The sequence below is a fragment of the Loxodonta africana genome, chromosome 5 (assembly GCF_030014295.1).
Source record: "Loxodonta africana isolate mLoxAfr1 chromosome 5, mLoxAfr1.hap2, whole genome shotgun sequence".
Classification (NCBI taxonomy): Eukaryota; Metazoa; Chordata; class Mammalia; order Proboscidea; family Elephantidae; genus Loxodonta; species Loxodonta africana.
In genome coordinates, this window is record NC_087346.1 from 47,197,148 (window position 1) to 47,341,326 (window position 144,179).

At 38.2% G+C, this 144,179-nt stretch overlaps 2 protein-coding genes across 3 annotated transcripts; one reads left to right on the forward strand and one right to left on the reverse strand.

Annotated features, from left to right (window-relative positions):
- Nucleotides 1-10,186: 10,186 nt before the first annotated feature.
- SLC9B1 (solute carrier family 9 member B1) lies at nucleotides 10,187-90,306 on the forward strand. Its single transcript, XM_064286301.1, has 12 exons — nucleotides 10,187-10,276; nucleotides 16,865-16,944; nucleotides 21,112-21,155; nucleotides 23,158-23,328; nucleotides 24,606-24,748; nucleotides 25,862-25,989; nucleotides 59,118-59,293; nucleotides 66,330-66,436; nucleotides 68,777-68,926; nucleotides 72,078-72,186; nucleotides 72,713-72,849; nucleotides 90,077-90,306. Exons 1-12 carry the CDS (start codon nucleotides 10,187-10,189, stop codon nucleotides 90,290-90,292), a joined length of 1,551 nt encoding a protein of 516 aa, XP_064142371.1. The 3' UTR covers nucleotides 90,293-90,306.
- A 9,915-nt stretch (nucleotides 90,307-100,221) lies between these two features.
- On the reverse strand, nucleotides 100,222-110,510 carry CISD2 (CDGSH iron sulfur domain 2). Of its 2 annotated transcripts, XR_002785836.2 has the most exons (4): nucleotides 110,311-110,510; nucleotides 102,573-102,787; nucleotides 101,132-101,232; nucleotides 100,222-100,597 (listed from the first exon to the last, which is right to left on the reverse strand). XR_002785836.2 is itself a non-coding variant. In XM_003410499.4 (3 exons), exons 1-3 carry the CDS (start codon nucleotides 110,411-110,413, stop codon nucleotides 100,508-100,510), a joined length of 408 nt encoding a protein of 135 aa, XP_003410547.1. In that variant the 5' UTR covers nucleotides 110,414-110,505; the 3' UTR covers nucleotides 100,222-100,507. The 2 variants fall into 2 exon arrangements, 1 of the variants encoding a protein (XP_003410547.1); XM_003410499.4 differs by lacking the exon at nucleotides 101,132-101,232 and having other exon boundaries at nucleotides 110,311-110,505.
- Nucleotides 110,511-144,179: the final 33,669 nt, after the last annotated feature.

Here is a 144,179-nt window from a genome sequence, read left to right on the forward strand (position 1 = left end):
GGAAGTTCACTACACTCCTAAAGAACTGCTTGATTTTTCTAACATGTACAAACAGAAATCTGGGGAATAAGTGTGGGAATGGCTATTAAGAGGGCATGATAATGGGTGCAAGGAATATAAAGATGGATCAGTCTGAGTTTATTGATATGGGCCCACTAAGCACAGAGTCCTCATTCAATGTTTCAATTCAAGAAGTTAGGAAAGGATCTAATAGTTTATTTGGTTGGGTCACTGAAGCATGGATTCCACAGTGACCTACACTAAGTCAAGTTGAAGTACCAGACCCGCCTGGGTATACTGTAGAAGAATGTATCCAAAGGCTTAGGGAAATTGGCACACTAGAATGGATTTATTGGGTTAAATGCACAGACCCACACATGGAGTACCCAGAGGACACACTTTTTACCACAACTCTGAGGAACAAATTTGTGAGGGGAGCCCCAGCATCCTCGAAGACTGCCGTGATTGCTATTTTACGTTAGTTGGAATTTGACAGTGGGAGCTGCCCTAACTGAATTAAGGCACCTAATTACACTGATTGGACCCTGTGGTAGTAGTAGCCAAGTGACAGCACTTAATCGGCAGAGACAAAGTGGGTATAGTTACCATAATGGACAGTAGTGTCAAAGCAGTAATCAGAATATTCTGATTTTTTTTTTATGGTGTTGGCTAATTAGTCATGGTGTCCCTAGGAGTGAAACAGATAGGAAATCTACTAAATATTTACTTAATCTGTACAAGCAAATAAATTCTAGGTCAAGTGACCAGCAGTCTAACACAAATCACCAGAATAGAGAGTCACGGCCCCTCAGTCAATTCCCAGACTTGAACAAGTTTAAAGACCCACAAACCCTTGAATGAAGGGAAGGCCGGGTCGCCTTGAGGAAGGACTCCAATACATACCAAAAACTTATACTGTTAGTCTTTCACCTGGCCTTCTCCAAAGGAATATATGGCCTTTTACAGGAGTGACTGTTGATTGGGGAAAAGGAAATAATCAGACTTTTCAGTGATTGCTGGATACAGGCTCTGAATGACATTAATTCTAGGAGGCCCAAAACATTACTGTGGCCCACTAGTCAGAGTAGGGGCATATAGAGGTCAGGTTATTAATGGAGTCTTAGCTCATGTCCATCTCACAGTAGGTCCAATGAGTCCTGAACCCATCCTATAGTGATTTCTCCAGTTCAGGAATGCATAATTGGAATAGATATATTCAGCAACTGGCAGAACCCACACATTGGATCCCTGACAAATGGAGTAAGGGCTATTAGGGTAGGAAAAGCCAAGTGGAAGCCATTAGAACTTCCCCTACCTAGGAAAATAGTAAACCAAAAGCAATACCACATAACCTGGAGGGATCGCAGAGATTACTGCCACCATCAAAGACTTGAAGGATCCAAGAGTGGTAATTCCCACCACATCCCCGTTCAACTCACCTATTTGGCCTATAAAAGAAACAGATGAATCTTGGAGAATGACTGGATTATCTAAAACTTAACCAGGTGGTGGCTCCAGTTGCAGCTGCTGTTCCAGGTGTAGTGTCATTGCTTGAGCAAATTAATAATTAATACATCTCCTGGTACCTGGTATGCAGCTATTGATTTGTCTAATGCCTCATTCTCCATACCTGTTTTGAAGGACCATCAGAAGCAGTTTGCCTTCAGCTGGCAAGGCCAGCAATACACCTTCAGTTGCCTTCCTCAGAGCTACATCAACTTTCCAGTCCTATGTTATAAGAAAAAAAAAAAAAAACTTGATTGTCTTTCCCTTCCACAAGACGTCACACTGGTCCATTACATTGATGATATTATGCTGATTGGACCTAGTAAGGAAGAAGTGCCAATGACTCTGGGCTTACTGTTAAAACATTTGTGTGCTAGAGGGTGGGAAATTAATCCCACAAAAATTCAGGCACTTTCCACCTCAGTGAAATTTCTAGGGGTCCAGTGGTGTGGGGCATGTCAAGATATTCCTTCTAAAGTGGGGTAGGTTATTGCATCTGGCTGTTCCCACAACTAAAAAGGAGGCACAATGCATAGTGGGCGTCTTTGGATTTTGGAGGCAACATATTCCTCAACTGGGTGTGCTACTCTGGACTATTAAATGACTTGAAAAGCTACTAGTTTTGAGTGGGGCTTAGAACAACAGAAGGCTCTGCAACATGTTCAGGCTGCTATGCAAGCCACTCTGCTGCATGGGCCATTTGATCTGGCTGATCCAGTGGTGCTTGAAGTGGCAGTGGCAGATTGAGATGCTGTTTGGAGTCTTTGGAAAGCCCCTATTCATGATCATAGCACAGATCCTTGTCTGCCGTCCTGTGCAGATAACTACTCTCCTTTTGATAAACAGCTTTTGGCTTGTTACTGGATCTTAGTAGAGACTGAATGCTTAACCGTGGGATACCATGTCAGCATGTAGCCTAAGCTTCCTATCATGTAACGGGTGCTGTCTGACCCACGGAGTCATACAGTTGGACGTGCACAGCAGCACTCCATCATTAAATGGAAGTGGTATATATGAGATTAGGCCTGAGCAGGACCTGAAGGTACAAGTAAGATGCATGGGGAAGTGGCCCAAATTCCCATGGTCTCCACTCTTGTCACAATACCTTCTATCTCCCAGTCTGCACCTATGGCCTCATGGGGAGTTCCTTAGGATCAGATGACTGAGGAAGAGAAAACTCATGCCTGGTTTACAGATGGTCCTGCGCGATATGCAGGCACCGCTCAAAAGTGGACAGCGACAGCACTACAACTCCTTTCTGTGACTTCATGCCACCAAGAAAGCAGTGCTGGGAGCAAAGCACATCCTTTGGACCCAGGATTTCTGCTCCAAGAAGCACCATAACCAGGGGAAGATTGATGACAAGGACTTTCCCCCAGAACTGACAGAGAGAGGAAGCCTTCCCCTGGAGCTGGCATCCTGAATTCAGACTTCTAGCCTACTAGACTGTGAGAGAACAAATCTCTGTTAAAGCCATCCACTTGTATTTCTGTTATAGCAGCACTAAATGACTAAGACAATGAGCATAAGTATTTAATTTTTAGGAGGTCACAGTTATCTACTTTTGTTCATGCATTTTTAGTTTTGTTTGATAGGCTATCTATGTCAAAGATTAGGTCCCCTAATTTTTGCCCTATATTATCTTCTACCATCTTTATAATTTTAGCTTTAACATTTAGGTCTTTGGGTCATTTCAAGTTAGTTTTTGTGTGTGGTGTGAAGTATGGATTCTGGTTAATTTTTCTACATTTGGATATCCAGTTTTGCCAGCACCATTTATTAAATGGACTGTTTCTTCCCCCACTGAATGGACTTTGAGCCTTTATTGAAGATCATTTGCCCATAGGTGGATAGGTTTATTTCTGGGTTCTCAATTCTATTCCATTGGTCTATGTGTCTGTCATTGTACCAGTACCAGGCTATTTTGATTACTGTGGCTATATAGTAAGTTTTGAGATTGAGAAGTATGAGTCCTCCTACTTACTTCTTTAATATTGCTTTAGGTATTTGGGGCCCCCTTCCTTTCCATACGAAGTTGGAGATTAGTTTTTCCATTTCATTAAAAAATGCTGTCGGGTTTTGGATCAGGATTGCATTATATCTCTAGATTGCTTTTGGTAGTGTTGACATTTTCACAATGTTATGTCTTTCGATTCATGACCATGGAATGTTTTTCCATTTGTGTAGATCTCTTTTAGTTTCTTGCAGTAGCATTTTATAGTTTTCCTTGTATAAGTCTTTTAAGTCCCTGGTTAGGTTGATTCCTAAGTATTATCCTTTTGGGGATTATTGTAAATGGTATTGTTTTCTTGATTTTCTTTTCACAGTCCTCCTTGTTAGTGTAGGGTAACCCAGCTGATTTTTGTGTGTTGATCTTGTACCCTGCCACTTTGCCAAATCCTTCTATTAGTCCCAGTAACTTTTTGGGGGAGTCTTTGATATTTTCTGTGTATAGGATCATGTCATCTGCAAATAAGGATAGTTTTACTTCTTGCTGACCAATTTGAATATGCTTTATTTCCTTTTTTGCCTTATTGCCTTAGCTAAGACTTCCAGTAAAATACTGAAGAAGAGTGGTGATAAAGGGCATCCTTGTCTCATTCCCATTCTCAGGGAGAATACTCTCAAGCTTTCTCCTTTGAGAGTAATGTTGGCTGTTGTTTTTGTATGTATGCCCTTAACTGTGTTCAGGAATTTCCCTTCTATTCCTGTTTTGATGAGTTTTTAATCAAGAAAGGGTGTTGTTGAATTTTATCAAATGCTTTTTATGCATTGATTGAGATTGTTTTATTTCTGCAGCGAATTATGTTGATTGATTTTCTAATGTTGAATCATCCTTGTATCCCACTTGATCTTTTTTTTTGGCTATACTGTTAAATTCTGTTGGCTAGAATTGTGTTGAGAATTTTTGCATCTGTATTCATGAAGGATACTAGTCTGTAATTTTCTTTTTTAGTGGTGTCTTTTTTTTTTTTTTGAGTGGCTTTGGTATCAGGATTATGCCAACTTCTTAGAATGAACCAGGGAGTATTCCTTTCTTTTCTCTGTTTTGGAATAGTTTGAGTAGAATTGGTGTCAACTCTTCTCTGAATGTTTGGCAGAATTCTCCAGTGAAGCCATCTGGCCTGGGCTTTTTTGTTGTTGGGAGTTTCTTTCTAATGACCTCTTCAATTTCTTCTTTTGTTATGAGTCTTTTCAAATTTTCTACATCTATGTGTCCATTTCTTCTAGGTTTTCAAATTTGTTGGAGTACAATTTTTCATAATTTTTTTTTTTATCCTTTTTATCTCAGTTGGTTCTGTTGTAATCCCCCATCTCATTTTTTATTTTTGGTTACTTTTATCTCCTCCCTGTTTTCCTTTGTCCATTTGGCCAGTGTTTTGTCAATTTTATTGATAATCTCAAAGAACCAGCTTCTAGCCTTATTGATCCTTTCTGTTGTTTTTCTGTTTTCTAATTCATTAATTTCTGGTCTGATCTTTATTATTCCCTTTCTTCTGGTGACTATGGACTTCTTTTGCTGCTCCCTTTCTATTTGTTCTAGTTACAGGCTTATGCTATTGATTTTGGCCCTTTCTTCTTTTTTCATGTGTGCATTTTTCTCCTCTGAGCACTGCTTTCGCTGTGTCCCAAAGGTTTCCATATGGTGTGTTTTAATTCTCATTTGATTCTAGGAATTTTTAAATTTTACTTTTAATTTCTTCTATTATCCAGTTGTTTTTAAGTAAGGTATTACTCACTTTCCATGTAAATATTTTCCCCTTGTTCTTTCTGTTACTGATTTCTAGTTTTAAAGTGTTATGATCAGAGAAGATGCTTTGTATTATTTCAGTTTTTTTTTTTAATTTATTGAGGTTTGCTTTGTGGCCTAAAATATGGTCTATTCTGGAGAATGATCTATATGCACTGGAGAAGAATGTGTACCATGTGCTGTTGGGTGGAGTGCTCTGTATATGTCTATGAGGTCAAGTTGGTTGATTGTGTTATTTAGATTTTCTATACCCCTGTTGAGTTTCTTTCTAGTTCTGTCAGTCATTAAAAGTAGTATATTAAAGTCTCCTACTATGGTAGGACTGTCTATTTCTCTTTTGAATTCTGTTATTAGAGATTGTTTTATGTATTTTGGAGTTCTGTTGATGGGTGCATAAATATTTATTATGGTTATGTCCTCTTGGTAGATTGACCCAGTAATCATTATATAATGCCATTCCTTATCTCTTATAATGGATTCTGACTTAAAGCCTATTTTATCAGAGGTTATTGCCACTCCAGCTCTCTTTTGGTTACTGTTTGCTTAATATATTTTTTCCATCCTTTGATTTTAAGCCTATTTATGTCTTTGTTTCTGTGGCATGTCATTTGTAGGCAACATATATTGTTGGGTCATGTTTTTTTATTCATCCTGCCACTCTCTGTCTCTTGACTGGTACATTTAAACTATTTATACTCAGTGTGATTTTCGATAGGTATGAATTTACTGCTGCCATTTTGTTATGCTTTTTTTTTTTTTTTTTTTGGTGGTGCTAATGGTTTATTTGTTCTGTTTAATTTTCTGTGCTGAGTTCTTTTTGTTTATAGATTTGCTTTTCATTTCCTTCGTTGTTGATTTTGTGTTTGCTGAGACTTTTTGATTTTCTTCTTCCTTACTTTGGTGCATAGATTTATTATTTTCTTTGTGGTTACTCTGAAATTTACCTTTATGTTCCTCACCTTATAACAGTCTGTTGTATCTTGATATGACCTTGACTTCTTCTCCACATGGAAGTTCTGTAACTGCACCATTTATTCTCTCTTTTTGTTTTGAAGTTGTCATTTACGGATTGACATCTCTGTTTCCCTGTTTTCTGTTTTGCAGCTTTATTTTGCTTTTGAGAATTCTTTATCTGGTTTGCTATCTGGGTGATGCTTTTGTATGTCTTCATCTCAGGTTATTGCCTGACGTTGTTGGTTCTCTGTGTGAAGGACTTGCTTTAATGTTTCTTGCAAGGTTGGTCTGGTTTTTACAAATTTCTTTAATTTCTGTTTGTCTAGGAATGTCCTGGTTTCACCATCATATATGAAAGACAGTTTTGCTGGATGTACGATTCTTGGTTGGCAATTCTTTTTCTTCAGGGCTTTATATATGTCATTCCATTTCCTCCTCATCTGCATTGCTTTTGCCAATAAATTAGAACTTAAAGTCTTATTGGTGCTCCTTTGTAGGAGATATCTCATTTTTCTCAAGCTGCTCTCAGAATACTTTCTTTGTCTTTGGTTTTGGAAAGTTTAATTATGATATGGCTTGATGAGTTTCTTTTGTGGTCTATACTGTATGGGGTTCACTGAACTTTTGGGATAGAAACTTCTCTTCTTTCATGATACTAGTGAAGTTTTCTGCCGGTAAATCTTCCACAATTCTCTGTGCATTTTTTTTTTTTTTTATCTTCCTGTTCTGAAATTCCAATCACATGTAAAAAGATCCCTCTTGATAGTGTTCCACATAGCTCTTAGGCTTTCTTCATTTTTCTTCATTCTTTTTTTCTGAGTGTTCCTCAAATTAGTATTAAGGGATTTGTCCTCTGTTTTGCTGATTCTTTCTTCCATTGATTCAATTCTCCTTCTGTGCCCTTCCATTGAATTATCTATTTCTGATGTTTTATTGTTAATCTTCTGGATTTCTAGTTGTTAATTTTGTATCGTTTCTAATTGTCTTTTTATTTGTCATTTTGTTCTTGTATTGTTTTCCTAAATTCTTCTAGGGTTTTGTCTGTGTTTTCCTTGATCTTTTCAAGGATCATATAAAAAAAAAAAAATCCGTTGCCTTTGAGTCTATTCTGACTCATAGCGACCGTACATATATATAACTCTGTTGAGTTCCTTATCAGGTAGTTCCATTTCTATTTCTTTCTCAGGCATGTTTTCTGCACCTTTATTTTGCTCACTTACTTGCGCTATCTTATCCTGTCTCTTCATATGATTTGCTGTCTCTGAGCCATTAAGTTTGGTGCTAACAATTAGTGTGTTCTCTAGAGATCAGGGCAGGATTTTGCCATATGCGTTGTGAGGGAGTGATACACAATTGAACGGGGTAGGCCCACTGTGTGTAGATGAATTGGCATTCCAGTAGGTGGTAAGGTATCAAAGAGTTTCAGTGCAAGTACACACAAACTGCAGGAACTGTTTGGATGTGAAATGTATGCTGTTGCAACTGATGGGCATCAGCTAAGGACACTAGTATCTGCTCTTCATTTGGCAGTGGTGTAACTGGAGCCTGTCAGAGTGTGATTGTTGTTGCCGGTGAAGTAGTTCGTCTGTCCAGCAGCCAGCCACCTGGGCGTGTGTGCAGGGAGCATTCTCACTCGTTGCTGGGTTGGGTGCTGTGTGTGCACATAGCTGGTTTGCGGGTGGTCAGGACAAGGGTATACGGGTCACTGGTCACCAGGTGGGTGGCACAGGAACTCGCTCCACCAGTTGTCAGGTGGGAAGGGTAGTATAGGTGTGGTCAGAGAGAGCAAGCACGAGCCTACAGTTGCAGGCCTGACAGTGCATAAGCACACACCATGAGCCCCGAATCCCCAGCAGGCATGACTGTGCAGGAAAGAGCTGAGGCAAGCGCAAGTTTCCAGTAGCAGTTCTGTTGGCATGGGAGTGTGCACACCCTAGATCAGTGGGTGGCTGGGGGGATCCCACCGCTGGTCACTGGGAGGGTGAGTAAGGAGGAGGGATGAAATGTGTTCCTCCGGTCTCTGGTGTGGGCACCGGGGCACTCCCCACAGAGTGCAGCCAGTGATCAGCACCTGGGACCAATCAAATGTGGGGGTGGGAGAGTGCTGTTCAGAGCCCGACAAGGTGGGGGATCTGTATCTGTCACTCCAAGAATCCTCCACTTTGCCAGTGCCACCCGTCCAAATCATCAGGTACTTCCACTGGTGAGTAGTTCTGTCCCTATCTTCTGGTTCTGTCCTTGCTCTATGGTTGTCTGAATCCCTAGGGCTCTTGCCTGCCTTCCTGTACTTTCCCTCCTTAGATCCAGTTTATTTTCTGCTCACCTTGCTTCCCTCTAGGTTTGTTTACACAGTATCTCTGTCTCCTATTGGGGACTCTATGAGTTGCCTTCATGTACTTCTCACCTGATAGTAATGCTGCTCACTTTGTCTCAAAATAGGCATGCTGGGCTAGGCCAGCTGGTAGGATGCCTTGAGTCTGTAAGCCTCCACATTCTCTGTTTTCATTCAGTTTTTCCTTCCCTTCGGTGTTTGATCTAATATTCTTCATCCTTTCTGTTCCAGGTGCCCAGTTTGTTATCTATATCTGTTTCACTTAATTTCTCATTTCTTTGCTGCAGGGGGATGGCAAGGTGTGTGTGACTAAGCTACCATCTTGGGCCGTCTCCCCAGTGTCATCACTTTTAATTGCAATCATGTTGGATGGTGCCTTGCCTAGTCCCAAAGAAATGGATATTCTAGGCCAGTAGGTTTAGGTTTTAGGCTATTATTCTTTTTTCTTTGCTTGTTTTTAGCTTACTTAAATAAAATTGACATTTTCATCAAGTTGTTTTCCTTTAAATAAATGAAGGAAAAGTTTTGTTGTACATCCAATTATGATTTCCAAATAATCTTGGGGACAGAATTTTTCCATTAAAATTATATCTTCAGTTTTATGACATAAATAGTCTTGAAAGTTTAGAGATCAAAAATAATATCCCCATTCCTCTGGATTGTGATCAGCAGAGAACAGATAAAAAACAAACCAGCTGCCGTTGAGCCGATTCCAACTCATGGTGATCCCATGTGCATCGGAGTAGAGCTGTGTTCTGTAGGATTTTCAATGACTGCTTTTTGGAAGTAGATCATGAGGCCTTTCTTCCAAGGCACCTCTGGGTGGACTCGAACCTCCAGCCTTTCGGTTAGTAGCCAAGCACATTTGCACTACCTAGGGATTCCATGGGGAGGAAAAGATCGGCTTCATTAATGGAGATCCAATACTTACCCCCAAGTAGAGGTCTCCTTGGCAAGCTGAAATGAAGACCATGGTTCTCCATAGGCCATGTCCCCTGATTGTATGGAGAGTTGATTTTTCAGAGAAAACTTTGTGTAGTCAACTAACTAAAAGAAGGACTTGCCTCACAAACACAACCGTTGGCAGTCTGTTGTTTACCAAACAGCAGAGAAAAGAAGTAGGTTGCCAGGCTTACCTTTTAGAGAGGTCCTGATGAACGTGTTTACCACTAGGAATAAGAAATGAAGATTGAACAGTTTGCGAACCCAGGCCACGCAAAATAGAGAGAGAAGTAGGTTTCTCACTTTTTAGGCAAAAAAAAAAAAAAAATCCTGCTCACCAGTTCATGGGATATGGCTCAAAGTATATGAGATTCTCACCGATCAGATTAAAACCAGTTGCTGAAGGCTGCTGAAGGCAGCCGCATGTGTGACAGAGTAGAGCTGTGTTCCATAGGGTTTTCAGTGGCTAGTTTTTCAGAAGTAGATTGCCAGACCTTTCTACTAAGGTGCCTCTGGGTGGACTGAAGCAGCCAAATTTCAGTTAGCAGACAAGCATGTTAACTGTTTGCACCCCTAAGAGAAGAGAAAGTTGTGAGCGGCCATCTAAGATACTTCACTAGATCCACCCCATCTGGAGCAAGGGAGAATGAAGAAAACCAAAGACACAAGCAAAGATTAGTCCAAAGGAATAGTGGCCCGCAATGGCCACAGCCTCCACCAGACTGAGTCCAGCACAACTAGATGGTGCCTGGCTACCACCACTAACTGCTCTGACAGGGATCGAAGAGAAGGTACCGTACAGAGCTGGAGATAAATGTAGAACAAAATTCTAACTCACAAAAAAAAAAAAAAAAGACCAGACTTACTGGTCTGATTGAAACTGGAGAAACCCCAAGAGTATGGCCCCAAACACCCTTTTAACTCAGTAATGGAGTCACTTCTGAGGTTCACCCTTCAACCAAAGATTAGACAGGCCCATAAAACAAAATGAGACTAAATGGGCACACCAACCCAGGGACAAGGATGAAAAGTCAGGAAGGGACAAGAAAGCTGATAATGCCCTGTCCTGCACCATCCTCATGATCGTTGCTCTGCTTGAGCCCATCGTTGATGCCACTATGTCATTCCATATCATTGAGAGTCTTCCTCTTTTTTGCTGACCCTCTGCTTTACTAAGCATGATGTCCTTCTCCAGGGACTGATCCCTCCCGATAACATGTCCAAAGTATGTGAGGCTAAGTTTTGCTATCCCCGCTTCTAAGGAGCATTCTGACTGTACTTCTTACAAGACAGATTTGTTCGTTCTTTTGGCTGTCCAATATTCAATATTCTTTGCCAATACCATAATTCAAAGATGTGAATTGTTCTTTGGTCTTCCTTATTCATTGCCCAGCTTTCCCATGTATATGAGGCGATTGAAAATACCATGGCTTGGGTCAGGCACACCTTAGTCTTTAAAGTGACATCTTTGCTGGTTAACACTTTAAAGAGGTCTTTTGCAGCTGATTTGCCAGTGCAACGCATTGTTTGATTTCTTGACTGTCGCTTCCATGGCCATTGATTGTGGATCCAAGTAAAATGAAATTCTTAGCAACTTCAATATTTTCTCCATTGTATCATGATGTTGATTATCAGTCCAGTTGTGAAGATTTTTGCTTTCTTTATGTTGAGATGTAATCCATACTGAAGGCTGAAATCTTGTCTATTGTTCCTTTTCCTATTTCATTAATGTCTGTTTCTACTTTTAACTCTATTTCTTCACATCTAGTTTATTTAGGGTACTCTATTGTTCTCTTTCTAAACTTCCTAACCTGAAGACTTACTGTATTAATTTTCAGTCTTATTTTCCAGTATAAATATTTAAAGCTATAAATTTTCCTTTCAGTACTAACTTAGCTGTATCCCATAAGTTTTGTTATATACTATTTTTGTTTCCAAATATTTTGTAATTTGTGTTTTGATTTATTATTTGACCCCAAATATATTCAAGTTCAGGTTGAAGAAAATCAAGGCAGGGCCATGAGAGCCAAAGTACAACCTGGAATACATCCTGCCTGAATTTGGAGGCCATCTAAAGAATTTGACACACTGAACACTAATGACCAAAGACCAGAAGAGTTGTGGGATGATATCAAGGACAGCATACTTGAAAAAAGTAAATAAAGGTCAATAAAAAGACCGGAAAGTAGGAAAAGACCAAAATGGATATCAGAAGAGACTCCAAAACTTGCTCTTAAGAGCAGAGTAGTTAAAGTGAACAGAAGAAATTATGAAGTAAAAGAGCTGAACAGAAAATTTCAAAGGGTAGCTAGAGAAGACAAGGTTATTATGATGAAATATTCAAAGACCTGGAGTTAGAAAATGAATAGGGAAATCATTAACTTTATATGGAAAGGAAAGAGGCCTCAGATAAGGAAGGCACTATTGAAGAAGAAGAATAAAGTAGGAGGATTCACACTACCTGACCTCATAATCTACTATACAGCCACAGTAGTCAAAACAACCTTGTACTAGTACGACAGGCACACTGACCAGTGGAACAGATTTGAGAACGCAGATGTAAATCTTTGTCACTGATTTTTGACAAAGGCCCAAAGTCCATTAGATGGAGAAAAGTCTTTTTAACAAATGATGCTGGCAAAACATAATGTCCATCTGCCAAAAAAAGAAACAGGACCCATACCTCACACCGTACACAAAAATTAACTCAACATGGATCAGAGACCTAAATATAAAACCAAAAACTATACAGATCATAGAAGAAAAAACAGGGTCAACACTAGAGGCCCTAATACACAGCATAAACAGGATAGAAACCAAAACTAACAATATACAAACTCCAGAAGATAAGCTAGATAACTGGGATCTTCTAAAAATTAAACATTTATGCTCATCAAAGATTTCACCAAAAGAGTGAAAAGACAACCTACAAACTGAGAAAAAATTTTGGCTATGACAAATCCGACAAAGGTCTAATCTCTAAAATCTACAAGAAAATTCAACATGCCTACAACAAAAAGACAAATAATCCAATTAAAAAATGGGCAAAACATATGAACAGACATTTCACCAAAGAAGACATTCAGGGAGCTAACAGACACATGAGGAAATGCTCGAGATCACTAGGCATTAGAGAAATGCAAATCAAAACTACAGTGAGATACCATCTCACCCCAAAATTAGTGGCACAAATAAAAAAAACAGAAAATAACAAATGTCGGAGAGGCTGCAAGGATCTTATGCACTGCTGTGGAAATGTAAAATGGTACAACCGTTTTGGAAAACGATATGGTGCATCCTTAAAAAGCTAGAAATAGAAATGCCGTATGATCCAGCAATTCTGCTCCTAGGGATATATCCTAGAGAAATAAGAGCCATCACACAAATAGACATATGAACCCCATGTTCATTGCAGCATTAGTCACAGTAACAAAAAGATGGAAACAACCTAGATGCCCATCAACAGATGAATGGATAAACAAACTGTGGTATATACACAATGGAATACTATGTAACAATAAAGAACAATGATGAATTTGCAAAACATCTCACAACATGGATGAATCTGGAGGGCATTATGCTGAGTGAAATAAGTCAATCACCAAAGGACAAATACTGTTTGAGACCACTATTATAAAAACTCATGAAAATGTTTACACACAAGCAATATTTGATGGTTATGATGGAGGGCAGGGGTTGCGGGGGAGGACACTAACTACACAACAGATAAGTGGTAACTTTGGTGAAGAGGGAGACAGTACACAATACTGGAGAAGCCAGTACATCTTGACCAAGGCAAGGTCATGGAAGCTTCATAGATACATCCAAACTCCCTGAGGGATCGAATTACTGGGTTGAGGGATGGGGACCATGGTCTCAGGGGAGATCTAGCTCAATTGGCATGACATAGTTTATAAATAAAATGTTCTACATCCTACTTTGGTGAGTAGCATCTGGGGTCTTAAAAGCTTGTGAGCGGGCATCTAAGATACTGCACTGGTCCCACCTTGTCTGGAGCAATGGAGAATAAAGAAAACCAGAGACACAAGGGAAATTTAGTCCAGAGGACTAATGGATCACAACTACCATGGTCTCCACCAGACTGAGTCCAGCACAACTAGTTGGTGTCTAGCCACCACCACCAACTGCTTTGACACGGATCACAATAGAAGGTTTCAGACAAAGCTGGAGATAAATGTAGAACAAAATTCTAATTCACAAAAAAAGACCAGACTTACTGGTCTGATAGAGACTGGAGAAAACCTGAGAATATGGCCCCTAAACACCCTTTTAACTCAGTACTGAAGTCACCCCTGAGGTCCTTCAGCCGAAAATTAGGCAGGCCCATAAAACAAAACGAGACTAAACGGACACACCAGGTGAAGTGCAAGGACAAGAAAGCTGGAGGGTGCAGGAAAGCTGGTAGTGGGAAACCCAAGGGGTAAGTATTGACATGTCATGGGGTTAGCAACCAGTGTCACAAAACAATATGTGTATTGGTTAATGAGAAACTAATTTGCTCTGTAAACTTTCATCTAAAGTACAATAAAATAAAATGAATAGGGAATTGCATGATCAGCATTTCTTAAACTGAAAGAACTGAAGAGAAAATTCTAGCCTTGAGTTGCATTAGTGAATGATTGTATGGGCAAAAAACTTGAAGTACACAGAATGTATCAAAACAAGGTGGAAGAAATACAGAGGGTCACTGTGCCAAAAAGAATTGGTTGGTGCTCAGCCATTTCAGGAAGTAGCATATGATCATGAATTTCTAATACTGAAGGATGTTCCAGCTGCACTGAAGGCATTGGCTAAAAATAAGGCTGCAGGAATTGATGGAATACCAATTGAGATGCTTCACCAAAGGAATGTAACATTGGAAGTGCTTACTCATCTGTTAAGAAATTTGGAAGAAAACTACCTGGCCAACCACCTAGAAGAAATCTGTATTTGTGCCCATTCCAAAGAAAGGTGATCAAACGGAGTGCAGAAATCATCCAACAATATCACTTATGTCACACACTAGCAAAATTTTGTGGAAGATAATTCAAAAATGACTGCAGCGATACATCAATGGGAAACTGCCAGACATTCAAGCTAGATTCAGAAGAGGATGTGGAACAAGGTGTATCATTGCTGATGTCAGATGGATCTTGGCCAAAAGCAGAGAATGCCAGAAAGTTGTTTACCTGTGACTTATTGACTACATGAAGGCATTTGACTTTGTGGATTATTAGAAATTGTGGATAACATTATGAAGCATAGGAATTCCAGAATACTTATTTGTGTTCATGTGGAACATGTACATACATCAAGAGGCAGTTGTTCAAACAGGACAAGGAGATGCTGCAAGGTTTAAAATTGAAAAAGGTGTGCGATAGGGTTGTATCCTTTCATCTTCAGTCATCCACCTGTATGATGAACAAATAATCCATGATGGTGGACTTAATGAAGAAGAATCCAGCATCAGGATAAGAGAACTCAGTAACAACCTGCTATATGCAGATGACACAACTTTGCTTGCCAAAAATGAAGATGGCTTGAAGTGCTTAATGATTAAGGCCAAAGACTACTGCCTTCAGTATGGATTATGCCTGAATATAAAGAAAACAAAAATCCTCATAATTGGGACAATAAGCAACATTATGACAAATGGAGAAAAAAAGTGAAGTTGTCAACAATTTCATTCTATTTGGATCAACAATCAACATTCATGGAAGTAGCTATCAAGAAATCAAAAGACCTCTTCAAAGTTTTAGAAAGCAGAGATGTTCTTTGATGACTAATTACACCTAACCCAAGCCATGTCTTTTCAGTTTCCTCATATGCATGTGAAAGCTGGACAATGACAAAGGAAGACAGGAAAGAATTGATGCAATCAAATTGTGGTGTTGACAGTGAAGAGTATTGAATATATCATGGACTGCCAAGAGAATGAATTTTAAAAGAAATACATCCAGAATGTTCCTTGGAAGTGAAGGAAGTGAGACTTCGGCTTGCTTACTACAGACACATCACCAGGAAACACCAGTTGCTAGAAAGAACATCATGGGTGGTAAATTAGAGAGTCAGCAAAAATGAGGGAAACCCTCAATGAGATAAAGTTGACACAAAACTCAAAGCAATGTACTCAGCATACCAAGGATCATGAGATGGCACAGGATTGAGCAACATTTTGTTCTGATATAAAATTGCTGAGTCAGAACTGACTCAACTCAGCACCTAACAACATGTCTGTCATTTTTCTGTATTTTTCATGACTGTTTCTCTGTTTTTGTTTTACTGCTTCTTTTTGTTAACCAAATACTTTTAGTGTACTATTTCAATTACACATGATTTTTAGCTAAATTTCTGAGGTTTTTTGTTTGTTTTTTATTGTGGTTTTTCTGAGATTACAATAATCGTTTTCAACTTTTCACAATCTACTTCAGTTTAAGACTGACTTCGTATTTTTTTTTTTTTTTAGTATTATATAGCAACTTTGAGTCAATTTACCTCTGTGTTGTAAACTCAAAAATATGTTATCAAGCTATAACAATCTTAGGCTTTTTGAAGCAATTAAGAGAAGAAATGAGAAAATATATATATATATATATAGTCTTTTATCTTTGGTTTTAGCAAGTTTGATTATAACATGTCTTGGTGACTTTCTTTTGGTATCTACCTTGTGTGAGGTTCAATGAGTTTCTTGAATAGATATCTTCACATCTTTCATGATATCAGGGAAGTTTTCTGCCGACAAATCTTCAATAGTTAGCTCCGTATTTTCTGTTCTCCCTCCCTGTTCTGTACTCCAATCAGTCGTAGGTTATTCCTCTTGATAGAGTCATACATAATTCTTAAGATTTCTTCATTTTTTTTTAATTCTTTTACCTGATTTTTCCTCAAATAAGTTGGTGTCAAGTGCTTTACCTTCAGTCTCACTAATTCTGACTTCTATTGCCTCAATTCTGCTCCTATGACTTTCTATTGAGTTGTCTAATTCTGAAATTCTATGGTTAATCTTCTGGATTTCTGTTTTCTGTCTCTGTATGGATTCTTGCAGCCTGCTAAATTTGTCATTATGCTCTTCTATAATCTTCTTAAATTCTTCTGTTGCTTTGTCTGTGTGTTTCTTGGCTCGTTCTGGGTTTTGCCTGATCTCTTCAAGAGTTCTGTATGTTAATCTTGTGTATTCTACCTCTGGTAATTCCAGGAAACTTTATTCCCCTGGAAGATTTCTTGATTCTTTGTTTTGAGAGCTTGCTGAAGCCATCATGATCTACCTCTTTATGTGATTTGATATTGGCTGTCATCTCCGAGCCATCAATAAGTTATTTATTTATGTTTGCTTACTATATCCTAGCTTCTTATTTTGTTTTGTTTTGATTGCCCAATAGGGTGCTCGTGTGAGCTCGTTTGTTACTGGTGCCTTTAAAGCTCTAACGTCCTGTCGCCAGGTAGTTAGATCTGTTACTAGGTATGTGAGCCCAGGAGTCCATTTACTTTTCTTGTATGGAATCAGCTCAGGTGTCCAGGTAGTCAGTCATCAAGTGTATGGTACAGGCTCTCACCTACAATCCTAAATGGGCAGGGGTGATTGGTGTAGGCACAGGTATCTGGCTGCAGTAGAGGGTCACATGCTGAGCAAGGCAGGGGGCTGACAGCTGCTCTGAGTGTCTGGGAGGAAAGTGTGTCCCTGTTCCCTAGAGCATGTAGGTGGGTGGGTTTTGCAGCTGGACTATGGGTTCCCAGTACTGTTGTCTGTAAGGACTGGGAGGCACTACTTATTCTTGGACCCCTGTAGCAGGTGGATAGGTGGTGTGGGTGGAGCCACCAGTCCTCAGGTCCCTGATATGGGGAGGTGAGGACCCTGCCTAATAGGCAGAGCAATGTCAAATGTCACAAATCTGCCACTCCACCATATAGCTGATACAGTTGAAGTTAGGCTTCAGGTGTATACCTTGTTGTACTGTGCTAATGAGGGCCTATGTGGTTGAAATGGGCCCACACAGATCTATGCAGGGGTGAAAGGCATTCCACAGTCCATGGACCCCTTATGCTTGTGCCTAGGCAAAGGAGCTGTGCCTGCCCTGAGTTCCCAGTTTAGGGAAGCTGGCAGATTATTTTTTCCTGTTTGTTAATTTGTTCTCCAAGGCCAGGAATATGGCTCAGGGCATGTGATGGGTCCTACTTCCAGCCCAGGGGACATGGAAGTCGCCAGAACTGGCCTGGGACCTGGTGCAGAGTGGGGAGGGGGCAGGTAAATGGGAGAGAGTTTTTTCCCAAAGGGGTGTTTTTTTATTAGCGCGGTAGGTTAGATGCAGGTACTCATCTTTTGCCGATTGAGCACTGCTTTTCACTGGTTCTGAGGCTTGAGTAGACTCTGCACTGCTCGGTTTCTCCCAATGTGGAAAATGCATCCCAAGTGCCACTGCTTGCCAATCCAGCCTGCAGTGTGCTGGTTCCCGCCAGGTCAGGTCTGGCAATTCTTGCTGCTTCTGAAACATCTCTCTCCCCGTGCCGCTCGGTGCAAGTCCTCAACTTTGCCTTTGATATTCAGGGTTCCTACATTGTTATATATAATCGATTCACTTGTTTTTTCAGGTCTTTGTTGTAAAAGGGACCACAGGAAGTGTCTGACTACTCTGCCATCTTGGCCTCACCTCCCACAATCTTTTATATTTACCTATATGTTTACCATTTCTGGTGCCTTTATTCCTTCCTATGAATCCAGGTTACCATCTGCTATCATTTCCGTTCAACTTAAAGCAATTTTCTTTACAATTTCTTTAGGGAGGAAGAATTATCTCCATTCGTGTTGATCTGGAAATGTCTTTATTTTAGCTTCTTTTTTTTAAGGTTAGTTTTACTGGATATAGAATTCTTGATTGACAGTTATGTTTTCTGCGTTTTCAATATGTCACTCCACTCCCTTCTGGCCTACATTGTTTCCAAAAAGAATGCAGCTGTTAATCGTATTATTGTTTGCCTGTATGTGACAAGGCATTTATATTGCTCCCAAGATTTTCTCTTTGTCTTTGCTTTTCAGCAGTTTGACAATAATGTCTGTAGGTGTGGATCTCTGTGTGTTTATTCCACTTGGGGTTTGTTGAGTTTCTTGTATCTGTAGGTTAATGTTTTTCATTAAATTTGGGAGTTTTCTGCCATTATATTTTCAGGTATTTTTCTGCCCCTTTCTCTCTCTCCTGTCCTCCTGGGGCTCACAGTATGCATATGTTGGTACTCTTGGTGGTGTCCCAAAGGTTTCTGAGGCTCTGTTCATTTTTATTCCTTCTTTTTTTTCTTTTTTTGTTCTTCAGATTGATTCATCTGTTTTAATCTAAATTCAAGTCTGCTGATTCTTATGTGTTATATTTGCAAGCTCAAATATATTATTGAGCTTCTTTTGTGAATTTTTATTTTAATTATTATACTTTTCAATTCCAGAATTTCCTTTTAAAAATAAATTCCATCTCTTTCTTAAAATTTTCTATCAGGTGGCATATTATTGTCATACTTTTCTTTAATTCTTTAAACATATTTATAATAGCTGCTTTGAAAACTTTGTAAATCCAACATCTGGAACCAATCAGTTCAAATGACTGCTTGTTTTCCTGAGCATGGGTCTTGTTTTCTTGCGTCTTTGCACGTCTGGTAATTTTTTGTTTGAAAACTAGATATTTAAATTGCACATTATAACAACTCTGGATTCAGTTTTTTTGTTGTTATTTGAGGGGTTTTTTTTTGTTTTGTTTTGAGTTTTTTTTTTTTTCAATTTTAATATAATTTGCCTGTACTTAAACTACAGAATCTGTCTGCCCCATAGTTTGCAACAGCTGATGTTTCTTTGCAGTTTTTTATTTTATTTTTTAAAGCCTGTCTTCCTAGTGTTCTCTGTGCATCTCCACCCTTTGCCATGTGATCTGGGGTAGAGGGGGAAGAGAGTCTTTCAGTCTCTCTTCATTTTTATTTTTTTTTTGCCATACTCTCTTGAGTCTTCTTGCATGTGCATGCTTTCCAATTAGCCATGAATGTGTAGAGAACTTGTTTCAATCCTTCTATGGCTCTTTCATTTCTGGAATCTTCCACTTAAGTTTTTGGCTGATCTACCACTTCCATAACCAGGACTGCAACCTCGGACTAGCAAAGCTGCAATTTTTCTGTGTTCATTCCCAAACCAGTCTGCCACTTTTAGCCAGCAAAGAAGGTTTTCTCCCTTTATCCCAAATCAAATCCACCCCCTCTGGCAGCAAAGCTCATATCTATCTGCGTGCTGATGAAATGACAGTTTTTCCAAACTGAGCTGAGCATGGGAATGGGAGCAACCCTATGTGGGAAAGTCTCAGACTCTTAGTGTTCCTACCCAAAACTCTAGCACTTTTCTCAGGAATAAAATCTTCTCAATTCGATGTCTACCTTTGGCTGATTTTCAAGGTCCTGAAATGGTTGTTTTTCATTATTTTATCCAGTTATATATATATATTTTTTTTTTTAATTTCAGAAAGAAATTGCCAACCTCTTCATGTTGGCATTATTGGAAGTCTCCTCCCTACCTTATTTTTATATCGCCTGATTAGCAATTGCCATACTTGTTTAGATTTACCTGTATGTTTACAAATTTTTTGTACATTATTCCTTCCTTTTGGGTTTTATGCCCTTATTCCTAAAGTATATCCTTCAGTAGTTTTTTCCCCCCAGCAAAATTAGCACATGTTCTTAGTTGTTGTTTGACAATGTCTTTAATTCGTCCTTTGGATAATAGTTTAACTGGCTGAAGAATTAAACATTAAATATTTATTTCATCTCTGTACTTCAAGCATTTTATTTCATCATCTTTCAACTTATATTGTTGTTGACAATTAAGAATCTGGTCTAATGTTTATTTCTTTCTGGCTGTTCTGCCTATTTCTCTCTGGATTCATTAAGATATTATTCTGTCTTTCATTGTCTGTAGTTTCTCAGCAGTGTGTTTAAATGTCTATTTTTATTTAATCCTGATGAGAACTCATTTTGCTTCCTGGGTCCAAACATTTATAGTTTTTACCAATTCCGAAAATTTCTAAACCAATTCTCTCTCACGTATTTTCTCTGTTCACTCTATCGGTTCTCTCTTTTTGGAACTACTATTAGATCTATCTTACACTTGATCATTCTATTTTCCATATTCTAAATCTCTCATATTTTTCATCTCGTTTTTCTCTTTATATTATGCTGTAAGTAATCTACCAGTTTGCTACGTCCCCCGCTTGAGGTATGTCAGCCTGCTATTTAAGGTATTCCTGGTGGCATAGTGGTTAAGTGCTACAGCTGCTAACCAAGAGGTTGGCAGTTCAAATCCGCCAGGCACTCCTTGGAAACTCTATGGGGCAGTTCTACTCTGTCCTACAGGGTCGCTATGAGTTGGAATCGACTCAACGGCAGTAGGTAGGTAGTACCGAATTTTTGGAGCCCTGGTGGCTTAATGGTTAATAGCTTGGCTGCTAACCAAAAAGTCAGCAGTTCAAATCCACCAGCCATTCTTTGGAAGCCCTGTGGGGCAGTTCTACTCTGTCCTCTAGAATCCTTAAGAGTCAGAACCAACTCGAAGGCACCTAACAGCAAGAACTGAATTTCAATTTCGGTAATTTTTTTTTTTTTTTTTTAGTTTCTTTCCAGATGTTCTATTTGATTCTTATATAACCCTTGCAGGTAATTTTTCCTCTGAAGTCCCTTTGACTATACCTATTTTACAATGTCCATCTGGTGGTTCTGTTAGCTGAGGTTTTGGGATATCTAACTCATTGTATCTATTAATTTTGCTCATGGGGGATTACTTCCTATTTTGTAAGATTTTATTTTAAGTTCAGATTTAGCGAGGCTTTATGTAGTCTGGAATTAGGAGTGTCGAGGTGTTTTGAATTAGTATCTAAGTGGCCTTGGGGAGCCCTGGTGTGGTAGTGGTTAAGCGCTTGGCTGCTAACCTAAAGGTCAGAAGTTCGAATCCACCAGCCGCCCCTTGGAACCTCAATGGGGCGGTTCTGTTCTGTCCTATGGGGTTGCTATGAGTTGGAATTGACTCAATGGCAATGGTAATGGGTTTAAGTGCCCTTGGAGCCCTGGTGGCATAGTGGTTAAGAGGTTGGCTGCTAACAAAAGGGCAAGCGGTCCAAATCTACCAGCCGCTCCTTGGAAACCCTACTCAGCAGTTCTACTCTGTCCTATAAGGTCACTGTGAGACAAAATCAACACAACAAGTTTAGTTTTTTTGGTTTAAGAGCCCTAGGGAAAAAAGGCCTGGCAATCTGCTTTCATTAAGATTACAGCCCAGGAAACCCTATGGGGCAGTTCTGCTCTGTCATATAGGGTCCCTGTGAGTCAGAATCAACTCAAAGGCACTCAACAATAACAAGTGCTCTAGGAATAGTTCTGTGGTGGTCATTTTTATGCTAAGTTCAAGACTTTGAGGTTCCAAACCATGGAAGTTATGTAAATTTTGGCACTAAACATAAGTTAAATGAGGTTGATTTTATACATGAACTCTCAAGTTGATTTTGCCACCCAGAGACCAGCTAAGACAGACAAACTGCCTTGTCTTCTTCCTGTGTCAGTAGAATGATATTTTCTGGTCCATTGTTTTTTCAGGAGTTCAGCTCTTCAAATGTTTCAGTTTTACAGGGTGGCAGAGATGGTGGGGGGTGGGGGCTGGCAGGGAGCAAGAATAGTTCTATCGCCCTGCCTAGAGTGAGTCGAAGTCCTCCTCTTTTGCACTGGCAGTTCTATACGCCAAAAAGGAGTCATGGCTTAAAAAAAAAAGGAAAAGTCCTTAAGCTATTTAAGGATTTGAAATGCGTTAGAAATTTTGATTCATAGTAAATGAAGGCAGCCATTTAATTTGTGGGTAGCAATTTACAGTGTAATCGTCTTTACAGTAATCTATGAATTTCCCTCTAAGTAGGGCTTTTATTTAGTATGCAGCTGTCAGAAACAAGATGTCTACTATCTTTTTCTTACTGACCCTTTCTACTTCTCCTTTGTATTCATAATTTAAGATACTGTACATTTATTTCCCCAAAGGCCATGTTCACTTTTTTTAGCCCCTCTAATGGGTTTAATACTTTGATACCAAATATCACCTGAGTTAACCTTTTAATACAAAGATATACTCACCCTGCCACTGTGATCGTCAGGGGATTTGAGAGTTCTTACCACAGCCAATCATTCTTTTGTTCCTGATGGAAAAGCTATTTTAAAGTGTAAAATGAAATAAATTCCATCATATTACCATATTACCACAACATTTTTAAATGTCATATATTATGAGGAATGTTTAGCACTTTAAAGAGTTCACATATAGTTTAAAATTATTTTTTAAAAGAAAAATACTTCAAAACTTGTCCCATAAACTGACAGGTACTTTAACATATTTAATATATGTTAAATAGATATCTCTGCAACCATACTAGCAAATTATACACTGTGTATCATATATAGGGCTATTAATATGACATGTGATAAATAGAATTCTTCCTTTGTATGTGTATATCTGTGTAGATATATGGAGCCCTGGTGGCATAGTAGTTAAGAGCTCGGCCGCTAACCAAAAGCTCGATAGTTCAAATCCACCAGCTGCTCCTTGGAAACCCTATGGAGTAGTTCTACTCTGTCCTATAGGGTCACTATGTTTAGACATATGGGTTTTTTTATATTTCAGGAACTATCCTTGTTATGATTTGGTGTGTAATGTGGTCATTCTCAGGCTCTGAAGTCCTTCCTGGTGGAAGTTTATTTGGACTTTTAGCTATTTTTTATTGTGCTGTTCTTGGGGGGAAACTTTTGGAAGTCATTAAAATACCTTCAGTGCCTCAACTTCCACCGCTTCTTGGTAAGTGTACAATTACCTGTCGCCTATTTGTTATTGACTATGTGTAAATTGGAAACCCTGGTGGTGTAGTGGTTAAGTGCTACAGCTGCTAACCAAAGGGTTAGCAGTTCAAATCTGCCAGGCACTCCTTGGAAACTCTATGGGGCAGTGCTACTCTGTCCTATAGGGTCACTAAGAGTCGGAATCGACTCGACAGCACTGGGTTTGTTTTTTTTTTTTAAAATGTGTAAATTTTGATCATTTTCTAGTTGGACTATATATAATTTAGAAATATTTCAAGGTAATGTGATCTATAGAGCTCCTTTATATATGTATTGACTACTACATATGTGTAGATATAGTGCCTTTATATCTTCCATACACACACGCACCTGCATGCACACACACACAGAACTTTTTCCAAAATATGCGTTTTAAATAATTTTAATATCCTCATAATATGATTATTGTTTTTTGTTTAATAGAGCACTTTAAGCTTAATTTTAAATGTGTTATAGAAAAGTAAAAATTTGGACAGTACTGAATTTTTCTGTAGAGAACCTAACTCATAGAATTACAAGATTCAAATGTTATAATGCCTAGGACACCAAAAGTTTCTATGGTTTTTGAGTAAGTTTTTTGGCCACCTCCACTATATATTTTCATGTATTATTATCTACCTAGCAGTATTATACCCTATTTCTCCATTTACCATTTATCTATAACTATCTAGCTGGAGAGGTAAATTAGTGGAAGAATTTATATCACAGGTGTCCTATATCTTCTAAGTAGTCAATACATCCAAGTATTCAGCACACTGTCGGTAAAGATACCCAGACAATCCCTCCATCTTTTCTCTAACACGCTTTCTATGTCCATTACACTCTTGTGGCACTTCCTAAATTGCATTGATTCTTTTTCTTCCTCTCCAAAACTTCTACCTTTCCCCTAGCTTTGGCTGTTTCCAACTTGTGCATGTACTATGGCAGAGCCTTCCAACTCTGTTCAGTGTTTTCCCCACCTAACTCACCAATGCCATCACATTTAAAATGCAAAACTCTCTAAATCGCTTCCTTCCTAAAATCTTGCCATGGTACCTTATTGTGCCAAAGGAGAAAAAAAAAACAAAAAAGCTTTCCATGATCTGGCCTCTCATTCTCTCCACTCCCATCTATGTAGCCTGCCCTTCACCAGGTAATGAGAGACACAGCGAGTTTGAAGAGGGACATCAAACATTTCTGTTTTCTTTCTTGGAAAAATGAGCTGAATCAAATATGCCTTTTTTTCTTTGTTTTAAGGGATGTTACTGGCTGGTTTTACACTCAGGAATATTCCATTCTTGAGTCAGTACATCTACATTAGTAGCACGTGGTCTTCAAGTTTAAGAAACACTGCCCTTACCATTATCCTAGTACGAGCTGGGCTTGGACTTGATCCAGAGGTAGATTTTCAATTTTAACTTGAGTAAAGTTATTTTATATCCATTGAGTCTGATGGAAAAGAAAAAGCGAATGTTCATTATATTTGTTCCAAGTGAAGTCTGTAAGCAAAGCTAAGATATAAAAGAAAAATTTTGCGGAAACATTGGCATCTTAATTTCTACTTCTGGTTGCCGATATTGCTTATATGAACAAATCACTGTGATATGTCTTTATTAGAGATAGTCTTTAATTTTTTGCTTAGAGATAAGTATTACTTATGTAACCCCTGTATTATTTAGGAGTTTTGTGGCTCTTCTATGGAAAACTGTTTGCCTTTCAGTTAGCAAAGGATAAGTTCACTCCATAAAAGATTTTTGCTTTTTTTTTTTTTAAGAATTTCAAAAATAGTTTTGCTCATGAATCTTTATCCACAGAGTTATATTCCTGATTACGTCTGCATTGTTATAAAAGCTAATCTTTTAAAATATTCCTTTTTAAAAATATTTCTATCCTAGGAACTCTAAGTCAGTTAGGTATTTAAAAAGATGACTATTTATGAACGTAAGAGCTACCAAATAAATATGATAAATGTAGAGGTTTAATGAAAATATCTTAAGAGCATAAATAGTTATGGCCAATGATAATTTATTATGTTCTCCAGTAGAAATTTTTTACCAATGAGAAATTTTCAAGTTTTCTGTTTTCATTTATAGTTTTAAAAGTTATTTTCTTTTTTGACATTTTGATATTTTCCATTTTTGATTATTAAATTAATCAAACAGTTCATATCTAAAAGTTATTGTTAACTGATGGAAATAAACCTATAGGATACTATCACTATCCCATTTACTAGGAAAATTAAAGGTAGAAATAATTACTTACAGATATGTAGATCTTTTTTTAATAATTAATATACAACAATGTTTTATACCTGTGAATTCTTTGTAATCCAATCTATGATGACATGTAAAATGGGCTATGCTAGAGTTTTAAGTCCAATAGGACAATCTGGCTAATGAGATATTGTTTAGTAAAAGATTGTTATTCAAAAAAGACTATATATTTTAATATTTGTATTATTTTCTTGTGGGTCATTGTAAGTTTATCTGAATGTGACTATTTTTACATTTCAGGCTTTGAAGCATCTGAAAACAGTTTGTCTAAGATTGTCTATGGGTCCATGCCTTATAGAGGCATGTTCAGCTGCTGTTTTTTCCCACTTCATTATGAAATTTCCCTGGAAATGGGCATTTCTATTAGGGTAATGTTTTTCTCATTTTCTCCTATGAAAACATTCAGTTAAGGATTCTTGGTTTAAAATTATTGAAATATGTAGAATATTGTATAGACAAGCTGCTCATTAAAATCCTTTTCACAGTGGTGGTAAACCTTAGAAATGAGTAGATCTAAAACAGAGCATGTCTCCAATCTACCATATCTTGGCAAACATGTATAGTCCCTAAATGTACAAAAAAAAAAAAAAAAAAAAATTTTTTTTTGGTATAGTGCCAAGATAATGTGCTTAATCAATGTATTCCTTCTTTCCCATATTGTTATCAATCCTTATTTATTTTTTAAACAATCTAATGGCCTTTTACTCATACACTTCATGTTTGTACATATGTATGTATGTGTGTATGTGTGTGTATATAAGTGAGAGTTTTACTTAAATATAGATATACAAATTAAAACTTCCCTATTTTTTTAAAACAAATAAAAGCTTTTCCCCTATATCCAATGTTCCATCTTTATTTGCCACCCCTTTCCCATCATGACTAAATTACTCAGTAGTCTAAATCACTGTCTCTAGGTATTGAATTCCTTTCCATTTTTCAGTCCATTAAACTTTGGTATCCACTTACCCGTTCTAGTGAAATTTATAGCAGACATCACCCATGACATACTTACTGCCAAATCCAGTACATTTTTAAACTAATTTTTATTATAAAAGTGTTACCCAACTATATTTTCCTTTTGAAGTGCTCTTAGACCATGCCTGCAAATCCTGTGTTCATACCCTTACCCAAAATGACAACTCTTACCATTTTGTTATCTAGACTGTTAAACATAACAATCCAGACTTCTAAAATACATACATACATATACATACGTATAAAAAAAAATACCAAAAAAAAAAACCAAACCCAGTGCCGGCAAGTCAATTCTGACTTATAGTGACCCTACAGGACAGAGTAGAACTGCCCCATAGAGTTTCCAAGGAGTGCCTGGTGGATTCGAACTGGCAACCCTTTGGTTAGCAACCATAGCACTTAACCACTATGCCACCAGGGTTTCCAAAAAAGAGTATCATTAAAAAAAGAAAAAAAAAAATTATATAAATCATATCAAATAATGTTTCACATGCAATTTGCTCTTTTCACTCAATAGTATGTTAGAGATCTACCGATCTTAAAACATGTAGTTTGTTTCTTTTAACTGTTGTGTAAAACCAAAAATCAAACCCGTTGCTATCTAACAGTTTATAAAGAAAATATTCTACATTCTACTTTGGTGAGTAGCATCTGGGCTCTTAAAAGCTTGTGAGCAGCCATCTAAGATACTCCACTGGTTTTACCCTGTCTGGAGCAAGGGAAAAAAGAAGAAAACCAAAGACATAAGGGAAAGATTGGTCCAAAGGACTAACGGACCACGACTGCCACAGCTTCCACCAGGCTGAATCCAGCACAACTAGATGGTGCCTGGGTACCACCACCAACTGCCCGACAGGGATCGCAGTACAGGGTCCCAGACAGAGCTGGAGAAAAACGTAGAACAAAATTTTAACTTCCCCCCACCCCCCCAAAAAAGACCAGACTTACTGGTCTGACAGAGACTGGAGAAACCTCAAGAGTATGGCCCCTGGATACCCTTATAACTCATTAATGAACTCACTTCTGAGGTTCACCCTTCAACCAAAGATTAAAAAATATATATATATATATAGACAGGCCCATAAAACAAAATGAGACTAAATGGGCACACCCACAAGCGGCAAGGACAAAAATGCAGGAGGAGACAGGAAAGCTGGTAATGGGGAACCCAAGGTCAAGAAGGGGAGAGTGTCAACAATGTCACAAACCAATATGTATATGAATTGCTTGGTGAGAAACTTGTTTGCTCTGTAAACCTTCATCTAAAAAAAAAAAAAAGAAGTACAATAAAAATAAAAAATTCATTGCTATCAAGCTGATTCCAACTCATGGCAACCCATATGTTACAGAGTAGAACTACTCCAGAATTTCCTTGGCTATAATCTCAGCAGAAGCAGATGGCCAGCCCTTTCTTCTGCAGTACCACTGGGTGGAGTCTAACTGCCAACCTTTAGGCTAGTAGTGAAAGCAAACCAAAACCCTATGGAGCAGTTCTACACTGTAACATAAGGGATCATTTAGTTATGTTGAATATAGAATTCTAGAGTGATGAGATTTTTTTCTTTTATTACTTTAATAATATTTTTCACTGTCTTCTGGTTTGCACATTTTCTGTCAAGAAGGCATTGTGGTTATCTTTATTCCTCTGTACACAGTATGTTTTTATTTTCTTTTGACCTTTAAGATTATGTCTTTTTTTTTTCTTATATATATATATCTTTTTACTGTGCTTTTTTTTTTTTTTTAATGTGAAGGTTTACAGAGCAAATTAGTTCCTCTTTAAATAGTTAATATACATACTGTTTTGTGACACTGATTGCCAACCCCGCAATGTGTCAACACTCTCCCCTTCTCAACCTCAGTTTCCCCATTTCCATTCTTCCAGCTTTCCTGTTCCCTCCTTTCTTCTCATCCTTATCGCTGGGCAATTTGCCCATTTAGTCTCAGATATGTCGTCGAATTACGTGTGTTATTGTTTGTTTTATATGCCTGTTTAATCTGTGGCTGAAGGGTAAAGCTCAGGAGTGACTTCAGTACAGAGTTACAAGGGTGTCTGGGGACCATACTTTCAGGGTTTCTCTAGTCTCTATCAGACCAGTAAGTCTGATTTTTTTTTTTTAGTTTGAATTTTGTTCTACATTTTTCTCCTGCTCTGTCCAGGACCCTCTTGTGATCCTTGTCAGAGCAGTTGGTGGTGGTTGCCGAGCACCACCTAGTTGCGCTGGACTCACCTAGTCTGGTGGAGGCTGTGGTAGTGTGGTCCATTAGTCTTTTGGACCAATGTTTCCCTTGTGTCTTTAGTTTTCTTCATTTTCCCCTGCTCCGGACAGGGTGGGACCAGTAGACATATCTTAGACAGCAAATGCTACTCACCAAATAGGATGTAAAACATTTTCTTTATAAACTATATTATGCCAATTGAGCTGTGGTCCCCAGCCCTCAGCCCAGTGACTCCGTCCCTCAGGGAGTTTTGATGGGTCTAGGAAGCTTCTGTGACTTTGCCTTGGTCAAGGTGTGCTGACTTCCCCAGTATTGTGTCTGTTTTACCCTTCACCAAAGTTACTACTTATTTTCTATTTAGTGTTTTTCCCTGCCACACCTCCCCTCCCTCATAACCATGAAAGATTGTTTCTTTCTGTGTGTAAACCTTTCATAAGTTTTTATAATAGTAGTCTCATACAGTTTTTGCCCTTTTGCGATTGACTTATTTCACTCAGCATAATCCCCGCTAGATTCATCCATGTAAGATGTTTCACAGATTCATCATTCTTCTTTATTATTGCATAGTATTCCATTGTGTGTATGTACCATAGTTTGTTTATCCATTCATCTGTTGATGGACACTTAGGTTGTTTCCATCTTTTCGTTATTGTGAATAATGCTGCAATGAACGTGGGTGTGCATATGTCTTTTCATGTGACGGCACTTATTTGTCTAGGAAGTATTCCTAGGAGTGGGATTGCTGGGTCATATGGTATTATTAGTTTTTTAAGGAAGTGCCATATTGTTTTCCAAAATGGTTGTACCATTGTATTCCCGCCAGCAGTGCATAAGAGTTCCCACTCCCCACAACCCCTCCGACATTTGTTCTTTTTCTTTTTTTTTTTTTATTTGTGCCTGGTGGGGTAGTGGTTAAGTGCTAGGGCTGCTAACCAAAGGGTCCGCAGTTCAAATCTGCCAGGCGCTCCTTGGAAACTCTATGGGGCAGTTCTACTCTGTCCTATAGGGTCGTTATAGGGTCACTATGAGTCGGAATCAACTCGAGGCACTGGGTTTGGGTTTTTTGGTTTTTATAATGTTGGGGTGAGATGGTATCTCATTGTAGTTTTGATTTGCATTTCTCTAATGACAAGTGATTGCGAGCATTCTGTCATGTGTCTATTAGCCACCTGAATGTCTTCTTTGGTGAAATGTGTGTTCATATCCTTTCCCTATTTTTTAATTGTATTATTTGTCTTTTTGTTGTAGAGGTGTTGGATTTTCCTATAGATTTTAGAGATTAGACCTTTGTTGAATATGTCATAGCCAAAAATTTTTTCCCAGTCTGTAGTTTAATTTTTAGAGGATTCCAGTTTACGGTGTTTGTGTATTGTTAGCTTATCTTCTGGTGTTTGCGTATAGTTATTTATGGTTTGTGTCCTATTTATGCCATATATTGAGGCCTCTAGTGATGACCCTATTTTTTCTTCCATGATCTTTATAGTTTTTGGTTTCACATTTAGGTCTTTGATCCATTTTGAATTAGTGTTTGTGTATGGTGTGAAGTATGGGTTCTGTTTCATTTTTTCACAGATGGACATCCAGTTTTGCCAGCATCATTTGTTAAAAAGAGTGTCTTTTCCCCATTTAATGGATTTTGGGCCTTTGCCAAAGATCAGATGACCATAGGTGGATAGATTTACATCTGGGTTCTCAACTCTGTGCCTTCGGTCAATGTGTCTGTCATTGTACCAGTACCAGGCTTTATCGACTACCTAAGCTGTATAGTAGTTTCTGAGGTCAGGTAATGCGCGGCCTCCTACTTTGTTCTACTTGTTCAATAATGCTTTACTTATCTAGGGCCTCTTTCCTTTCCATGTAAAGTTGATGATTTGTTTTTCCGTCTCGTGAAGGAATGCTGCTAGTATTTGGATGAGGATTGCATTGTGTTTGTAGATTGCTTTGAGTAGAATTGACATTTTCACAATGCCGAGTGTATCTATCCATGAATATGGTATGTTTCTCCATTTATGTAAGTCTCTTTGGGTTTCTTGCAGCAGTGTTTTGTAGCTTTCTTTGTAGAGTTTAGGTCCCTGGTTAGATTTATTCCTAAAGGTTTTTTTTTTTTTTTGGCGTTGGGGGACTGTTATAAATGGTATTGCTTTCCTGATTTCCTTTCTGTAGTTCTCTGTTGGCATATAGGAATCCAACTGATTTTTTTTATGTGATCTTGTATCCTGCTACTCTGCTGAATCTTTCTATTAATTCTAGTAGTTTTCTTGTGGAATCTTTCACATTCTCTATTTATAGTATCATATCATCCATGAAAGGGATAGTTTTACTTCTTCCCTGACAATTTAGATGCCCTTTACTTCTTTTTCTTGCCTTAATGCTGTATCTAGAACTTCCAGCAAAATGTTAAATAGGAGTAGTGATAAAGGGCATCTTTGTCTTGTTCCCATTCTCAGGGAGAATGTTTTTAGCCTCTCTCCATTGAGAATGATGTTGGCTGTTGGATTTGTATAAAACAAACAAACAAAAAACCTGTTGCTGCCAAGTTGATTCTGACTCATAGTGACCCTATAGGACAGAGTAGAACTGCCCCATACAGTTTCCAAGGAGCAGCTGGTGGATTCAAACTGCTACTCTTTTGGTTAGCAGCCAAATCCCTAACCACTGTGCCACCATGGCCCCTGATTTTGTATGTAAAAAAAAAAAAAAATAGATGCCCTTTATTATGTTGAGGAATTTCCCTTCTATTCCTGTTTTATTGAGAATTTTTAACAGGAATGGGTGTTGGACAATATCGAATGCCTTTTCTGCTTTGATTGAGATGATCATGTGATTCTTTTCTTTTGTTTTATTTATGTGGTGGATTATGTTTACAATTTTCTAATGCTGAACCATCCTTGCGTACTTGGTATGAATCCTACTTGGTTGTGGTATATTATTTTTTTAATATGATGCCGAATTCTATTGACTGAAATTTTGTTGAAAATGTTTACATCTATATTCATGAGAGATATTGGTCTGTAATTTTCTTTTTTTTGTGGTGTCTTTGCCTGATTTTGGTATCAGGGTTATGCCGGTTTCATACAGTGAATTTGGAAGTATGCCTTCCTTTTCCATGTTCTGAAATAGTTTGAGTAGTGCTGGTATAACCACTTCTCTGAATGTTTGGTAGAATTCTGCAGTGAAGCCATCTGGGCCAAGGCTTTTTGTTGTTGTTGGGAGTTTTTTTAATTACCTTTTCAATCTCTTCTTGTTATGGGCCTGTTTAGATTTTCTTCCTCATTTTGTGTTAGTTTAGGTAGGTAGTGCTTTTCTAGAAATTTGTCCATTTTCTCTAGCTTTTCAAATTTTGGGGGTTACAGTTTTTCATAGCACTCTGTTATGATCCTTTTTATTTCAGTTTGTTCTATTGTAATGTCCCCCATTTTGTTTCTTATTTTTATTATTTGCTTCCTCTCCTGTTTTTCTTTTGTCAGTTTGGCCAGTAGTTTGTCAATTTTGTCGATCCTTTCAAAGAACAAAATTTTGGCTTTTTTTATTCTTTCTATATTGTTTTTCTTTTCTCTGTTTCATTTATTTCTGCTCTGATCTTTTTTATTTCCTTTCTTCTGGTGGCTATGGTCTTCTTTTGCTGTTCTCTTTCTATTTGTTTGAATTGTAAAGCTAACGTTTTGATTTTATTCCTTTCTTTTTTCATGTGCGCATCTATTGTTATAAATTGACCGCTGGTCACTACCTTTGGTGTGTCCCAAAGGTTTTGGTGTGTTGTGTTGTCATTCTCATTTGATTCTAGGAATTTTTTTATTCTGTCTTTGATTTCTTCTATTACTCAGTGGTGTTTAAGCAAGGTATTGTTCAGTTTCCATGTATTTGATTTTTTTCTTCACTCTTTGTGTTATTAATGTCTACTTTTATGGCATTGTGATCAGAAAAGATGTTTTGTATTATCTCAGTGTTTTGGATTTGGTTGCTTTCTGGCCTAAGATGTGGTCTATTCTGGAGAACATTCCATGTGCATTAGCAAAGAATGTATAATTTGCTGCTTTTGGGTGGAGTATTCTATATATATCTATGAAGTCAAGTTGGTTGATTGTGGCCTTTAGATCAACTGAGTCTTTGTTGAGTTTCTTTCTAGATATTCTTTCCTTTACCAAGAGTAGGGTGTCGATGTCTCCTGCTGTTATTGCGGAACCATCAGTTTCTCTTTTCAGTGCTGTTAGAGTTTGCTTCACGTATCTTGGAGCCCTGTCGTTGGGTGCATAGATATATATTATGGTTATGTCGTCATGGTGGACTGTTCCTTTTATCATTACATAATGCCCTTCTTTGTCTTTTTTATGATTGATTTTGTTTTAATGTCCATTTTATCTGAAATTAGAATTGCTACCCCTGCTCATTTTTGGTTGCTTTTTGCTTGATGTATTTTTTTCCATCCTTTGATTTTTGATATATTTATATCTTTGTTTTTAACATGTATCTACCATTTATCTGTTGTAGACAGCATATTGATGGGTCCTTTTTTTTTTTTCAATCCATTCTGTCACTCTGTCTCTTTACAAGTGCATTTAAGCCGTTTATGTTCAGTGAGTAAATTGATGTGAGTTTATTGCTGTCATTTTATATGTTTTTTGTGTGTGTGTGTGTGTGTGGCATTGACATTTTCTTTGTTCCTCTTACTCTCCTCTGCTGAGTTCCTTTTTGTTTGTGAATTTTCTTTTCATTTCTTTCATTTTTGTAGATTTTGTGTTTAGTGAGACTTTATGTTTTTCATCTTTATTTTGATGAGTAGATCTGTGAACTTTCTTTGTGGTTACCTTGAAATTTACCTCTATCTTCTTAAGTTTGAACCAGTCTTTTTGTTACTTGGTATCATCTTGACTTCCTCTCCATTTAAAAGTTCTACACCTACAGGGTTTATTCCCTCTTTTATTATTCTGATGTTGTTACCATTCATATATTGACCTCTCTGGTTCCCAGTTGTAAATCTTTTAGTTTTGTTTTATCCTTGAGAGTTCATTACTTAGGTTGGTACCTGGCTGATGCTGTCCTGGGTCCTAGGTTCAGGTTGTTGTCTGATGTTGTTGGTTCTCTACCGAAGGACTCCCTTTAATAATTCTTGTAAGTTTGGTTTGTTTTTTACGTATTCCCTTATTTTCTGTTTACTGGAAATGTCCTAATTTCACCATATTTGAGAGAGAGTTTTGCAGGGTATATTATTCTTGATTGGCAGTTTTTTTTCTTTCAAGGTTTTATATATATCATCCCATTGCCTTCTGGCCTGCATGATTTCTGTCAAGTAATCAGAGCTTAATCTTATTGTTTCCCTTCTGTATGTGACTTTTTGTTTTTCTCGAGTTGTTCTCAGGATTCTTTCTTTGTCTTTGGTCTTGGAGAGTATGATTATGATTGGCTTGGTGAGTTTCTTTTGGGATCTATCCTATATGGGTTTGTCGAACTTCTTGGATGGTCAGCTTTTCATCTTTCATGACACTAGGAAAGTTTTCTGTCAGCAATTCTTCAATGATCCTCTCTGTTTTCTGTTTTCTCCCTCTGTTCTGGAACTCCAATAGCTTGCAAAATTTTGCTTTTGATTGTATCCCACATAGTTCTTAGGTTTTCTTTGTTCTTTTCTCTGATTTTTCCTCAAAGTGGTATCCAAGAATTTGTCTTCAATTTTGCTGATCCTGTCTTCTGTTGTTTCAAATTTGCCCCTAAAACCTTCTATTGCATTGTCCATTTCTGAAATCTTGATGTTTATCCTTTGGATTTCTAATTACTGGTTTTTTTGTTTTGTGGGGTTTTTTTTGTGTGTGTGATTTCCCGTTATTTATTTTGACACTTTGTTCTTGTATTATTTTCTTGAATTCTTCCATTGCTTTGTCTATGTTTCCCTTGATTTTGTCTATTTTTCCTTAATCTCTTTCCTAATTTCTTGGAGTGCCCTGAATATTAGACTTTCAAATTCCCTATCAGGTAGTTCCAGTGCCATTTCTTTTACCAGAGGGTCATCTGGTGATTTTGGTCCCCTTATTTTGGCTGCTTACTGGAGCCATCCTGTTCTGTTTTTTTATGTTTTGATATTGTCTGGTATCCCTGAGACATTCAGGAATTATTTTCTTCATTTCTTGATTGTAGGTTTGTTTGTTTCATCCTACTTTTTTGTCTCATTTGGTTACATCTGGGTGGGTAGCCTGGGTGAATTTTTTTGCTTACTTGCCTGTGGGAACGATACTTCTCGCAACCTTGTGGCGGTGGGCAGGGCTAGTCTTTCAGCTATGGTGCAGCAGGGCAGATCCAGCAGGGGGTAGGGGTGGAGATGAGTCATTTATCTGATGCACAAACTGGGGCCAGCAGGGCAGGTCTGGGGGCAGCGTGGCACAGTGAGGTCAGGAGGTCCAGAGGTCTGTGGCACATGGCAGGAGCTGACAGGTGGAGGCAGGGCAGACCCAGAGAGGGCATGTGCCTGCGGTACTCTAGCTGAGCGGTGTAGCATGGCCTGTTGAGAAGTGGTGGGGGCGGCACATGGACCTAGGTGGGCAGGAGAAAGGAAAGGAAGGAATGGAAAGGGAGAGAAGAAACAAACAAAAAATATGGTGCTGAGGAAACCAGCTATTGGGGGCAGGGCAGACCTGGGGTGGCAGCAAGCTAGTGTCTCTCTCACTGGGTGGCACAGCACAGCCTGACAAGAAGGGAAGGAGGCAGCTCAGGGCCTAGATGGGAGGGAGAAGGAAAAGGGTGAAAGGGAAAGATAAACAGAAATTAAAAATATTATCCCCTCATTTGATGCTTAGGGTTCCAGAACTGATGTTTATATGTGTTTTAGTTAGTTTTTCAGGTCTTTGCTGCAGAGGGACAGCATGGTGCTTCTGTCTATAGTGCCATGTAGGCTCTGCTTCTCTAAGATTATCTCTTTATCAATGCTTTTCAACAGTTTGATTGTATGTACCATATTCTGGTTTTCTTTGTATTTATCCTGATTGGGCTTTGTTGAGCTTCTCGCATCTGTGGTTTTATAATTTTTCGGCTGTTATTTCTTAAATATTTTTCACTCCTTCTATTTTCTCTTCTTCTGGAACTACAATTACCCATGTGTTAGGGTGCTTGATATTATTCCACAGGTCCCTTATATGTTATTATTATTAATCAAGTTACTCTCTGTGCTTCATTTTGGGTATCTTCTATTGCTATGTCTTCAAGGTCACTGGTTTTTTATTCCACTGTTTAACCTTCTATTAATCGTATCCAGTGAAGTTTTCTATTCAGATACTGCTTTTTTTTTTTTTAGTTTCTATAAGTTCCATTTGGTTCTTTATCACATTTTCCACCTATCTCCTCATTGTGTTCATGTTTTCCTTTAAATACTTGTGTATATGGAATGTATTTATAACAATTGTTCTAACATATTCATTTGCCAGTTCCACCATCTCTGTCATTTCTGGGTCTGTTTGTACTGACTGATTTTTTTCTCTTGATTATCAGTTACATTATCCTATCTCTTCTTGTGTCTAGCGATCATTGATTAGATGCTGGACGTTTCAGATTTTACATTGTTAAATTCTGAATTCTGTTGTCTTCCTTTAAAGAGTATTAGTCTTTGTCCCATAAAGAATTTTTTAAGTTATTTATGAATTCGAAACACTGGTGGCTTAATGGTTATTTGTGAATTGGTAACACTGGTGACGTAGTGCCAAAGGGTCAGCAGTTCGAATCCTTCAGGCTCTTCTTGGAAGCTCTGTAGGGCAGTTCTACTCTGTCCTGTAGGGCCGCTGTGAGTTGGAATCGACTCAACTGCACTGGGTTTGGTTTTGGTTTTTTATTTGTGAATTATTTGATCCTTTCAAGACTTGTTTTAAATATCTTTTAGGGAAGATCTAGAGAATCCTTTACTGTAGGGCTAATTTAGCCCCCATCTAAATTGTGGCCCTTCTGAATCTCCGTTAAATCCCATGTGTTTGATGAGATCTCTCCATTCCATTTGGTGGAAACTTGAAGATTTCCAAAACTTCTGTGAACTGTAGAAATTTTTCATTTTACTGCTCCCCAGTAATTCTTTCTTCAGAAGTTATACTTGTCTAGCCTTGTGGGGTTATATTCTGTGCCTTCACACATTGGTATTCAGCAATACAAACAAGGGGCCCCTATGCAAATTTCAGGAAATCTCTCTTTTTTGTAATTCCTTCTCTCAGCTAGGCTACACTGAAAAATTCTAGCTGCACTGGATTCTCCAAACTCTGTTCACTGTCATCTCAAATCAGCAAGGTAACTGTACACTGGTTTTTCGTCATCTCTGCACCACAGTGTGTAAATTGCCTCCAAGCAGAAAGCCTGGGCGATAGTAGAGCTTACTTCATTGGTTTCCCTAACACTCCTATGTTGTCTGTTACCCAGCATCTGAAAATAGTTGTTTCCCTTTTTTGTCTGGTTTCCTCCACACTTTAAGCATGAGAGTAATTTCACAATGGATTATTCCATCATTGTAGTAAGCAGATGTACTACCTCTGATTTTTTAAAATTGATCTTGTATATGACTACTTTGCTCATATTAGTGCTCATATTAGCTGTCATATGAACATTCCTGTCTGCAAATAATTACAATTCCATCCCTTTCTTTTCCATTATTTGTCTTGCTATCTCTATTATCTTATGTATTGGCTAGGGTTTCCAAGTCAATGTTCAATATTAGTGGTGGGGAAAAAAAAACTTTTTAATAATTTTAATGAGAATGCTTCTAATATTTTAACATTAATATGATGTTTACTGTAGGATGGTGGTAGATGTGCTTTATTAGCTTAAGGAATATTTCCTGTATTTCTTGTTCACCAAGAGGTTCTTTTTAACAACAAAAAAAATTGTGGGTATCATATTTTTTCCTTTGAATATCAGAATGTAATGAATTATATTGGCAGAGTTTCCCAATGTAGAACCATCTATGTATTCACCTACTTGTTCTGTTTTTTCGTTCTTTTATAAGCTGATGGATTCAGTTTTCTCATACTTATTTAGGAATTTACTCTGAGATCATAAATGAGATTTAACTGGGGTTTCTTTCCTTTCCGTCTTTGGCACGTAATTTTTTTTTTATCACTGCCTCAAACACCTTCATGTTGATATCATCTAGCACTTTAATGCTGATTTAATAATAAATATCAATTTTCTTTTCTTTGCTCTTAGCTTTCTCTCCCTCTTCTTCTTTAAAGAAAGATAAATGTAAACATTACAAAAGTATTTGAATACCCTTAATTTGTATATCTCTTGTAGCAACTCTCAAATTTATTTTTCCTCTTATTTGAGTACTTTCTCCAAAATCATTGTCAATGTGGGTCTTCATGTGACAAATCTTCTGAAGCCTTCTCTACCTTAGAATATTTTAGTTAAGCCCTCAGAGTTGAATGACAGTTTGGCTGATTTTAAAATTTTATGTTCAAAGTTATTTTCCTTTAACATTTTAAAACTATTACTCTGCTTTTTTCCTTGTATCCAGCCTTGCTAATGTCAATCTCATTCTTATTCTTTTGTATATAATCTTTCTTTCTGGAAGTTTTTAGAATTTTCCCTACTTTTGATATTCTTAAATATTACTGTAAATTATTTAGCTATGAGTTATTTTTTATATCTCCTATTTGACCCTTTCAATCTAAGGTCATTTGTCTTTAATTAAGGTAAATTTACCTCCATTATTTCTTCAAGTATACCATCTTCTCCAGTTTCATTTGTTTACCCTTCTAGAGTTTTTATAATCCACACAGTAGTACATCTCCTGCTATCCTCATATCTCTTACCTTTACTTTTTTTTTTTTTTTTTTACCCTTTCCTGCTTTCTTCTGGAAGAGTTCTTCAGTTCGACTTCAACTTGCCATTTCATCCCTCAACAGTATTTACTCTTTATTTACTCGAATTATTATGTTCTTTATTTCATCTGTATTTCTATAGCAAACATTTAAATTGTTAGTTACTTTTTATGTTTTCTTGTTCTTTTTTGTTTTGCTGATACTTTTACTTATTTAGTTAGTACGTGTATTATGCTTATTTTAAACTATTGATCCATCTCTTTTAATACCTTGACATTTAATGAAATTTATCCATTTAGCTATATATGTTTCACAGCTAAGTTATCGGGTCACAAAAGTCCATGATTGCTATATCTTCCCAGTGAATTTTTTATCAATATTAAATACCGTTTCTCATTTTATTGTTTATCTATCTCGAATTCTACTTTGTCAAATATTAACATTTCTCTCCCTGTTTTTGGAATGAATTTCTCCATCCTTGAAGTATTTCACTTTTTCATTGAAGTAAAATTCACATACAGAAAAGTACAAAGTAAATAAATGTACATCTCATTTACCAGACTTACTGGTCTGACTGAGAGTGGAAAGACCCTGGTGGTCATGGCCCGCAGACCTTCTGTTGGCCAGGACAGGAACTATTCCCAAAGCCAACTCTTCAGACATGGATTGGACTAGACAGTAGGTTGGAGAGGGAAGCTGGTGAGGAGTGAGCTTCTTGGATCAGGTGGATACTTGAGACTATGTTGGCATCTCCTGCCTGGAGAGGAAATGAGAAGGTAGGGGGCATTAGAAGCTGGTGAAATGGGCACGAAAAGAGAGAGTGGAGGGAAGGAGCAGGCTGTCTCATTAGGATGAGAGCAATTGGGATTATGTAGCAAGGTGTGAGACTGACTTGATTTGTAAACTTTCACTTAAAGCACAATAAAAATTAAAATAAATAAACGTACATCTCATTGAATTATTAACAAGTGAATACTCATGTAACCACCACCCAGATGAAGAGATAGAACATTTTCAGCACCCCAGAAGTGCTTTTGTTTTCCCTCCTAATCACTTTTCTTCCTTTCTCCCAGAGATAACCACTATCTTAACTTCCAATGCTGTAAGTTTAGTTTTGCCTGTAGTTGTACTTTATATGAATAAAATCATACAGTATATATTCTTTTTTGTTTAACTTATTTCATTCAACATTATGTTAGTCATCCAAGCATAACATTGTATGGAAATGTAGTTTATCCATTTTCTTCGTTGTATAGTATATCATTGTGTAAATATACTACAATTTATTTATCTCTTCTATTGTCAATGGGAATTTGAATTTTTTATAGTCAGGGCCTATTATTAATAATGCTCTTATAAACATTCTTGTATGTAGCTCTTAGTACACATGTGCGTAGGTATATAACTAGGAGTGAAATGGTTGGTTCATCAAACGGAAACAACCAAACCCATTGCCACTGAGTTGATTCTGACTCATGGTGACCCTACAGGACAAAATAGAACTGCCTCACAGGGTTTCCAAGGCTATAAATCTTTATGGAAGCAGACTGACACATCTTTCTCCTGCAGAGCAGCTGATGAGTTCAAACTGCCAACCTTTTGGTTAGCAGCCGAGTGCATAGGGCAAGTATGTATGTAAATGTACTAGATTTTACCAAATTTTTTTCAGTGTTCCTAATTTACAGTCTGACCAGTAGTATACAAGAGTTTATGTTAATCCACATCCCTACCAACACTTGGAATCATCAGTCTTTTTAATGAGCCTCTGCTAGATATGTCGTGATATCTCATTGGAATTTTTATTTGCATTTTCCCTATTTTTAATGAGGTTGAAAAGTGCCTGTTCAAGGTTCTTTCCCATATTTCTAGTGAGTTTTTGGTTTTTTTCTTATTCACTGATAGGTGTTCTTGACATATTCTGGGTATTTTCCTTTGTTAAATATGTTACAAAATATCCTCACCCATCCTTCACCTTTCCTTTTCACTGTCTTAATGGTTGATATTCTTAATTTTAATGTACTCCAGTTTATCATTTTCCCTTCATTATTAGTGCTTCTTGTGTCTGTTTAGGGAATCATTTCTTTCCCTAAAGCCAATATTCTCTAATATTGTCTTCTAGAAACTTTACTGTTCTGCCTGCCACATTTAACTCCACAATCTACCATAAATTGGTTTTTGTGTACGGCATGAAGTAGGGCCAATTTTTTTCCTTGCTTTTTTTTTTTTTTTCCTTCTTTGTAGCTATCCAATTTTTCTTTCCTTTTTGAATACCCTGCACCACTGATTTAAAGGACTATTCTTTACCCCCCATCCCCAACTGCTCTGTAGTGCCACCTTTGTCACAAATCAAGTTTGCACATATGTATGGTTCTGTTTCTGGGCCCTTTATTCTTACTCAGTGGTCTATTTATCTATCTTCTATCTTAATTACTGTAGCTTAATAATAAGTCTTGTAGAATATGATCTTCAGTGGTATCCTGGCTATTGATGTTGTTATTGCTCTGTGCCTTTGCACTGATGCCAACTCATGGTGACCCAGTGTGACAGAGTGGAACTGCCCCATAGAATTTTCTTGGCTGTAATCTTAATAGAAGCAGTTTTCTAGGTCTTTCTCCCTGATAACCCTTTATATTTCCATATAAACTTAGAAACAGTTTGTGAAATTCCACCAAAAAATTAATATTTTGACTGAGATTATATTGAACCTGTAGATTAATTGGGGAGGAATTGCTATCTTTATAATACTGTATCATTTAATCCATAATCATCATATGCCCCTCCTTTTATTTAGGTATTCTCTAATTTTTCTTGATAAAAGTTTTTATTTTTTACTCATAGAGGTCCTGCATATACTTAGATATTCCTAGTTATATGATGCCGTTAAAAGTAGCACTTCATTTTTTTTTCTTATTTGTTACTACTTTTTGTTTTTTAATGATTTATTTATTTTCTATATTACATTTGTTTTCAGAAACCTTGCTATACTCACTTAGTAACTCAATTTATTTATCTGTACATTGTTTTGGATTTTCTACACGTATAATCATATCCTCTGTGTATAATGACAGCTTTACTTCTTTCTTTACAATATGTATTCCATTTATTTATTTATCTTTCCTAATAGGACTGGTTAGGACCTTCAATATAGTCATGAATCACTCAATGTCCACGATATGTTCTGTGACATAGGACATATGGTTTTGGTGTTGTGCAAACACCATACTGTTTTCTTATGTCAACTTTGAGATAGTGGAAGTCTTCCTTACAAAGGGATAGGGAAGCCCCTAGTTCTGCTCACTGCTGTCCAGGCCCCGGTCCGTGGCTGCATCCCAGGGAGGCAAAGGCACGGCAGGGGACATGCTGAGCTAGCGGAGCCTGGGGACTGGGCCTTTAGGTGAGGCCCTAGGGCACTCAGAAAGGAGGCCCAGACTGCCCTGCAGGTCCAGTTCACTGGAAGATGAGGTCTCAGGGCAAGTGTCATGCCCAGGGTAGTTCCCCAAGCAAGAGCTGGTTCAAGGCGGAAAAGTGGCACCTCTCTCCTGGCTACATCAGGTTACATCTGCTACATCCCATTCTCCAATCAGGATTCTGAACTTATGGAACATGGACGTATATGTGGTCGGATGTTGCCCGAACAGACGTTATACGGCCCATGATTGTATAATGTTGCCTAAAATTGATGATAGAAAGCATGTGTGTCTTAATCTCATATTGGTCATAAGTTATAGCTACCTTTTATGAGATTGGAAGTTCCCCTCTAAGTTTGTTAAAAGTTTTCATCATGAATGGATATAGAATTTTATCAAATAATTATTTTGCTTTTATTGAGATGATCATAGAATTTTCTCCTTTATTCTATTAATGTAGTGAATTACATTGATTAATTTTTAAATGTAAGCCACTTTCATTCCTGGAATGAACCCAATATGATCTTTGTCCTTATAATTTTTTACTTTCCTGTACCCTTTTGTTTTAGATGTATATCTTAGTAACAACACATAGGTAGATTTTTTTTTTTTAATCCAGTCAGAGAGACTGTCTTAAACAGAGAATTTAATCCATTCATTACATGTCAATTTGGACTTAGCTTCTGCTTTTACTTAGTAATTTTAATATTATACATTCTTATGAATTTCATTATTTTCACTTTTTCTGCCTTTTATTAGATTAACATTTTTTGTCCCACTTCTGTTTATTCCTTTAATGTTTAGAAATTAGAAACTTATTCTCTTGGTGATTATCTATAATTTTGGAAAATACATACTTAAATTTATAACATGTTTTCACTGTCTTCCACTCCTTCACATATTCCCCCCACCAGTTGATATAATCTGGAATTTTAGTCCAAGATCATTTTTGTTTTCTTTACAATTAGTACTTCTGTAGATTTAGCAACAAGTTTTGCTGCTCATAATTATTTTTGTAATGATAATCATAGTAATTATTATAGTAGCAAACATTTATGTAGTGTTGCCATATGCCAAACACTTTATCAAGTATTTGATAATTATTAATTTATTTAATCCTTATAACAACCCTATGAGGTAGATATTTGCATTATCCCTATTTTTGCGTTTTGTTATGATTGAATTGTGTCCTCCAAAATATGCATTGGAATCCTGATCATTATATCTGTGGATGTATAATTCTATTTGGAAATAGGACTTTATTTATTAGACTATAGTGAAGTCATATCAGTGTAGGGTATGTCCCAAACCTAATTGCTTCAGAGGTATAAAAAAAGCAGATTAGACACAGAGGCAAGCATACACAGGAGAAGACAGATACCATGTAAGGATTGTCTGTAAACCAAGGAACCAAGGGATGCTGGGCTACTGGCAAGGAAGGAATCAACTTACCCAACACCTTGATTTGGACTTTAGGCTCCGGATCCATGAGAAAATAAATCTGTATTCTTTAAAGCCACCCACTTGTGGTATTTATGTTATAGCATCACTAGGAAACTAAGACAGAGCTTGGTACCAGAGAGTGGGGATACTGCTCTACCAAATACCTAAATTGTGGAAGGGGCTTTGAAATTGGGTAGTGAGTAGAAGCTAATGGAATTTTGATGTGTTTGATAGTAAGGCCCTAGATTGCCTTGAATAGGCTATTGGTACAATTAGGACAGTAGGGGCAATTCTGATGACAGCTCAGGAAGTTTCTATCATCTTGAACAGAATGTTGCTAGAAATGTGGACATAAAATGTGCTTCTGATAAGGCTTTTAAAGGAAATGAACACGCTAGTGGATACTGGAAGAAGGATGATCCCTTTTATAAGGTGGCAAAGAAACTACATGAATTAAGTTAGAATGTTTTGTGGAAGGTAGAACTTGCAAGTGAAGAACTTGGATATTTGACTGAAGAGATTTTTAAGAGGAATATTGGGTCAGCTTAGTTTCTCCTTACCACTTACAGAAAAATTAAGGAGGAGAGAGATAAGCTTAAAAATGAACTGTGGAAAAAGAAACCAGAACTTAAAGATTTGGAAAATTCTGTTGTACAAACTAAGAAACTATGTCCTGGAACTTACACCAAGGGCATGGCTACATGATCTTTTGCTAAAGAAATTATGCCTGTAGCTGATGGATCTAATCAACCAGCTTAGAGAAATCATGTCAGCTTAGGATGAAATTAAGGAAAGATGTCTGCTTCCTTAAAGTCTACAGGCAGGAAACAGGCCAGTGGAGCTACTTGGTTGTGAACATTTTTTGTCTTCCAGGAAAAGGAAGGCACCATCCCAGGGGCAGTTCAGAGATAAACAGCACTGTCAGAAGGAGTACTAGGCGGAGGTTGGGGGCAGAGCTGCCTGGATTTTAAAGGGTGGAGCCACAGCTTCCTCAGTTTCAAAGAGTCTAGCTGGCACTACCTTGGCTCCAGAGTGGGGGGATGCCCTTTAAATGGAACAAGAGAATGGGGCCACCATCCCAAGTTGAAGGAACCAGGCTGATATGTCAGGGGGCCAGGAGACTGGAGCCACTTAGGGCTGAGAGGCTGGGATCACCACTCAAGTGGACCAGGAGAATGGGGCCGCCAAAGCCAAAGGAGCAGGATTGCCATCCAAGCAGGCCTGGAAGGCAGGACTGATGCACAGGCAGAGAGGCCTCCACCCAGGACCCAGAGAGCAGGGCCAATGCCCAGACTCTGAAGGGCAGAGCCAGTGCACAGGTATGCCTGGGAAACAGAAGATTATTTTCAAGCCTTGAGAGTTAATAAAATTTGCTCTGCTGGGTTTTGGACTTGCTTGGTACCCATGACCCCTTCTTCCCTTCTAATTTCTCTCATTTAGAATGGAAATGTCTACCCAGGGTCTGTTCCACCATTGTACTTTGAAGACAGATAACTTTTATTCTAAGTTTCACAAGCCCACTGATGGAAAGGAATTTTGCATAAGCGTGGGACACACCCAGACTCTCATCCACACTTGATTTAGATGATTCAGAAGGTGAGATTTTAGATTCAGAGTTAATGCTGAAATGGGCTAAAACTTTTGGGTATGCTATGATTGAGTGAATGAGTTTTACACATGGGTGGGACATTAAATTTGGAAGGCCAGTGGGTAAAATGCTATGGATTGAATCATATCCCTCCAAAATGAGCTGGAATCTTAATCCCTATACCTGTGCATGTACATAATCCTGTTTGAAAATAGGGTTTTCCATGTTGTGTTAATGAGGCCATATCAGCATAGGGTGTGTCCTAAACTTAATTACTTCTGAGTTATAATAAGAGTAGATTAGACACAGAGGCAAACACACACCGGAGAAGACAGATGCCATGTGAGAATCGTCTATAAGCCTAGGAGTACCTAGAGCTACCAACGAAGAAGGGATTGATACAGCCAAGACCCTGATTTGGACTTGTAACCTTCAGAACTGTGAAAAAATTAATTTCTGTTCTTTAAAGCCACCTACTTGTGATATTTGTGTTATAACAGTAATAGGAAACTAAAAGACATATAAACTGAGGCAAAAAGACATTACATGATTTAAAATTGGTTTTGTGTATGGTGTGAGGCATGGATCCTGATTCATCCTCCTGTATGTGGAAATTCAGTTTTCCCAGCTCCATATATTGAAGATACTGTTCCCCATTGAACGGACTTAGTACCCTTGTCCAAAATCAGTTGACTATAGATGTATGGATTTCTTTCTGGACTTTCAATTCTGTTCCATTGGTCTGTGTGTCTATTATTATACCAGTACCAGACTGTTTTGACTACTGTAGCTATATAGTATATTTTGAAATCAGGAAGTGTGAGTCCTCCTACTTTGTTCTTCTTCAAAATTACTTTGACTCTCACCAAAGAGAATTTTCAAATGGCCAACGGACACATAAAAAGATGCTCAGCATCAGTAGCCATCAGAGAAGTGCAAATCAAAACCATAATGAAATACCATTTCACTCCCACTAGGATGGCTTTGACCATTTGTACCATGTAAAGACTCTGTGTAGAAATGATGGGTGGATAAAATGGAGGTCATTCCAGGGTTGGGACAGCAAGGACAAAGGCATGAGGAAGGAATGCAGGTGGCCTGTGTGGAATCTATGCAGAGGCCAGATTGCGTGATATGTGGGATTTTGCTGGAGATCAATGTGAAAGAGGGCTGGACAGCTGTGGAGAAGATGGATGGTAGAAGATCTTTAAACCTGGCCTCTAGAGGAATTTGAAGCTAATCTGGCAGATCATACAGAGTTACAAGTTTTTATTGAGGGAAGTAACTCAAAGAAATGATATGTACTTGAAGTTGGTCTGACATGGTATCTAGATGGCTGGGGTTGGGAGAGACTGCAGGCAGGTGAATTCATAGTTAATAAGAGGTAATGAGAGTCTGGAGTCCCTGGGTGGTGCAGATGGTTAAGTGCCCAGCTGTTAACTGAAAGGTTGGTGGTTTGAGTCCACCCAGGGACACCTTGGAAGAAAGGTGTAATGATTTACTTCCCAAAACATGAGCCATTAAAAACCCTATGGAGCATTCTACTCTGACACACATGGGGTCACCATTAGTCAGAACTGACTTTGCCTATTAATGAAAGCCTATTCATTTGAGCAAGGACCCGTGGTGGTACAATGATTAAGAACTCTCCTGCTAACTAAAAAGCCATTGGTTCATGCCCACCAGCTGCTCCCGTAAAGATTAGAGCCTAGGAAACCCTATGGAGCGTACTATTCTATACTACAGGGTCACTATGAGTCAGAATCGACTCAATGACACACAACAACAAAACTAAGGATGGCTAAGATTAAAAAAAAAAAAAAAAACAGAAAATATGCCTGGAGTATTGTGCTCTTTTAAGGTCTGTCTACATGGGATCAAATTGACACAGCAACTCAAAAGATTAGATGGGAAACTTAGGAGGCAGTGAGTTTATGTTAATGGAGGAGGAACAACTCAGAAGAGGAAGGTGAAAATGGTTGTTCAACTTGAAGAATGTAATCAGCGTCACTGAATTATACATGTAGAAATTATTGAGCCAGTGTGTGTTCTGCTGTGTATATTCTTAACGACAACAAAAATAATTTTTTTTTTTAAAGCAGAAAATAGCTAAGTGTTGGAGAAGATATGGAGAAACTGGAACCTTCATCCATTGCTGGTGGGAATGCAAAATGGTACAGCTGTCGTAGAAAACAGTCTGGCAGTTCCTCAAAAAACTAGAGATAGAGATATGACCCAGCAATTCCACTCCTAGGTATATACCCTAAGGATCTAATAGAAGTGACAAAAACAGACATGTGCACACCTATGTTCATTGCAGCACTACTCACAATAGCAAAAAGATGGAAATAACCTAAGTGCCCATCAATGGATAAATGGATAAGTAAAATGTTGTATACACACACAGTGGAATACTACTTGGCAATAAAGAAAAACGAGTTCCCAAAACATCTTACAACGTGGATGACCCCGTAGGACATTATGTATGTTGAGTGAAATAAGTCAACCACAAAGAAGCAAATACTGTATGTTCTCACTTTTATAAAAGGAACCGCGGTGCCACAATGCGTAAGCATTTGGCTGCCAAACAAAACATCAGAGGTTCGAACTCGCCAGGCACTCCCCAGGAAAAAAGACCAGGTGATCTGCTCCATTTAAGATTTACAGCCTGGGAAACCCTTTGGGATAGTTCTACTATGTTCCGTGGGGTTGCTGTGAGTCGGAATTGACTCAATGGCACACAACACCACTTTCATGAAACGACATGAATAGGTAAATATAAAGAAACTAAAGTTCATTACTTACTGATGAAAGCCTTCAGTATGGATTACACCTCAACATAAAACAAAAATCCTCACAACTGGACCAATAAGCAGCATCTTAATAAACAGAGAAAAGACTGAAGTTGTCAAAGATTTCATTTTACTTGGATCCACAATCAGCGGCCATGGAAGCAGCAGTCAAGAAATCAAACAATGCATTGGGCAAATCTGCTGTGAAAGACCTCTTAAAAGTGTTAAAAATCAAAGATGTCACTTTGAGAACTAAGGTGTGCTTGACCCAACCCATGGTGTTTTCAGTTGACTCATGCATGTGAAAGCTGGACAATGAATAAGGAAGACCAAAGAAGAATTGACACCTTTGAATTACTGAATATACCATGGACTGCCAGAAGACTGAACACATGTGTCTTGGAAGAAGTACAGCCAGAATGCTCCTTAGAAGCGAGGATGGCTAGACTTGGTCTCACATACTTTGGACATGTTATCAGGAGGGACCAGTCCCTGGAGGACATCATACTTGGTAAAGTAGAGGGTCAGTGAAAGAGAGGAAGACCCTCAATAAGATGGATTGACACAGTGGCTGCAACAGTGGGCTCAAACAGAGCAACAATTGTGAGGATGATGCAGAACTGGGCAGTGTTTCGTTCTGTTGCACATAGGGTCACTATGAGCTGGAACTGACTTGATGGCACCTAACAACAACAAAGTTCGTTAGTGGTTACCAAGGGTGTGGTAGAGGGAGAAGTACTTTCTGGGTAGGTAATCACTTTTTGTTTATAGAAATGGGAAAGGTGGCACCAAACATGGGTGAAGTTTCTATAGCATGACTGATGTAACTGATGTCAATAAACTGTACATATGGAAAAGAGATGAATGGACAAATGCTAGGTTGTGTAAGATGCTGATATTAATTAGACATAACCAATCACCTTATGGGATTAGTTCTATTGTGTTGGGGGCTTAGGGCCATGGTCTTGTGGGACAATCAAGTCAGTTGGCATAATATAGTTCTTAAAGTTTAGGTTCTACTTCCCAGAATTATGAGTAATATCTAGGATCTTAAAAGGTAACAAGCACCCACCTAAGATACAACTATTGATCATTATTCATCTTGAACGAGTGAGAAAGAAGGAAACCTAAGAATCAGAAGAGAAACTGGACTACAGGTGGGCTCTTTCAGTCAGAGAATTGTTGTATGTATTTTTTTGTTTTTCAGGTTTCGGATACATCTTGTAGTATATTTTCTTTCCTCAGTTCTCTTTTATCATGTCTCTTTGTAACTCCCTCTTTCATGGCTATTAACTTTTTCTTTATACTTTTCTTCTGCTTGTCCTTTTGCAGTACATGCTAGAAAAATTCCTCTGCTCAATCTCCCAATTTGTTCACTCACTCTTCAGCTATGTCTATGTCATGTGTTTATTTTTTTATTTCAGCAATTTTTAATTTCTGATAACTGTAGTTAAAATTTTATGGATATATACAGTATATTTTCTCTATTTTTATTGTACTTTAGATGAAAGTTTACAGAACAAACTAGCTTCTCATTAAATAATTAGTACACATGTTGTTTTGTGACATTGGTTACTAACCCCATGACATGTCAACATTCTCACCTTCTTGACCTTGAGTTCCTTATCACCAGCTTTCCTGTCTCCTCCTGCCTTCTAGTCCTTGCCCCTGGGCTGGTGTGCCCCTTTAGTCTTGTTTTGTTTTATGGACCTGTCTAATCAATATATATATATATATATATTTTTTTTTTTTAATCTTTGTCTGAAGGGTAAACCTGAGGAGTGACTTCATTACTAAGCTAAAAGGGTGTCTGGGGGCCATACTTCTTGGGTTTCTCCAGTCTCTGTCAGGCCAGTAAGTCTGGTCTTTTTTTGTGCGGGTTTTCTTTTAATTTTTCTCCACCTCTGTCTGGGACCCTCTATTGTGATCGCTGTCAGAGCAGTTAGTGGTGATAACCAGGCACCATTTAGTTGTGCTGGACTCAGCCTGGTAGAGGCTGTGATAGTCATGGTCCATTCATCTTAAGGGCTAATCTTTCTCTTGTGTCTTTAGTTTTCTTCATTCTTCCTTGCTCCCAACAGGGTGAGACCACTGGAGTATCCTAGATGGCCACTCACAAGCTTTTAAAACCCCAGATGCTAATCACCAAAGTAGAATGTAGAACATTTTCTTTATAAACTATGTTATGCCAATTGAGCTAGATGTTCCCTGAGACCATGGTCCCTACAGCCCTCAGCCCAGTAATTCAGTCACTCAGGGAGTTTGGATGTGTCTCGGGAGCTTACATGGCCTGGCCTTGGACAAGTTGTGCTGGCTTCTCCAGTATTGTGTACTGTCTTACCCTTCACCAAAGTTACCACTTATATATTGTCTATTTAATGTTTTTCCATCCCATCCCTACCCAATCTCACTACCATGGAAGATTGTTTCTTTTTATGTGTAAACCTTTTCATGAATTTTTATAGTAGTGGTCTCATACAATATTTATCCTTTTGTGATTGACTTATTTTACTCAGCATAATGTCCTCAAGATTCATCCATACTGTGAGATGCTTCACAGATTCATCATTGTTCTTTATCATTGTGTAGTACTCCATTGTGTGTCTGTACCATAGTTTGTTTATCCATTCATCCGTTGATGGGCATCTAGACTGTTTCCATCTTTTTGCTATTGTGAACAACACTGCAGTGAACATGGGTATGCGTATGTCTATTCGTGTGAAAGCTCTTATTTCTCTAGGATGTATTCCTAGGAGTGGGATTGCTGGATCATATGGTATTTCTATGTCTAGCTTTCTAAGGAAGCGCCATATCATTTTCCAAAATGGTTGTACTGTTTTGCATTCCCACCAGCAGAGTATAAGAGTCCCAATCTCCCCACAGCCTTTCTAACATTTGTTATTTTCTGTTTTTTTGATTCATGCCAGCAATGCCAGGGTGACATTGTATCTCATTGTGGTTTTGGTTTGCTTTTCTCTAACGGCTAGTGATCGTGAGCGTTTCCTCATGTGTCTGTTAGCTGCTTGAATGTCCTCTTTGGTGACATGTCTGTTCATTTCCTTTGCCCATTATTTTTTTTTTTGTTGTAGAGGTATTGAATTTTCCTGTAGATTTTAGACATTAGAACCTTGGTTCGATTTGTCATAGCCAAAACTTTTTCCCCAGTCTGTAAGTTCTCTTTTTACTCTTTTGGTGAAGTCTTTTGATGAGCATAGTGTATAATTTTTAGAACATCCCAGTTATCTAGCTTATCTTCTAGAGTTTGTGTGTTGTTAGTTATGGTTTATATCCTGTTAATGCCGTATATTAGGGCCTCTAGTGTTGATCCTATTTTTTCTTCTATGATCTTTACAATTTTTGGTTTTATAATTAGGTCTTTGATCCATTTTGAATTAATTTTTGTGTATTGTGTATGGTATGGGTCCTGTTTCATTTTTTTGCAGATAGACATCCAGTTTTGTCAGCACCATTTGTTAAAAAGACTGTCTTTTCCCCATTTGACGGACTTTGGGCCCTTGTCAAAGATCAGGTGACCGTAGGTGGATCGATTCACACTGGGCTCTCAATTCCATTCCATTGGTCAATGTATCTTTTGTTGTACCAGTACCAGGCTGTTTTGACTACTGTAGTTGTATAGTAGATTCTGAGGTCAGGTAGTGTGAGTCCTCCTACTTTATTCTTCTTTAACAGGGCTTTACTTAACCAGGGCCTCTTCCCTTTCCATATATAAAGTTAATGATTAGTTTTTCCAGCTCTTTAAAGAATGCTGTTGGTATTTGGATCGGGATTGCATTGTATTTGTAGATTGCTCTGGGTAGAACTGACATTTTCCCAATGTTGAGTCTACCTATTCATGAGCATGATATGTTTTTCCATTTATGTGTATCTCTTTTGGTTTCTTGCAGTAGTGTGTTGTTGTTTTCTTTGTTTAGGTCTTTTACATCCCTGGTTAGATTTATTCCTAAGTATTTCATTTTTTTAGGGGCTATTATAAATGGTACTGTTTTCCTGATTTCCTTTTCATCATTCTTTTTATTGGTGTATAGAAATTCAACTAATTTTCCTATGTTTATCTTATATCCTGCTAATCTGCTGAATCTTTCTATTAGTTCCAGTTGTTTTCTCCTGGGGTCTTTTGGGTTTTCTATGTATAGTATCATATCATCTGCAAATACAGTTTTACTTCTTCATTACCAGTTTGGGTGATTTTTATTTCTTTTTCTTGCCTTATTGCTCTAGCTAGGATTTCCAGTACAGTGTTAAATAGGAGTGGTGATAAACGGCATGTTTATCTTGTTCCTTTTCTCAAGGGGCATGTTTTCAGCCTCTCTCCATTAAGAATGATGTTGGCTATTGGTTTTGTATAGATGACCTTTATTATGTTGAGGAATTTCCCTTCTATACATATTTTATTGAGAGTTTTTATCAGGAATGGGTGTTGGACATTGTCAAATGCCTTTTTTGTGTTGATTGAGATGATCATGTGATTCTTTTATCTATGTGGTCAATTACATTGATTGATTTTCTAATGTTGAACCATTCTTGCATACCTGGTGTGAATCCCACTTAGTTGTGTTATGTTGTATTTTTGATATGATGCTGAATTCTATTGGCTAGAATTTTGTTGAGAAGTTTTGCATCTATATTCATGAGAGATATTGGTCTGTAATTTTCTTTTTTTTTGGTGTCTTTGCGTGGTTTTTGTATCAGAGTTATGCTGGCTTCATAGAATGAATTCAGAAGTATCACTTCCTTTTCTATGTTCTGAAATAGTTTGAGAGTACTTGTGTAAGATCTCTGAATGTTTGGTGGAATTCTCCAGTGAAGCCATCTGGGCGAGGGCTTCTTTTTTGTTGGGAGTTTTTTTGTTTTTGTTTTTTTTCCCCAATTGCTTCTCTTATTACAGGTCTGTTCAGATTTTCAACATCATGTTGTGTTAATTCGGGTAGGTAGTGTGTTTCTAGAAATTTGTCCATTTCCTCTAGGTTTTCAAATTTGTGGAAGTATAATTTTTCACCATACTCTGTTATAAGCCTTTTTATGACAGTTAACTCTGTTGTAATGTCCCCCATTTCATTTCTTATTTGGGTTATTTGTGCCCTCTCCTGTTTTTCTTTTGTCAGTTTGGCCAGTGGTTTGTTGATTTCGTTGATTGTTTCAAAAAACTAACTTTTGGTTTTGTTGATACTTTCTATTGTTTTTCTATTCTCTATTTTTTTTTATTTTATTTACTTCTGCTCTGATCTTTATGATATCCTTCTGATGGCTGTGGGCTCTTTTTGCTGTTATCTTTCTCTGTGTTTGAGTTGTATAGCTAATATTTTTATTTTGTCCCATCTATTTTGATGTGTGCATCTATTGGTATAAATTGACCTCTGAACACTGCCTTTGCTGTGTCTCAAAGGTTTTGTTATGATGTGTTTTCATTCTCGTTTGATTCTAGGAATTTTCTGATTCTATCTTTGATTTTTCTATTACCCAGTGGTTTTTAAACGCATGTTAGTTTCTATGTAATTGATTTTTTTTTTCCTTGCCGTTCCTGTTTTTAATTTCTACTTTGATGGTGCTGTGATCAGAGAAGATACTTTGTATGATTTCAGTTTTCTGGATTTTGTTGAGGGTTGCTTTGTGGCCTAAGATATGGTTTATTCTGGAGAATGTTCCATGTACCCTGGAAAAGAATGTGTACTTTGCTGCTGTTGGGTAGTATTCTATATATGTCTGAAAAGTCAGGTTGGCTGATTGTGGCCTTTAGATCTTCTGTATCTTTGTTGAGTTTCTTTCCAGATGTTCTGTGCTTTACCAAGAGTGGTGTGTTGAAGTCTTCTACCATTGTTTTGGAACAGTCAATTTCTCTTTTTAGTGCTGTTAGTTTTATGTATTTTGGAGCCCTGTCATTGGGTGCACAGACATTTATTATGGTTATGTCTTCATGATGGGTTGTCTCTTTAATCATTATATAATGCCCTTCTTTGTCTTTTATGGTGGATTTTGTTTTAAATTCATTTTATCTGAGATTACTATTGTAAATCCTGCTCTTCTTTGGTAGCTGTTTGCTTGGTATATTTTTTTCCATTCTTTGATTTTTAATAAATTTATGCCTTTGTTTCTAAGGTGTGTCTTTTGTGGGCAACATATTGATGGATTCCGGTTTTTTTTTGTTTGTTTGTTTTTTAATTCATTCTGTCACGTAACGTAGGCCATTTACATTAAGTGTAATTATTGATAGGTGTGAGTTTATTGCTGTCATTTTGTAGTGCTTTTTTTGTGGTGTTGACATTTTCTTTGTTCTTCTTACTCTTCTATGCTGAATTCCTTTTGTTTGTGATTTTTTTTCTTCTTTTTGTAGATTTTGTGTTTACTGAGCCTTTATGCTTTTATTCTTTATTTTGATGAATAGGTTTGTTAACTTTTTTTGTGGTTACCTTGAAATTTACCTCAATCTTCCCAAGTTTGAACCAGTCTTTTATTACTTGATATCACCTTGACTTCCTTTCCGTTTGAAAGTTCTACACCTATACCATTTATTCTTTTATTTTATTATTTTGTCATTGTTGTCATTTATAGATTGACCTCTCTGGTTCCCTGTTTTAAATCTTTTAGTTTTGATTTATCCTTGAGAGTTCATTAACTAGGTTAATATTTGGCTGATGTGGTCTTGTGACCTAGATTCAGACTGTCATTTGATGTTGTTTGTTCTCTAACCGGATGATTCCCTTTAATAATTCTTATGTGTTTGGTTTGGTTTTTACATATTCCCTTAATTTCTGTTTATCTGGAAATTTCCTAATTTCACCATCATATTTTTTTTTTTATTATTTGTGTAAGAGTTTTGCAGGATGTATTATTCTTGTTTGGCAATTTTTTTCTTTCAAAATTTCATATATGTCATCCCATTGCCTTCTTGCCTGCATGATTTCTGCCAGTTAATCAGAGTTTAGTCTTACTGTTTCTGCTCTGTATGTGACTTTTCATTTTTCTCAAGATGCTCTCAGGATTCTTTCTTTGTCTTTGGTCTTGGTGAGTATGATTACGATTGGTTTGGTGACTTTCTTTTGGGATCTATCCTATATGGGTTTGTTGAGCTTCTTGGGTGGTCAGCTTCTCATCTTTCATGATATTAGGGAAGTTTTCTGTCAGCAAGTCTTCAATGATCCTCTCTGTGTTTTCCATTTTCTCCCTCTGTTCTGGAACTCCAATCACTGGTAAATTTTTGCTTTTTATTGTATCCCATGTCGTTTTCAGGGTTTCTTCATTTTCTTTGTTCTTTTCTCTGATTTTTCCTCAAACAAAATGGTATCCAAGGATTTGTCTTCAATTTTGCTGATCCTATCTTCCATTGTTTCAAACCTGCTCCTCAGACTTCCTATGACACTGTCCATTTCTGAAATCTTGTTGTTTATCTTTTGGATTTCTAATTGCTGTTTTTGTATGATTTCTAGTTGTGGATTTATTTTGACATTTTGTTCCTGAATTCTTCCATTGTCTTGTCTGTCTTTTCCATGATTTTCTCTTGTCTTTTCCATGATTTTGGCTATTTTTTCCTCATTCTTGTCTGCTTTTTCTTCAGCTCTTAGATAGCTCTGAATATTAGAGATTTGAATTCCATATCATGTAGTTCCAGTGCCTTTTCTCCTGCTGAAAGGTCATCTGGTGTTTTATTTTGGATGCCTACTGGAACCATCATATTCTGGGGTTTTTTTTTTTTTTCTTTGTTTTGATATTGTCTGCTGTCTTCAGGATATTCAGGAATTATTTTCTTCATTTATTGGTTGTAGATTTGTTTGTTTCCTTCTCCTTTTTTGTTGCATTTGGTTACATCTGAACAGATGGTCTGGGCATTCTTTGTTGTTTACTCATCTGTGGGCAAGATACTTCTCATCACTGGATTCTCTGTCTCCTGCTGGGAGCAATGTGAAGCTGCCTTCCCATACTCCATTCTCAGTGCTGAGGAGTCCCAGGTGGAGAATCCATGCCACATTAGCTGATAGGGAACCTCCACTCCATATCTCTCCTCACTCTGTTCTCTATCAGTTTCTTACTCCATTTGGTGCTTGGTTGAGTTCTTTATCCCTTCATTTGATTGACATTTTTCTCTGTTTTACTCAGTTTTTCAGGTCTTTGCTATGGAGGGACGGCATGGTGCTTCTGTCTATAGTGCCATGTTCTATACAGTATATTTTCATGACTTTGAGGATGTTATTTATGTTGTTGTTGTTGCTAGGTGCTGTCGAGTCAGTTCTGACTCATAACAGCCCCATGTACAATGGAACAAAACACTGCCTGGCCCTGTGCTATCCTCATAATCCTTATAGTTAAGCCCATTGTTGTAGCCATTGTGTCAATCCATCTTGTTGAGGATCTTCTTCTTTTTACTGATGCTGTACCAAGTATGATGTCCTTCTCCAGGGACCGATCCCTCCTGATAACATGTCCAAAGTATGTGAGATGTAATCTTGCCATCCTTGCTTCTAAGGAGCATTCTGGCTATACTTCTTCCAAGACAGATTTGTTCATTCTTTTTTTTTTTTTTTTTGGCAGTCCATGGTATATTCAATATTCTTCACCAACACCACACTTCAAAGGCATCAATTTTTATTCTGTTATTTATAAAGAAAAAAAAAATTTTTTTATAGGTACTTTAAAGTCAGGTTCTGGCTGTTTTCGTTCTGGAATATCTCTTTCCTCAGATGTAAATTCTTCCATTAATGATCATTCTTCCATCTAATGATTCAAACTGTCGGCTTTCCCCAGATATTTGATGATGCTTTAATGAGCGGATTTTTTTTTTTTTTTGAGACTTCCTAATAACTTGTGATTGCTGTATCTGCAGGGAATAAGCCAGTCATGCAACCAAGCAAATACATAAGGTTCTCTAGAAGAAAAGGCTGAGATTAGGATTGTTAATCAAGTGATTTGTTGCAGGAACTCTCAGGAGAAACCTCCAAGTGAATGAACCAGGATAGGACTGGGGGAGAAGCCAGTGGTTCCCAAGCTTTGCTACACATTAAAATCTCCAGGGAGCTTTTAAAAATTCAACAAGCAGGTCACACTTCAGTCTATTAGATCAGAATGTCTTTGAATGGAAGCCAGGCATCAGTGTTTTTAACCCTTGGATTATTAAAAAATTTTTTTTAATTGTGTTGCTATGTTTTTTCACTAATTATGTGAAAAAACATGCTGGTTCAAAGACCAATTTGGAATTTTTTATACTAGTTATGGATTTTGAGATATATGATCTGGGAATACAAGCCACCAGTAAGGCAAGTGACACTGTGTTGTCACTGATTTGTGGTTTAAGAATATACCAATAAGAACTAAATAGTTTGTTTTGAGCCCCTTTCCATTAGGTTACATGGGGAACCTCTGGTTTTCCAGATATGGCACAGAAGAACCCAAACCAAAACCTAACTATCATGTAGGAAAGCTATAATCATGTTTGCAAGCCTTGTCTCACAGAAATAAAAGAAAAGAAGGCAAAAGTTTACAAAACTAACACATCCAGGAAGCATCACCTAATATAATGCTCAACCTACACGACAATGAGGCTCCAGCTCCACAAAGGGGCCCACCATGATGCTCAATGCATTAGAACCAGAACAATGTACTACCTATGAGGTCCAGAGGCATAAAAAGTAACTGGTATGCAGTTACACCCATGGTAATGAAAGAGTTAAATGTTCCCGAGTCTGGTAGGTGACTTCTAAGATCACTTGCTTTCTGATATTTCCACCTTTGTGTAATTCCTTTTGAGTTTGGGCCGAACTTACTGTCTTGCTTCTAATGAGCAGAATACAGCAGAAGTGATGAGATGTCACTTCCAAGAAGAGGTTATACAAGACTGTGGCTTTAGTCTCATATGCTGTTTCTAGCATTCTCTTTGATCACTTGCCTGAGGGAAACCAGCTGCCATGTTGTCAGACAGCCCTGTGGAGAAGCCCCCATGGCGAGGGACTGGAGTCAACCAGCAGCTACGTAAGTAAGCTTGGAAGCAGAGTTTCCTGCACCCACCTCATGAGAAACTTTGAGCCAAAGGCATACAACTAAGCAACATTGAGATTCCTGACCCACAAAAGTTGTGAGATAATGTTTGTTGTTCTTAGCTGCTGATTTTGGAGATGATTTTTTAAGGAGCAATAGAGAAATGATACAGCAGGTGATTCCAATGTTTAGCAAGGTTTAGGAACCACTGAACTAGGCAGATATGTGGTTTCAGAGAAATATAGCATCTTCTTGAGTCCACAGGGAAATCTAGAGCATAAACCAGAAAGTCGTACAGCCAGAGGTGAAGGGGCTTAATTGTTAGATGCATACATCATTCAGTCATTGGCAGGAGGTAGGGGTGGGGGAATAAAATAGAGGGTAAAACCTCCCTACCATTCCAAGATAGGATCTTGTCAGACAGGGCAAGTCTCCCAAGAAAAGTGCAGGTGTGGATGAGTAACAGCCAACAAGCAACAGCTGGTAGATGTGTGTGCTGGCCTGGTGAATGGGTTTTGGTGGGGGCACCCACAACATCTCTACACAGGGTATACTTCAGCCTTTATAAAGTGAATGTGGAAGAGTTGAGGCAAGGTTCTGAATAGGAATTTCTCCATTCCTCATGAGTGCCATCAACTGTCCCAGGAATTTTCTCATTTGCACTTGTAACTCAGGTGCTCACATTCACTGTACCTTCTTAGGGGCAGACATCTCTGCTCCTTACTGCCTTGCTCAAGAATTGGAAATAGTGTGGAGGGTAGCTTTATCTCACTATTCTTACATTGGCACTCTAAATAATCACCCAATTGGTTTCCCCAGAATCTCTCCCTGCTCCCAGTATCTGCCATTTCTGGAGTTGGAGCACCCTTAGAAGTCGCCATGTTCTTTGTAGTAATCTTTACTTATGTACATTTTGGGCTATGGTTTCCTTTTAAAATATTAAACTGCCTCTTATCTTCCTTGAATATATGAAGGTTCTTGTCCACTGAGAGTTCTGCTTTTGTGTTTCAGTTAGGTTTTGGATTTTCCTGTTAATTTTATTTCTTCCTTTCAAAGGATTTAGAGATTGAAAGAGAAGCCGCAGTTGTGCTCAGCCCAACATCTTGAGCCAAATCTTTATAGGATTTCAACTAGCACTAAAGAATGCATGAAAAATTATACCACTCAGTTAAATGGCATTCACTTAAAAGTAGAAATTTTGTATTGAAATTGTTGTAAAGGTTAATATATTTGTTGTAAAGTTTACTAGAAAACTCTATTTGGTTAAAAAGAATGATTTTAAGTTGGTTTTGAAAGTCTTTCTTTCAGTTTTGTAATAGGTGCTGTCTCTCCTGCTATTGTTGTCCCTTCCATGCTGCTTTTGCAAGAACGTGGATATGGTATTGAGAAAGGCATTCCAACCTTACTAATAGCTGCTAGCAGTTTGGATGACATTCTGGCTATCACTGGATTCAATGCATGCATGGGCATAGTCTTCTCCTCAGGTAAACAAGACAATGCAACACCCACCACATCATTCATAGGCTTTTCTGTTAGTTCTTTGAACAAATTTTCTGGTTTTACTTTTTGATTTATGAATCAAGACCTTTCAATTTAATATCTTTCTATTCTTCATAGAAATCTCATTCTAGACCAGGAAGAAATTACACTAGTTTAAGAAAGCACTACTTCCCAAATGGTCAACGTTCACCCAAAAGCAAAGATGAGAAGGCAAGAAGGGGCAGGGAAATTGGATGGATGGAAACGGGGCAGGTGGGGTAGAAATAGTGAGAGTACTGACACATTATGGGGACTATAACCAATGTCATGGAACAATTTGTGTATGAATTGTTGAATGGGAATCTAATTTGCTGCATAAACTTTCGCAAAAAATGCAATTAAATACTTTTTTTAAAAACCCAACATACTATACCTAATGTTTGAGATTTTGAAACTAAGGAGGCTAAAATTAAAAAAAAAAAAAGCTTGTCAAAATGATTGTCATACATTGCCATATATCTTCAAAGTTGAAGATGATGAATTTTTGAAATTTTCCTAAACCATAAACCCTAGGTACAAAGTTTTACTAGAATATATGATAACTGAAAATCTCTTTCCTGAATTATATTCTGCTGTAAATTTAGTAATATTATTAATTATACCAGGAAAAAATTAATGAATATTCTAAGTATATAATATAAAGACCATAGAAACAATGTAACAGCTCAGAATGCTGAGGAATTACTTTTCATGTACTATAATGCTAAAACTTAAAAATTTAACTCTTAAACTTTTACCTAGTAAAAGTGTAATAAATAAACATTCGTAAAGAGAAGAAAAAAAAATGAAAGGATTATTTGACAGACATGATTTCATTGTAATAATCAATGTTTCCACTAATAATATTACCTAGATTATCACTGTCTATATTCTCATGTCGCTTTGGAATTTTATCACTGTTTTCACTAGAAAATTTTAAGCGGCAGTATCATTAATATTACTAACGTTTCTAAGAGCTATTTTTGAAATATTCGTTTCTGACCATCTTATAAGTAATGACTTATTCATTGCAAATACCTTTTTTCACCAACATAAATGGCAAATATACACGTGGACCTCACCGGATGGAAGGCACAGGAATCAAATCGACTACTGGGGAAGTGATGATAGAGAACTTCAATATTATCAGTCAGATCAAGGTCAGGGGCTGACTGTGGAACAGACCAATAATTGCTTATATATGCAAGTTCAAACTGAAGATAAAAAATATTAAAACAAGTCCACGAGACCCAAAGTACAACCTTGAGAATATCCCACCTGGATTTAGAGACTATCTCAAGAACCGATTTGACACATTGAACACTAATGACCAAAGACCAGCTGAGTTGTGGGATGACATCGAGGACATCATACTTGAAGAAAGCAAAAGGTCATTAAAAAGACAGGAAAAAAAGAAAAAACCAAAATGGATATCAGAAGAGATCCTGAAACTTGCTCTTTTGCTAAAGCAAAAGGAACAAATGGTGAAGTAAAAGAGCTGAACGAAAGATTTCAAAGGGCAGCTCGAGAAGACAAAGTAAAGTATTATAATGAAATGTGCAAAGACCTGAGGTTAGAAAAATAAAAGGGAAGAACATGCTTGGCATTTCTCAAACTGAAAGAACTGAAAGAAAAATTCAAGCCTTAAGATGCAATACTGAAAGATTCCATAAGGAAGATATTGAACTACTCAGGAGGCATCAAAAGAAGATGGAAGGAATACAGAGTCACTGTACCTAAAAAAAAAAAAAAAATTGTTGATGTTCAACCACTTCAGGAGGTAGCATATGATCAGAAATTGATGCTATTGAAGGAAGAAGTTCAAGATGCACTGAAGGCATTGGTGAAAAACAAATCTCCAGAAATTGAGGGAATACTATTTGAGATGTTTCAGCAAACGGATGCAATGCTGAAAGTGCTACTCATGTTTGCCAAGAAATTTGGAAGACAGCTACCTGGCCAGCCAACTGGAAGAGACCCATATATTTTTTTTTGTTTGTGATTTAGGTGAAAGTATACATAGCAAATTAGTTTCTCATTAAGCACTTAATACACAAATCGTTTGTGACATTGGTTGCCAACCCTACGATGTATCAATTTAACACTCTCTCCTTCTCCACCCCAGGTTACCTGTTTCTATTTGTACAGTTTTCTGGTCCCTTCCTGCCTTCTTGTCTTTGCTTTTGGGCTTGTGTGCCCATTAGCCTCATCATATACATGACTGAACTATGAAGCACATCCCTCATGTGTATTATTATTGGCCCTATAGATTAGACCTGTCTAATCTTTGGCTGAAGGGTGAACCTCAGGAATGACTTCAGTACTGAGTTAAAAGGATGTCCAGGGGCCATATTCTTGGGATTTCTCCAGTCTGTGTCAGACCAGCAAGCCTGGTCTTTGTGTGTGTGTGTGAATTTTAATTTTGTTCTACATTTTTATCCTACTCTGTCCAGTAACCTCTATTGTGATCCCTGCCAGAGCAGTGGTGGTGTAACTGGGTACCATCTAGGTGTTCTGGGCTCAGTCTGGTGGAGATTGTGGTCGTTGTGATGCATTAGTCCTTTGGACCAATCTTTCTCTTGTGTCTTTTGTTTTCTTCATTCTCCTTTGCTCCAGCCAGGATGGGACTGGTAGATGTATCTTAGATGGCCACTCACAGGCTTTTAAGGCCCCAGTCTCATGTTTTAATGTGTATGTAATATATATATAGTTTCTTTTAAAATCAGAAAATATAAATAAATAGCACAGTCAGATGTAGAACATTTTCTTTATGGACTATGTTATGCCAATTGAGCTAAGTGTCCCCCGTGGAAGAGCTCCATATTTGTGCCCCTTCCAAAGAAAGGTGATCCCACAGAATGTAGAAATTATCAAACAATATCATTACTATCACACACTAGTAAAATTTTATTAAAGATAATTCAAAAACAGTTGCAGCAGTACATCAGCAGGGAACTTCCAGAAATTCAAGCTGAATTCAGAAGAGGATGTGGAACAAGGGACATCATTGCTGATGTCGGATGGATCTTGGCGGAAAGCAGAGAGTACCAGCAAGATGTTCACTTGTGTTTTATTGTCTATGCAAAGCCTTCGACTGTGTGGATCATAGCAAATTATGGATAATATTGCTAAGAATGGGAACTCCAGTACATTTAATTGAGCTCATGTGGAACCTGTACATAGACCAAGAGGCAGTCATTTGAACAGAACAAGGAGATATTGAGTCGTTTAAAATCAGGAAATGTGTGTGTCAGGGTTGTATTCTTTCACTGTACTTATTCAATCTGTATGCTAAGCAAATAATCTGAGAGGCCAGACTATATGAAGAACCCAGCATCAGGATTGGGGGAAGACTCATTAACAACTTAAGATATGCAGATGACACAACCCTGCTTGCTGAAAGTGAAAAGGACTTGATGCACTTAATGATGAAGATCAAAGACTACAGACTTTACTATGGGTTACACCTCAACATAAAGAAAACAAAAATCCTCACAACTGGACCAGTAATCAACATCATGATAAATGGAGAAAAATATTGAAGTTGTCAAGGATTTCATTATACTTGAATCCACAGTCAACGCCCATGGAAGCAGCAGTCAAGAAATCAAATGACATGTTTCACTGGGCAAATCTGCTGCAAAAGATCTCTTTAAAGTGTTAAAAAGCAAAGATGTCACTTTGAGGACTAAGGTGTGCCTGACCCAAGCCATCCATGGTATTTTCAGAAGCCTCATATGTATGCAAAAGCTGGACAATGAATAAGGAAGACCAAAGAAGAATGGACACCTTTAAATTTTAGTGTTGGTGAAGAATACTTTGAATATACTATGGACTCTCAGAAGAACAAAGAGACCTGTCTTGGAAGAAGTACAGCCAGAATGCTCCTTGGAAGTGAGGATGGTGAGACCTTGTGTCATGTACTTTGGACATGTTATCAGGAGGGACTAGTCCCTGAAGGACATCATGCTTGGTAAAGTGGAGGGCCAGCAAAAAAGAGGAAGACCATCAATGAAGATGGATTGACACAGTGGCTGCAATAGTAGGCTCAAACACAGCAACAATTGTGACAATGGCACAGAACAGGGCAGTATCTTGTTCTGATATACATAATGTCACTTTGATTGAGAACCGACTCAATGGCATCTAACAAAACCAAACGAAAAACCAAACCCGTTGCCATTGAGTCAATTCCAACTCATAGTGACCCTATAGGACAGAGAAGAACTGCCCCATAGAGTTTCCAAGGGGCGCCTGGTGGATTCGAACTGCCAACCTTTTGGTTAGCAGCCATAGCACTTAACCACTATGCCACCAGGGTTTCCAACAACAACATAAATAACTAGTTACTCTATTTATTGTTAAGGCAACTTAAATATACATGTATAGAACCTGGGGAACTATATGCCTTTTTGGTAGTGGTAGACAACATCCTACAGGAGTTCTGGCCCCCAAGATGGTATCTGGTCTTGAATGTCACCCTACATATATTGTAAAAGTAAGCATTTTCACATTAAAACCCCACTACTTTTTTTACTATCGAGTTGATTCTGACTCATACTGACTCTGTAGGACAGAGTAGAAATGCCTCATAAGGTTTCAAAGGCTGTAAATCTTTATGGAAGCAGACTGCCACATCTTTCTTCAGCAGAGTGGCTGGTGGGTTCAAACTGCCAGCCTTTCAGTTAGCAACCAAGCGCTTTAACTGTTGCACCACCAGGGCTCCTTCTATTTCCACATTATTAATGTTTTAATTATCTGCAATGATAGGAATTTAGTCTTCCGTATTATTGAAGCATCAAATATTTTTTAATGTGTATGTAATATATGGAAACCCTGGTGGTGTAGTGGTTAAGTGCTACAGCTGCTAACCAAAAGGTCGGCAGTTCGAATCCACCCGGTGCTCCTTGGAAACTATGGGGCAGTTCTACTCTGTCCTATAGGGTCGCTATGAGTCAGAATCAACTCGACGGCACTGGGTTTGGTTTTTTTGATTTATGTAATATATATATAGTTTCTTTTAAAATGAGACAATATAAATAAATAAAAAGGAAAATATGTGATCAGGGCCACAATAAATGCATTCTGATAGAAGGGGAGAAAAGTGTGGAACAGTACTCAAATTCTTAAAAAGTGCAGACTTCCTAGACCGTTTGAGACTAGAGGACTCCCTGAGACTATCACCCTGAAATACTCTATAAACCTTGAAACTAAACTAGCCCCTGAGGGCACCTTTTAGTGAAATAATGTATTGGTTCATAAAATAATGAATATTTCCAATGAGTACTGTGCACTTAAAAAAAAATCGTTTATATGTGACCAAATGGTCAGCAGTTGCTCTAAAGCAGAAATGAAAGGATAAGGGAACAGGGAAGCCAGATTACTGGAAGTGAAACATCCAGAAGGGAATTAATGAGAATGTTAAAACATTGTGAAAAATGTAAACAATATCTCTGAATAATATGTGTAGTAATTATTAAATGGGAACTTAACCTACTGTGTAAACTTTCACCAAAAACACAATAAAATATTATTGAAAAAAGGAAAATATTAGAATAAAATCTGCAGTAGTCATACCTCCAAAAATAATAACTCTAAACCTTCTGATAAAAATTCACCCATCTGTTCTCTCTCTCTAATATTCTTATATTTATTATCGAACATTGACCATACTTTCTTGTACTCTAAGGTTTTTTGCACTTAACCGTATATCATAAACATATTTCTCTACAGTAAATACATTTTGATGACTTCATTTCTAATGGTTACACAGTATTCATGGTTTGGCTTCATCATAATTATTTAACCTGCTGAAATTGAAGGAAGATGACTTCTATTTTTGCTATTAAAATAATTCAGTGAAGAAACCAGTAGCCCATGTTCCCAAGGAACTTCTATTAAATAAGTAATTTCAATTGTGCTGAATACTACAAAATTTAATGACAGGGTGCAATGGGAACATGTTACAGGAGACCAAACCTATTTTGGGGAGAACCGAAGACAGTGAAACACTAGGAAGACAAATGCTTAGAAAAGCCTTCCCCGTTACATGACTATATGAAATGGCACTTAAAATTTTAAGGACTTTTAAGGTTTCATTTTATATATTATTTAATACATCTATACTTTAGACTATGGTAGGTATAGAGATCTAACTTTTTCAGCCTACTAGCTAGTCAGCTGTTTCCACTTTGTTGTGGAATATTACATCTTTCTGCACTTATTGAAATGTCATCTATATCATATTCAAATCCTTTTAAATATTGGGCTTTGTTTCTATTATTTTAAATAGAAAAATCCTTCTAAAATACATACTTACATACCTTATTAGCCAAATACAGAGAACATAAATGAACTTTATTTTGTGACTCAGGGTCACATGTTGTTCGACTCATAGCAACCTCATGTGACACAGTAGAATTGCCCCGTGGAATTTTTTAGGCAGTAATCTTTATGGGAGCAGACCACCAGGTCTTTCTCCCACGGATCTGCTGGGTAGATTCAAACTGCCAGCCTTTCAGTTAGCAGCCAAGTGCTTAACTGTTGAACCACCAGAACTCCTAGCTACTTAACAATGAACTACAAATGTAGTTTTTATTTTGTAACAGGGCATCAGAGAAGAGCTCTTACCAGTCATGTCCTATGGGTGAAAGGGGCTCCTTTGTCAGTCTCTATCCATTCTTCTACCCCACTTGGTATTTTAGGTTGGCTTATGTAAGGGGACCACATTGCTGGCTTATTATTTCTGTTTTCTGGCATACTTATACAGTGGTTACTTCTGAGTTATCTGTATATATTGAATGAATTGAGAGTATATATGTAATTTATCAAATAGATCCACATATACTTTCACATGTGTAATTATCAAAGGTCCATTTTGATATATTTGTTCTATGTAATGCTTACCTTGTTTTATAAACCACCTGGATTTGATTTTCTGATGTGTAGGGTTTCTGAAAATAGTTCTTGGTAAAATCTTTTCCTTATTTTGTACCCTTACAGGTAATATACTTCATACCCTCCTAGTTTCTTTGTTGGAGGTATCTATTGGTGTGGTGCTAGGAGTTATTTTGGGATATTTTCTTCGATACTTTCCAAGTAGAGACCAGGTAAATAGAAAATTAATCTGTTTTGTAGAAGTATAGTACCTTTGGAAGGTCCATAGAATATAGCATTTAATATTAAAAACTTTTCCCATAAGTAGCCTCTACTCTTTGCTTAAAACTAATGCTTAAAGTTGTGATTGATCCAGGTCATTGGCCTTGATTGAAATCTCTGCTTCCTGATTTGGCAAATAAATAATATCAGAAAAATGTACATAGAATAGTCCTTTCCACTCCACCCCACGGCTTCCTCCACCAGGGTGCCTGTTGACTCCTAACAATTATTCCTAATCTTTTTCCCCCCAGAACTTTTCCTCAAACATTTTTGGGGGAGATAGTTCCCATTTATCTCTGCATGTTTTCATAAGTCTCTCTAACGAAGGGATACCGCGTGGTTTAAAATCAGGAAAGGTGTGCATCAGGGCTGTATCCTTTCACCATACTTAGTCTGTATGCTGAGCAAATAATCTGAGAAACTGGACTATATGAAGAAGAATGTGGCATCAGGATTGGAGGAAGACTCACAGACAACCTGGATATGCAGATGACACAGCCCTGCTTGCTGAAAGTGAAAAGGACTTGAAGCACTTACTGATGAAGATCAAAGACTACAGCCTTTAGTATGAAATACACCTCAACATAAATAATACAAAAATCCTCACAACTGCACCAATAAGCAACATCATGATAAACAGAAAAGACTGAAGTTGTAAAGAATTTCATTTTACTTGGCTCCTCAGTCAACACTCATGGAAGCAGCAGTCAAGAAATCAAATAGTGTATTGCATAGGGCAAATCTGCTTGCAAAAGGCCTCCTTAAAGTGTTGAGAAACAAAGATGTCACTTTGAGGACTAAAGTGCACCTGACCCAAGCCATGGTATTTTTTCAATTGCATCATATATATGTGAAAGTTGGACAATGTGGAAGAAGGACAAAAGAAGAATTGATGCATTTGAATTATGGTGTTGGAGAAGAATATTGAATATACCATGTACTGCCAGAAGAACAAACAATCTCTCTTGGAAGAAGTACAGCTAAAATGCTTCTTAGAAGCAAGAACGGCAAGACATTGTCTCACATACTTTGGACATGTTATTAGGAGGGATCAGTCCCTGGAGGACATCATGCTTAGTAAAGTAGAGGGTCAGTGAAAAAGAGGAAGACTCTCAATGAGATGGATTGACACAGTGGCTGCAACAGTGGGCTCAAACAGTAATGGCTATGAGGATGGTGCAGCACTGGGCAGTGTTTCGTTCTGTTGTACATAGAGCTGCTATAAGTAGGAACCTACTCATGGCACCTAACAAAGCAACAACCCCACAGGGTTTCCTATGCTGGAATCATCATGGGAGCATATCACCAGGTCTCCCTTTACTGGTTCAAACCACTGAACTTTCAGTTAGCAACCAAGTGCTTAACCATTGCACCACAAGGGCTCCTTTGATATCCCCTATAGTTCCCCATGGAAATCCTGGTGGCATAGTGCTTAAGAACTTGGCTGCTAACCAAAAGGTCGGCAATCCTGATCCACCAGCTGCTCCTTAGAAACCCTATGGAGCAGTTTTACTCTGTCCTATAGGGTTGCTATGAGTCGGAATCAACTCAACAGCAAAGGATTTGGTTTTTTATTTAAAATAAAGAAAAACATTGCCGTCAAGTCAATTCCAACTCATAGCAACCCTATAGGACAGAGTAGAACTGCCCCATAGAGTTTCCGAGGAACGCCTGGTGGATTCAAACTGCCAACCTTTTGGTTAGCAGCCATAGCACTTAACCACTAGGCTACCAGGGTTTTTATATAGTTCCCCATTATCCAAATCACAGCTGACTTAAATCTGCTCCCACACCCCTTTGACAAAGACAACGCTATTATACTTAACCGTTTCTTACTCTGTTTGACTTGCCATTACTCCTGTATTTCTGTAACTTCCATCTTAATTTACCAGTAACAATTGTTATACCCCAATTATAGACTAGAGAAATATTCAGAAATTTATTTTTAAGAGTTCATTGAGTATGACATATGGAACTGTAGGTTATATGGGTCTCTTGTGTTTTGTGTTTTGTTTTTTTTTTTTCTACTTACAATGAAAGTATTACAACTGTTCTATTAAGCATTAGCACCAGAAATGTGGCACAAATGAAACTTAGTAATTACACATTTTTTTACTTGGTAGCAAATCTGCTAAAATATTTGATAAGGAAGAAAGCCAAAATTTCAGACATTATTTAATATAACATTATGAGACATGGTATTAAAAGGTCAAAGATAAACAATTGATAAGGTCAAATCCTGTATTCTGTATTTAATGTAAATTAACCTCTAAATATCTATCTAATTCTAGACGAAGCTTCCATGGAAGAGAGCATTTCTTGTTTTGGTTATGTGTATTTCTGCCGTCTTAGGCAGCCAGCGGATTGGTTTACATGGAACTGGAGGATTGTGCACACTAGTTTTGACTTTCGTTTCAGGAATTTATTGGTCCAGAGAAAAGGTGAATATTTTAACTTCGCCAGTTCATTTTTAGAGATAAAATAACTGTATTTTTTACATCTGTATTGACTTTTAGAGCCCTGGTGGCACAGTGGTTAAGAGCTCGTCTGCTAACCAAAAGGTCAACAGTTCAAAACCACCAGCCGCTCTTTGGAACCCTATGGGGTAGTTCTACTCTGTCCTGTAGAGTCCCTATGAGTTGGAATCGTCTTGATGGCAACAGGTTTGGTTTTTTGGTATATTGACTATTTAGGAAATCCCTGTGTCCTATGTGGAAGATGTTCCAAAAATTTTTGTGTCCTCGAAAGAGGGTATGAATCAACCAAGTAAATAAGATGTATAAGAAAAGAACCTGGAAATAACACTAATATGCAATCTGAAGTTGAATTATGAGGATTTTTCTTTTATTTTTTCAAATTTTATGTTATTTTTGTATAACTTTTATGAATTACATTGTTTCATTTATTAAAACTTTAGTTATATAATTAGTAATTGAAAACATGCTCATAAGAGATTAAAAGAATATACAAGGGCCACATACAGAGTAAACTGTAAACGACTTCTTTGTCCCCCATCACTCCCAAATATCAAACCCCCTTCCCAGAATTAATCATTTCTTCTAACCAGTCCTCTGTTTGTAGATATTTAGATTTTTCCAATTTTTTTTTTAAATCACAAATAGTGCTGCCATGAGCAGTTTTGTTCATGTGCATTTTTGAATATGTACATGCTTCTGATGGACAGATTCCTAGAAATGGAATTGCTGGATTAAGAAATGATACATTTTTATTTTGTTGGTTACTGCCAAAATATCCCTTCAAAAGACTTTATTAATTTGCATTCCTACCAACTGTATAGGAGACTTCCTGCTACCTCAGTCATCAGCACTGGACATTTATCACTTCTGCTGGTTTTGGGTTTTTCTTAACAATCCGATTGGTAAATAATTATACGACCTCATTATTGTTAACATTTCTCTGATTACTAATAGAGTAGTTCTCTGACTACTAGTAGATGGATAGAAAGGAAGGGGAGGGGAGGGGAGGGGAGGGAAGAGGAGGAAGAAGGAATGGTTAAACCACTGGGCTGCTAAACAAAAGGTCCGCAGTTTGAATCCACCAGACATGACAAGGGAGAAAGATGCAGCAGTCTGTTCCATAAAGATTACGGCCTTAGAAACCATACGGGGCAGATCTACTCTGTCCTATAGGGTTGCTGTGAGTCGGAATCAACTTGACGGCAATGGGTTTGGTTTTTATATATATAATAATGTTTTATGTATCTTCCATAAAAAAGATAAGCCCAGACCAAAACTAAAATTTCTTCATACAAATTCCTAGAGAAGGGCATCTGATTGACCTCTGGTATATGTACAGGAAGGCCTGGTAGGATAGCCAGAGCCCCATTATGTCAGTAGGGCATTTCCTGTAAAGATATAACTTGGGAGTGGAACTGGGAAAGAAAAGAGAGTTGGGCAGGCAACGAAATAAGAATCTATTATAGCTTTTTTTTTTTATTTTAAGGAATCAGCAGCTTTGAAGTTCTCAATATGGGTCCCTTGGAAGCAGGCCTAACAGACTGCTAGAAAAAAAATTCTTTTCTAGTATTTTAAAACATATCAGGATTTCCCTTTTATGGAATTGTGTTCCAGGATGATTGTTAGTGGAGGTCTCTCTAGCTCCCTTCTGAGCTGAGGTGTTTTCATGGGCTTGATATGTTCTCTTCAGGCATGATGTGGCTCTCTTTCTATTCAGTTACCTTACAAACAAAAGCTGGAACCATCAGAGCATGTCTGGATTGCCAAGGACCTGTAAGAATAAGATACTTCACTTTTTCTGTAAAAAAATTATCAAATGATATTGTTTATTTCATAGCTTTGTGGATTTCTTTTAGTCAGATAGTACTCAGTGTTTAATAGTAAAAATTAACCTACTCAATTTTTAATTAGGTTTTAACATTTCTCCTAAAAATACCTTAATTAAAGGTTAAATAAGACCTTAACTTTCTGAAATACATTTTTTTCAATGATTTATTTTATATTTTTGTTGTTGTTAAAATATACACAGCAGAACATACATCAATTTAACAACATGTATATATACAGTTCATTGACATTGATTACATTCTTCAAGTTGTGCAACCATTCTCATCCTCCTTTTCAGAATTGTTCCTCCCCAATTTACATAAAATCACTGCCACCTAAGCTTCCTATCTAAGTTTTCCAGTTGCTGTTGTTAGCATTGATTAAGAGTAAGGCTTGTGCAGCCAGTTAAGGTAATTGATGTCAATAAGCTGTGCACCTGTAAAAAGTGTAATTGGCAAATATTGTATGATATATATATTTACAGAAACCCTGGTGGTGTAGTGGTTAAGAGCTATAGCTGCTCACCAAAAGGTCGGCAGTTTGAATTCACCAGGTGCTCCTTGGAAATTCTATGGGGCAGTTCTATCCTGTCCTGTAGGGCCGCAATGAGTCGGAATCGACTCGACAGCAATGAGTTTGGTTTTTTTATATATATTTACAACAATAACAACAAGGAAGAAAGAGTAGCTGCTGAGGCTGCTAATGTCCAACCAAACACCTCATGGGATTTTGCTCCTTGGTTTGGAAATTCAGAGTGATGGTTTCATGGGACTTCCCAGTTAATTAGCCTAATATTAGTTTAGTGCTTCTGTTCTACTTCCTAGTTTGTTGCATAGTGCCTGGGGTCTTAAAAGCTTGCAAGTGGCCATCCAACGTACAACAATTGCTCTCTATTTGCCTGGAGCAACAGAGGAAGAAAGATAGTCAGGAGTAGGAGGAGGAAGTAGAATTCGTGACTAGTTGCCTCCATGAACAACTACTTTCTTTCCCATGAGACCAGACTTGGCTGGTGCCAGGCTACCTTTCCTGAACATTTTGATCAAAGATTCTATAGAAGGATCCTGATCAAAAGGGGGGAGATGTGGAACAAAATTCCAAATTCTTATGAAATCTATACTCTCTGGAGCTATCGAGCCTGGATGAATCCCTCAAACTATTACCCTAAGATAATCTTTAACCCTTAAACCAAAAATATACCCTGAAGTCGTCTTTAAACCAAACAATGGTTTAGCTTAATTAGTGAAATGCAATTATCTTTTATGTACCACAATATTTCTTTTTTCTATAGATTAGAGTCCAAAAAATTGTTGCAGCTACATGGAATATTTTTCAACCCCTTCTTTTTGGCTTGGTTGGATCAGAAGTATCTGTTTCATCTCTTTCATCAAATGCTATTGGTAAGAGTAATTACAGGCAGAAAAATTATAAGATTTGAAAATCCTTAGGAAAACAGTGAATAATTTTTAATCATTTACAATATATCTTTTAAGGGCTACAAGGACCTTCTTCAGCAACTCATGATGATGTAGTAATATATACTTTCTCCTCCTTTATCCTCTCTGCTGTTTGTTACCAGAGACTGCCCTGAATGTCTTACCTGAGTAATCTGGGAAAATAGAGATAAGATTTCTTCTCTGCACGGAAATATTAGATACCATCAGCACCTTTTGAATACTTCCATTTATATTAAAAACACAAAACCTGTTAATCTAGAATTGAATAACTATCATCTGTCTTATTTTTTATAGAATGTCTACCGTCAGATAATTTTCCTCATTTTTATAATTTTTATAATTTTTTTACTTAAAGATACAAAGGGACAATACCTTTAAAGTGCTTTCAAGAATTTCACAAATTATATTTCTAGACCTAAAGAACTACTTCTTCCCAAATATACTTCTATTTGCTTTTTATCTGTTGTAGGTATTTGTGTTGCTACCTTGAGTTTGGCACTGTTGGTACGAATTTTTGTCACATTTTTATTGATGTGTTTTGCTGGTTTTAGTTTTAAGGAAAAAATATTTATTGCTTTAGCATGGATGCCCAAAGCTACAGTCCAGGTAAGAATGTATTAAATCATTCTAATAATTTTAGTTGTTATGCTTTTTTTTTTAATTCTCAATGAAAATGTTACTCCAATCACAAAATGTGGGCTACTGGCCTTACTTTTAAATTATTCCATTAATCATAAGTACTAATTGAAATTAATGATATCTTTTAAAATCCTAGTTTTAAAAGCAATTCTTCTGAAATTGAAAAGGATACTTAAAGTGGAAAATACAACTGATCCTCATTATTCATGGATTCCACATTTGCAAATCGCCTGCTTGCTAGAATTTATTTGTAATCCCAAAGCGATACTCCCGGTGCTTTCATGGTCATTTGTGGACATGCACAGGGTGCTGAAAATTTTGAGTCCTCTGACGCATGCATCTGAGTTCAAACAAGGGGATGCACTACACCCTTATTTCAGCTCTCATACTGTCAGCATGTATCCTTTTCTCAGTCTATTTAATGCCACTTTTTTCACTTTTTTTGCTTTTTGTTGATGATTTTGCTGTTTAAAAAGTCCCTTAAATGTAGTGCTAAAGTGCTGTCTAGTGTTTCCAAGCTCAGGAAGGCTGTGATGTGCCTTAAGGAGAAAATAAGCGTGTTAGGTGAGTTTTGTCCAGGCATTAATTATAGTGCTGTTGGCCATGAGTTCAGTGTTAACGAATCCACGATGTATAGTAAATATGGTATCTTAAACACACATAAAACAAGTTTATGTATTGATCGGTTGACAAAAATGTTGTAACCAGAGGCTTACAGGAACCTAATCCCTGCGGCCCCTAGGAGCAGTACTTCGTACAGTACTCAGTAATTCAGGGTTCAAGGAGACTTTGTAGAACATAACTACCATGGATAATGAGGACTGACTGTAGTTCCTAAATTTATGAAAACATTTTCTAACTAAAATATAAGAGTATGCCTAAAAATTGGAATTTTTATATTTTACCAAATGTTATGATTTTAAAGTAGAGACAAATTGATTTTTTATGTTTTTCCTACTCCTGCCACCTACTCTACCATATATATATATATCTATACACATATTCTGTTAGTGTTTAAGCATCTCAAAATAGCTGAAGCTTTACTTGGACTCTAGACTTCACCAGCTTGGCCATCCTTACCTTCTCCAGGAGCATGACTAGACTCTGCACAATAGTTTCTGCTTATCTCTCAGTCTTATCTATCAATACCCGTCTCCACAAAGATGCCATGCTCTCTTTGCCAGGATAGCCTCTTCTCCACACCCTCTTCAACTCATGAATACCCACTGTTCCTTCAGCTCAGGTAGGAGTCACATTCTTTTGTGGCATGCTCACAGATCATCTTGTATTTCACTTTCATCACACTTATCAGAGTTTCCAATTACATGGTTATTCATATGATTATTTAGTTAGTAACTAAATTGTCCCACTAGACTATATGGGAAAGACAGGGATAGTGTCTGTTTTTCTCATTATTGTTTTTGCAGCACTTAACACAGTGCCTGGCACACAGGAAGTATACACTAAGTATGCACTGCAAGCCTTTATAAATGAATGAAAAGTGAAACTTTTAATTTTGCCCTCTGATTCACGGCATTCTCCTTTTATTAAAAACTACTGCTATTATTGTTAGGCTGTTTAACCTGGCAGCATAATGTCTTGATTTACTCATATTCTTTTCTCCATTCTTATTCCAAAACAGAAACCTGTTAATTTCCATGCACCAAAATGCTCTACACATCATGGTTCAAAAAGCAGACTAGGTGGCCAGGCTGCCTATGTTTGAATGCCGCTTTACTAGTTCTATAACCTTAGGCATGTTACTTCTTAGTCTCCAAGTGCCTCAGTTTCCTCATCTTTACTTTGAGGGGTATGATTGTATATATTTCATAGTAGTGTTGTGAGGATTAAGTGAGATAATCGATGTTAAGTGCTTAGCACAATGTTGTTATTTTAAGTACTATAAATAATAATACTAATTTCTATTTCTAATCTCTGCTATACCAAACCTACTGTCATCAAGTTGATTCCAACCCACGGCGACTCTATCTATGTCAGGGTAGAATTGTGCTCCCTGGGGTTTTCAGTGGCTGATTTTCCAGAAGTAGATGACCAGAGCCATCTTCAGAGGTACCTCTGGGTGAGCTCAAACCGCCAGCCTTTCAGTTAGAAGCCGAGCACATTAACCGTTTGCACCACCCAGGGACTTCAATCTCTGCTGTAGGGAATAATAAACCTATAAAAAGAGCATCCAGTCCTCTGTTCTCTTTCCTTCCAACAATATACTTGTAATTTTCTTGATTCTTCAATAATTTTCTTAAAGCAAGGGAAAAGAAAAGCAGGTGTGAGGAAAGAGACCACGCCCCGTCGCGTCCTGCGGTATTATCTTGCTGCAGGCGGCTCCCGTCTGCTGGGACCAGGCTGTCTTCTGTACAAAAGATTATCAAGCTAGTTGCAGGGATTGACAAGGCATAAAATCAATTATTGGTTGAAGAGGGAGCCACATGAACAACAATAGATGATAAAGTCACAAATGAATGAACAAATAGTTTTAAATTTCAAATCAAGTGAAGATTTTTCACCTTTATCCTCTTCTTCCTTTCTCTGCTGCTGAAATAGAATGAGCTAAGATTCACTCCTTTCTCATTCTTTTGTGTAGACACACTGATGCAAATTAGAGTGGAAAAAGGGAAGAAATAAATAGTTTACAACTTTAAGTTCAGTTTGATAATTGGGTTCTTTTAAAGAAATAATATTAGATCTCAGTCACTAGGACCGATCTATTTATTGTCTAATACTGGTCCCCACATAATGGGTGAGAATAAAATCAGTTTACAAACATGAAGCTTTAAGAATGATACCTGCCATGTGACAAAAGCTGCATAAGCGCTTTAAATAAATATTATTATTTTAGTTTCACCATCATCATCATCTATTACAGGCAATGATTTTATTTTTTATTTTTTTGGCTGTTCCTTTATGCTCAAGTCCTCTTCTAAACTGTAAGATTCTTTAGAGTTGACTTTCTGTCTAATTTATCTTTTTCTCCCCAGCAACTAGCATACTGACTTTATGTTCAACAAATAGTTATCATAGAAAGCCTACACCGCTGTTAATCACTGATATGGAATTTGGAAACTGATCTTGAATTGAAGGGTTCTTTTGGCAGTATGTCCCATAGTGCTAGAAGTAATGCTTCTGACATTTTGCTGTTACTCTGTAACTCCACAGAAGATAAATATTTGTATTTAATCATTAGAAATTTTAAGCCTATATTAGTAAAGAAAAAAGATTAGCAAGAAATTTGCTTTATGTCAATAAAAAATATAAACGCTAGAGGATCTCTGGCGTTTTGTACTGGGTCACAAAAAAACATTTTGTGATCCAGTAGGGTTGTATATACATCATTCTAAAACAGTAAAGAATTCAAAGGAATGTTTTCCTTTTATATATAGACAACACACAAAGTCATCCATCTTAAACATTGAAAGCCCAAATACCAAATTTCCATGCTAAGGAAGGAGTGAAACAGGTCAATAATGTAGAATAGGTCTATAGTCTCTTCACACACTGGGGGGTAGCAACTATGAATAATTTATCCAAAATTTATTTATCCATAAGATGCACAAGTACTTATGTGTAAAAGAGTATATATAGTAGAGGCAAGAGATCTATAAAATAATCTAAGCATGGTTCCTGCTTCCCAAGTTCCTGTTGTTGTTTTTGTAGTTAGGTGCCATCGAGTCAGTTCTGGCTCATAGCGACCCCATGTACAACAGAATGAAGCGCTGCCTGGTCCTGCACCATCCTCAAACTCATTGTTATATTTGAGCCCATTGTTGCAGCTACTGTGTCAATCCTCTTGTGAAGGGTCTGCCTGTTTTTTGCTGACCCTCTACTTTACCAACCATGATGCCCTTTTCCAGGGACTTGTTCCTCCTGATAATATGTCCAAAGTACATGAGACAAGGTCTTGCCATCTATCATGGATTATAATTTTATCCCCCCAAAATATCTATCAACTTGGCTAGGTCCTGATTCCCAGTATTGTGTGATTGTCTACCATTTTGTCATTTGATGTGATTTCCCTATGTGTTGTAAATCCTATCTGTATGGATTAGCAGCAGCTATATTGATGAGATCTACAAGATTAGATAGTGTCTTCAGCCAGTATCTTCTGAGATATAAAACAGAGAAGCGAGCAGAGAGACATGGAGACCTCATACCACCAAGAAAGCAGTCCCGGGAACAGAGCACATCCTTTGGACCTGAGGTTCCTGCACTGAGATGCTCCCAGACCAAGGGAAGACTGATGCATCACAAGGACCTTCCTCCAGAGCCTACAGAGAGAGAAAGCCTTCCCCTGGAGCCAGCACCCTAAATTCGGACTTCTAGTTTACTGGATTGTGAGAGAATAAACTCTTTTTTAAAGCCATCCATTTGTGGTGTTTCTGTTATAGCAGCACTAGATGACTAAGACAACACTGTCGCTTCCAAGGGGTACTCTGGCTGTATTTCTTCCAAGCCAGACTTGTTCATTCTTGTGGCAGTCCATGGTATATTTGATAGTCTTTGCCAACACCATAATTCAAATTCATCTGTTCTTCTTTGGTCTTCCTTATTCATTGTCTAGCTTTCGCATATATATGAGGCTGTTGAAAATATCATCGCTTGGATCAGGTGCACTTTACTTCTCAAAATGACATCTTTGCTTTTTAACACTTTAAAGAGGTTTTTTGCAGCATATTTACCCAGTGCAATATGTCATTTGATTTCCTGATTGCTGCTTCCATGGGTGTTTATTGTAGATCCAAGTAAAATGAAATCCTTGACAACTTAAATCTTTTCTCTGTTTATCATGATGTTGCTTATTGGTCCAGTTTTAAGAATTTTTGTTTTCTTTATGTTGAGGTGTAATCCATACTGAAGGCTGTAGTCTTTGATCTTCATTAGTAAGTGCTTCAAATCTTCCTCACTTTCAGCAAGCAAGGTTGTGTCATCTGCATATCACAGGCTGTTAATGAGTCTTCCACCAATCCTGACTCCACATTCTTCTTGGTTCCTTCCACATGGCTCCTGCTTCCCAAATCCTATATCATAATAAAAAAAATCTTTAAAATTGCATCAAAGATGAATTTGGGCATCACAGGTCTTTTAATAATTCATTTCAGTTCTCTTGCATTAGACTAACAAGTTAGCCATTTGATAGGGGAATAAAGATTTATCTGGTGATAACATTGTGTTTAACTTTTACCAAGATACTAACTACACATCTAAGAATGGTCATTACAATTGATGGAATGGTTAGTTCAGACAGACTGAACTTGTTTCTTTTTGAATGCAATAGATTTTTTTAAAATTGTGCTCTAAGTGAAAGTTTACAGCTCAAGTTAGTTTCTCATACAAATATTTATACACATTGTTATGTGATGCTAGTTGCTCACTCTATAATGTGACAGCACACTCTTTCCACCCTGGATTTTGTGTGTCCCTTCAACCAGCTCCTGTCCCTTTCTGCCTTCTCATCTTGTCCCCGGACAGGAGCTGCCTATTTAGTCTCATGTATCTACTTGAACTAAGAAGCACACTCTTCATAAGTATCATTTTCTGTCTTACAGTCCAGTCTAATCTTTGTCTAAAGAGTTGGCTTCAGGAATGGTTTTAGTTCTAGGTTAACAGAGAGTCCGGGGGCCATGTCTTCTGGTGTTCCTCCAGTCTCAGTCAGACCATTAAGTCTGGTCTTTTTACTAGAATTTGAGTTCTGCACCCCACTTTTCTCCTGCTCCATCAGGGACTCTCTGTTGTATTCCCTGTCAGGGCAGTCATTGGTGGTAGCTGGGCACCATCTAGTTCTTCTGGTCTCAGGCTGATGGAGTCTCTGGTTTATGTGGCCCTTTCTGTCTCTTGCACTCATCTTTACCGTATGTCTTTGGTGTTCTTCATTCTCCTTTGCTCTGGGGGGGTTGGGACCAATTGATGCATCTTAGATAGCCACTAGCTAGCTTTTAAGACCCCAGTTGTCACTCATCAAACTGGGATGCAGAACATTTTCTTAAATTTTGTTATGCCAGTTGCCCTAGATGTCCCCTGAAACCATGGTCCCCGGACCCCCACCCCTGCTACTGTGTCATTCAAAGCGTTTGGTTGTATTCAGGAAACTTCTTAGCTTTTGGTTTAGTCCATTTGTGCTGACTTGCTCTGTATTGTGTGTTGTCCTTCCCTTCACCTAAGATAATTCTTGTCTACTATCTAGTTAGTGAGTACCCCTCTCTTTCCCTTCCCACACTCATAACCATCAAAGAATGTTTTCTTCTGTGCTTAAACCTTTTCTTGTGTTCTTATAATAGTGGTCTTATACAATATTTCTCCTTTTACGACTAATTTCACTCAGCATGATGCCTTCCAGATTCATCCATATTATGAGAAGTTTTGTGGATTCATCATTGTTCTTTATCGTTGCATAGTATTCCATTCTGTGAATATACCATAATTTGGTTACCCATTCATCTGTTGAGGGACACCTAGGTTGTTTCCGTCTTTTTTGCTACTGTGAATAGTGCTGCAATGCACATGAGTGTGCATGTATCTATTCGTGTGACGGCTCCTATTTCTCTAGGATATATTCCAAGGAATGAGGTTGCTGGATCATATGGTACTTCTATTTCTAGCTTTTTAAGGAAGTGCCAAATCACTTTTCAAAGTTGTTGTACGATTTGACATTCCCACCAGCAGTGTATAAGCGTTCCCGTCTCTCCACAACCTCTCGAACATTTATTATTTTGTGTTTTTTGGATTAATACTACCTTTGTTGAGGTAAGATGGTATCTCATTGTAGCTTTGATTTGCATTTCTCTAATGGCTAATGATCGTGAGCATTTCCCCATATATCTGTTAGCTGCCTAAATGTCTTCTTTGGTTAAGTACCTGTTCATATCCTTTGCCCATTTTTTAATTGGGTTATTTGTCTTTTTGTTGTTGAAGTTTTGCAGTATCTCGTAGATTTTAGCAATTAGAACCTGATCAGATATGTCGTAGCCAAATTTTTTTCCCCTGTCTGTAGGTTGTCTTTTAACTCTTTTGGTCAAGTGTTTTGAAGAGCCTAAGTGTTTGATTTTTAGGAGCTCCCAGTTGTTTAGTTTCTCTTCTGGTGTTTGTGCATTTTAAATAATGTTTTATATTCTGTTTATGCCATGTATAAGGGCTCCTAGTGTTGTTCCTATTATTCCATGATCTTTATTATTTTAGATTTTATATTTAGGTCTTTGATCCATTTTAGGTTAGTTTTTGTGCCTGGTGTGAAGTATGGATCTTGTTTCATATTTTTGCAGATGGATATCCAGTTTTGCCAGAATTGTTCGTTAAAGAGACTGTCTTTTCCACATTTAAGGAACTTTGGGCCTTTGTCAAATACCAGCTGCTCATAGGTGGATGAATTTATGTCTCAATTCTCAATTCTGTCCCATTGGTCTATGTATCTATTATTGTACCAGTACCAGGCTGTTTTGACTACTGTGGCGGTATAATGGGTTCTAAAATCAGGTAGTGTAAGGCTTCCCACTTTGTTCTCCTTTTTCAGTAATGCTTATCTGGGGCCTCTTCCCTTTCCATATGGAGTTAGTGATTTGTTTCTCCATCTCATTAAAAAATGCCATTGTAATTTGGATCAGGATACATTGTTTCTGTAGATTTCTTTGGGTGGAATAGACATTTTCACAATGTTGAATCTTCCTACCCATGAGCAAGGTATGTTTTACCACTTATGTAGGCCTCTTCTGGTTTCTTGCAGTAGTTTCTTGTAGTTTTCTTTGTATAGGTCTTTTACATCTCTGGTAAGATTTATTCAAAAGTATTTTATCTTCTTGGGGGCTATTGTAAATGGTATTGATTTGGTGATTTCCAATAATGGCGTAGAGGAATTCAACTGATTTTTGTATGTTTATCTTGTATCGTGATACTTTGCTGAAATCTTCTATTACTTCCAGTAGTTTTCTTGTGAATTCTTCGGGATTTTCTGTGTATAAGATCATATCATCTACAAATAAGGATACTTTTACTTCTTTCTTACCAATCTGGATGCCCTATATTTCTTTATCTAGCCTAATTGCTCTGACTAGGACCTCCAGCACAATGTTGAATAAGAGTGGTGATAAAGGGCATCCTTGTCTGGTTCCTGATCTCAAGGGGAATGCTTTCAGGATCTCTCCATTTAAGATGATGTTAGCTGTTGGCTTTGTATAAATGCCTTTTATTATGTTGAGGAATTTCCCTTCTACTCCTATTTTGCTGAGAGTTTTTATCATGAATAGGTGTTGAACTTTGTCAAATGCCTTTTCTGCATCAGTTGATAAGATCATGTGGTTTTTGTCTTCTGTTTTATTTATGTGATAGATTACATTGCTTGTTTTTCTAATGCTGAACCATTCCTGCATACCTGGTATGAATCCCACTTGGTCATGGTGGATATTAAAAAAAAAAAAAAAAGATATTAGTTTGTAATTTTCTTTTTCGTGGGGCCTTTACCTGGTTTTGGTATCATGGTAATGCTTGCTGCATAGAATGAGTTTAGGAGTATGCCATCTTTTTCCATGCTCTGAAATACCATTATTAGTAGTGGTGTTAACTCTTCTCTGAAAGTTTGGTAGAATTCTCCAGTGAAGCCGTCAAGGCCAGGACTTTTTTTTTGTTGGGAGTTTTTTAATTACCTTTTTGATCTCTTCTTTTGTTATAGGTTTATTTAGTTGTTCTACCTCTGTTTGTATTAGTTTAGGTAGGTAGTGTGTTTCTAGAAATTTGTCCATTTCCTCTAGGTTTTCAAATTTGTTGGAGTACAATTTCTCATAGCTTCCTGTTATGATTCTTTTAATTTCAGTTGAGTCCGTTGTGATATCACCCATCTCATTTCTTGTTCAGGTTATTTGCTTCCTCTCCTGTTTTTCTTTTGTCAGTTTGGCCAGTGGATTATCGATTTTGCTGATCTTTTCAAAGAACCAGCTTTCAGTCTTGTTAAGTCTTTGGATTGTTTTTCTTTTCTCTATTTAATTAATTCTGCTCTAATTTTTATTATTTGCTTTCTTCTGGTGCCCGAGGGCTTCTTTTGCTGCTCTCGTTCTATTTTTTCGAGTTGTAGGGTAATGTTTTGATTTTGACCCTTTCACATTTTTGGATATGTGCATTTATTGATATAAATTGCCCTCTGAGCACTGCTTTTGCTGTGTCCCAAAGGTTCTGGTAGGATGTGTTTTCATTCTCATTTGAGTCTGTGAATTTTTTTATTCTGTCCTTAATTTGCTCTATAGCCCAGTAGTTTTTGAGCCAGGTGCTGTTCAGTTTCCATGTGTTTGATTTTTTTTTTTTCCTTGTTTTTTCTGTTATTAATTTCTACTTTTATGGCTTTGAGGTCAGAAAAGATGCTTTGTAATATTTCGATGCTTTGGATTCTGTGAAGGCTTGCATTATGGCCTAATATGTGGTCTATTCTGGAAAATGTTCCGTGTGCGTTGAAAAAGAAAGTATACTTGGCTGCTGTTAGGTGGAGTGTTCTGTATATGTCTATGAGGTCAAGTTGGTTGATTGTGGCATCTAGGTCTTCCATGTCTCTATTGCAGTTCTTTCTGGATGTTCTGTCCTTCACTGATAGTGATGTTTTTAAGTCTCCTACTATTATTGTGGAGCTGTCTATCTCTCTTTCAATGCTGTTAGAGTTTATGTATTTTGGAGCCCCATTGTTGGGTGCATAAATATGTATTATGGTTATGTCCTCCTGGTGTATTGACCCTTTAATCATTATATACTGTCCTTCCTTATCCTTTGTGGTGGATTTTACTTTAAAGTCTATTTTCTCAGATTAATAATGCCACTCCTGCTCTTTTTTGATTGATGTTTACTTGATTTTTTTTTTCCATTCTTTGAGTTTTAGTTTGTACCTCTAAGGTGTGTCTCTTGTAGACAGCATATAGACAGATCGTGTTTTTTCATGCATTGTGTGACTCTCTGTCTCTTTATTGGTACATTTAGTGCATTTACATTCAGTGTAATTATTGATAGTTTAGTGCTGCAATTTTGATGTCTTTTTTGTGTGTTGTTGACAGTTTCTTTGTTCCACTTAATTTTCTGTGCTGAGTCATTTTTCTTTATGTATTTTCTTTTCATCGTTTTCATTGTTGTTTATTTTGTATTTCCTGAGTCTTTGTTTTTCTTCTTTTTTATTTTGATGTGTAGGATTGTTAGTTTCCTTTGTGGTTACCATAATATTTACTGCTATTTTTCTAAGTTTAAACAAATCTTTTATTTCTTTATATCACCTTGACTTCATCTCTGTATGAAAGATCTCTGACTACATCATATAGTTCCTCTTTTTTGTTTTAATGTTGTCATCTTTTACATATTTTACTGTGGTATTGAGGCATATGCTGTTGAAATGGGCCCACAGAGGTCTATGCAGGGTTGAAAGGCATTCAAACTCCATGGATCCCTTATGCCTGTGCCTAGGCAAAGGGGCTATGCCTGCCCTACGTTCCCACTTAGCGGAGCTGATAGGTTACTTTTTCCTGTTTGTTAATTTATCCCCTCTCCAAAGCTGGTAGAATGGCTCAGGGCTCAAGATGGGTCCTACGTTCAGCCCAGGGGACAAAGCAATTGCTGAAGCTGGCCTGGGACCCTGCAGAGCGGGGGGGGGGCAGGTAAATGGGAGAAAGGTTCTTCCCAAAGAGGGCGTTTTTTATCCATGCAGTAGGTTGGACATACATACTTACCTTTTGCCAACTAAGCACAGCTTGTTGCTAGTTCTGGAGGCTTGAGTAGACTCTCCGCTGCTCGGTCTCTCCTGATGTGGAAAACGTGTCCCAAGCACCACTACTTGCCTCACCATGCACACTAGTCAGTTCAGCCTGCAGTGTGCCTATTCCCACCGGGTCAGGTATGGCAACTCATTGCTGCTTCTGAACCGTCTCTCCTTCCCATATGCCACTCAGTCCAATTCTTCAATTTTGCCTTTGATGTTCAGGGCTCCTAGATTGTCAAATATGATTCATTTACGTGTTTTGGGGGGTCTTTGTTGTAAGAGTAACCACAGGAAGTGTCTGACTATTCCACCATCTTGGCCCCATCTCTGAATGCAATAGATGTTTATTTTTACCAAGAACCACAATTTTGGTGGTAATGGTGTTAATTTTTATTAGTATTTGTACTGTCACTACTGATTCTTTTTACATTCTGGGTTATGTTAGAAACATTAATACCAGTTCAATTTGTAATTCCTTGGTTTTATAAATTCACATTTTAAATATCCAGCCTATGTGTTTATTGAGAGATTACTGAGACTCTAGAAACAAATTTGCTGCTTAAGAGATTTAAAAAAAAAAAAAGCACATGATACTGGCCTTGCATTAAGATACTATAGGACTTATTATGGTCAACAAGCCTTAACATATAATAAGAATACGGGTAGATGATAAAAGAGTAGATTAAATGTATGAGCTAATATGTCTTGGTGGATGGAGAGTTGAGGTATGAATTAAGTTTGAATAAAATTTATTTAATGGAATAGCATGGTGAGGGGAAAAGAGGCAGTGGTAAAATTCAGAGGGACTGAAAAATATGTGGGAGAAAAGGCAGATGCAAGAATGAACTTCCAGAAGGTTATGGTCTGATACATACTGAAGAGGAGTAGAAAATAAGGGTAGAAATAATATAAATTTGTGCCATAAAGGGCTCATAAAGGGATTTGAATGCCAAGATGAGGAGTCTTGGCATTATAGATACTAGCTATAATGCAGGATATAACCAGTACTAGTTAGGTGTTGATTTTTTGAGTAGGGGAGTTGTCAGTCAAGGTAACATTTATGAAAGTATAGTGTTTCTAAAGTATACTTTGAAAGTATACTCTGAAGGGAGAGAGCCTGGAACTATTTCCAAGTTATTACGCTAACGTAAAAATTGGGTCTAAAATTGGGTTTTGGCAAAGGACAGGAGAAACAGGAATGATTTTGATAGATTTCAAAGAAAGAATTGGTAAAACTTGATGACAAATAAAACTAAAAATAAAAAACAAATTAAAACTCAAAATGGGGTGGAGCCAACGTGACCCTATAGACAGAAGCACCACACCATCCCTCCACAGCAAGGACCTGAAAAACTGAGTAAAACAGATAACAAACATGAGTCCCAGAACCCTCAGAGTCAAATGAAGGGATAAAGAACTCAACCAAGCACCAAATGGAATAAAAAACTGACAAAGAAGAGGGAGAGCTACAGAGTGGAGGTCCCATATCAGCTAACGCAGCAAGAATTCATTATCTTCGACCTCTCAGCTACCAAGAACAATGGACAGGGAGTATGAAATGGCTACTTCGTGGAGCTCCCAGCAGGAGACAGAGCACCCAGTCATGAAGGATACATGCTTTCCCACTCCCTGCCCTTCTTCCTTCTACATGGCCTCTGCCACTTTCTGGTGGGCCAAAGTCCCTCAGTTGGGGAAATGCCAGCTCCTTGCCACTTAGATTTACCTCACCCACATTGGCTGGTTCCTTCAGTGCTATTTTTCCTTTGTTGCTGTTCTTGTTTTTTTTTCTTTTGGCTTCTTTTGGTTTCTTCTCTCTCTGTCTCACTTCCTTTCCTTTCTCCCAAACACCTGTAACCATATGCCATTTCCACTCCTCCTTGACAGACTGAGCAGCACTGCTTGGTGCTCCTCCTTGTTCCACACCACCAAGCCAGTAGGCTCCCTTGGGGCTTTTTTTCCTTCTTCTTTTCTCAGTTTCTTGTCTCTTTCTACCTTCCTTCCTTTCCTTTCTCCTAAACACTTAGTACCATGTGCCATCTCCACTCCTTCTTGTCAGGCTGTGCCATACTGCTCAGCTGGGGATCCGCTTCCCTGGTATGCACTGCCACACTGGTGGGCTCCCTTGGGGCATTTTGTTTTTCTTTTTTTCTTGGTTTCTTGTCTCTCTCTACCTTTCTTGCTTTCCTTTCTCCTGACCACCTGGCTGTATGTCCCTTTCTCTCTCTCTCTTTTTTTCCAGTTTCTTATCTCTCTCTCCCTTCCTTCCTTTTTTCTACCCACTAGCCATGTGTGCTCTCTCTGCCCTTTCTTGATAGGCTGTGCCACACCATCTGGCTAGAAAGTCATTGGCACACAGCTTCCCCAGATTTGTGCCACCCCAGCAGCACGCTCCCTCAGGACCTTTCTCTTTTTTTGGCTTTTGTTTCTCTCTCTTTCATACCCACTTAGTCCCACACATCTCATCCTCCCCCTTCCCTCCTGCCTATCTGCACCATGCACTGAGCACCGGACTCCCAAGCACCACAGGCACAGACCACTGGATGCCACCCTGCACTGCCTCCTGGCCCCAACCTTTCAGCGCCAGTACTTGCCACAAACAACCCATTCCCACCCCTCTCCATCCACTGGACCTGCCCTGCTGCACCATAGCTGAGCAACTGGCCCTGCCCACCTCGACAAGATGGTAAGAAATATGCCCGCAGATGAGCAAGCAACAAAGAATGGCCAACCCGCATACCCAGACATAACCAAATAAAAAAGCATGACTAAGGAAACAAATCTATAGTCAATAAAGGAAGAAAATAATTCCTGAGTGTCCTGAAGACACCAGACAATATCAAAATATATATTAAAAAAGGGCAGGATGGCTTTTGTAAGCATACAAAATAACACCAGATGACCTTCTGGTAGAAGTTAAGGCACTGCAACTACCTGATAGGGAATTCAAAACTCTAATATGCAGGGCCCTCCAAGAGATGAAGGAAAACACAGAAAAAAACAGACAAAATCAGGAAAAGACAGACAACTCAATGGAATAGTTCAAGAACAAAATGTCAAAATAAACAAACAGAAATCATATAAACACAAAATTTAGAAATTCAAAAGATAAACAAGATTTCAGAAATGAACAGTGTCATAAAAGTTTTGAGGAGCAAGTTTGAAACAGTGGAACACAGGATCAGTGAAATTAAAGACAAATCCTTGGATATCACTTCGTTTGAGGAAAAATCAGAGAAAAGATTGAAGAAACTGTGAGAACGATGTGTGATACAATCAAAAGCAAAAATTTGTGAGTGATCAGAGTTCCAGATTGGGGAAGAAACTGGAAAACACAGAGTGGATCATTGAAGATTTGCTGACAGAAAACTTCCTTAATATCATGAAAAATTAAAATCTGACCATCCAAGAAGCTCAGTGAACCCCATATAGGATAGATCCCAAGAGAAAATGACCAAGGCATATCATAATCACGCTCGCTAAAACCAAAGACAAAGAAAGAATCCTGACAGCAGCTTGAGAAAAACAAAAAGTCACAGACAAAGGGGAAACAATAAGACTAAGCTCTGATTACTCGATAGAAACCATGCAGGCAAGAAGGCAATGGGATGACATATAAAACCTCAAAAGAAAAAAAATTGCCAACAAAATAATATATCCTGCAAAACTCTCACTCTGATATGATGGTGAAATTTGGACACTTCTAGATAAACAGAAATTAAGGGAATACATAAAAACCAAGCCAAATTTACAAGAATTATTAAAGGGAGTCCTTCAGTTAGAGAACAAACAACACCAAACAATGCGCTGAATCTAAGATGCAAGACTGCATCAGCCAGATACCAACCCAGGTAATGAACTCTCAAGGATAAAATGAAACTAAAAGATTTACAACAGGGAAACAGAGAAGTTAATCTGTAAATGACAACAACATCAGAACCATAAAAGAGGGGGAATAAATGGTGTAGTTATAGAACTTTCAAGTGGAAAAGAAGTCAAGGTGATATCAAGTAATAAAAGATTGGTTCAAACTTAGGAAGATAGCAGTAGATTTCAAGGTAACCACAAAGAACGTTAACAAACCTACTCATCGAAATAAAGACGAAAACAAAGTCTCAGTAAACACAAAATCTACAAAAATGAAAGAAACAAAAAAATCCACCAACAAAAGGAATTCAGCACAAGGGAGTAAGAGGAGCAAAGAAAACGTCGGCACTACAAAAAAAAAAAAAAAAAAAAGACCCGTTGCTGTTGACTCAATTCTGACTCATAAAAAAAATAGCGACCACAAAAAAAAAAAAAAAGCACTACAAAATGACAGCAATAAACTCACATCTCTCAATAACCACACTGAACATAAAGGGCTTAAATCCACCCATAAAAAGACAGAGTGACAGAATGGATAAAAAAACAGTACCAATCAATATGTTGTCTACAAATGACACACACCTTAGAAGCAAAAACAAATTTATTAAAAATCAAAGATATCAAGCAAACAGCTACCAAAAAAGAGCATAGTGACAATACTAATCTCAGATAAAATAGACTTTAAAACAAAATCCACCATAAAAGACAAAGAAGGGCATTATATAATGATTAAAGGAAGAATCCACCATAAATACCTAACCATAATAAATATCTATGCACCCGATGACAAAATACATAAAACAAACTCTAACAGCACTGAAAAGAGAAATTGACAGTTCCACAATAACAGTAGAAGACTTAAAACTCAAAATGGAGTGCCAAGTTTGTAGGTTGTGCCTTTGCAAGCGTTTGGGAGATGAGTAAAATGATTGGATTAGGAAGAAAAATCAATTAGTTTGAAGTAAATAATATATCTAAACCACCTGGCACACTGTAGGTTATTAATAAATGTTGGTTCACCCTTCCTAGTTAGACATGAAGAAATCCACTATGAATAATTTAAATGATGTCACTGTCTTTAAAGCATAGAGGTCACATAGTTGGATATTGACTACTTAAATGGTTTTTACATAAGTAATTGATTTATGAATCGCTGGGTGGCACACAGTTAATGGTTTAAGTCAAATTCAGAGGCATCTGAAGGAGGCCTTGCAATCGATATCTAAAAAATCAGCCACTGAAAACCTCATGGAGGACAGTTTCACTCTGACATATGTGGGGTCTCCATGAGTAGAAAACTAACTCGACAGCAACTGGAAATAGACATATAAGTTAAGAAACTAAGGAAAATGGTGACCTGATGTTTGAATAAATGGGAATTTCTGAACTATTTTCTAATAGTTCCTTTGGGCATGTGTTAAAAGATGGTGAGTCGTTATGCTCTAATTTATCTGTCCTATATTTATCTATTTTTACTTTTTTTTTTATATTTATCTATTTTTACTTTATGTATTGGAGAAAAAAGAAATTAGTGTTTTTGTACTTTTCTGAAAATTATCAGGTACTGTAGAAGTTATTGGAGCCCTGGTGGTGCAGTGGTTAAGAGCTCGGCTACTAACCAAAAGTCCAGCAGTTCGATTCCACCAGCCACTCCTTGGAAACCCTATGGGGCAGTTCTACTCTGTCCTATAGGGTCATTATGAGTCAGAATCCACTCAGTGGCAATAGGTTTGGGTTTTGTTTTTGTTTTGTTTTTTTTTGCTGTTTGATGAAAGTTTTTAGAATATTGTATTTATTTATCCCTGAAAATTTTCACATTTGATGCAGAGCCTCAAAGCAAACTTGATCTTAGGAAAATGCAGTATTACGTGTTACTATCATTTGTCTTTTCTGACTGGCAGGGGAGGAGGAATGACTTGACAGGTGGGGGTGGTGAGAGGAACTATTATCTGAATACCTACTATGTCCCAGGTATTCTTTGCATTCTCATATTTAATCCTCACAAATATACAGTAAGGTAATTATTACATTGTTCACTTTATAAATAATTAGTAGCTCAGAGAGCTTGAGTCCCTTGTACAAGCAAGATCACTCACCTGGTTGCAGCAAAAACAGAATTCAACCCGTTTGCTAGATTCCAAATCTCTTGTAACTTCTACTATATCACTGTCTCCCAAGCAAGAAGGACAATAAGAAGAGCAACAAATCCTAGAACCCTAAGGGACCTTAGTATTTTGTGTTGTCTTATTGTTACCAAGAACCTAGCACCACATGGTTCAGTTAGAACTCCCAAGGCTCTGCGGGTAACGTGAGCATTCAAAAAAGATATTTCAATGGAGGGAAACTGAGGGAGCAAGAGTACAAAATCAGCCCCAAAATGTCTGTACATTGATTTGTCACTATTCCACTCTTTCTCCAAATATATTTGCTAGATAAAACATAGAATTGATGAGTATTTAATGAAAATTACTCAGCACTTTTGTCTTTTTTTCTAATAGTATAAGTGCTAGGCTTTGTTTGCTTTTTGTTTAACAGAGCCATTTACTTAAATTATATGTTAACTCTGTTTAACATTTTTCTTTATGCTCTGTGTTTTTCCCCTGAATGCAGGCTGTATTAGGTCCTCTGGCTCTAGAATCAGCAAGAATCAGCGCACACCATTTGGAAGGGTATGCAATGGATGTGATGACGTTAGCATTTTTATCCATTTTGATCTCAGCTCCAAATGGGGCTCTTCTTATTGGCATACTGGGGCCCAAAATGCTTTCTCGCACTGATCCAAGACACTACAAAAAGTCTGTTGGTACAATATTAATACATCATTAAAAAAAATTTTTTTTCTTTGCCACCACCTGCCTGGTTCTTTAAATAAATTATCTTAGATGAGAGAAAAATAAGGGATTACAAATATGTGGAGATTGCACATTGAACCCACTGTTTAGTAAATATGTGACCTCATTACGCAGCTTACCTGTAATTTTTTATTCTGAAGCTAATTTAATAAAAATAGTATTAAATGAAATGACCTCTTAGTATTAAATAAGTCTGTAAATACTCTAGGATAGTTTAAAATGATCCATAAGGCTTAATTTAATATCACCATACAAACTAAGCATAATGAAAAACATAATGAGCCAATGACAAAGAAAAAACTCTAAATACTGAACTTGGTAAGATATTCGTAAGTCTCCAAACGAAAAGAATGCAACTCTCCATCAGTTTAAAAGACCACCAGAAAATGAAAATAAATAAAAAATGACAGGAATAAAACACATCAATTGTGAACTGAATGTTGTAAGTGCCGTCAAGTTGGTTCTGACTCATAGTGATCCTATGTATAACAGAATGAAACACTACCCAGTCCTGCACCATTCTCACAATCATTGCTATGCTTGAGCCCATTGTTGCAGCCACCATGTCAATCCATCTTGTTGAGGGTCTTCCTCTTTTTCAGTGACCCTCTATGTTACCAAGCATGATGTCGTTCTCCAGGAACTGATCCCTCCTGATAAAGTGTCCAAAGTATGTGGGATTAGTCTCACCACCCTTGCTTCTAAGGAGCATTCTGGTTGTACTTCTTCCAAGACAGATTTGTTTGTTCTTCTTGCAGTACATGGTATATTCAATATTCTTTTCCAACACCATAATTCAGTGCGGCAGTTCTTCAGTCTTCCTTATCCATTGTCCAGCTTTCATACACATATGAGATGATTGAAAAATACCATGGCTTGGGTTGGCACACCTTAGTCCTCAAACTGGCATCTTTGCTTTTCAAAACTTTAGAGTTCTGTTGGAGCACATTTGCCCAATGCAACGCGTTGTCTGATTTCTTGACTGCTACTTCCATGGTAGCAGTACAACTAGAATGCTCCTTAGAAGTGAGGATGGCAAGACTATATATGTATCACATACTTTGGACATGTTATCAGGAGGGATCAGTCCCTGGAGAAGGACATCATGCTTGGTAAAGAAGAGGGGCAGCAAAAAAGAGGAAGACTCTCATCGAGATATGCCTGCGAGCACAACTGGGAGGAGGCTGTCCGAATGGAAGAACTGTATCTTGAGTGTTCCTGAGCCTGAATTTTAACTGTTACCTCCCTAATAAACCCCATAATAGTGAGTATGGTCTGTGAGTTCTGTGTGGCCATTGCAATGAATTATCAGACCCAATATAGAGTGGTACGAGAGGGATGGTTGGTGTCAGAATTGGTAAAGATGTAGAGAGGAGGCATGCCTGAACACCACCTCATAGGAATCAGCCTTAGGCTGTTGATCTTGATTCTCCTTCCCCCTTGAGAAGTTAGAGGAGATCAGACACTGCCTCCAGTTTTTGCCGTTGGTGCCAGAAGCGGGATTCTTTGCAATGGCTCCAGACTCATGAAAGCGTGGGACTTTGTAAGAGAAAGAATGAAGAGGTTTGGGAAGTGAAACTTTTGATTCTTAGATGATTACTTTGGTTGTTGTTACCTGTAACCGCTGAAAAGCTGCAGCTGGAGTGGCCTGGGGTCAAAAGCAGGCGAGATTAGCAGGATGATTGATAGGGGGACACAGTTTTCTGGTTCCACCCAGCCAGAGGCCCAAGGCCATATGCATATGAATGGAAAGACAGTTAAGGTGTAGAGAAGACTAAACAGGGATTTTTTTTTTTTTTAAACGGTGATGTTTAGGGTTATGTGTTTAATTGAATGTACTATGGATATTGAATGTCTCTCCTACCTAGTGTTGTAAAACAGACCTAAATGTATGATAGAAATGAATATTTGGTATTATAGATTAGAGAGAGTGTGTACTGCTGCCTTCAGCCAATACCTGATTGGATATGCTAAAAGGGGATCTAGGATTTGCCAGAAACACAAATTGTTTGAATGCAGTAGCCCTGTGTATAAACTGGGGGTTTAGGTTAGAAACCCGAACCCCACCCAAATTTGCACTTTAAAACACATGCAGAACCATCTAGAACTGCTGAGAACAGGAGATTTGCATTTGAAGGCAGGTCTGCAGGAAAAAAAAACTGTTTTGCTTTTTTAATTTCAAGCAAGCCGGTTGCTCTTGGATGCACCCAGGCAGGAAAAGTCAGTGTCCATCAGAAGGAGACCCTTCCAGGACTGGAAGTTAAAGGGAGCCAGCAGGGAGACAGCTTGATCTGCTCACCTCTGGTGACTGCCTGGGTCCACTCAATGAGCGGAAGTGGGGGAACCATGCAGCAATAAAGAGATGGGTTGAGTTTGTACATGTTCCATTGGCACCCATTGATTGACACCATGGGGCTAGGGATGACAGAGCGAGAGTAAAGCCTGGCTGGTCAGAAGTAAAAGGAGTTGTGTGGACTCCTATGTTTATGGGTGGAACCCACTGAGCTAGCTGCAGGGGTTGGGGATGAGAGTGAGTGAAGGGGCTGTCTGAAGTGCTGGGAGGTATGTGTGAATTCTCGAGCCTAAGGCTGCTACCCATTGTGACCTAGCTTGGATGGGTAGAGATGAGCTGACCAGAACCCAACTGAATGAAGGGAAAGATGTTTGACACCATGAGCTGGTTGTTGTTAGGTTTCTTCGAGTCAGGTCCAACTCACAGCAACCCCCATGCACAACAGAATGAAACACTGCCCGCCCTGTACCATCCCCACAATCGTTGTTATGCTTGAGCCCATTGTTGCAGCCACTGTGTCAGTACATCTTGATGAGGGTCTTCCTCTTTTTCTCTGACCCTCTACCAAGCATGATGTCCTTCTCCAAGGACTGATCCCTCCTGACACATCCAAAGTATGTGAGACGTAGTCTTGCCTTCCTTGCTTCTAAGGAGCATTCTGGTTGTACTTCTTCCAAGGCAGATTTGTTGGTTCTTTTGGCAGTCCATGGTATATTCAATATTCTTCACCAACACCACAGTTCAAAAGCGTCAATTCTGCTTTGGTCTTCCTTATTCACTGTCCAGCTTTCACATGTATATGATGCGATTGATAATACCATGGCTTGGGTCAGGCGCACTTTAGCCTCCAAGGTGATATCTTTGCTTTTCAACACTTTAAAGAGGTCCTTTGCAGCAGATTTGCCCAACGCGTCTTTTGATTTCTTGACTGTGTCAACTAGTATACCTCTCTAATTTGTTCTAAAATGGCTATGTGTTTCATATAGTGCAGTCTTTTATTCAACCACTCCTATATGAGTATATATTTATTTTGTTTCCAGGCATTTTCCACTAAGATCAATATTACAATAAATGGTAACAGTACTGCAATGAACAAACATTATGTTCATACATATTGGTGCTTTTATTTTTATGGGATTTTTGTGACAAAGGATACATTAATTGTATTTTCCCAAATGTTACCAAACTGTTTTCCAAAAAGGCTAACAAGCCATATTTCCACCACCGATGTATGGGAGTACTTTATCCCCTCCTCCAAAATCCCCACCAGCGATAGGTATTGCTCTTCCTAATATGTGACTGTCTAACGGGTATGAAGTGACAACACTTTCATGATTTGTGTTTCCCTGATTTCTAGGAGATTGAGCATGATCTTACACATTTTGGTCATTTGAATTTGTTTTGCTATTGTTATGTCTTTATATTCCTATTATTTGCCCACATCTTTATGTTGTTTGCCTTTTTCTTGTTCATTTGTAAGTACTTGTTGTATATGATGTATTATCTTTGTGTATCACATACATGTATTGGTGTATAAGTGTAGATTTTAACCCTTTGTAACCCACGCTGCAATTTCCCCCCATATTTATTATTGTTCTTTTGAATTTATCTCTTTTGTCACATAAAATATACTATTTTATGCATCACATCAAAACCTTTAGTGTAAATTGGGGGATTTGTTTTTCTTTTTTTTTAAATACCACATTTGTCATATATTGAATTCTCATCTATATGTAGATTCTCAAATCTCTTCTACTAATCTTGTTATTTAGTTCAGTTATTTTTATCCTATTAATTGAATTAATCCCAATGGCTTTAGGCTTTGTGCTAGTATTTGCTAAGTTCCTCTCACTTTTCTTGACTATTTTATAGTAACTTGGAGATAAAGTAATCCAATTTTTAAATGCTTTTGTGATCATAATGTGAATTATATTGGATTTATATACTAACTTTGAGAGAATGGAAACCCTGGTGGTGTAGTGGTTAAGTGCTACAGCTGCTAACCAAGAGGTCGGCAGTTCGAATCCACCAGGCGCTCCTTGGAAACCCTATCAGGCAGTTCTACTCTGTCCTATAGGGTTGCTATGAGTCGGAATCGACTGGATGGCAGTGTTTTTTTTTTTTTTTTTTGAGAGAATTTATATTGTTGTGACAATAAATATTCCAATGTGTTGCTCTAAGTTGCATGCAGCATATTCAAGTGTATATCTTCACCTTATTTCTCTTTTTGGCAGCTGTTACAGATTGAATTGTGTCCCCCCAGAGTGTGTGCTGGAATCCTAACCCCTATACCTGTCAATGTAATCCTATTTGGGAACAGGGTTTTTGTTATGTTGATAAGGCCATATCAGTGTAGGATGTGTCCTCAACCTGATCACTTCCGAGTTATAAAAACAGCAGATTAGATACAGGGGCAAGCACATAGAGGGTGAAGACAGATGCTATCTGAGTCAGGCAGATGAATCTACAAGCCCAGGAATACCAAGGATTGCCAGCTACTAGACGCTAAAATGGGCCCTGGTGGCATAGTGGTTAAGCGTTCAGCTGTTAAGCAAAAAGGTTGGCAGTTCGAATCCACCAGCTGCTCCTTGGAAACCCTATGGGGCAGTTCTACTCTGTCCTATAGGATGGCTATGAGTTGGAACCAACTCGACAGCACCTAACAACAACAACAACAACAGAAGCTAAAATAGTCAAAGAAGGAAATCCCCTTAGAGCCACACTCTGAATTCGGACTTCTAGCCTCTTGAACTGTGAAAAAATAAACTAACTGCTGTTCTTTAAACCCACCCACTTATGGCATTTCTGTTACAACAGCACTAGTTAGCTAAAACAGCAGCATTCAACATACTTCTAAGATTTGAGTTCCTTAAATTTGTTCAGTAAATGTGATTGACTCGCATCTTTAGTGTGATAGTGCAGAGGAATATATGATGGATATTAATGGAAAATTTCAGGAAATTTAAAAGCGTAGTAAATTGTTGACATTTTTATTTTCTCACCAGTACAGGGGTCATCTCTGTAATTATGCAATTTACTACCACTTTCTCCTTTTATATATTATTTTGGAAAATTACAGCCTCATAATAGAGATTAGGAATTTGTTAACACTGTGGCTGATCTACTTGACAACAGTGTTCTAAGAGAATACAGTCACAAATATACTCTCACCATAATGTTTGAAATTTGATTTTTTTTTTTGGTAAGGAAAAATCAAGTGTTCAAACCAAAACAAAGTTAGAGAGTGAAGTCATCTCTTTGTCTTAAAGAGACAGATATGATTTTCTAAGCAGGTTTTCAATGTCCTTCAAGACCCTGTCTAATATAAAATTGCACAAAATAATTGGTAATAACTACATACCAAAATATGGGCTATATACTAATTACATTAAAATGATGCTTGCTACGACTTTACTAGATTCATGCAAATGATAAAAGTAGTTGACTGGCCGTACATGATAAGTTAAAGTGAGCTTCCAGTAAAGACTATTAAGACAAACTAAAGCACAACCTCCGATGATGCAGCACAGCTAAAACCAAACCAAAGGCTCTGTGGGTATTCTTCCAGTAGGGCAAAGAGGCAGTCACGGAATTGCTGCTCACATGGTTTTTTAAACATGATTTTTGATCCTCTCTAAGAAATCCATGGGTAGTGCAATGGATAACACACCCAGCTGTTAACCAAAAGGCTGGAGGTTCAAGAACACCCAGAAGCACCTTGAATAAAAGGCTTGGCTGTCAACCCAAAAAATCAGCACTGAAAACCCTAAGGAGAACAGTTCTACCCTGACACATATGGGGCTGCCTGAGTCCAAAACCCACTCAGCAGCAACTGGTAAAGATAGAGGAAGTCATCTACCACGATTTACGTAATCTTGAATCACTGTTGCTTTATTTGGTTTTCCTCAAACTTTAACAAGTTAAAGTATGTAGCAAATTAGTCATTAAACTTGAAAAATGATTCAACTGAATAGAAAAACTTCCTGTGATGAAGCCTTCAGATATCAAGGAATGAGTTCAGGTATTTTCTGCGTAAATTTTCCCCAAGGATGTGCCACTTTAAACACCGTTTAACTGTTTAAAGTGAAAATCGGTACCACTGAATGCAACGCTTATCCTGCCACCATATACTACTTACTTGATTCAAATTCCTTAAATATCAACTGTATAATTTAATCACAGTGATACCTTCAGGAATTACTGAGGTTTGCAGGACCCTATATTAAATTGTCTCAAGCTGCTATGTTTTTAATGTTTTTTCCTTTCTCTCTTTTTTTTTTTGTCCTCTCCCCTGCTGCCAGCTGTTATATTTTATCATGCACCTGCCTGTAGCAGCATCTTTTCAATACTTATGATTTGTTCAGGAGCAGAAATCAGATAACCCAACTTGTTAGAACTGGGTGTGAAGTTAAGACTACGTAGGCTCCAAAGATGGGGAACTGAGGCACTCACGGCCGAATAAAGTGCATAAGCATTAGTGCAGCATCCCTCTCGGTCCGCTCCAGACTGATGCTGCTGCCACAGCTGAATGCTAAGTGGCTGAAGTGCGATCAGATGTTTCTGTTGATATCAAATAAAATACCATAATTTCTTAAGAATGCTACTCAACAGTGGAGTTTTAAAACTCCTTGCAGTTGAAGAGTCTGATAGCTTTTTTTTCCTTTTTAATTGTGTTTTAGGTGAAAGCTTATACAGCAATGTCAACAATTCATACACGAACTATTCCGTGACATTGGTTGCTATCCCCACAAAGTATTAGCACTCTCCCCATTTCCACCCTGCCTTCCCTGTTTCCATCCCCCTAGTTTCCCTGGTTTCAGTCCAGGTTAAAAGGGTGTCTTTTTTAGGGCTATAGTCTCGGGGGTTCCCCCAGTCTCTATCAGTCCAATAAGTCTGATCTTTTTTACGAATTTGAGTTTTGTTCTACATTTTTCTCCCATTCTAACCAGAATGATAGCCTGTTTCTAGTAGAGGACTGCGTGATCACAGCAAGGAAGGGAGAACTATCCGGATCAGCAGCTGGCTCAAGTGGTTTCCCATAAACATATTAACAAATTAGGTTGCAAAATACAAAAGCAATGTGATGAATCATCGTATGAGACACTGAACTCAAAGCTGAATTGTAATGCGTTTTTCAAAACGCAGCTTGCTTAATTACCCATCTGAATGAATCACTACTACCTCAACCTGATCATGGCTTTTTGATACCTGACATTTATGCAATGGTGATGCTCATTTGCTAAGTAATGAGTAGTTCCCTAGGAAGCAGAACAGCCCTCACAGCAGTCATGTGACACAGTAACAACAGGGCTGTCTCTTTAAGCTCCTAGAAACCCAAGATAGGTATTCAAGAGCTGTTATCTTCTATCAATTCAGAGGTAGTTGGTTATTAAAACCCACTGCCGTTGAGTCAATTCCGACTCATAGTGACCCGATAGGGTTTCCAAGGCTGTAAATCTTTACAGTAGCAGACTGCCACATCTTTCCTGTGCAGCCACGGGTGGTTTCGAACCGCCAACCTTTCAGTTAGCACTCAGCTGCTTTAACCACGTGCCACCAGGGCTCTTCGATTATTACACGTCTCTTTTTTAAGGCATACATGATAGAATCCTATGAATTTACAAGAAGTGATAGCAATTAATAATAATGCTTATGTAAAGGCATCATTAAAATAATAGCTTGCCAAAGAAGTTTCCTGAATAAACTGAATGCGTCAAAGGCCAGCATAGCAGGGGCAGCGGTCTGGGGACCATGGTTTCAGGGGACATCTAAGTCAACTGGCATAATAAAATCTACTAAGAAAACATTCTGCACCCCACTTTGAAGAGTGGCGCCTGGGGTCTTAAACGCTAGGAAGCAGCCATCTAAGATGCATCAATTGGTCTCAACACACCTGGATCAAAGGAGAATGAAGAACACCAAGGACAGAAGGCAATTATGAGCCCAAGAGACAGAAAGGGCCACGTGAACCAGAGACTACATCATCCTGAGACGAGAAGAACTAGATGGTGCCCGGCTACAACCGATGACTGCCCTGACAGGGAACACAACAGAGAACCCCTGAGGGAGCAGGAGACTAGTGGGATAAAAAAAAATTCTCATAAGACCAGACTTAATGGTCTGACTGAGACTAGAAGGACCCCGGTGGTCACAGCCCCCAGACCTTCTGTTGGCCCAGGACAGGAACCATTCCCGAAGCCAACTCTTCAGACGTGGACTAGACTGGACAATGGGTTGGAGAGGGATGCTGGTGAGGAGTGAGCCTCTTGGATCAGGTGGACACTTGAGACTATGTTGGCATCTCCTGCCTGGAGGGGAGATGAGAGAGTGGAGGGGGTTAGAAGCTGGCAAAATGGACACGAAAAGATAGAGTGGAGTGAGAGAGTGGGCTGTCTCATTAGGGGGAGAGTAATTGGGAGTGTGTAGCAAGGTGTATATGGGTTTTTGTGTGAGACTGACTTTATTTGTAAACTTTCACTTAAAGCACAATAAAAATTATTAAAAAAATAAAAATAGCAGCTTGCTGTCATTTCCTGGCTTCTGAATAATTTGTACAGGTGGAAAATTTGAGTAACATATTTGTTATGAATTGTGATCCCCCAAAATGTGTATCAATTTGGCTAGGCCATGATTCCCAGTATTGTGTGACTGTCCCCCATTTTGTCATCTGGTGTGATTTTCCTATGTGTTGTAAATCCTATCTCTATGATGTTAATGAGGCAGGATTAGAGGCAGTTATGTTAGTGAGGCAGGGCTCAGTCTACAAGATTAGGCTCTTTCTTGAGTCAGTCTCTTTCGAGAAATAAAAGAAGCGAGCAGAGAGACACGGGGACCTCATATCAAGAAAGCAGAACCAGAAGCAGAGCGTGTCCTTTGGATCCAGGGTCCCTACGCTTAGAAGATCCTAGACCAGGGGAATATTGATGACAAGGACCTTCCCCTGAGATTTAGAAATATAAAATGAAATAGACTTTTAACAGTAGGCTAAAAAATTACAAAAACTTTATATTCTCCAGTTTATTTTGCAAACTTTTTGTATTTTATATGTTTTTATGGTTTACACTGCTTTAAACAGAAGAATGTTCATATAAATACAATTTTGAACTCTGAGCTATTACCATTTTAATATGAATTCAAATATACTTTGTTGATTTCTAATTGATCTTCAATTTGCAGCAGCCTGAGAGTTCAGCTCTAAGTGCTGCCACCCCACCCCACCCCACCCCATTACTGAGTCAAATAGCTCAAGATACACACACACAAAAAAGCACACATAAACAGATACAAACAAGCCTTTGTAAACTAAACAAATCTCTTACAATGTAAATACCTGTTCCTTGTTGGAATTTTTTATATCCAGTTTACTTCTTTCATGCAATTGGGATATTCATATCAGACAATAATCTCTATAAAAATCAGAGTTTATCTCTTTGAAAATTCAAGTAATTATTGATGGTAATATTTTTCTTATTCTAAAAAGAATGGAGTGTGAAAGGCCAAAAGGGAAAATAACTTCAAATGTGTGGGAAAAAAATTAAGTATACATTCTGTAGAAAATATTGATATTCAAACAGCTTTGGACCCACTGCCAATAATTTAGATTTTCTCAATTAAGGGTTGAGAAGTGTTGATTTTATTATTGGAAGATACATTAATTCTTAGAAGTCAAAATGAGAGACTTTCACAATTTCTACATAAATGACTGTTATACAAAGTACCAAATATAAGCAGCAGAGTAGCAAGAAAATTGGCAGAAATAATTATTCCATCAGTAGTAATAATTAAGACCACCATTTCAAAGAATGAGAAAATACACAAAGAATGAGTAAATATAGGATTTTACAGCACACAAATGAATTCACTCCTAATTCAGTACTATTATATTATTATATACTATTATACTTCTTTCTTCTTCAGTATTAGTGGCCCCACATTGTCTCCTGTCAATTCATTGTGTTTATTATGTGAACCATCACAAACAGGAAACTAGAAAGAGAAAAAGAATTGTGTTACTTTAAAAAAATATGATTCAACAAATGGAAAAATTTGTGAAGTACTCTCATAAAGAAAGCAAAATAGTTTCCAAAAAAAAAATCACCAGATAGCTTTCTCTGAGTAATAGATATAGGTCATCCCTGACTTACGACAGGGATCCATTCTGACAACTCCGTCGTAAGTTGGTTCTGAAGTAAGTAAAATACCTCATTTTTTTTTTAGTTTTCATTATTACTGCATTTTATTATCAGTATCTTTTAAATCATAACACTGAACATCTGCAAGTGGACATCTGAGAATACTAATATCAGCAAATTACACGCTGCTAACACTGCATGTAATATATTAATAATGATAAGATGTACAAAGAAACCAGATGGTCCTAAGCGTAGTTTGTCATAACTCGAATACATCATAGAACTACCTGTATATCTTACAGTTAACCTAACCTTGTTCTGATACCATACCAAATCTGACAATTTAAATAGTTAAACTGATTATTTGCCATCAATTTTAAATAAATACCTTAGGATGATTCCATGAGTGACCAAAATAGGTTTAAAAAGTATCAACATAAGCTTGCGTTCTCTGTGGAGCTCTAAAATTGAGTTCATTCACCTCTTCACCTATTTAAATTTTTAAAAAATTTCAAATAAATCATTTCATAATGTTTTCTTACTATAACTTTTATCTCAGTGCCATAGTCAATTCTGACTCATAGCGACCCTATAAGACAGAGTAGAACCGCCTCATAGGGTTTCCAAGGAGCAGCTGGTGGATTCAAACTGTTGACCTTTTGGTTAGCAGCTTGAGCTCTTAAATAGTGTACATTTTTTGAAGAATATTAAAAATATATTTAAGACTGCCACATATACATCTTATTTGCTTTCTAACTGGGTTAGATCATTATATACCCCCACAAGGCAAGAATGAAAATGGCTGATCTCATATCTCAGATCTGAATATTGACATTAAAAAATACATTTGTGTATTTAATAGTCAAAATATATATATTTAAGAAAAAACAAAAGACTCATTATCCATCTAGACCTAGAGAACAATAATAAACATTTTTGTAAGTTTTTTTCCCTATGCATTAACGGTGTGTGTGAATATATACATCTTTTTAAGCAAAATTGGGATCATACTATCATTTGCTTTTCTTACTTACATCATGATCTCATGACATTAAACTTTCTTTAAAAGCATGATTTCAATGGCTTCCTAACATTCCATCATTTGTATTATACCATATTTTAGTCATTCTTTTATCAGATATTTAGATTGTTCTATAATTTTGCTTTATTTATAAATGATGCTGTGATGAACATTTATTATACTTAAACCCCAAATTTCCTGTGATTAAAGAAATACAAGAGGCAGATTTCATCAACTGCTTTTAGTACTCATCATTCCAAGCTCCCTTCTAATTTACACATTAAAAACCATTCATAATTACAACTACCATTTACTAGTTCATACTGTTTAAGGCATTTTACATACATCATCTCACTAAATCCTCAATAATACCTGTTATGTTAATAAATCATCACTTAAAAAAAACTAAAGATTAAAGAAATTAAAAATTAAGTAACTTACCTAACCAAAGTCATACTGTAAGCATCAGACACCATATTTGAACACATTTATTCTGACTCCAAAGTCTAAGCTCTTTTCCACCAAGTCTTACATTCTTTCTCAAAGAATAAAATGTATTTTAAAAATGAATAAACATTACTCTAGATAAGGTTAAGCCTTGTGAAAACATCAGATTTCTGTCCTTTCTTGCTGCTCTACCTTTTCAAAAGAAGTAGTATCAACTGTAAATTCAAACTTTAAGAATACAGACTTTCTATACTGAATACTATGAACAAATCATCTTATAGAACCTCAAAATTGGGGATTTAGGAAGCAAAACAATTCTAACTCCACAAAATTGTATTGTATGTGTAAACAGACATCTTACCGTCTTAGAACGCCAACACCTACAATAAGCTGCTTTAGTAAGAGACAAATCTTCAATGTTTATTTCATTCACCACTTTGGGGTTTTCCTTTTGTATTTTAAGATTAATCAAGCTATCCTTCTGTTGTTTTTTCTTCGGGAAGAACGGACGAATTGCAAGGTAGCCAAGCAGTGCAAGGACACCAAGAAAAGGCAATAACCGAAGCCATTCTGAAACTAAACATGTACAGATTTTTTAGAATTGTAGTCCTCTTGTTGAAATACAACTCAAAATAGCACGTCTGATTTCATCCTTGAGTTTATTCTTTATTTAGTAATTCTCACAATAATTTCTCAACTATTTAATTCATCTGTAAAATGTGAATAACAACACAATCTAGCCAGCTATATCTAGGACTACCTTGTTTTATTATGGGCTAACTTGAGACTCTGGGTACTGGAAAAGTAAATTTCCAGAAACAGGTCTTATTTCAAATATCCTATCTCACTGTCCCCATGAAGTATATGTGTTTATCTTTATTTTTATTTTGGGAAATACAGTAAGTATAAAAAAATTCAATGTGCCATACATTTTATAGATTTAGAAAACATGCCATATGTTTTATAGGTTTAGAAAACATTTTCACCCTTTTCTCCTTTATATCATGTCTAAAACCATACAAACTCTATGCTGGGGCAGAGGAGACAGAGACACAGAGAAAGAGACAAAGACAGAGATGAATTACAGAGAGAGAGAGCTGTAACCCTGAAGTCAGGGAGAAGTGGTGACAGGAGACCCAGCAGCAGGAGATGGCGCACTGAGCTTCCCAGCCCATGGACAGAGAAAGTTGAGCACCTTTGGGCAGAGACTGAAGGCCAGGGAGAGACATGCCTGCAAGCACGGCTGGGAAGACGCTATTCTGATGAAGAATTGTATTCTGAGTGTTTCTGAGCCTGAACTGTAACTGTTACTTTTTTTGACTATGGTCTGTGAGCTCTCTGTGGCCACTGCAATGAATTATCTAAGCCAGAAAAAAGTAGAGAGTGCTGTGGAGGGACAGTTGGTGTCAGAATTGGTAAAGATGGAGAGAGGAGGCATGTCTGACCTCCGCCTCATAGGAATCAGACTTGGGCTGTTGATCCTGGTTCTCCTTCTCCCTTGTGGGGTTGGAGGTCAGATACTGCCCCAAACCACTCTTACAAAACCATACAAAATAATATCTGCAAAATATTTTAACAATGACTTATAATTTCAGATTCATAATTTATGATCATTTCAGAATGTCTTCAATACTTAATTTATGTTCTTTTATGTCATCATCATAATACCTCAAGAAATACTTAAACATTTAAGTACTACTATTATAAGGAACTAATGGAAATTTTCATATACTGAATGTCGTCATTGTAAGATACCTATCATTCCATAAAAATTCATTAAATGCTTTCTGGAGTAACCACCACTGTTTTAGGGTAAGAGGATTACAAGTGATATAAACTAAATGGTCCCTATGCCTGTTCGGACAAACACACCAGAAGATAAGATAAACATTTCAGCATGCATTTCCCAAATGTCTGCTAATGCCTTGTTTCTGCTGGGCTCTATAAGGAATCCTTTCTGTCCTTAAAGAGCCATCATTTGACTTCCTGCACTGTGTGCTTATCTGATTCCTTGCTAGGCCTTATATAGAAACAGCTTAGTATAGAAAAGAAACTAGAGATTATGTGCCAATGCACTCTAATCAATATTAATCATAAATGAATTGCCTATGCTAAGAGCACCACTGTATTAACAGTGTGTTAGCTTAAACAACTGTATATGGTAGGCACTATTACTATTCCCATTTTATAGGTGGGTAAACTTTGGAAACCCTGGTGGCGTAGTGGTTAACAGCTACAGCTGCTAACCAAAAGGTCAGCAGTTCGAATCCACCAGACACTCCTTAGAAACCCTATGGGGCAATTCTACTCTGTCCTATAGGGTCGCTGTTAGTCAGAATCAACTCGATGACAACAGGTTTGGTTTTTTTTTTTTCAACTGTAGCTTAAGCAGGTTTAGACCAAGACATTCAAAATCCAAAGCCTGTTCTCGACCACCACAGCATGAAATCCAACAGATCTAAAATTAAATCTGTTCCTCTCTTGGTAAAACTACTCTCAAGAATCCTTGTTACTACTATTTAACTATTCTAAGAAAGACTGGCTTAATACCAACTCTTCCCAAGTGAAATTATTTTTGATAAGACACCATGGGAATAATGCCAAAGCTTGTTATGAGATCTAAATAAAATAACCTATTTATATATTATTGACTCAATGGCACTGGGTTTGGTTTTTTGGTTTTGGTATTTATATATTATATGTAAGCACCTATAAGAGTACCTGGCACAAAGAAGACACACAATAAATGGTAGCTTTTATTAAAAGTTTATGTACACTGGTAGAGAAGTAGCAGCAACTCCTTTGAGAAAAGTATTTTGCCAAATCAACTTGACTATGCTATATGGTAGAAATCTTCAGTGATGCAATCTTTCACTTACCAGAATGAAGTTCTGTGAGGAGGGTAAGTTCCTTGTCAGTCATGTTGGCTAGTTATGTAAATATCTGTCATTTCCCCCACAAGGCAAAAAGATCTCCAACTTCCTACCCTTACATAAACCAAGATCTCAATAAATCTTACCTGAATTGAATTTTTACTCCATTAAACTGGCATTTGATGTAACTACTGTAAGGGCTTATGTATTCGCCTTTGTTCATGGCTTATGAATGGTAACAGTGTAAGTTAAAATACAGGAATACTGTTTAAAATATTTAAGAAAAGAATTTCAAGCACCCTTAGGAACTACAAAGCCTCACTGACACATGTCAGGTGATATGCCTGGTACTGAAGATACAAAAATTATAAGACACAGGCCCTACCACAAAGGAGCCTTCCATCTAGTATGGAATATAGACTAATAAAAAAAGGATTAAAATACTGTGTAATATAATGAGCAATACAAAGAAAGAACAGATGAACTCTTTACTGGGAAGAGATAAGCTCTTTGCTGGGATGAGCAAAGACTTCAGAGAGGATCTGACACCTATGCAGGTTTCTGAAATATGAGTAAGAGTATGGTTCATCAGGCAGATGGGAGGAGGAGCTGCATTCCCGGCAGAGGAAACAGCACAGGCAAGGGCACAGACACAGGACATGCCTGAAAGGTTAGGAGTACTATAAGCACCATGGTATTACTGGAATATAATGAAAGAAATGGGGAGGAGACTGCTTAAGTGAGCAGGTGCCAGATCATGAAAGGTTCTGATGTACAACAGGAAGTTAGGAACTTATCCTACATATAATATGAACCACTGAATTACTTGAACAGTACTATGATGGAAAATTGTTCTTTTATGAAATCACACTGGTATCAGATGGAAGATGGATTAGAGCAGGGATATAAAGCAGAACAGGGAGAGAGGGCTGGTGGTATGGAGGAAAAAAAGGCAAGACAACCTGTTGGAAATTCGCTGAAATAACACAGAATTGGGCAGGGGGGGAGGGAGCTAAAAACTGCCTACAACAATGTGTACGTATGTGTGCATGTGTGTGTTTTCTGAGGAGACAGTCCATAGCTTTCACCAGGATCTCAGAGCAGGTCTGTGATCAACTACCACCACCCTCAAAACTTAAGAACCACTAATTCAGACAGTAAAATCTATAGGATTTGGTGACAGATTAGGTATGGAACATGAGGTAAATAGAGGAAGTGAAGTTCATTCATGATTCCCAGATTTCTGGATGGGTGGTGGTACTAATCTCTAATATTAAACACACGCACACAGTATAGGAGGAGGAAGGCAGGTTTAAGCAGGAAGAAACAGTACAATGTTACAGGAGAAAGAGAAGAATAAGAGCATCCTTAAAGAATGCAGGGAGTTGGCAGGTCGGCAGTTGACAGCAAAGAATAAGGGGAGTGGTACTGAGGGATTGCAGAAGCTTTAAAGGAAGATAAAGCTTTGAAAGAGAGTGAAAGAATTCCAGCATGGAAATAACTGTGCGGAGTCAACTTTCTCTGCTCCTCCATTCCAGAAAGACGAGGAAGGGTATAAAAAGAACAGATACCACTAAGAGGGCTATAGGGGAAGTGGTTTTCTCAGGGAGAGCTTTTTTTCATTTAGGACAAGGAAGTGCCTTTATGAAAAGTTGAAGCTATACAGGTGTTTTACGAGACAGGTCAGGATTAGAAGATGCAAGTTTTAGAGATCAGGGGTTGGAGAGGCATGCATTTGGGGTTGTAGCTGAGAATTAGGTTGTTAAGTCATACAGATGGAACTGGCTGACCTCAAGGTTCGATTCATTGAAAAGATACCCAGTCAGGCAACATTTTGTTCACTCGTTTGACTGTAAAGGGTTGACTTTTCTTAAATATTGTTTTCCTTAATTCAAAATTTTAACTTCCACAAGAACTTCTATCAGTGAAGTTTTCCTATTTCTAATTTTTCTTAATCCCCTGTTTTTAATTCAGAAAAAAAAAATTGGACCACACTTACACTATTAATACTGAGCAGGGTTTTATCATCCATTTGACTTCTATTTCCCACTATTAAGAGAAACAATAATAAGACTAAGAAGGTAGAGTGAAAGAACCAGCACCATCAAAGAAATCAAACCTAAACCAAAAAGAACATGTCAAAACAACTTGAGTAGCAAGCAATTTCAACATAAACGGTTATGAAAGCTTAAATTAAACACTGTTAAAGTAGCTCTTCAGGGAAATAAAGAGTGAGGTGTAATAAGGGGCATATTCAACCTTTTACATAGTTCAGTAAACTAGCTATCACACACCCTATTCTTAATCAAGATATATAAACACTCTTACTATAAAAACACTTTTAAATTACACATATACATACATAAATCTCAATGAAGAATAATAGTCTAAGGATTTAGGAGAGATTTTTTTTTGTTTTCAGATTTTCAAAAAGTTGCATATAGAGTAAAAGTAACACTGGCCAGTTGGTGGCTGATGATTTCACAACGTATTAAGTATCATTTACAGTGAAGAGACAGAAAGGATTCCTATTTCTAAATTACAGGAAAGATGAGAGTAAAATATTTTCAATGGATTGGCTTTACTATTATCACTTAAAACCTAACACAAGACTGTGTTCAGGATCAAAAGGCCTATAAAAACGAAAATGATCAATTTAAAAAACTTTTTTTTTATTCACTATTACGAACAGAACAGTGTCCCAGTGTCTAGAACATTGCCTGGCCTATAGTAGATGCTCAAAAAATATTTGGTGACTTGAGAAATTTAAAACTGCAAAATAGATTTTTAAATATAGTTGGTCAAAATAGGAAGAGGGGAAATTTTTATAACTTAAGGTAACTATATAAATCTCTTCCCAAATTCTCAAAAATACTTTAAGATTCTTCAATCTTTCAGAAATAATCTCCATTATTTACAAGTTAATAAATACAACTCTTTAATTTGAACTTAAATTATGCTCTCCCTATTGAGAAAACATACCTTTTGTTCCATTTCTTTCATTTTTTTAAAAATCGAGGTATAATTTACAAATTAAAATAAACAGATCTTAACTATTTAGCCCTAAGAATTTTGACAATTAAATACACCCCAGTAGCAACCACAGAAAATATGTAAACATTTCCAACAATCCAGAAAGTATTCTGCTCTTCTACTCCCCCTAACTAATAATGTCTATAAAAAAAGCTTCTTTCACTCAACATAGCTTTCCGAAATACACCCAATAGATCAGTAATTCTTTCCTTTTTATTGCTGACCAGTTTTCCATGTGTATGAATATATCATAATCTGTTTATCTATTCTCATGTTGATAGATACTTGGTTTGTTTCCAGCTTTGGGCTATACAAATAACACTACTATATACACACACTTGTACAAGTCTTTTTGTAGATACACATTTTCAATGTTCCATTTCAATTCAAAATTAGCTCCTTCTAGATAAATACAGCTAACATCCTTATGGAAACCCTGGCAGTGTAGTGGTTAAGCGCTACAGCCGCTAACCAAAAGGTCAGAAGTTCGAATCCACCAGGCGCTCCTTGGAAACCCTATAGGGCAGTTCTACCCTGCCCCATTGGGTCACTAGGAGTTGGAATTGACTCCACAGCAACGGGTTCTTAATGTTCTTATAACTGTCGGCTCTGATGCATTTGTGTTACTCTGGGACAAATATTATTAAAGTTTTAGGATTCATTGCTTTGTCTTTGAGTAAAAGCCTGTATATTTTAAAGAAGCCAACAAGTTCAAGTGGGCAAGAACTACTACATTCGAAGTTTCATAAGTAGCTTTTAAATCTGCAAGTGTTGAATGGGAAGATTATTTTATTGTTCTACTTTAAAGGTTTATATGCTAACTGGGAAAGTTTTTTGAAGTATCAGAACACATTATACAAATACAAAGGGCAGACCCACACTAATTTATCTTAAAAACCTTACTTTTGAAAATATAACATAAACAAAGATACACTGTTTCTGATAGCTAAAAATTATCTGTATTTAAGTACTGCTTAGTTTTTTTTTTTAGTAAGCCAGAATCTCTATGTGTTTACCAAGAATGCAGTGTCATCATGAGAGAGTGGATTGGTTAAAAAAAAACCACTAGGTCTAAATAGGGAAGGAAAAATAAGCAACAATAATGTAACTTTTTTGTTCTAATTTTCAGACGGAAAATGAAAATATCTCGTCTCCTAAACATTTAAGCAATTCATTGCTGAAAAAGTTGTCTTTCAGATTTTTGGTTCAACAAAGGTCTACATTATGGACTCCACACGTATCTTATTCAGGAGAACTAGATGTTACTAACTATTACAACGTCTTCTGAAGAGGAGATTCGAAATGGAAAATTGAAGGTTTTTTTCCATAAAAACCCACCCACTGCCATCGAGTCGACTCACAGCGACCCTACAGGACGGTCGAGAACTGCCCCATAGTTTCCAAGGAGCTCCTGGTGGATTCGAACTGCCGACCTTTTTACTCCAAAACAGATTCTACAGCTGTTGTTGTCACTGCCCAGTGAGAAACATACTACTTCATATAAAAAAAACCCACTGTATTCACTAAATTGTCATTTTGTAAGATGTGGCCCCATCATACCAGCCTTTGATTACTTTCTGGCTAATGTATCTCTCCTCCAACTCGAGTCACCTCAACTGCCCATAGTAATGGAAGTGACCTCAAACGCCCCTGAGAATAGGTGACCTGGTCCCTTTGGGCATGGAAGTTATTTACTAATTTCTCCACTAAATAAAACAGCCACATTCGTGTTACCGTGTTATGTCGATATTTCTCCCCCCCTCCCCCACGAGAAAAATTCAGCGGTGAGCAGGGACAGCCTTTTACATAGCGCCTTCAATAAAGACGACCTAGCCTGCTTTAGAATAAAGCAGCACACTGCAGAGTGCGACGTGCAGGACAGATACTAGATGCAGGAGATGAGAAAGTCCGGCCCGTTTCCAACTTGGCATCTTCTCGGCAAAAAACCGGTCCTTCCTCACGAAAGGGCACCGGAGACAGCCGCTAGGGGGCCGCCAAGCGCCGAGAGGTGGCATCACACTCGCTCTGCAGGCGCCTGCGCACTCAGCCCCCTCCGCTCGGGGTCACAGGTCACGCGCCGCTCGCCCGGCCCCGCCCCCCCCGCTCCAGGACCCCCAGATTTTACACCACCACCACCACCAACCCCCCGGGGCGCGCGCGCAAGGAAGGGGACTGACTGATGGGGCGGTTTACCTGTGAGCCGGGCGAACCCGGTAATGCTCTCGGGGACTGGGAGTCGCTTAAGATACGCAGGGAGCTGCACCTTCACGATGCGGGCCACGCTCTCCAGCACCATCCTCGCCAGCCGCGTCCGCTCTTCTCCCGAACCCCCTCCACTCGCCGGTAGAGCTGCTGCGCCTGCGCCGAGAGCGGAAGCGGCCGGCGGGCGGGCGGTGCCCTGCGGCCTGGGTCCGGGCGGCAAGCGGGAGGGGCGGGGCTGCAGGCCCTGGGAGGAGAGGTGACCTGCCGGACGCCCATTGGCAGCAAGCGAGTGACGTGCGCGCCCGGCAGGCGCCGAGGAGGGGGGGTGGGTGCGGCGCGCGGGCTGCGGAGCCGCAGGAATGAATGGGTGGCGAGGCATTTCTTGGAACCCTGGTCTGAAGAGGACTCGAGGTTGGGCTTTTTATTTCCGTAGACACTGGAGGCCAGTAATAAAGGATACTGTGTTCGATGAGATAAAGAATGTGAGCGTGCTTTGTAACCGGAAAGTGCCTTTGAAAAGTGAGTTTCTCTTGCCGTCTTACCTTTCCTTGGCCTCTCTTCTCCGAACGAGTTGAGTGCCTTGATCTTATGTTTGCTTGTCACCAAGAGGCTCCCCAGCGGCTCCTAATTCTGCTCCTTCACCTCCGCAGGCCAGTATTAAAAGAAGACAACACCTGAACTCGGAAATGCTTAAAGCTCTGCTTCTCGGCAGTTTAGTGCAGCCCTGCTCCCAGGTCCTGAGGTTTTTGCCTTGCAGGCAACACCCCTAATTGTTTTTCATTAAATACTTTTAGTTCCACAGATGAGTTCTTTCCTCCGTTAACTAAAACCATGCGAGAATATAAAGCCTTAGAATTTTATTTTATGTTGCAGGACTTCTAGAATCCTGAAGAATCCGTGAAGGACTTTAAATTTTTCTTATTTTTACTAACGTCTAAAAATTATTTGAAGGGTGAAAAGAGACAGCTTCAGTCCCCTGAAACACCTTCTTTACTTGACTTTGTTTCATATTTTCGCTGAAGTCGAAATATCTGAACAGTGCATTGGTGATTGCGTGGCGTGTGTGTGTGGTGGGATATCTTAATACTTTGCCTCATTATTTATAGTTCTGAACACTTAACCAACAGGCGGATTCCTACATTTCATTTTGTGCGACTACTGTAACAGCCAGATATAATACATTTTATTTTTTATTTTTCGTTTGATATTTTCATTTTAAAATGGGAATAGGAAGGAATTTTTCATTCTCTGAACTGTCCTCAGTAAAAAATAGCAGTTGGCAGTAATGGAGTTAGTTGAAATTTAGATAAAACTGTTCTCTATCATTTTACCCTATTCCAAATTGTCAAAGTAAAATCAAAATGGAAATTCTAGAAAGATTTGTTTAGATACAGGTTCATGGCTATGAGCTAGGGCAGTATAGAAGATAATATACTAAGTAACGATTAAAAGGTTGGTATTTACATTCTGATTTCTTCCAGACTCCTTTTGGGAGTTTTGGTTTGGCGGAAAAAGGACCCGGGAACTTGTTTATACACCCTGAAAATGGTGAAACTTAGACATCCTTATCCTCCGGCTTTTTTTTTTTTTTTTTTTTGGTTATTAATTCTTGCTACGCTGTTGTAGAGGCACCCTTGTGATAATTAAAGTAAGGGTGGGATGGGAGGGGAAGAGAATCTCGTAGACCATTGAATGTTTCTTTTTAATTCAATCATTTGACCATCTTGGCAAGGGCAAAACATGTATGGAATGAGATTGTTAAGACCTTGGTTATTTTGTTTTTTGTCTTGTTTTAATTTAGGGGATTAAAAAATATGTACTTTAAGAGGTATAACATGTTCAAGTGCCAAATATACAATTCAATATATAGAATATATCCAGTGCCCCAGAAGGCTTCTTTGCACCCTTCTAACCATGCCCATCATTTAACCACTACCACTATTCTGTCTTACTTTGCATGTTCTTGAACTTCATATAAAAGGAATTATACAGTACGTAGTCTTTTTTTACTGGCTTTGTCTTTTTTGTTTGTTTGTTTGTTTTAGCAGTTTATGTGGATAGCCGATATGCTGTTTCTAAGCAGAAGAAATGCTTTGAGTGAAAGTCTATAGATAAAACATTTTTCTTTCTTTTCCTGTTTTGGCCTTAAAGAAAGGAGGTATGGATGCATAGATGAGCTATTTCTGCATATGTTAATGTAGAAAAGGAGACAGTTCTTGATTCCACCCTCCACCCCAAAAATCCTCAATGTCCATTAGGGAATATTTTCTCATGTTTACTTTAAAATGTAAATTCTATTGTTATTCATATTTATAAATTCTTATCATTTTCCCACAACTCTGCCTTCTTGGCAATACATGAAATACAGGAGCTGAAGATAATATTGTTCTAAGTAAAAGTGACAGTTATCAGACCACCTCTTCATACAGTGTCCAACAAATTCTCGTTGAGAGTTCCCTCGTTTTAGTTGACTCTCTGCTTTACTAAGCATGATGTCCTTTTCTTGTAATTGGTCTTTTCTGATGATGTGCCCAAAGTAAGTGAGTTGAAGTTTCCATCTTTGTTTCTGAAGAATATTCTGGTTATATTTCTTTTAAGACTAATTTGTTCATGGTATATTCAACATTCTTCATCAGCACCACAGTTTGAATGCGTCAATTCTTCTGTCTTCCTTTTTCATTGTCCACATTTCATATACACTTGAGACAGCTGCACCTTAGTCATCAAAATGATTATCTTAGTTATCCAGTGCTGCTATAACAGAAATAGTACATGTAGGTGACTTTAACAAACATAAATTTATTTTCTCACAGTTTAGGAGGCTAGATGTCCAAATTCGGAAATCTTGGTGGGGTAGTGGTTAAGTGCTACAGCTGCTAACCAAAAGGTCGGCAGTTCGAATCTGCCTAGATGCTCCTTAGAAACCCTAAGGGGCAGTTCTACCCTGTCCTCTAGGGTCACTATGAGTCGGAATCGATTTGACGGCAGTGGGTTTGGTTTTTGGCATGTCCAAATTCAGGTGCCTGCTACAGAGGAAGGCTTTCTTCGTTGACTCTGAAAGACGGTCCTTGTTCCTTGGTGATCTTCATGTGGCTTGGCATATATCATCCCCCATCTCTCCCTGCTTCTTTATGCCTAATCTGTTCTTTTATATCTCAAAAGAGATTTACTTAGGACCTATCCTATACTGTTGTTCTTAGGTGCTGTCGCGTCGATTCCAACTCATAGTGACCTTATGCACAACAGAACAAAACACTGCATGGTCCTGTGCCATCCTTACAGTTGTTGCTTTGCTTGAGCCCATTGTTGCAGCCACTCCATCTCGTTGAGGGGCTTCCTCTTTTTCACTGATCCTCTATTATACCAACCACAATGTCCTTCTCCAGGGCCTGATCCCTCCTGATAACATGTCCAAAGTATGTGAGATGTAGTCTCGCCATCCTTGCTTCAAAGGAGCATTCTGGTTGTATTTCTTTTGAGACATATTCTATACTAATATTGTCTAATTATTATAACAAAGAAAACTTATTCCTAGTTGGGATTATAACACAAGTATACAGGTTAGGATTTACAGCACATATTTTGGGGGGGACACAATTCAACCCATAACAGTGATATCTTTGCTTTTTAAAAAGCTTTAAAGCTCATAGGGTGCACTGTTACAGAGACTTCCTAGACATATCCAAACATCTTGGTTTGCTGTGTTAAAAGGCTTAGAACCATAGTCTCAGGGGACACCTTAGTCAATTGGCGTAACAGTTCATAATGTTCTACATCCTAGTTTGGTGAGTAGCATCTAGGGTCTTAAAAGCTTGCAGACAGCCATCTAAGATACAACTATTGGTCTCTACCTGTATGGAGCAAAAGAGAATGAAGGGAATCAAAGGCTCGAAGAAGAAACTAGTCCACATGACAGCCCACATGAACCGTGGCCTCTTCTAATCTGAGACCGGAAGAACTAGATGGTCCCTGGCTATCACTACTGACTTTTCTGACCAGGGACACAAAAAAGGTGCCGGATAAAACAGAGGAAAAATGTAGGACAAAATTCAAATTTCCTAAAAAAGGCCAGACCTACTGGATTGATAGAGACTAGAGGAACCCCTGAGACTGTCCCCCTAAGATAGCCTTTGAACTTGGAACTGAAGCTGTTTCTATAGGTCACATTTAAGCCAAATAATAGATGGGCTTATAAAATAAACAATACCACCTGTGAGTGATGTGCTGTCTTAAACAATCAACTATATGAGACCAAATGGTCAACATTTAAGCAAAAGCAAACATGAGAAGGCAAGGAGGGCAAGGGAAGCTAGACAAATGGAAACATAACAAACAGAATGGAAATAATGCGAATGCTGACAAATTGTAATAATTGTATCCAATGGCACAGAACAATTTGTATAAAAATTGTTAAATGGGAACCTAATTTGCTGTGTAAACTTTCACCTAAAACACAATAAAAATTTTATTTAAAAAGTAGAGGTCTTTTGCAGCAGATTTTCCCAGTGTACCTCATTTGATTTCTTGGCTGCTGCTTCCGTGAACATTGATTGTTGATCCAAGTAGAATGAAAGCTTTGACAACTTCAATTTTTTGTCCATTTATCATGATGTTGTTTATTGGTGCAGTTGTAAGGATTTTAATTTTCCTCATGTTCAGGTGTAATCCATACTGAAGATGATAGTCTTTTTACTGTCAGTAACTGCGTCAGGTCATCTTCATTTTTGGCAAGCAGGGTTGTGTCATCTGCATTTAAAAACCAAAAACCCATTGCCCTCAAGTCGATTCTGACTCACAGCAACCCTGCAGGACAGAGTAGAACTGCCCCATACAGTTTCCAAGGAGTGCTTGGTGGATGAGAACTGCCTACCTTTTGATTAGCAGCTGTAGCTCTTAACCATTATGCCCTGGTGTTTACCATTTTCATATGGTTGTTAATGAATGTACCTCTAATCCTGATGCCAGGTTCTTCACTTAGCCTGGCTTCTTGGATTATTTGTTCAGCATACAGATTGAATAAGGAAAGTAAAAGGATACAACCCTTCCACACACCTCTTCCAGTTTTGAACCATGCAGTATCCCCTCGTTCTGTTTGAACAACTGCCTCTTAATCCATGTACAGGTTTCGCGTGACCACGGCAGTGTTCTGGAATTCCCATTCTTCATAATGTTATCCACGATAACATAATGTTATCCATAATGTTAGACACAGTCGAATGCTTTCATGTAGTTGATAAAATACAGGTAAACATCTTTCTGATATTTTCTGCTTCCAGCCCAAATCTACCTGACGGTAGTAATGATATCCCATGTTCCACATCCTCTCTGAATCTGGCTTGAACTTCTGGCAGTTTCCAGTTGATGCCTGTACAGTTGCAGTCATTTTAAATTATCTTCAGCAAAGTTTGCTACAGTGTGATATTAATGATATTGTTGGATAATTTTCCCATTCCATTTGATCACTTTTCTTTGGAATGGGCACAAATGTGGATCTTTTCTAGTTGGTTGGCCAGGTAGCTGTCTTCCAAATTTCTTGGCACAGCATAGTAAATGCTTCCAGTATTATATCAGTTTGTTGAAGTATATCAATTGGTATCCTATCAGTTCCCGAAGCCTTGTTTTTCACCAGTGCCTTACATGCAGCTTGGTACTTCCTTCACTAACACGCGTTCTTGACCATACAATACCTCCTGAAATGGCTGATGTCAACCAATTCTTTTTGGTATAGCGATTCTGTGTATTTCTTTCATCTTCTTTTGCTGCGTCATTATATATATATATATTTTTTTTTTTTTTTTTGCCCATAGAATCCTTCACTAATCCAACTCGAGGCTTGAATTTTCTCTTCAGCTTGAGAAATGCCAATCAGTTTTTCCCTTTTTGGTTTTCTAACTCCAAGTCTTTGAACATTTTGTTGTAATACTTTACCTTGTTTTCTCCAGCTACTCTTGAAATCTTTTGTTTAGCTCTTTTACTTTATCACTTCTGTTTGCTTTAGCTGCTCGGTCTGTGCTTAGGAGCAAGTTTCAGAGTCTCTTTTGACATCCATTTTGGTATTTTCCTTCTTTCTTTTTAATGATCCTTCACTTTTTTCATGTATGAAGCCCAAATCTCTTATTGCTTTACCTGTATTCCTTCAGTAAGTCCAACCAGTCCCATGAATTCAAACATCATCAATACATGGATGTAGCCCAAATCTCTTTCCAGCCCAGATTTCTCCAGTTATCACTAATTTCAAATGCCTACTGGACATCTCGAGGTGTCTTTGCCCATTTTGCTACTGTTTGTTCATCACCTTCATTTGTGTTTTCTGGGTAATACTTTCTTGGTTATACTGTTTGCTTATCTTCTCTCAATCTATTTTTTCTCCTTTACCTTTGTCTATGGTGTCTTTTCTTATTTTGAAATTTAGTTAGAATGTAGTCAGATTTTTTCTTTCTTTAATAATTTGTACTTTGGGGTTCTTGTTTAAGAAATCCTTCCTTACTCCATTATCACAAAGATATTCCATCTATTTGCTAAGGAGCTCTCATGGCACAGTGGTTAAGCATTTGGCTGCTAACCAAAAGGTGAACAATTTGAGTCCACCATCCACTCCTTAGAAACCTATGATGCAGTTCGACTCTGTCATATACGGTCGCTATGAGTCGGAATCAACTTGACAGGAGTGGGTTTGTTTTTTTATTTGCTAAAAATATTAAACTTTTACTCTGTTTTCAACCTAGTATTTCTTTTTGACACTTGAACTAAGGATCTAATTTTATTTTATTTCTTTTTATATGCAGACAACTGATTGTCCTAGGACAATTTATTGAATAATTCAGCTTGTCTTCTATGATTTTTAATGTCACCTCTCTTACCATGCATCTATGGGTTGTTTATTCTCTTTTATTGGTCAATTTGTGTGACTTCTATAACAATGCCACACTATCATAATTGCTGCAGCTGTATATGTTTTAATATCCAGCAGGACAAGCCTCCCCACCTATTTCCTTCAAAATTATCTTGGAAATGCTTAGGTCTTTACTATTTATATTAATTTCAGGGTCATCTTGTCAAGTTCTCTGAAAAAAACTGAAGTTTTCTATTGAAAATGCATTGGGGTCTCAGTTTTCTCCTCTGTTATATAGTGATGCTAATGGTTGTTAGGACTACATACAATTAATTTTTAAAATGTGCTCAATGAATGGTTATTATCATCATTAGTCAATGAATCTTTACTGTGACTTCAAGAACTTAAATTCAGAAATCCTACTCTCTGACCACAATCACATATGCTTTTATTATCTTCTACTTCCTTACTACCACTAAACTTATACACAGAAAACCCTAAAGAATCCTCAAGAAAACTGCTGAAACTAATGGAGTTCAGCAGCGTACCAGGATATAAGATAAACATACAAAAATCAGTTGGAGTCCTCTACAGCAACAAAGAGAACACTGAAGAGGAAATCACCAAATCAATACCATTTATAATACCCCCCAAGAAGATAAAATACTTAGGAATAAATCTAATGAGAGATGTAAAAGACCGATAGAAAGAAAACTACCAAACACTACTGCAAAAAAACAAAAGAGACCTACATAAGTGGAGAAACATACCTTGCTCATGGATAGGAAGACTCAACATTGTAAAAATGTCTATTCTACCCAAAGCGATCTATAGAAACAATGCAATCCCGATTCAAATACCAATGACATTTTTTAATGAGATGGAGAAACAAACCATCAACTTCATGTGAAAGGGAAAGAGGCCCCAGATAAGTAAAGCATTACTGAAAAAGAGCAAAGTAGGAGGCTTCACACTACCTGATTTTAGAACCTATTATACCGCCACAGTAGTCAAAATAGCCTGGTACTGGTACAACAACAGATATGTAGCCCTGTGGAACAGAATTGAGAATCCAGATATAAATCCATCCACATATGAGCAGCTAATATTTGAGAAAGGCCCAAAATCTGTTAAGTGGGGAAAAGACAATCTCTTTAACAAATAGTGCTGGCATAACTAGATATACATCTGGAAAAAAATGAAACAAGACCCATACCTCACACCATGCACAAAAACTAGCTCAAAATGGATCAAAGATCTAAATATAAAACCTAAAATGATAAAGATCATGGAAGAAGTAGGGACAACGCTAGGAGCCCTAATACATGGCATAAACAGTATACAAAACGTTACTAACAATGTACAAACACCAGAAGAGAAACTAGATAAAAATCAAACACCTATGCTCATCCAAAGACTTCACCAAAGGAGTAAAAAGATTACCCATAGACTGGGAAAAAGTTTTTGGTTATGACAATTCCAATCAGCATCTGATCTCTAAAATCTACATGATACTGCAAAAACTCAACAACAAAAACACAATCCAATTAAAAAATGGGCAAAGGTTATGAACAGACACTTCACCAAAGAAGATATTCCAGCTCACGATCATTAGCCCTTAGAGAAATATAAATCAGAACCATGGTGAGATGCCATCTCACCCCAACAAGGCTGGCATTAATCCAAAAAACACGAAGTAATAAATGTTGGAGAGGTTGTGGAGAGACTGGAACACTTACACACTGCTGGTGGGAATATCAAATGGTACAGCCACTTTGGAAGTCGATTTGGGGTTTCCTTAAAAAGCTAGAAATAGAACTACCATATGATCCAGCAACTCCACTCCTTGGAATATATCCTAGAGAAATAAGAGCTTTCATACAAACAGATACATGCACATCCATGTTCACTGTAGCACTGTTTACAACAGCAAAAAGATGGAAGCAACCAATGTGCCCATCAACACATGAGTGGAGAAATAAATTATGGTATATTCACACAATGGAATACTATGCAACAATTAAGAACAATGATGAATCCATGAAACATAACATAGAGGAATCTAGAAGGCATTATGCTTAGTGAAATTAGTTGCAAAAGGACAAATATTGTATGAGACCACTACTATAGGAACTCAAGAAGAAGTTTAAACACAGAAGAAAATATTCCTTGATGGTTACGAGGGTGGGGAGGGAAAGAGGGGGTATTCAATAATTATATAGTAGACAAGAACTATTTTAGGTGAAGGGAAAGACAACACACAATACAGGAGAGGTTGGCACAACTGGACTAAACCAAAAGCAAAGAAGTTTCCTGAATACTCTGGTCTTCGAAGTAGCAGGGACTGGGGTTTGGGGACCATGGTTTCAGGGGACATCTAGGTCAACTGGCATAACAAAATCTATTAAGAAAACATTCTGCATTCCACTTTGGTGAGTGGCATCTGCGGTCTTAAACACTAGCAAGCAGCCATCTAAGATGCATCAATTGGTCTCAACCCACCTGGAGCAAAGGAGAATGAAGACCATCAAAGACATAAGGTAAAGATGATCCTAAGAGACAGAAAGGGCCACATAAACCAGAGAAAACATCATCCTGAGACCAAAAGAACTAGATGGTGCCCAGCTACCACTGATGACTCCCCTGACAGGGAACACAACAAAGAATCTTTGATGGAGAAGGAGAACACAGTGGGATGCAGATCTCAAATTCCCATAAAAAGACCAGACTTAATGGTCTGACTGAGACTAGAGGGACCCTGGAGGTCATGGTCCCTGGACCCTTTGTTAGCCTAAGACTAGAACCATCCCCAAAGCCAACTCTTCAGACAGTGGATGGTGATCGGACTGAACTATAAGGCAGAAAATGATACTGGTGAGGAGTGAGCTTCTAGCTCAAGTAGATACATGACACTATGTGGACAACTTTTGTCTGGAGGCAGATGAGAAGGCAGAGAGGGACAGGAGCTGGTTGAATGGACATGGGGAATACAGAGTGGAGAGGAGGAACGTGCTGTCCCATTAGGGGGAGAGCAGCTAGGAGTACATAGCAAGGTGTGTATACATTTTTGTATGAGAGACTGACTTGATTTGTAAACTTTCACTTAAAGCACAATAAATAAATTAAGAAAAAAAAGATACTTAGTCTTGAAACCATCTCTATTTTCCCAGTTTGTAATGGATCTGTTTATTTTTTCCCATTCTTCACAAAAGCTATTCCAAATTTTCACTGTTCTACACATGCCTCCTACTTAACTCTACCAAGCGTATGTTTAGCTGATATGACCTTGATTTTTAGTTACCAAAGAAGTCTTCCTCATCACCATCTCGAAAGATGTCTATAATTCCTTCCACATTTAGCTTCTTCCTCGTTCTTGAGGTTTAACTGCTCCCTGTGTTCTCGAGCTCAATTCCTCCAAGACCTTGCTCTGTCAATTACCCTCTCTTCAATTTTCATCTTCTTACCACTCTACTGGGCCTGTAAACTAGTGATTTCCAGGTTTTTAGATTTCACCAACCAGTAAATTTTTTAATTGGGAGAACCACCCTAGGTTTCTCAACTTCTACTTTGTCAAAAAAGAATATTTAAAATATAGAAATAGCAAAGATATTTAAAACACAAAAATTTAGTATCATCTACTACTGAGCGTTGCTGTTGTGTGCTGTCAAGTCAATCCCAACTAACAGTAACACTATAGTACAGAATAGAACTGGCCCATAGGGTTTCCTAGGCTATAATCTTTATGGGAGCAGATTGCCAGATCTATTCTCCCATGGAGAACTGTTCTATTTTGACACACATGGGGTTGCCATGAGTCAGAATCAACTCAATGGCTACTGGTAGGTAAGTAATACACATTCCAGTTATTTAAATCTTTTCTTCTGTGCTGCTGCTAATCCCGTTCAGTGTATATATATATATATATATGTATATATATATTTTAACTTCAAATATATTTCTGTTAATCTCTAGGATCTCATTTGGATCTTTTTTTTATATCTTCCATTTTTTTCCATCACTATGCTCATATTTTCTTCTACTTTCTTAAATACATGGAGCATATTGAAGCAGCCTTTCTAACATCTTTGTGTGCTACTTCCTTCATGTCTGTACTGTCTGAGCCTATTTTTATTAATGGATTTTTCTTCTGCATACAAGTCATAGTTTCCTACTTTATATGGTCAGTAATTTTTTATTTGATGTTAGACATTGTAAATTTTACATTGTTGGTTGCTGCATTTTATTATATTCTTTTAAAAAGCAATGTATTTTTTGTTTAAGTTTATTAGGGAAGGTCTAGAGCAAACTTAGTCCAGGCTAAATTTACCTCAATTCACAACCCGTTGGAATGACCAGCAGAACTCAGGGTAAAGCGCTATACTGATGATTACAACTTTATTGTAGGAAAATAGGCTGCAAATGAAGAGATGCATAAAGGTGAGGTGTGGGAGGGTTCCCAGCATGGAGGTCTGTGTCACAAGTGGCGCGGTACTCTCCCACGTGCATCAATGTCTTTCACCAACCAGGAAGCCTATATAGTTTCATGTCCAGGGCTTTTATTTGGCCCGTGTCGCCTGTGGTTGGTCAATATCACAAGGTAATCACAAAGTATTATGCAGCGGGGCTCTCAGGCCTGGCTAGCTCCCACCCCAGCGTCACCTCATCACCTCACCTAATGTGTTAGTTAGGTGTGATCTAGAGTAATTATCAAAAATACTTAAATTCCAAGGTTTTTTTGGGGGGGGGCTTATCTCTCAAGGGAGCCCTGGTGACACAGTGGTTAATTAATTATTCAGCTGCTAACCAAAAGGTTGGCAGTTCAAATCCACCAGCCGCTCCTTGGAAACCCTATGGGGCAGTTCTTCTCTGTCCTATAGGGCCACTATGAGTCAGAATCAACTTGACAGCAGTGAGTTTTGGTTTCTTTTTTGTTATCTCAAGAGCTAAGGACAAAGACCAAATTCTTTGGATAAAGTTAATGTGAACTCATAGTTCATTCTAGTGGTCTTTCCATGGCCTTGGGTAGTTGTTTCTCAGGCATACACAGATCACTACTCACCCAAAGACTTGGGGAGACCCCTGGGCAGATCTTCACTGTTTCTCTCTTTGCAGCTTCCTTTTCTTGAGGATTCTGCCCCACAAACTCTACCCACCTTGGCCTCCCCAAACTTAAATTTCTATGTCGTCAGCTGAGGGAGCCCATTGGCTCTGTATTTGTTTCCCTTCTCTCAGGGAGTGTAGTCCCATGCTACCTGTAGTCTAATGACAAAACCACTATTTGATATATTTTGTCTGGTCTTCTTGTTGTGGAAGTTGGGAAGGTAAATGTGGTCCCTTTTGTTCTATCTTGGTCAAAAGCACAAGTTTCTGGCCCTGGCATATTTTTAATAACAACTAAAATTCAGAGACAAATATTTCCACATATTAAAAAGTAAAGTATACTGACAATGAACATGCAGAATCTGAAATTTAAGACATAATACTATTTGCAATGACTACAAAGAAAAATAGATACAAAACGTAGTGTAGATACGTATGCTAAAAATTATGAAAAACTATAAACCAATCCAATTTCACTATGGAATTCAAAAACCTCAGGAAATGGTAGCACTAGGCACTTCCAGAAGCAGGAGTAAAGTTGGGGTAAATATAGGAATATCAGTGTGAAAGTATGTTTAGAGCCCCAAATATATTACCCTTCCTACAGTTTGCAGTCAGATGACTACCCCTCTCCCACCTTAGCAAAAAACTGAAGGTTTATTCTCTGGAGATGATAAGACAGAGAATCACTGTTTAGGAGCCACCAGGCATAGTTGAAGATAGGAATAATTCACTGAAAATAGAATTAAACGAAAGTTTACATGTAAATGATGACACCCTCTCAGTAACTCTCCCACTCAACTCCCAGAAAGCTTGCAGCCAGGAATTTACCCTTTAAGTGGTCAACTGAATAAGAGCCCCTCTGGACAGTCTTACCAACCCCCCAAAAAAGATACTGTAAGATGAGTTTCCCAACAAAAGGCCTAACTGATCACCCTCTAGTGTAGGCAGCTACCACTTACACATACAATTTTTAATGCCCCACTCTCAACTATGAGCAAGTAGTCCAGGGTAACAAGACATTTGAGGAAAGCATCTAGTAGGAAAAAGAACAAAATGAACTAAAGAGACACTATCTAGAGAGAAAACTTTTCATAAAAAAAATCATTCTATTAGATGAGTGCATCCCTGAAACTAGTAAGATGATACTCTCTCAAAAAGGAACATCAAAAGAATCAAGAAAGAGAATGAATATAGGGAAATTAGAGCACTAATCTAGGAAGCATGTAATCTTCAGAAAGGAAGTATAAAGAAAATGGATGGTAGGATATCTTGAAAGCAATGATTTAAGAAAATTTCTTAGAACTGAAGAACAGTTTCTGGCTTGAAGAGTCTCCCCAAATGTCCATCACACCTTTGTTTGTCTTATTGACGCATATCAGCACATATTGTGAAGTTTTAGAACACTGGAGACAAAAAATAATTATAGAAGATTATAGAGAAAAAAAAAGATTTCATACAATTCATAAGAAGCTGAATGTATTAGACTTCTTAACGGCAACTCTGGAAGCTAAAGAATAATGGAGTAATGCTTCAAAATTGTGAAGCAAAATTACTTCTATTTTAGAATTCTATACCAAATCAATCAGCCAAGTATGAGACTAAAAGTCTACTTCAGACCTACAAGTTCTCAAAAAATACACATTCCATGCATCCTTTCTCAAGAAGCTAATAGAGAATGTGCTTCACCTAAATGAGGAATAAACCAAGAAAAAGTGGGACATATGATGAGAGAAATAAGAAACCTAACATAAAAGAGAGATAAAAGTAATCACAGATGAGGAGATTAGAGCAATTCAGAAGACTGGAAGAGATGTCTTCAAAAACATGAAATTGATGGAATACCTAGTATGTTTGAACAAACTGAGGAGATCTACCCTGCTGGGCTATAGTTTAGGGTTATTACATAAAAAACTAAGCAAATAAAAAAAAATGAATTGTTAACTCTAGGATAACAAATTAGTACAGGAAAGGAAAATTAATCAGGATACGTACTAGGCTTAGCTGTGAATAGCATTTAATCACCTAGCCATAATAATATAAACCTAAATATTATCTGTCTGAATTAGTTTATAACTATATTGGAAACGTAAGGATGAGATGGGGTCGAAAAATATCCATGTTCACGAAGGGGTCTTGGGAAGAGAGTTGAAAGAAAAGTGAATTCTTACGTTCCATGGTGAGAAGTCAATAGGTAAAACTTTAAAAATCGCAATAGAATCATAACCCACATTATTTCAAGGTGAAAGTGGTTACTCTAGGAAGAAGGAAATGGAGGCAGGGGCTGTAGGATGGCTTACAAGCCTTAGAGAATGATTTGACCCCAAAATGTGCGTTAAAACAAAACAAAAACAGTTGCTGCTGAGTTGATTCTGGCTCATGGTGATCCCATGTGTGTCAGAGTAGAGCTGTGCTTCATGCAGCCTTCAGTGGCTGATTTTTTGGAAGTACGTTGCCAGGCTTCCTGAGGCACCTCAAACCTCCAATTTTCCATTTAGCAGCCGAGCACATACAAACAAAATTTAAAAAGAAACATATGATAATGTATGCACAAAAATTCTGTAAGAATGGACAGGAAACTTAATCATTGTTCTTGGTGAACACGGGACTTTGCATTTCTGATTTATATATTCTGTAAGTTTTTTTTTAATATGTTGAATATATATCTAATGTAAAAATATAAAGAAAACAAAGGAATCTAGGAAGTAGAAGGAGAAAAATAATTTTCCAAAGTGTCTCAAAGGTATCTTGTGGGAATTTTATATCCCTACCTACGTCATTGTGGAGAGGGCGGTGGTGGTTCAGTGGTAGAGTACTCACCTTCCATGCAGGAAACCTAGGTCCAGTTCTCAGCCGACGCCCCCCAGGCACGGCCACCACCCATCTGTCATTGAAGGCTTCTGTGCTGCTGTGATGCTGAATATTTTTCAGTGCAGCTTCCAGACAAGACAGGCTAGGAAGAAAGGCCTGGTGATCTACTTCTGAAAATCAGCCAGTAAAAACTATATGGATCACAACGGTCCAATCCTGTTTTGCACAGAGTCTCCCTGAGTTGGGTGCTGACTCGCTGGCAAGTGACAACAACATGACATTGTGGAATAAGCGACTAAAACCTTGCATTCCAGTTGGAACCCACCAAACTTTCACTGCTTGAGTTGTTTTGGAGGCAGTCATTAAGTCCATGTTTTTTTACATATTCTTATCTTTCTGCCTACTCACTCAGGTTTGATTTGTTTATTAGGTATAGCAGCAAGAAGTTGTTAATTCATAATTAGTAGCATTAGACAGTCCCCAGGTGGTGCAGACAGTTTATGCACTCAGCTGCTAACCAAAAGATTGAAGGATCCAGTTCACCCAGAGATGCCTTGGGAGAAAGGCCTGGCAGTCTAATTCTGGAGAATCAGCTGTCAAAAACCCTATGGAGCACAGTTCTATTCTGACACACATGGGGGGCACCATGACTCAGGGTCGACTCAATAGCAACTGGAAAAAGTACTAAAGAGTTATTTTCGGTAATATTACTGGAGGAGAATTTTGGGTTAAATTTATCATACCAGTTTATTCTGGTATCTACTAACCGTGTCTCTAAACCCAAAGAGCTGTGCTTGGGAAAACATCTTTCAAAACTCCAGAGGGTTCTTAAGATGTGAATCCAGGAGACACACACACTTATAAAGAGCTCTGTCGTTTCACCAAAAGGTAGGTCCAATCATGCATGTGGCAATAACTTCAATGGCAGACAGCCAAGACCTAATACTCAACTCTAATCTTTTTTACTGTCTTTAAAAAAAAACTATGCTAATAGCAACTTTTATTGTCAAACATGAGTTTCATTTGAAATTATGTGTTATACTTTCCAAATCCCTATGTTGTCCAAGATATCAAGGAGATGTTGGTAAAGTTACTTTATTTTTAAGAAGACTTTATATCTGTCTTAGTTATCTAGTGCTGCTATAACAGAAATACCACAAGTGGATGGCTTTAACAAACAGAAGTTTATTCTCTCACAGTCTAGTAGGCTAGAAGCCCAAATTTTGAGAATATTTTTAAGTCCGTTTAGTTCCTTTGGGGCATTCTTTTTTCTCTTTTCAGCACGCATCTTCCTTTTCCATTTACTCCGTAAGCTTTTAGCCATGTTTTAACTGGAAAGATTCACAAACTCACATGCAGCGGAAGATCACACCGACCAGAAACCTTATTCAAACATTTTTAAGGTATAAACAAAACTTATTAAGAAAAGTATTCTATGATTTCAGTTCTTACATTATACTTCTTTATGAGGAACCAAATTTTAATTGCCTTGCCTTACCCACAGTTTTAAGAGGAAGTTCAGCAAACCCGAAATAAAAACAAAATTAAAGAAACGAAACTGGGATCTGGTAAAACCTTTTAAATCATCTTCCATAACAAATACTCTGCGGTGCTAAAATAAGCAGTATATAGAATTGCCTACATAAAATTCCTAGAAACATGATAGAATGGAGTGAGCTTGGAAAAAAACTTTCCATCTTACAATTCTGTGTGCATATACTGAGATAATCCTTCTACGGTCCTTGAATAGAAAAAGATATGGTTAAAAAGTAAATATATAAGTATATGCACACATACACAATAAACAGTTTTGTAGATCTTTAAATTTTCTTTTTCTTTTTTCATTCTGAAGCCACCTTTTTTGCCTTAGAAAATCCATACTTACTGTAATCTGCATATGTAGTCCTTAAAATGACTGGCAGATTCTCCTTTACCTCAGAAGTTGATAGACCTAGCCTACTCCAAGCATCATTAACTAGACATTAAAGAGAGCAGGGATCCCATTAATGCTCTATAATACTACTGTTATGCATGGAATAAGTTTGACATTTAATAATATGTTGTTTTATTTTACTGTGTTTATATTTTGCCTTTGAGCTTGTATACTCAGGGACACCTGCATTTTGAAGGCTGTCATAATCCACCAAAACCCTAAGGGTTTGAGAAAAGAGTGGAAGAGTGAGTGTTCCGATGCTCTAGAGTATTTAGTCAGCCCACCCTTTTTTTATTGTCAGCAACTTGCTTCCACAGACCCTTTATATTATCCTACACTGGGAAGTCTGATCTGGTGTTGACGATTTCTTAGCAATCAATTGCACCGATTGTCCCAAAACGATGTAGAGAGAGTGGTAGGAACAATACTTAAAAATTCCTAACCTATTCTCTCAATACTGTTTTCAGCTATTATCCCTGCAATGTGTTCCCTCATCCCCACTCCATACATGTACACAAATAACACACACAGTTAATTTCATTGTAACCAGGTGTGATGGGTTGAATAGTGTCCTGCCAAAATTCATCTTCATCTGGAAGCTCAGAATGTGACCTTAGTTGGAAATACAAGTAGTGCACAACTTAGGCTGTATTCAAATCATGACGAACCAGTTTTTGTTTTTCCGTACATCTTATCATTAGTAATATGTGCTACATACAATGTTGCAGGACATAATTAGCTGATGTTATCATTCTCAGATGTTCACTTACTGACAAATAAACATCGAATTTATAAAGATACTCATAATGAAAAGCAATAATAATGAAACCTAAATCAGAAGTGACTTATCACCAAGTTATCGGAACGGAACCCTGAGGTAAGTCGGGAACTACCTGTAAGAATCTTTCCAGATATGATTAGTTAAGATGAGTTTATACCGAATTAAGGTGGTCCCTAAATCCAATTTTACAAGCCTGTATCCTTGTAAGAAAAAGAGAGGAGACACAGACATACAGAGGAGAAGGCCATATGAAGACGGAGGCAGAGAATGGCGTGATGCATCTACCAGCCAAGGAGCACCAAGAATTACTGGCAACCATCAGAAACTAGGAGAGAGGCATGGAGCAGATCCCCTCCTAGCACCTTGAAAGGGAGCAGGGCTTGCTTGATTTCAGACTTCTGGCCTCCAGAACTGTGAGAGAATAAATTTCTGTTGTTTTAAGCCATCTAATTGGTTGTCATTTGTTGCAGCAGCCCAAAGAAACTAATACTGCAGAATTTCCTCATAGTTTCTAACATTATTCCTCAAGTCCTTGCTTCCTTCTTGTTTCTGTAGTTTCCCAGGGTTAATTTAGAGGGAGGAAGCTAACAACCATTATTAGTTCTCCATTTTCTCAGGAACCACATATAATTCACAGTCTTCACATTGGCTTAAATCTCACTAGCTTTTTTCCTTGTATGTATAAGGTACACATTCATTCACTTATTAGTTCAGTCAACATTGAGTACCTCCTTTTCTAGAAGTTACTTTATAATTTCCTGACTACCTCACTGTGATCTATCTTCTTAGTTCTAGTGAATGGACCCCTGTATATAAACTAAAAATCTGGTAGTTTAGTGCCTGCATATAAAATGAAAATATAAAAGTGAATATGTCTGCATTTGCTTCAACAGCCCATATAATTACTGTTAAGCAAAATGACTTTAAAGTTATAAAAGCTATACAGATATTAAGTACATGTTATTCACTGTACCATATTATAAATTAGTCTTTAAAAATTAAAAGTTTTTTTTTTTTTTCCTTATCTCTACACACTGGTCATTTAGCTTTTTGTGAAGACGTACTGGCAGCCCAACAGATCATTCCAGTCAGCTATTAACTCAGCTTTCATGCAAAAAATCAAAAAAAGAAAGAAATTATGCAAGGCACATTTATTAGGTACTGTAAATAATATCGGAAACCCTGGTGGCGTAGCGGTTAAGTGCTGTGGCTGCTAACCAAAAGGTTGGCAGTTCAAATCTGCCAGGTGCTCCTTGGAAACTCTATGGGACAGTTCTACTCTGGTCTATAGGGTCACTATGAGTTGGAATCGACTCAACGGGCAACAGGTTTGGTAAATAATATCAAGAAATAAAAGCATCTTCCAGAAGTAACAGAGTATGACATTGCTGTTCTGCAATAGCAAATGTTTTCAGAACTATAGAAATATGATTTGTACTGTCATTTGGCTTTAAGCTTTTATTATCAGGTAGGTATAGCCTAAGAAATATAGATTATAGGTTTTACACATAAAAAAGATAACGTAAGGGTAAAAAACTGCATAATAAAAGAATATAAAGAAGGAAGGGAACATTTGAGTATATCCTACTTTAAAGATCCTATACTAGGCATTTTATTCATTCTTTCAACAAGTTTCAGGTACTTACCACGTTCCAGATACTGAGCTAGACACCAGGGCTATAACAATGAAGTTCCTACCTCAAGAAATTTACAGTGTTCCTCAGGGACAGCATATAGGTGACATGTGCACTTTTGTTTTTTAATCCCATGTTCACGAAAAATATCACACCACATTCTTTCCTGCGGAGCCTAGACAAGGCTTCTCCTCAACACAAGCCTGAAAGCAGCTACTACTGGTTAAAATGTGTATGTCTGGAGGATGACTTAGTTAATCCTCACAACAGTGCTATTATGTAGATATTATACCCATTTCACAAGATGAGGAAATGGAAACTTAAGAGATACTTAGAAACTTGACTAGATCATGTAGTTTAGTACCTGGCAGAGCCAGAATTAAGCCTAGCTCTCTGACTACAAAGCCCATATATTATATATTTGTTAATGGGCTCTGGCAAGTTGGTGGGAAGATGTGGAAGTGAATAAGGCATTGACCCTCCCCTGAGGGGCCTTAATCTAGCCAAGGAGGAAGTCAGATAAACAAATCATAACAATAACGAAACAGCTTTCATAGAGAGCTATATAGTGTGTTAAGGAGACACAACTGTTGTGTACATACTTAACATTAGAAGAATTTTAGTGAGACAGAAAATTCCGTTAGACATTTGCACTCAGTTGACAGCAATGGGTTTTGTTTTGTTTGTTTGTTTTTTGGTTCCATAGGCTCCTTCTGGTTGTCTAATTCACATGGTGGTATTAGCTACCCAAAATATGCTAAAACTCTTGGAATCATTGTTCTCCTTTCTTCCTCCAAGTCAATCAACTAACTCCTGAAATTTGTTTAATTTTCTAAATGTTATTGTGGTTGTTAGGTGCCGTCGAGTCAGAGTGACCCTGTGCACAACAGAATGAAACACTGCCCGGTCCTGCGCCATCCTTACAATCGTTATGCTTAAGCTCATTGTTGCAGCCATTGTGTCAAACCACCTCGTTAAGGGTCTTCCTTTTTTCACTAACCCTGTGTTTGCCAAGCATGATGTCCTTCTTCAGGGACTGATCCCTCCTGACAATGTGTGCAAAGTATATAAGATGCAGTCTCGCCATCCTTGCTTCTAAGGACCATTCTGGTTCCACTTCTTCCAAGACAGATTTGTTCCTTCTTTTGGCAGTCCATGGCATATTCAATATTCTTCGCCAACACCACAATTCAAAGGCGTCAACTCCTCTTCGGTCTTCCTTATTCATTGTCCAGCTTTCACATGCATATGATGTGACTGAAAATACCTTGGCTTGATCAGGTGCACCTTAGTCTTCAAGGTGACATCTTTGTTTTTCAACACTTTAATGAGGTTCTTTGCAGCAGATTTACCCAATGCAATGCATCTTTTGATTTCTTGACTGCTGCTTCCATGGCTGTTGATTGTAGATCCAAGTAAAATGAAATCCTTGACAACTTCAATCTTTTCTCCGTTTATCATGATGTTGCTCATTGGTCCAGCTGAGAGGATTTTTGTTTTCTTTATGTTGAGGTGCAATCCATACTGAGGGCTGTGGCCTCTGATCTTCATTAGTAAGTGCTTCAAGTCCTCTTCACTTTCAGCAAGTAAGGTTGTGTCACCTCCATAACGCAGGTTGTTAGTGAGTCTTCCTCCAATCCTGATGCCCCATTCTTCTTCATATAGCCCAGCTTCTTGGATTATTTGCTCAGCATACAGATTAAATAGGTATGGTGAAAGGATACAACCTTGATGCACACCTTTCCTGACTTTAAACCAATCAGTATCCCCTCATTCTGTCCGAACAACTGCCTCTTGGTCTATGTTAAGATTCCTCATGAACACAATTAAGTGTTCTGGAATTCCCATTCCTTGCAATGTTATCCATAATTTGTTATGATCCACACAGTCAAATGCCTTTGCATAGTCAATAAAACACAGGTAAACATCATTCTGGTATTCTCTGCTTTCAGCCAGGGTCCCTCTGACATCAGCAATGATATCCCTGGTTCCACATCCTTTTCTGAAACCGGCCTGAATTTCTGGCAGTTCCCAGTTGATACACTGCTGCAGCTGTTTCTGAATGATCTTCAGCAAAATTTTGCTTGCCTGTGATATTAATGATATTGTTCTATAATTTCTGCATTTGGTTGGATCACCTTTCTTGAGAATAGGCATAAATATGGACCTCTTCCAGTCAGTTGGCCAGGAAGCTGTCTTCCATATTTCTTGGCATAAACGAGTGAGCACCTCCAGGGCTGCATCTGTTTGTTGAAACATTTCAATTGATATTCCATCCATTCCTGGAGCCTTGTTTTTTGTCAATGCCTTCAGAGCAGCTTGGACTTCTTCCTTTAGTACCATGGGTTCCTGATCATATGCTACCTCTTGAAATGGTTGAACATCGACTAATTCTTTTTGGTATAATGACTGTGTATTCCTTCCATCTTCTTTTGATGCTCCCTGCATCGTTTAATAATTTCCCCATAGAATCCTTCACTATTGCAACTTGAGGCTTGAATTTTTTCCTCAGTTCTTTCAGCTGAAGGAACACCAAGCGTGTTCTTCCCTTTTGGTTTTCTATCTCCAGCTCTTTGCACATGTCATTATAATTCTTTACTTTGTCTTCTCGAGGTGCCCCTTGAAATCTTCTGTTCAGTTCTTTTACTTCCTCATTTCTTCCTTTTGCTTTAGCTGCTCGACGTTCATGAGCAAGTTGCAGAGTCTCCTCTGACATCCATCTTGGTTTTTTCTTACTTTCCTGTCTTTTTAATGACCTTCTGCTTTCTTCATGTACGATGTCCTTGATGTCATTCCGCAACTCGTCTGGTCTTCAGTCACTAGTGTTCAATGTATCAAATCTATTCTTGAGATGGTCTCTAAATTCTGGTGGGATATACTCAAGGTCATATTTTTGCTCTCATGGACTTGCTCCGCTGACCCTATACTTTACCAAGCATGATTTTGCTCTGATTTTCTTCAGTTTCAGTTTGAACTTGCATATGAGCAGTTGATGGTGTGTTCCACAGTCAGCCCCTGGCCTTGTTCTGATAGATGATATTGAGCTTTTCCATCGTCTCTTTCCACAGATGTGGTCAATTTGATTCCTGTGTGTTCCATCTGGCAAGGTCCATGTGTATAGTTGCCATTTATGTTGGCGAAAGAAGGTATTTGCAATGAAGAAGTCATTGGTCTTGCAAAATTCTATCATTCGATCTCCGGCATTGTTTCTATCACCAAGGCCAAATTTTCCAACTACCGATCCTTCTTTTTTGTTTCCAACTTTCACATTCCAATCACCAGTAATTATCAACACATCCTGATTGCATGTCCAGTCAATTTCAGACTGCAGCAGCTGATTAAAATCTTTTATTTCTTCATCTTCGGCCTTAGTGGTTGGTGCGTACATTTGAATAATAGTCGTATTTACTGGTCTTCCTTGTAGGCATATGGATATTATCCTATCACTGACAGTGTTGTACTTCAGGATAGATCTTGAAATGTTCTTTTTGACAATGAATGCAACACCATTTCTCTTCATGTTGTCATTCCCAGCATAGTAGAGTATATGATTGATTAAAATGGCCAATACCAGTCTATTTCATCTCACTAATGCCTAGGATATCAATGTTTATGCAACACAGAAGCCCCCATCTGTCTGTCAGTTTGTCGTACTGTGGGGGCTTGTGTGTTGCTGTGATGCTGGAAGCTATTTTCTAAATATATATTATGTATTACTGTTTTCTCAATCACTAATGTTATTACTCTAATTTGAGTTCTCACCATCTTTCACTTAAAGCGCTACAACTGTCTCCTCAAATCCTTTCTGGTACAAGGCAGGTGTATCAGTCAGGATTCAATCAGAGAAACAGTACCAATAGCAGAATAAATCCAATATACATGGATTTGTAATAGAAAATTGGCTTATGCAGTTGTGGGAGCTGGCTAAGAAATCTCCTTAAGGCTGTTGTATCCACAGCTGATGCTGCAGCTTGAAGTCCACAGGGCTTCAAGGGCAGATCACGAGCAGGCTGGGACCCAAAAGCAACGCATGCTCTTTCTTGTCTTTGGCCTTGGTGAGTTGGGTATTCTGCAGAAGCAGGGGTCCTTTGTTACAGAGCTAAACTCACACACCTGACCCAGGAGTCAGAGATGCTGAAGGATGATCCAAGGGAAGGTAGAGCAGTGCAGGCCCAGCTGCTTCTTTACCCCAACGAGGTGAATTAGCAATAAGCAACAACCCGTATAAGCTACAAAATGGGTGCTGCTTCCTTTCTGCCTCCCTAATCTCCCAGTAATCTCCCCTGTGGCCTACCCTAGGCAGAGATATACAAGAATGGGGATTCTGGGAAATGTAGGTTAGTCTACCCAGTATGACCCATTACAAAGCCATCACAGCAGAGTGTAATTAAAGTAAACAGAGCATTAACTAGCTCTCTTTTCTCCATCAGGTCCACTTCAAATCCGTTTTCCACAAAAAATACAAGAGTACTGCAAATGAAATGCAGAGCTGGGCAAGAAGTCCAGGAAAATGGTGACCCGACATAACTCTTACCTTCTCTACCAACTAAGACAAATAGCTGCCGGGCCCTACATGTGGCTAGCTGGGTGGAAGTGAGGCCATGGAATATGTAGGAGTCTTGAAAAAGACTTTGTTGTTATGTACCCTTGAATTGATTCCGACTCATAGAGACGCTATCCCGAGGAGTGGCTGGTGGGTTTGAACCGTGACCTTTCGGCCTTTCAGTTAGCACCCAAGCACTTAACCATTGCACCACCAGGGCTCCCTTGAAGAAGAATATGCTGGCTTTTTCCCCCTGTGGTACAGATAAGTACTTAGGGACTAGAATTGGATTCCTGGGGGAAAATTTATACAGCTGCAAGTTCTGAGAAGAGGTTGAAGCACAGAATGTGGTTCATCTCCCTAGAAGTAGCTGATTGGCTGGCAGAGTCCTCCATACACCTGAGGCTAGGAAATATAAGGAGACCAGGAAGCAGGGGAATAGTGGTCAGCCTTCTTCAATAACACTGACCCACAGGAGAGCAATTATTTTGCCTTCTTCCACTCTAAGACCTATGTCCCAATGAATAAGTAATTCATCTGAGAAGGATGAGAATCCAAAGAGAGAAAATTTTTTTATGAAAGACTTTCTAAAGTTAAATTTATTCTGTGAGAAAGAGTTCAGTTGATCACCTGAAAGGGAAGAAGATTGGGTCTGACCCATCTGTTCTGTTGAGACCCAAAACAGTGACCTGGAAGATCAAATACACCTACCCCTCACATATTGACTATCTCGTTACCCAACATTTCACATTTACCACAATAGTACAAACTCTGTTGTTGTTGTTAGGTGCCCTCGAGTTGGCTCCAACTCATAGTGACCCTAAAACCACAGAACGAAACGCTGTTCGGTCCCGTGCCATCCTCACAATCGTGGCTATGCTTGAGCCCATTGTTGCAGCCACTGTGTCAATCCATCTTGTTGAGGGTCTTCCTCTTCTTCGCTGACCCTATACTTTACCAAGCATGATGTCCTTCTCTAGGGACTGATCCCTTCTGAAAATATGTCCAGTACAAACTCTACTATCCCACTATTTTGTGCATCAGCAAGGTGGCCGGCATGGTGGCAACAGCTGCTGAGCAGCCCCTCCTTCCACGGGGTTCTCCAGGTGACCTTCAGGAAGCTAGGCCATGCTACCCTGCGCCCTTTGCTCCCTTCCGACGGGGAGGAGGGGTGGATACCTCATCCAGCTGCCCTGCAGGCAGGCCTCCTCCTCTGGGTAGGCCTCCAGGAGGACACACAGGCAGCATCAAGCCAGCTAGTGCTTGTTTTGGGTTCCCAGCTCCTATGCAGCCTGAGGCCCTGTAGCTCAAAATTGCTGTGGGGTGGAAAGGGCAGAAAGAAAGAGGCATCAGAGAGGATGTTTGGAAGAAAGGTGTGTTAGTTTAATGATATCCCAAAGTGAGCTGAACTGGGCCTGAACCCTCCGCCTCTGTGGGGCTTGTTGTGAGCCATGCTCCCAGCACCCTCAAATGAAGCCCTGAGCCTTGGTAACTCCTGAGGCTCAGAGAGCAGAGCAGGCTCTGAGATCTTGAAGAAGGGCTTGCAGGGATGAGAGTGGAGTCCTGGAGGCAGCTCTGCTAGGGAAGCTCTGACCCAACACAGAAGGAAGGTGAAGTCGTTAAGCTGTGGGCCATCCAATCATACAGCCTGGCTTTATCCAGCTTTTTCTCCTCCAAGCCTCCTTCTCCACAGATGAATAATCCATAACTGGAGTCATCACAGTTCCATAAATCTTAGCTGTTATTATTTCTGTGATCATATTTTCTAAATAAAAAATCGGACAAATGGATAGTCTGAAATCAGAAAAAAACATCCTCCATTTTCACATACCAGTGATTTTCATGTAATGGCCTGGTCTTTGCAACCTAACCATGTCCATAACTGAGGAGCAGGTGAAAGAAATATAGCGAAACCTGTGAGAGCCAGAACTGTACAGGACTGCCTTGTTTTTCCAGGTCTTGCAAGTGTTCCACCTTTATAGGGCACAGTTTTACCGCTTTTCTATCACTCTTTTTAGTGGAAAATGTTTGAGTTTTCCTTCTCTGACAGGTTTTGGGCTTACACAAGTTCTGGCTTTCATAGAGTTTACTGTATTTAAAAGCATAAAGCAAAATATAAAAAGATAGGAACTATAGTGTTAAAGATAAGAGACCTGGGGGATAGATGCCAAATACCTAACATGCAAGTAATGTATGTGTCAGAATATATAGATGGAGGAGGTATAATAAATAGGTCAAAAATTAAAGAAAAATTTCCTGATCTAAGAAAAGACCCATGTCTTTAGATTAAGAGGTTCACAAGCTTGTGCTAGACATACAGTTAGGCTTGTTCTGGTTCAGAACTCTTAGAAATAAATTTTTTTAAATCTTAAAATCTTTCAGGTAGAAAGTAGTTACGCACAAAGAAAAAAATCATACTGGGTTTATCAAACTTCTCATTTGTAAAACTGAAATCTAGAAAAGAGTAGAATAGCATTAATGTATTACTCAGTAAGAAGAGCTATGACCTAGGATTCCTATGCCCAAACCAAGATACCATTCCATTAGAGTGAAAAAATAATTATTTGCAGTTATTCAAGAATTCAGAGTATATCCCTGCATACCCCATCTCAGCATCTGCAGAAAATACATAAAGAAGGATTTTAACCAAGCAACAAATTGAACAGACTGAAGGTGGAGAATATGAAAAAAATGAAGAAACATTGGTGAGCAATGATCTTTGCTGTGTACGTGTATATACATTACCTATTTAAATAATAATTCCAGTATTACTTAAACTGTTACACACATGGATAGACAAAGATAGAACGTTCACCAATTATTATTGTGAAACCATCATAACTTTAATACTTTTGGGGGCCATGGAAATGCACTACTCAATCTCCTGCTGCAGGGAGCATGGATGGATATAGTCCCTAGCACAAGTAATGACTCAGTTGTTGAAGATTTCACCGGAATATGTCCCAGTAGAGGGAAAAGCTCTTATATGCGCAATGGTTCTGGCGTTTGAACAATATGGAGAAAACAGTGACTGTAAAGACAGCAGAGTCAGCTGTTTTATGCAAAGGGATAATGAAAAGCCAAGAGCCATTTACAAACAGTAAATGGCTAAATGTGATAGCCAGGAGGATTCCTTGGTAGCTTAAAAAGAGTCCCTTATCTCCTGCAAGTGAAAGAATAGACACAGCTGAGGAACAGACACAGGATTTGATGGTAAGAGTTGCAAAGCACCAGAGATATCCAAATGCTTAGCAGAGGCTGGTCTGCTATTCTAAGATCAGGGCTCTTGTTGGGAAAACCTGGAATGGAGCTATCGGGTTGGATGCTCTTGTGGAGTTTGACTCTGCATACACACTCTCTGCACCTGAATTCTCAGAGTTTACAAAAGTGGTCCAGCCCTTCCTAATAAAGTGGGACTTCCCCCATGTGGGAAGATGCTAAAAGGCCTCTCCCTTAGAAGACACCAAGTGCTTCCCTCAGGAGATGCCTTCACCTCCTCTTCTGATAGCCAGCTCTATAAAAAAACGACCGATTGCCATGGAGTTGATTCGGACTCATGGTGACTCCTGTGTGTTATAGAGTAGAACAGCTCCTAGGGTTTTCTTGGCCATAATCTTTACAGAAGCAGATTGCCAGGCCTTTCTTCTATAGTGTCACCGAGTGGGTTCAAACTTCCAACACTTTGTTTGGCAGCAAAGCACAAGCCATTTGCGCCACCTAGGGACCTTGAACCAGCCCTGTAATGAAGGTTAAATCCAGGTTACCTGATTGGGAATGTGCTGGCCTGAAAAAGGAAAAAAAGATATTATTCACTGATGGAACTACAAAAATTAGCTATCGAATACCCGCAGGATCCAGGGGAGTGCCCATGGTATTAGGGTTTCCAAAGCTGTAATCTTTATGGAAGCAGACTGCCACATCTTTCTCCCATGAAGTGGCTGGTAGGTTCAAACCGCCAACCTTTCAGTTAGCAGCCAAGCATTTAACTGCATTTTGAACACCATTAGGCACAGAGTCTGAGTTCATACTGAACACCTGGAGACCCAGAGCATCATCACGGTCCTCCTGTAGAATAGGGCCTTAAGGGCACCAAGTAAATGGAGGCCTGGACAAATTCTGGTTTACTATGCGACCACTAAGTCTGCAGACTCACCAACTCAACAGGGCCATTTCCCTGCTATCGGAGTAGTTGGTATTGTTATACTTGGCAGTTGGAATAACCCTAACATTATGTCCTTGGCCTATGAGTTAAGAGCTATGATAGTTAGAAAAGCCAAGGAGAAGCCTCTGAAGTTGCTTCCCTCCTCCAAACAAGACAGTTAATTAAGAAACAATATTGAATTCTGGGAATGGCAGAGGTTAGTGCCAACATTAAAAATATAAGGATGCAGGAGTGGGCATGCCTATCATTTTTTCATTTAATTATTCTGTTTGATCCCTGCAGAAACAGGAGACAGTCTGGAGAATGAATGTAAACTACTGAAAGCTCAACCTATTAGTAGCCCCGATTGCTGCTACTCTGTGAGATGTAGTATTGTTTCAAGAGTGGATTAATTAGCCAGGTACATGGTATGCAGCCACTGATTTGGTTAATGTCCTCTTTTATATTCCAGTTAGAAAACAGGATCATAAACATTTCACATACACATGGAATGGACAGTATTCATTTACAGTTTTGCCCCAAGGCTATGTTAATGCTGTTGTCCTCTGTCATAATAGAGTCTGTTATGGATTGAGTTGTGTCCCCCAAAAAGTTATGTTGAAGTCCTAACCCTTGTACCTGTAAATATGACCCTGTGTGGAAATAGGTGTTTCCTTTTGTTATGTCAACAAGGTCATGCCAGAGTAGAAAAAAGTGGGTAGTAAACCTGATCCCTTCTGAAGAGTGTCTTATAAAGGAGAGTACAGGCACAAAGACACACAGGCAAACAGGAAGGTGCCCTGTAAAGATGAAGACAGATGCCTCTACAAGCCCAGGAATGCCCAGGATTGCTGTCAGTTACTAGAAGCTAAAAAAGACAAAAAAGGACCTTCCCCTAGAGCCAGTGCCCTGAATTCAACTTCTAGCCTCCAGAAAAAATCCTGTTCTTTAAAGCCACCCAATTGTGGTATTTTTTGTTATGGCAGCACTAGGAAACTAAGACAGAGTCTGAAGAGATGTGTAACACCTGGACATTTCACAGAACACCACATGGATTCATTCTATCAATGACAGCATGTTGAGCTTGCTGGAAGAGAAAGGTGTGGCTAATATGCTGGAGGCCTTGGCAGAACACATATTCATAGGGCGAGAGATACACCCTATGAAGATTCAGGGACCTGCCACTTCAGTGAAGTTTTTAGGGATCCAGTGGTCAAGGACATGCTGGTATATCTCCTCCTGGGTAAAAGATAAATTGCTGCATCTTGCACCCCCTATCACAAAGAAGGAAGCACCATCTCTCTGGGTACTGGAGGACATATTCAACACCTAGAATATTGCTCTAATCCATATACTGAGTGATTTGGAAGGCTGCCAGCTTTTGAGTAGGGCCCAGAGCAGGAAAGGGCTCTGCAGCAGATCCAGGCTGCAAGCAAGCTGCCCTGTTGCTTGGACCATATACCCTCCAAGCCCTATGCTGTTGGAGGAGTAAAAGTGGTAGGAAAATATGCAGTGTGGAGTTTATGGCAAGCTCCAGTGAGAGAATCACAATGCAGTGCCCTAGGATTCTGAAGCAAGACCAAATCATCTGCAGCCTTTTGAGAAACAACTTCTAACATGTGGCTGACCACAGTAGAGAAGGAACACATGACCATGGAACACCAAGTGATCATGCAACCAGCCAATTATACAATGAATTCTGTTGGACTCAACAAGTCATAAACCCAGTTAGGCCAAACAGCAGTGTACTGTATGATGCAAGTGGTAATCTGGGATCGAGCCTGAGCAGGACCAGAGGGCATGAGCAAGCTGAATGAGCAGCAACATAGGCCCCCATGTCACCCATCACAGTTGTACCAGTGTCCGCCCCCCAAGTTGCACCTGAGGCTATATGAGGGAATCCTATATGACCAGCTGAAGAAAGAAGAAAAAGCCTAAGTTTTGTTTACAGGTGAAACAGCTTGATAGGGGAATGCAAGCAGAAAATAAATGGCAGCTGCATTATAGACACATTCAGTGGTGGCTTTGAAAGACAATGGAGAGGGAAAATCTTCTCAATGAGCATAACTATGATACGTGGACCTACTCATCTACATTGTAATGAAGGAGAAGTTGGCGTGATGTACAAATGAATATAGATTTCTGTGCAGAGATAATTGCCTGGCCATCATATCAGAGGCACAGAAGGAAAAAGGCTGGAGAAATGGGGAAAAGGAGGTCCAGCGAGAAGCTTGTGGACTGACATACAGAAATAGGCACAAAATGTGAAGATATTTGTGTCACTTGTCAATGCCCTACCAAGAAAGCATCCACCATGGAAGACACATGAACAACCATGTAGACAAAAAGGACTCAGCCAGTTGAATTGAGACAGGCTTCATCATTGGTAGCCCCACAAGAGGCATGATAAACATGTGAACAGAGTGGCCATGTGGCAGAAATGAGGTTACATATGGGCCCAGCAGCATGAAATACCACTTACCAAGGTCAATTAAGCTACTGATGCCTCTGAAAATCTAGCCTGTCAGCAACAGAAACCAATGCTGAGTGCTCAGTAAGGCACTGTTCTTCAAGGAGAGCAACCAACCACTTGGTGACAAGTAGACTTCATTTGGCCAGTTCCACCCTAGGAGAATCAGCAGTTCAACCTCACAGGGATAGATACATTTTCTGGGTATGTGTTTACATTTCCTCCTTGCATAACCTCAAGCTCATGGAATGCCTTAATTAATAGGCATAAAACCCCACACAATTTAACATCTGATCAGGAGACCTACTTTACAGGAAAAAGGGCATAGGCTAATGGAATCCACTGGCTGTGTCACATATTGCACCATCTAGAAGCAGCTGGCTTCACTGAGTACTGGAACAAATTACTGAAGGCAGAGCTGAAACCAGGGTCTAGGAACTAAGGGGTGGAAGCAGGAGTGGCTCTACTTACAATCACTCCAATGGGAGACACTGTCTGTTTTCTCTGCGACTCTCCATGAGTAGAGGTTCTCGTCCCTAAAGATGGTACACTCTTGCCAGAGGACACATCAAAAATACCATTAAACTACAGGCTATCGCTCTCACTGGAGCACTTTGGCTCCTTGTGTCCTGACACCAACAGATGAGCAGAGTCACTATTTTGGCAGGAATAACTGACCCTGATCAGCGAGAAGAGACAGAGATGCTTTTACATAATAAGGATAGAGAGGAATATATGTAGAATCCAGGTGACCCACTTTACTGTACCTTTAAAGAAGAAAAATATGATCATACCAAACACTGCAAAAGCATGTGATAAAATGTAACAATCATGCCCATTTGCAAATTTAATGTAAAATAGAAATATAATTAAATATAAAAGCCAGTTGCTGTCCCATTGACTGCAACTCAAGGCAACCCCATATGTGTCAGAGTAGAATTGCATATAGAGTTTTCAAAGGCTGTGACCTTTCAGAAGTAGATCACGAGGCTTTTCTTCTGAGGCACCTCTGAGTGGATTTGAACTGCCAGCCTTTTGGTTGGTAGCCAAGTGCTTAACCATTTGTGCCACCCAGGGCAGGAATTGAATCAATAGCAACGGGTAAATATAACAAAACTATCAAATTGAACAGGAATTGTTAACGTTTCCAAGGGCTGCCATAACAAATTGCCACAAATTGGGTGACTTAAAACAACAAAAATTTATTCTCTCACAGTTCTGAAAGCTAGAAGTCCAAAAGCAAGGTGTTAGCAGGGCCATGCTCCCTCTGAAGACTCTAGGGAAGAATCCTTCCTTGCTTCTTCCTAGCTTTTGGTGGCTCCCAGCAATCATTGGTGTTCCTTGGCTTGTAGCTGCATCGCTCCAATCTCTGCCTCCATCATCACATGGCCTTCTTCCCTTTATGTATGTTTTTCTGTGTGTCCTCTCCTCTTTGTGTAAGAATACATGTCATTGGATTTAGGACCCTAGTAGAGTATGACCTCATCTTAACATAACTAATCTTATTTAGAAAGACCCTATTTCCAAATAAGGTCACAGACTAAGTTTCTAGACAGACATGAATTTTGAGGGGATACTATTCAACCCACTACAAACATCAAATCCATTTCCATGAAAATCAGAAACTTGACCTGAACTCCTTGCCATCCCTATTATTCTCCTGGGTGTTCTAACAAGTGCAATAAAGCAATTTAATAACTGAATAAACTTTGGAAAAGATGAGATAAAATGATTTCTTTTTTGCTGACTACATTATTGTATATTTTTGCTAATGATATATACTGTATAATAACTTCCCTGCCCACCCACCCCACCCCCCAAAAAAGACTCAGAATAAAAGGTACTGTTATTTTGTGCTGTCGAGTTGATTCCAACTCATAGTGACCCTATAGGATGGAGTAGAACTGCCCCATAGGGTTTCCTAGGCTATAATCTTTATGGGAGCAGATCACCAGGTCTTTTCTCTCAAGGAGCTGCTGGTGGATTTGAACCACCAACCTTCTGGTTAGCAGCCAAGTACCTAACCATTGTACCACTAGGGCTTAGTAAAAAGATTTGATAAGGTGGTTGAATAAAGAACAAAGATAACTCAGGAAAAGGAAATAATATCTATCTACATTAGCAAAAAAAATAACAAGTTATTTAGAAATCAATTGAAGCTGGCCTATGTAAGAAAAACTGTAAAATCATCTTGAAGGGTGTTGTGGATTGAATGTGTCCCACAAAAAGATATATTGACTTACTCCTGTACCAATGACTATGACCTTGTCTGGAGAAATAAGGTTTTTCTGTAGAAATGTTATCAGTGAAGTTAATGAAACCATACCTGAGTAGGGGGGATCCTAATCTTAATTCTTTCTGAGTGTCATTTTATAAAATAGAAGGATAGACACAGAAGGTAAGTTACACACAGGAAGAAGACAGCATTTGAGGATTCCTCTGTAAGCCAAGGAACACCAAGAAACACCAAGGGCTGTCAAAACAAGAACCTTGCCCTAGAGCCAACAGAGAGAGAAGCATAGCCATGGTAAAGCCCTGAATTCAGACTTCTGGCTTCCAGACTGGGATAAAATAAATTTCTGTTCTACAAAACCCTCCAATTTATGATATTTTGATATGGCAGACCTAGGAAACTAAGGCAAAAGGCAAAATCCAAACAAATGGAAAGACATACGGTCTTAAATGGGAAAATAATACAAACAGCAAATTCTCCCAAAATAAATATATAAATTTAATGCAATTACAGTTAGAATCACAATAGAATAGAAGATTAGAAAACACCATACAGCATATTGTTGTTGTTAGTTGCCATCGAATCAGCTCTGATGGAGCAAAAAGTTGCCTGGTCCTGTGCCATCTTAATGATCATTTACATGTTTGAGGTCATTGGTGGGGCTTATTGTGTCAATCCACCTCATTGAGGGCTTTCCTTGTTTTCACTGACCCTCTACTTTACCAAACACGATGTCCACTTCTAGTGATTAGTCTTTTCTGATGACATGTCCAAAGTAAGCAAGTAAGACCTTGCCATCCTCACTTCTAAGGAGAATTTTGGTTAAAAATCTACACTAGGGGGAGTACCTTTCCACATGTGATCTGTTGTTGTTAGGTGCCGGTGAGCCAATTCCAACTCATAGCGACCCTATGAACAAAAAATGAAACACTGCCCAGTCCCGTGCCATTCTCACAATCACTGCTTTGTTTGAACCCATTGTTGCAGCCACTATGTCAATCCATCTTGTTAAGGGACTTCCTCTTTTTCACTGACCCTCTACCAAGCATGATCTCCTTCTCCCAGGACTGGCCCCTTCTGATAGCATGTCCAAAGTACATGAGACAAAGTCTCACCATCCTCGCTTCCAAGGAGCACTCTGGCTGTACTTCTTCCAAGACAGACTTGTTTGTTCTTCTGGCAGTCCATGGTATATTCAATGTTTTTCACCAACACCATAATTCAAAGGCATCAATTCTTCTGTCTTCCTTATTCATTGTCCAGCTTTGGCATGCATATGAAGTGATTGAGAATACCATGGGTCAGTCTCACCTTAGTCCTCAAAGTGACATCTTTGCCTTTAAATAGTTCAAAGAGGTCTCTCTTAATTATCTAGTGCTGAT

What these genes read in the sequence shown, in the direction of transcription:
- SLC9B1 (XM_064286301.1), top strand. Translation starts at nt 10,187, where the DNA reads ATGGCCACAGCCTCCACCAGACTGAGTCCAGCACAACTAGATGGTGCC. An exon ending in TCAACTTCCACCGCTTCTTG is followed by an intron (nt 23,329 to 24,605) that starts GTAAGTGTACAA and finishes CTTTGTTTTAAG; the next exon opens with GGATGTTACTGGCTGGTTTT. An exon ending in GGCTTGGACTTGATCCAGAG is followed by an intron (nt 24,749 to 25,861) that starts GTAGATTTTCAA and finishes TTTACATTTCAG; the next exon opens with GCTTTGAAGCATCTGAAAAC.
- CISD2 (XM_003410499.4), bottom strand. Translation starts at nt 110,413, where the DNA reads ATGGTGCTGGAGAGCGTGGCCCGCATCGTGAAGGTGCAGCTCCCTGCG. An exon ending in CGGGTTCGCCCGGCTCACAG is followed by an intron (nt 102,788 to 110,310) that starts GTAAACCGCCCC and finishes GTACATGTTTAG; the next exon opens with TTTCAGAATGGCTTCGGTTA. An exon ending in GGTGTTGGCGTTCTAAGACG is followed by an intron (nt 100,598 to 102,572) that starts GTAAGATGTCTG and finishes TTCTCTTTCTAG; the next exon opens with TTTCCTGTTTGTGATGGTTC.